The sequence below is a fragment of the Harpegnathos saltator genome, unplaced genomic scaffold (genome assembly GCF_003227715.2).
Source record: "Harpegnathos saltator strain DR-91 unplaced genomic scaffold, Hsal_v8.6 scaffold527, whole genome shotgun sequence".
Lineage (NCBI taxonomy): Eukaryota > Metazoa > Arthropoda > Insecta > Hymenoptera > Formicidae > Harpegnathos > Harpegnathos saltator.
The window spans coordinates 31,626-162,105 of NW_020230346.1; the positions used below are offsets into that span (position 1 = coordinate 31,626).

Consider the following 130,480-nt stretch of genomic DNA (forward strand, 5'->3'; position numbering starts at 1 on the left):
TCTGTTACGATCAATCTCCACACCATCCAGTTCATAACGGATCTCATCAAACATGAATGCAACGCAATTATATCCCAACGTTATAGTCACACCATCGACTGCAACTTGTTTCGTCACTTTCCTCTCGACATAGAGATAACTCTCGCATGGCAATATGTATAAATCCTGCTGCTGTATGAGTATTCGTATCTCGTCGCTATATCCAAACGTTGTGTTAGCGTGTGGATTGTACGTATGTGTCTCAATCTTGACGATGCGATCGTCAAAGACCGGTTCACTTCCAATGTTCAAAATGTCAATCATCTTTCTCAGTCGTTGCGTACGATGAATCTCAGAGATTTCAAAAATTCAACGTTCAACGCGCTGAGTTTCTTTCGAATGAGGGATTTTGTATTATTAATCGCGTGTCTCGTAAAAGATATATTTCCAGCTTGTTTCTCCTGTTCGACTTGATTCATCACAAGCATTTCATAGATTATGTTTATTATCGTCGCCGTCGTACGTGCAATCTAATGGTAATATCTTCTCCTCGAAAATCGAGCGATTGTCCTTCTTGACATGTCGTCAACGACACGCACCGTTAAATTTATAATTCTCCGTACGATACTTGGAAGATAAATAACATGCGCCGGCGTTTCTAATATCTTATATCCTGGTGGCACCTTAGGCGAGAATTCATGTATCGTATGTACACGTATACTGTTACTGTACGCACCACTGACAACGCTGCATTCTATACGAATGATATTCACGTTGATAATCTTAATCGGTGCGTCCGATTCGTACCATCGGTGCGGTTCTAATACACGACTCGATGAGAATCCTAAAAGCGAGCCAATGTTGTTTGGTTTGCTAAAATTTATTCTATAGGCACGTTTTACTTCACTCCTCATCGTATTATTATTGGCACGAATTATTATAGGATATTCATTATCGTCATCTCTATATGGGTTATTTTTGGAACGTACTGTTTTTTGAGAATGTGAAATTGCACGTTTTAGATATTCGTATATGGCGAGCAATTCGTACGATCCTTCAAGAATCGTAATTTCTTCGTCGTTAGCACCATAGTAAAATTTATTATTTGACGAATTTACATTTGGTATCGTATTGTATGCTTAGAAATCCGTTAAACCAAGCTCATAATCACTGTCGCTCAAATTTATAGCGGGAAAGTAGCTCACCGTAAGGATGCTACTGTTGCCAGTCAACGTAAGCGTTAGCGACATGTTCGCAAACTGCCAAGCGAATACTGACTGCTGTTAGTGGAATATCATCATTTAAATCCATATCGATCCTCTACCGTTTGGAGATTGTGTACGTGAAGGGGCATGAGAAACGAGAATGGTTGTTACACCTTCTGGATGACAATGTGAGAAGCAGCATGATCATTAAGACCATGGACACCGACTACGATGACATGCCTTCTCTGCAAAAATTGAATGATACTTTTCGATGTAATAATCATATGAAGAATTGCGCCTTACAGAATGTACTAAAAATTTTCAATTGGTGGTCTCGAAGAAAATTATACGACGCTTAATAAAAACATTATTTTAAATGTACAGATGTTTCTTCCAACATGCTTATCCCCTTTCACCTCTAGGATTTTATATGATAATTGTGTTTGATAAAAAAATATAGTTCTTTATTTGCGGTGTGATACTTATTAGACGTTCGAGAGACGTTCGATAGACGTTCGATAGACGTTCAATAGATGTTCGATAAATGTTCGATAGTCGTTCGATAAACGTTCGATAGACGTTCGGTAGATATTCGATAGATGTTCGATAGATGTTCGATAAACGTTCGAGAGACGTTCGGTAGACGTTCGATAGACGCTCGATAAACGTTCGAGAGACGTTCGATAAACGTTCGAGAGACGTTCGATAGACGTTCGAGAGACGTTCGATATGAGACAGTTAACGAAAGGTTCAGGGTTCGACTCTGGCCTAGTTTCGACTTATTTTTTCACTCGTAATGTCATCGTATACAATGTAAGAACCTTCACTAGACGTCTACCAGCAACAGGCGAAGGAGCTTTGGAGCATAGGGTAACCGCGAGGACCCAGATTCGAGTCTACATATATCCCGACAGTTTTTCTCTCGTGATGTCATGGTCGCCATCTTGTCTATGGGTGCAAAAAAATTCTAGGGAGGGGTATTAATAAAGAGAGTATTACCGAAAATATTTAATTAAAAAAAGCGGGTTTTGCAAAAATATTTTGGAAATTGAGTTAGAACCGGCCTAGCTATTCTACTAAGAGTTTTTTGTGTAAAAGAGAAAATTTTCATACAGAAAGGTCCGTATATGCGTATACAGTCTGTTTGATAAGAACGTATCGTTCAAAAACCGATAAACAATTTATTGTAATGATTTAAAACAAAATATACATATTACTTGATTAAAAATATGATGCTTTATTATTAGTGACATGTTCAGTCACTTTCGTTATTAATAATTACTTGGCATTTTCGAGACATATTTGTAACTAATTTTATTGAATATTCTTGAGGTTAAGATCTTCAAATGAATTTGTAACGGTAACGCGCGGTGGTTCGGTGATCGGTCGTACACCGTCGTACCTCGCTCGCCGCTCTCGCGGTGTCGTTCGCCGTGCGATGGTGGCACTAGTCGAAGAAAGGTTTTAGGATTTTGTGCCCTCTTGCTCTCTCGCCGATGCAAGTGAAGGGTAGGTTCCTAAATTAACCTAGGCGTGTTCTTCTTTGGTCCCTTTATTGCGCACGTGCCTGCCAGCTGCAGAGCACGTGAGTCACAGGTACAACTTATGCGTCTTTACAATACAGAAAATAGTTCTCTGCGCTCGCACGACATATGAGCCACAGCGGGACTCGTATGTATATGTGTGTGTGCCGAACGGAGCCGATGCTCCTGCTTGCCCGCTCTCGCACAATCGCGACCGCGTGCAGAAATCGCGGTGTCACACACGACAAAGAAAAAATGATTAAGCTATGAACTAGCGATCGTATATCCGTGAGTTCTGTGTGCGCTTCCAACGGTTACTGACTCGTTGGTCTTTTTTCCCGCACGAGTGACACTTGCGTGCGCTCTATAGCGCCGCACGGAAAACGGATGCGTGCGCTTTTGGGGAGCTCAAAGTCCCCACAAGGTTATCGTAATGATCTGGTCGGTGTTCGGTTCGGTTTGAAAAGTCCTGACCCCGCTATCGGGGCTCGTTTATTAAAAAAAAACTACAAATATGTACAGCTTAAAATTACAGAATAATTGGTACGGCGGTATGATGTACAATAGAAATAAAGAAACAAACAAAAAAAAGAGAAAGGTATCGCAAGTGAGCGCGGTATCGGAGATGGCTGTCCCACACGGTTCGTGATCCGTATTTTCGTAACAGATTAACCGAGACTGTAATCGACCCTGTTAAACGGCGTTTGGTAATAACGCAGATAAACGCGCCGTTGTTATGATTCGACGTTAATTATCGGCGATCTGTTGTTATCAATACGAATCGAGAACGGTCGCCAGCAGAATGCCGTTGGTAGAATAAAATGTCGTTAAAGACTCGCGCCCGGTGATATCGATATAATCTGCCGAAATATGATAACGGTTGCCAACACAATGTCGTTGGTCATTCTACACGTCAATGGATGAAAGATCGAGAGAGACTTGCGACCGATGATAGCAATATAAAACGCGAGACTTTAACGGTGGTCGCAAACAAACGGCGATAAGCAAGACCGTTAATAAACACGTGACTGTTGAGCGGTTATTGATGATTCGCGCTCGGTGATATCATTATGAATCTGACGAACAGGTAATCGTTATATACAATCGGTGATCACGCAAACATGTGAATGAATACGGTGAGGTTTCAAACGATGTGCGATCAGGACGTTAGCGTCAGGGTGGCTGCGGAGATTAACTCGGTAAAATTTTGGTACGAAGCCCCGGCGATAGGTCGCTGTAAAACTAAATATCTTGATAGAACTGATAATGATTCGGGACGGTGGCTAACTGCTGCCGGCTTTCGCAACAGAAACTTAAAAATATTCTGTGCCGGTGGCTAACTGCTGTCGACACAGACAGACGAACACTTATAAATTCGTGGCGTGGAGACGGTGGCTAACTACTGCCGGCTCTCGCAATAGAACTTAGAAATAATTCCGGTCTTGCGGATCTAGTTGCGAGACGGTCGGTCGTCTGAGCTCGTACTGCCGGGTTTTGTAAATCTTTCCCGGTGGTTCGGTATAGTACTTGGAAAGTTTTACTCACCGGCCTAGGTCGCGCTCACTGGACTTCTTCTTTCGCTTAGCTGGTCTTCTGGAACTTCTCGGTCTTCTCGGTTGCTACTGCTGCTACCTCGATGGAGCTCTGTTCCGAAAACTGTGTTGTCGAGAGAGGTTATATACCCTTATCGTTTCCTTGGCGGTAATCGACCGATAATCGGGAGGGATTTTCCCCCCCGATTTCTCGGAAATTAGCTTATGTGTTCGCGCGAATTACCCCTTTTGCCTCAGGGGGGGGGATTTTTCTCCGAGCGCTTTGCCGAAATGGCTCGGCCTTTTCCGGTTGTATGCCGAGTTGCCGCGGTACAGGTGTACAGTGCTACTGAGGGGGCATGCGGCGGTGGTTAGCCGTGCGACAACTGCTGGCCGTCGTCGACACGGTAGTAACGGGGGCAAGTCTTACTTGATTCCTGTTACAAATTTAATTTGTCGAGATAATTCCTTGCCTTTTCAGATTCTCCTTGTTTGAAGTCTAAGTTTCACCGAGAGCCATACGTTTTTGATGAGACTTGCATTCGGTGATTGTGACGATCAATCTAAGTAACTCAATGTTATTTTCTTGTTTTCATACAGTACAAAGACTTTTATGTTTAGGATTATTGTCCTCTGGTAGCATCTATTTTACATTTTTCCTTATAAACCACTTTTAGGCAGATGACAATTCAATGTTATTTTCTTGTTTTCATATAGTACAAAGACTTTTATATTTAGGATTATTGTCTTCTAGTAGCATCTATTTTACATTTTTCCTTATAAACCACTTTTGGGCAGATGATAATAAAGTCATCCCATAACTTCTGACCATTTTATCAGCGTGTAAATTGTCTGTGAAAAAATGCAAAGCGCCAAATCCTTTTTATTTTAAGAAACAGCCCCAAATGTGCAACTTTATCAGATCAATCTGCTAAATGAGTCTATTTGCTGGGAGTATATCAGGTTCGAGTGATAGAAGTATCTGCCCAAAAAGAAGCTTCGTCAGAACAAATTACATTGCCTCAATTATAGCCCATATTTTTTTACGCCCAAGCAATTCTTTTCTCGACGTGTTTTTCAGACAGCGGAAGTTTCTTCACTTTGCTTCGATATTTTTCATTATAAGCACGTATACATCTTCTTATTGTGTCACATGACATATGATTTAGCCCTTTTTTTCTTCGATACGGCGTCAATCCACCTCACTATGATATTGTCTGCAAATATTCATACAATCAGTGTATCTACTGTCCGTCGTTATCTGCATAGAATTACGTTTCGGGAAATCATCGACTTTTTTCACCTCAATAAGTAGCGGTTGACCCCCTTACTTACAAATACCTTAAACTTTTCATATACTTAATAATAGCAGAGCACGACATTTTTGGTCTTTCAGGATGTGTACAAAAAACAAATCATCAAAACGCGATGCGTATGCACGCATAACGAGATGTATGTCTTTTTGTCACGAAGGTCGAACAACAATTGAAGCTTTCTATTCCAAGCATTTTCATGAAATTGTCCCTCTACCAACTCTTTGAAATTTCGCGTCTAGCAGTTTCCATGTAAAAGTCCTACCGGACACACCTTTATCAAACAGACTGTATATATATACGCATAATTATAAGAGATATAAGGGTTATTCAAATATAAACCGTATTTTTTACCTGCGGACTCAGAACATAGACATAGGAATATAGGGACAGAGCATAGAGTTGCGGAGTGATAACCATTGCGGGACGAGGTAAACTGTGCTTAAATCTAATTGGTGGTTGTGCCGTGTGTAAGTATTTGATACATACATAGATGTGTATGAAGTTGTGTGTGAGTGAAATTATGAAAAAAAGACACATGCATAACTTCTGCAAAATACTGTCAGTGTAAATAGTTGTTATCATTTTGTTACATTTACTATTTGCCAGTGACAGTCAAGTCGTTGCATCACATGCTCTGAATATGCGCACTATTGTAGCCAATGAAACTTAGACACAGTCGCCCCCCGCATTTCAGCATAACCCCCTCGCCTATCTTACGGGCTTATGCTCTGTCTCTATATTCCTATGTCTATGACTCAGAAAGAGCCGCAAGAGGACTGAGGCCGGCGTGAAGTTGGCACCTCATTTTTTAGTACCGCAAGTTTTAACGATAGTTCTATTGGTACCCACAATAGTTTCACAGTTCCTGACATGTTATACCAATAGTTCTGCCGAATTAGTTAACAAAATAGCAGATTGAAAATATCAGGTGCTAACTTCCCGTAGCACCATAATTTCCAAAAAAAGCCATTTTAGCATAAAATCTTATAGCTCTAGAATAGTTCTATAGTTCCTGATATGTTTTAGCAAAAGTTCTGGCTTCTAACAAATTTTAAATAATTTCTGAAACTTAGCGCCAGCACCGCAAGAATAAAGTATCAGTTTGCCTGGCAGTTCCAACCGACTTCTGGGTTTCTTTTAGTAGTTCTACAATAGTTCCAACGCTTTAGGTGGGTCTCGTCGCGAGCGCCGGCCTTTAACTATTTTTAAATAATTTTTGAAACTAAACGCCAGCACCGCACCACAAGAGTAAAGTATCAGTTTGCTGGCAGTTCCAGCCGACTTATGGGTTCCTTTTAGTAGTTCTACGAGGGTGGTCCGATAAGTACTTAGCCTACAAAAGAAAAACGAAAATTTTGGAAAAGTGGCGATTTATTTCTCAACATAGTCTCCTTTTAGCTCAATACACTTGACCCAGCGATGCTCCAACTTCTTTAACCCGTCTGAAAAATACGTTTTCTCGAGGTCTGCAAAGTAGGCCTCCGTGGCGGCGATGACCTCCTCATTCGACTCAAATTTCTGCCCGGCGAGTGACTTTTTCAAGTTTGGAAACAAAAAGAAGTCGCACGGGGCCAAATCTGGAGAATACGGTGAATGGGGCAGCAGTTCGTAGCCCAATTCGACCAATTTGACCGTGGCGAGGGCGGAGGTGTGAGCCGGTGCGTTGTCATGGTGGAAGAGCACTTTTTTCTTCGCCAAATGGGGCCGTTTTTTCTGCAATTCGGCGTCGAATCGGCCCAATAATTCGGCATAGTACAGCCCTGTGACCGTTTTGCCCTTCTCCAGGTAGTCGATGTAAATCACACTTTGTGAATCCCAGAAAACGGTGGCCATCACCTTTCCGGCCGATAGGACAGTCTTCGCCTTCTTCGGAGCACGTTCGCCGGGTGAAGTCCACTGTTTCGACTGTTCCTTGGTCTCTGGTGTGTACCAGTGGATCCATGTTTCGTCGACGGTCACGAAACGACGCAGAAACTCCTTCGGATTGCGCTTAAACAGCGTCAAACACTGCTCTGAAGTGGTCTCACGGTTGCGCTTGTTGTCCGGAGTGAGCAAACGCGGCACCCATCGCGCCGACAGCTTTCTCATGCCCAAAATTTCATGCAGGATATGACCCACGCGGTCTTTTGAGATGCCTACTGTCTCAGCTATCTCGCGCACCTTCAATCGGCGGTCTGCCAATACGAGATCGTGGATTTTTGTCATGTTATCCTCCGTGGTAGCCGTTTTCGGGGCACCTGGGCGTGGCTCATCAAAAACCGACGTGCGACCACGTTGAAACTCGTTAAACCAATTTTTGACGGTCGCCATCGAAGGAGAAGAGTCACCGTACACAGCATCCAAGTGCTCTTTGATTTCGCTGCGCGATTTCCCTTCCAAAAACAAGAATCGAATCACCGACCGATATTGCTCTTTTTCCATTTTTCTAAAATCCGCGGACACGCCCGCTTTCACACGCGGTCAAAACAAAACTACGAGTCCGATTCGGCTGAAATTTCGACAGTAGCCGTCTACGAGAATGTACTACACGATAGTAAATTTCTCTTGCGATAGTAGAGCCATCGGGCGGTGAGGCTAAGTACTTATCGGACCGCCCTCGTATAATAGTTCCAGCGTATTAAGTAGGTATCGTCGCGGGTGCTGGCCTTTAACTATTTTTATATAATTTTTTAATCTTAGGGCCAGCACCGCACCACAAGAGTAAAGTATGAGTTTGCAAGTAGTACTAGTCGAGCTCTTGGTTTTTTTAGTAGTTTTACAATAGTTCCAACGCCTTAGGTGGATTTCGTCGCGGGTGCCAGCATTTAACTATTTTTAAATAATTTTTGGAACTGAGCGCCAGCACCGCACCACAAGAGTAAAGTATCAGTTTGCTGGTAGTTCCAGCCGATATCTGGGCTTCTTTTAGTAGTTTAGTCTGTCAGCAAATTGATACTTTAGTCTTGTGGTGCGGTACTGGCGCTAAGTTTCAAAAATTATTTAAAAATAGGTAAACGCTAATACCTCCGACGAAACCTACTTAAAGCGTTGGAACTACTGTAGAACTACTAAAAGTAACCAAGAAGTCGACTGGTACTGCCAGCAAATTGATATTTTACTCTTGTGATGCAGTGCTGGCCCTAAGTTTCAAAAATTATTTAAAAATAGTTAAAGACCGGCATCCGCGACGAAACCTACCTAGAGCGTTGGAACTATTGTAGAACTACTAAAAGAAACATGGAAGTTTGCTGGAACTGCCAGCAAACTTATACTTTACTTTTGTGGTGCGGTGCTGGCGTTTAGTTTCAAAAATTATTTAAAAATAGTTAAAGGCCGGCACCCCCGACGGGACCCACCTACAATGTTAGAATTATTGTAGAACTACTAAGAGAAACCCAGAAGTCGGCTGGAACTGCCAGCAAATTGATACTTTACTCTTGTGGTGCAGTGCCGGCGCTATGTTTAAAAAATTATTTAAAATTAGTTAGAAGCCAGAACTTTTGCTAAAACATATCAAGAATTATAGAACTATTCTAGAACTATAAGATTTCGTGCTTGAAATGGCTTTTTTGGAAGTTGCGATGCTACGGGAAGTTAGCACCTCATATTTTCAATCTGTTATTTTGTTAACTAATTCGGCGGAACTATTGTTATAACTTATCAGGGACTGTAGAACTATTATGGGTACCAATAGAACTATCGTTAAAACTTGCGGTGTTAAAAAATGAGGTGCCGGAAAAAATGAGGAGGAACTTCTCCGGTAGGACCGAGGCGTTCCAGGCAGTTAGGCAGAGATGTGTAGAGGGGAGCGACTCCTTGCAACATTCCTCAGTTGCTGTTCCCTTACAAGGAGATGACGCAACCTGTTTCATCGATTTCAACACGAGTCATAGCACACTCGATAGCTATGATGCCGTGTATACCGTGTATGGTAAACGCCCTAACATAATATGCGTGAATGCGTCTTTGTTTACGAGTAATTTACAGTTAAAGTTTGGCTCGCAGAGCCGTGCCACACATAGGGCGCAAGTTACGACATTCTTTTACGAAGCGGCGTGGCTGAGCAGACAGAGGCTCCCGCGCCGCGAACACTTTTGCGCCGACGACGGCGTTCGAGTCCCGCCGACGACTGGTTCGTTTTTTTTTTCGTATGTAAAGACATGTAATAAATATTTTTATATTGTTCTTATGTATAATTCCTTTTTTGGTTTCTACGCTATTAATCAAGGCTAATTAGGAGAGTCAGGTCTTTCAAATATGAACACAACTTTTTTATTAATTACAATAAAATGTTTTTTTCGTGTAAATCTATTTCGCATAAATATTTCGTATGGTATGGGAAAGAAATGGCCAGACAGTGATTATTTTGTGTGAGAGAAACCCGAGAGCCGTTAGAACCGTTACAAGTGGAAGGAACTCTCTTCCCTTTCCCCTTCTCGCAGAAGGATTTTCATATTTTGTGACGTGCTCGCTTCATTCTCTAGGCAGTCTTCGTAACGTGAACAGTGAAAAACTCGTTTAAATTGGAAACCACGTAGATGAAGCAACGATCAGCTATGTGCAAAATCTAGCAAAATGTGATATTACGAAAGAAGAGTTGACGGACGCAATAGAATATCTTCGAGGTAAATATATTGAATGTGTGAGCAATGGAAAGATATATTTGTACGTATTGTTATTGGCCTTGTATACAATATCAATTATATTGAATTCATATTTGCAGATGTCCTGATACAATTTAATTTAATTAATAATGAAGCGCCAAGAAAATTATCAAAAAATTCCAAATTAATTGGCGGAAAATTGTTTGAAAAATTAATTAAACTGTTGAGAAAACATAAAATGTCAAATGAGGTGGAATATTATATAGCAGAAGGAGAAGACGTGATTGAAGAAGACGCGATGGAAGATGTTCAATCGTCTTCTTCGGACGAGCCTCATACGAGTCAAAGAACGGAAGAGTCTTCTCCGGACAAGCCTCATAAGAGTCAAAGAACGGAAGACTACGAACCTCCGCAAAAAGTTGCAGCGATGGATCTAGTGCCGTATGACGTAAAATTGAAAATAGTTATGACCGCAAACGAACATCCGAATTGGAGCTTCCGTACGTTACAAAGCAAGTTTAAACAGCATTTGCATTATCACAGTGAAGTTGCACGCTTCCGCAAATATATTTTATCTGGTGGAAATTATTGGGATAAGCTGCAATTAATAAAACGGAATGTGTATGATCGGTTTACGGAAGCAAGAGAGCAAAGGCAACTTATTACACGACGTCTCCTTCAACAGTGGACGATGGCTGCAGCCGTTCAATATAACAAACAAGGAGAAGAAAGCGAAGAACATGACAAAGCTTTCCGCTTTGTAGCATCGAACACATGGTTAACGTCATTTCTACGTGAATATAAAATTTCTAACCGTCGAGTTGTTCGGTATTTATCAAAAAGAGAAATAATATCACCGCAAGCTGTGATGGAATCCGCTGTACACTTTCAAGAATTAATTAGAAGTATATCACCGGATTACGACCCGGATTTCATAATAAATTCTGACCAAACGGATTGCGAATATCGCGTAAATGTTGCACGAACGTACACGCATACTGGCGAAAAATTCGTACAATTATATCATATATCGGCGATCTAAACAAAGTGACTCACTCTTATACTGCACAATATTCTGTCACACAATCGGGCAAGCTATTAAATAAAGTGTTCGTTTGCTTACAAGAGACTTTCGACACATTTGGAGTCCGGGTACAGAAAGAGGTAGATGCGTTATTGCTATTATGTAAAAATGTTGTTCCAGTTTGCTCCAAATCAAATTAACAACGTCTCTCTACCAGCAATATTTGAAACTGGTTCTCAAGCCATACGTTGGTAATCATCAGTTTTTATTTCTTGTTGATTCTTGGGGAGGACAAAAGAATATCCATATGTATAACGAAATATTTCGCAATAATAACAATAGGCCAACGTTTAACCTACAAATAATACCACCAAAATGTACGCCAATTTGTCAACCGTGCGATGTTTATTTCTATAGACAGATCAAAATCATTATAAAGCGTATACAGAACTGTCCTTCTTTATATACCGGCGACGAAAGTATAAATTTGAACACTCGCGCTGATGCGATTCGTATACAATCGCTCACACACTATCTGTTATCAGCACCAGTTTTCAATTTTATGCTCCAATATGCGTGGTATGCGTCCAGTCTTATTGACAGTCGCGAGGTATTTTACAACGTCAATCAAATATGTTTTCCACCAACTGTACATAGTCAAAAGTGTATTTGTGCAAAAAATTATGCGTTCATTACGTGCAGTTGGTGCAAAAAACTATTATGTTTTACATGCTTTTATACGGCATTCCATCCGCAGAGTTGCGACTGCATGACCACATTTTATAATACGTAACTTTCATTTGTGTGCCTTATATTTGTCTTATGTGTGTGTGTATGTGTTTTGATATGGACAAAAACATTTTATTGTAATTAATAAAAAAGTTGTGTTCATATTTGAAAGACCTGACTCTCCTAATTAGCCTTGATTAATAGCGTAGAAACCAAAAAAGGAATTATACATAAGAACAATATAAAAATATTTATTACATGTCTTTACATACGAAAAAAAAACGAACCAGTCGTCGGCGGGACTCGAACGCCGTCGTCGGCGCAAAAGTGTTCGCGGCGCGGGAGCCTCTGTCTGCTCAGCCACGCCGCTTCGTAAAAGAATGTCGTAACTTGCGCCCTATGTGTGGCACGGCTCTGCGAGCCAAACTTTAACTGTAAATTACTCGTAAACAAAGACGCATTCACGCATATTATGTTAGGGCGTTTACCATACACGGTATACACGGCATCATAGCTATCGAGTGTGCTATGACTCGTGTTGAAATCGATGAAACAGGTTGCGTCATCTCCTTGTTAGTAGCACCATGTAGCACCATGAATGAACAAGAGGTACCTACGACTGTTGCGTAACGCATTATCATCCGACTTCTCGCTAACGAAGGCGTCAAACCAACTGAAATTTTGGCCAAACTCCAAGCATAGTTTGGAGATGGTACCCTGTCAAGAACCCAATTGTTTGATTGGGCCAAAAAATTTCGCAATGGTCGTAATGCTGTGGAAAACGAAAGTCATGAACATCGTTCGCGATCGAATGTCACTGATAAGAACATTCAGGCCGTTCGCGAACTTGTGGAAAATGACCAGCGCTTAACTGTTGTCGAAATCTTATCGGAGGTGGGCATAAGGACTGCTTATCGTAACAAACGACGCCGGCAACCCATTCGCGACGTTCTGCTTTTCCATGACAACGCGCGGCCTCATACAGTCTTAATCTTTACCCCTTGACTGTGGAGACAGAAATGTACTAGTCGTGCCATTTTTGTGTTGGAAAAAATGTCGAATTTTCTTTATGATATTTTTATAATAAGGGTTTTTGGGGTCACTGAATCCAAATTTGATATTAAAATTCCGAAATTAAAAATGGCGAATTCAATATGGTGGGTCAAAATTATAAAAATAATCGGTTATTTATGAAAGTGAGTATCTATATGTTTTTGGGGTCGCTGAATCCGAATCTGATATAAAAATTTCAAAATTCGAAATGGCGGATCGACCATGGTGTGTCAAAATTATGAAAATAATCAGATTTTAATGAAAGTCGGTATTTATATGTTTTTGGGATCGCTGAATCCAAATTTGATATCAAAATTTTAAAATTAAAAATGACGGATCTAAATTTTGAAAATCAGATTTTTCATGAAGATTATAATTTTGACTCGCCATGTTGGATCCGCCATTTTGAATTTCGAAATTTTGATATCAAATTCTGATTCAGCAACTCCAAACACATATAGATACCGACCTGTATGCAAAAAACAATAGTTTTACTATTTTTTTTCTTCGATGCGTGTATACACGTCATCCACACTGGGTGGCACGACTTTTTCATGCGGCTATATACGTTATCCACAGTCAAGGAGTTAACCCGCGATAAACTCAGAGAAATATACTGGACACCTCTTGAACACCTTCCTTACAGTCCCGATTTATCCCCATGTGACTTTCACATGTTTGAGCCCCTGAAAGAGGCTTTAGGAGGGGAAAAATTTAACGACGATGCAGAGGTTGAGCAGTACATGCGCTGTTGGAGCGCCATTTTTCTTTTTTTGATGAAAGGATCAAGAAGCTACCTACAAAAGTTATGAAGAAAATGCATTCCGTTGAAGAGAATTATATAGAAAAATAATACATCGCTTTTGTTATTTCATTTGTTACCAATAAATCTGTAAAATTAATCCGGTTTATATTTCAAAGGTACCTAGTACTTGAAATCATGTTGCTATTTTTTACTGATTATTTATTAGTTATTTTTTTCTGTTTCAAGATCCACGTACCAAAGATTTCTTTCTGATTGACACACTATGGCGGGTCCCACTTTTAGCTATATTCTACGTATATAGTATATACGTTCTTCTGCCGAAGTTTATGGAAAAAAGGGAGCCCTACAAGTTGACCAGAATATTACAGATATATAATGTCTTACAAATTATATTTAACATGTACTTATTTTATATGGTAAGTTGTAAATTTAAGTACTCTTAAACTTTCGATTTCTCACTAAAGTAAAGATGAAAAAAGGATATTCTGTCACTTAATCATCAAATTATTCGATGTTACAGAAAATACCAAAAGCTAATATATAAAAAGTCATAACTTCGACCATGTTGTTAATTTCGTAAACTTTTTGATGCGCTTAAAGAAAAGAATGCTTCTAAATGTAATATTAGGTGCGCAACTAAGTTCCCGCTGTTTTTCAAGAGATGGCTCCAGTAGTAAGTGCTAGATGCTCGATTGTGACATAACCAAAACGTCATGAACCAAGCTTAGACATATGGTAAACAAACCGCTTTGACACATTAGTGATTTTGTTTTTGCGTCATATACTTTTGGTTGTGTGAAAATTTCTGATTTTGTGCCAAATAATCGTCATTTGCGGGAAGTGTTGCTTTTCTTCTTTCATTCGAAGAAAACGGCGGCTGAAGCGCATCGAGAACTCCAAAAAGTTTACGGAGATGCTGCTCTAAGTGAAACAACGTGCCGTGATTGGTTCCGTCGCTTCAAAGACGGTGATTTCGATGTTGACGACCGTTCGCGTGGAGGAAGACCAAAAACCTTCGAAGACGCTGAATTGGAGGCATTGCTCGATGAGGATCCGTGCCAAACTCAAAAAGAGCTTGCTTCAGCATTAGGAGTTACCCGCCAAGCCATTTCCAAGCGATTGCATGCGTTGGGAATGATTAAAAAACAAGGAACTTGGGTTCCTTATGATTTGAAGCCAAGAGACGTTGAGCGTCGTTTTTCGCCTGTGAACAACTGCTCCAGCGGCAAAAAAGGAAGGGTTTTCTTCATCGCATCGTTACGGGTGATGAAAAATGGATTCATTACAGCAACCCAAAGAGAACAAAATCATGGAGACTGCCCGGTCATGCTTCTACGTCGTCGGCTCGGCCGAATATTCACGCTGCGAAGGTTTTGCTGTGTATTTGGTGGGACCAGGGCGGTGTTATTTATTATGAGCTGTTGAAACCGAACGAAACCATCACTGGGGAACGGTATCGAACTCAATTGATGCGATTGAGCCGAGCACTGCGCGAAAAGCGGCCATAATACGAGCAAAGGCACGAAAAAGTGATTCTACAGCATGACAACGCTCGGCCTCACGTTGCCAAACCCGTTAAAACCTACTTAGAAACGCTCAAATGGGAAGTCCTACCCCACCCGCCATATTCCCCAGATATTGCGCCGTCCGATTATTATTTGTTCCGTTCGATGGCACATGGTCTGGCTAATCAGCAGTTCCGCTCATATGAAGACATCTCAAAATGGCTTGATTCGTGGATAGCCTCAAAAGACGAACACTTCTACCGTGACGGTATTCGAGCTCTGCCAGAAAGATGGGAAAAAGTTGTCGCTAGCGATGGGCAATATTTTGAATGATTCATTTGTAACCATTTTTTCACAATAAAGTTGCATTTTCATCAAAAAAACAGCGAGAACTTAGTTGCGCACCTAATATTTAACATTGTACCTGAATTATTCTAAGTTGATCACTGTATTATGTGAATGAAGAGAGCAAAATATTGCTGTTTTATAAAGGTTTAAAAAGATTTACACACGTTTTATATTTACACAGGCATTAGCTTTGGGTTGGTTAAGGGAATACAGCTTTAATTGTGAACCCGTCGATTTCTCATACGCACCAAGAGCACTACAGGTAATTGTAAGAAATTAATTTATTAATTTCACATATACAGGAACTAACAGTATGTGTTACTGGTACACTCCGTTTCTCAACTTGCCTTTCTTTTTTTCTCTTCTGCTCTTCCATCATTGATGTTAATTCTGCGGAATTTTCACGTGTGTTTTGTAAATAAGACGATATTTAATATATTATAAAGTTATGTCATAACTACGGGACATTACCACTCTTTTGCAATTCAATGTAAAAAAAAGGAGGAAGATCAATGAATAACAAAACAATACATAAGTTATCCATTTACCAGATATCAAGAGTGGTGTGGTATTACTTCATGCTGAAGGTCGTAGATCTGCTGGACACATTCTTCTTTGTACTTAGAAAGAAACAAAGTCAAGTTAGTTTCCTTCATATATATCACCACTGTGGCATGGTGATATTAACTTGGGGTGCCACTAAATATTTTCCCGGTGGTCACGGTACATTTACAGGTACGTATAATTGCAGTGATAAATGTAGTCGCGAAATATTAAGATCTTTAATAAGCCGGAGAAGTAAATAGTGCTCTACGATTAACAGTTAGCTCTTCGATTAATATACTTATATTACGGTTTTTTAAAATTACGTGAAATTTTATTTCTATACATGCATCGAGTTAAGTTATAAGCAATGTCTTTGTTTTCTTTTTGGCAAATGCCTTTCTTTTTTTATAAATTTACTTTATGTATAAATTTATTTATACATAAAGTATTTCCTGATAATATCAAACCAATGGCGATACCATCAATCCTCTTATATTCTATTGGGTGAGTGCAAAAGTTCGTGCGGAGTTTCAATAGATGGAGTTATAAGCGTCGTAAAGTGTTGTCATTAATACTTCCATCTACATATTATATAACGTTGGAAAGGTGACGTCTTCAGCTGTTATTAAAAAAAAAATCATTTGTTTTCATACAAACTGCTTCGAGAAATATCACTTTAAAAATGAGTATCGATAAGGTGCATTTACGGCATGTTATGCTTTACGAGTTTCGGAAGGGAATAAACGCCGCAGCCGTAAAAAACATTCAGGATGTTTATCAGGATGAAGCACCAGCTAAACGAACTGTGGAAAAATGGTTTGCTAAATTTCGGCGCGGAGAATTTAACCTTGAAGACGAGCCACGCTCTGGTCGACCTTCTGACATTGATGACGATGTTTTGCGTACTTTAGTGCTCAATAATCCGCGAGTTTCAACAGAAGAAGTTGCTACAGCACTAAACGTTGACCGATCAACCGCTTTTCGGCGTTTAAAAAAGATGGGATTCGATTTGAAGCTCGATATATGGGTGCCCCATTTGCTGACCGAGAAGAACAAAATCAAGCGAATTTCTACAGCCGTTTCTTTACTCGGGCGGCTCAATAACGAGTCGTTTTTGGATCGACTAGTGACGGGCGATGAGAAATGGGTCCTCTACAACAATGTTCAGCGCAAACGGACATGGAAACAATCAAGTGAGCATGGTGACGCAATGCCAAAGGCCAGTTTGCACCCGATGAAGGTGATGCTCTCTGTTTGGTGGGATTGCAAGGGCATAATCTATTTCGAGCTTCTCCCCGCTGGCGAAACGATTGATTCGGACAAGTACTGTCGCCAATTAACCAATCTGAATCGAGAAATAAAAGAGAAACGTCCGATTTTGTCAAATCGCAAGGGAGTCGTCTTTCATCACGACAACGCCAGACCACACGTTTCGAAAAAGACGCTGCGCAAACTGAAGAGCCTGAAATGGGATGTCTTAACGCATCCACCGTATTCTCCTGATATCGCACCATCTGACTATCACTTGTTCCGGTCATTGCAAAATTATTTAAATGGAAAAAACTTTGACTCTTTGGAGGCCTTAAAAAACGGCGTCTCTTCGTTCTTCGAATCTAAACCGCGCAGTTTTTATGATCGAAGCATCCGTATGCTGCCAGAACGTTGGGAAAAGATTATAGAAAACGATGGAGAATATATCATTGATTGAATAAAGATTTTTGTTTGCCTAATCACTGTGTGACTTTTACTCACAAACTCCGCACGAACTTTTGCACTCACCTAATATATAAAACTTAACTTTTTAAACAAAAAGAACGCCAAGTACAACACGTATTATGTTATTTTTAAAAATATCAAACTCAAATTATTTTTTTTAAGGTATATATGTATACATAAATTTCTTCAAGTAAAACTTATAACTACTAGGTGTGCAACTAAGTTTCCGGGTTTTTTTGGTGAAAGATGGAAAATTTCAAGAGAAATATAAAAAATAGTTTACTCAAAGTATCGTCCCTCACTAGCTACACATTTTTGCCATCTCTCTGGCAATACATGAATACCGCGACGATAAAACGTCGCGTCATTGTACCAAAACGATTCATCCAACCAATTTTGCACTTCTTCGAAATTGGCCAAGTGTTGCCCAGCCAAGCCATGCGCCATCGACCGGAACAAGTGATAATCGGAAGGGGCCAGGTCTGGCGAATACGGCGGATGCGGTAGCAGACCCCATTTCAGCATTTTTATGGTGTCCTGGACGATGGAAGTGCGATGGCACGGAGCGTTGTCGTGCTGCAACATCACTCGTTCGTGTCTCGTGTCCCATTCTGGTCGTTTTTCGACCAATGCATGGTCTAAATTGATCAGTTGTTGTCGGTAGCGATGCCCGTTGACAGTTTCGCCCGGCTCCTTTTCAGCAGATCATAGTACACGATTCCTTTTTGGTCCCACCAAACGCAGAGCATTGTCTTCTTTCCGAAGCGATTTGGCCGTGCCGTCGATGTTGATGCTTCGCCAGCACAAGTGAAAGCCACAATTTTTTGCGTTTGGGATTCTCGAAATATATACACTTCTTATCGCCAGTAACAATTCGATGCAGGAAACTCTTTCTTTCATGCCGTAAAAGCAAAATTTCGGAAATGGCTCTTCGATTTTCCATCTGTCTCTCAGTCAACTCATGCGGCACCCATTTTCCTTCCTTTTGAAATTTTCTCATGGCTTGTAAACGTTTGGAAATACCTTGGCGAGTCGTGTTTAATGCCTTCGCAAGTTGATCTTGTGTTTGCGTATCATCTTCACCTAGTAACGCTTCCAGATCAGCGTTTTCAATTGTTTTTGGTCTTCCGGAGCGCTCCTTGTTCTCAGTGTCGAAATCGCCACTTCTGGCGTTTAAACCAATTTTCACAGGTAGTTTTCGGTGGTGCATGTTCGCCGTAGGCCTCCTCAAGCAAACGACGTGCTTCAGCTGCACTTTTTTTCAAGTTAAAGCAGAAAAGCAAAGCTTCCCGCAAATGCTGTTTATTTGCCACAAAACTCGACATCTTCGTTGTTAGAAAAAATATTTTTGCGTTGCGATATGTGTTGGTATTACGGCTGGTGTATTACGACTGGTGGATTACGACTGGTGGACTATTGTTAACAGATGTCTAAGCTATAAAAAAAACTTCAGACATGTATGTCGACTATATGTGTCGTTAGCACCATCCATGTCTGAAACTCGGAAACTTAGTTGCGCACCTAGTATTTTAAAACTATACAACACTATTCTACTGTACACTCGCGAGCATAAAGGTTTGTGACCGTTTTTTGCAACTTTCGGAACGCATCCCGACTCGAGAAGAATGAGAGTCACTGCTCCGCCTGTGGAGCATGCCTGCGCAGTGACTCACGACGAAAGGCGAGAAATGAAATATACGCAGTGGGACATATTATAATAATACAGACTCAGATGAAATGAATACTCCAGTATTAAATGGAAATGAGGGAACACAGAACAGACAAGAATCATCCGATGTAAGTCTTATACTCTAGAGGACATCCGAAACAGGTAAAATCCGAACTTAATTAAGAGAATTAAGCTGCATTACGATAGTTACGATTCTGTTATACATTTATATATGATTTATTATTCCAACAATAGCCATCTTCTTTAGCAGAAGCAATGATATTGGATACAGAAGTAGCTGTTATAGCGAATTTTGAATTTTTGGGACATACAGACATGGACATGGAAGAGGAAGAAGGAGATGGAGACGATGAAATTTATGATGCAAATACAGATACCAAACCAAATAAAGTAACGCTTACTATCATTTTGCGTTTTAATGATATTGTTCACGCTATTTGTTAACATAATTTTTTATTTTTCAGGTATCTATCCCCCTTCTAGCGGAAGATGTTGATACAGATGCAGAGGCAGAAGTATTAAATGAATTAAATCTCCTCACAGAAATTGAAGAATCGCCACCTGGTTCTATCCATCTGGAAATGAATTCTTCAAAGGGGTTAGTAAATCCCTTTTTATTCGTGTACTTTAAGATAAAATATAAACCTATTACAATAATAGATATTTTGTAATATTGTCACATATAATCACATAATCTAATGATGCCTATAGGTTTATTTCATAGGAAACCATCTGTGTCGCAAGAAATAATATGTTAAGAATGTCAACAAACTATAACTCTTACATAGCAGAAAAAGCGACTCGATTGAAATACAGGAGAAAATTCTTGGAACTTACATCGTACGATATTTCTGCATCATTGTTAACATATAATTGTTCTAATTCTCCTAATTCCAGCGTGGAGTCACCGCCTTCTTTATTATTTGGGCGTCTTGGATCTAGTTGTAATCCTCTATGAAATAAACCTACAGGCATCATTAGATTATGTGATTATATGTGACAATATTACAAAATATCTATTATTGTAATAGGTTTATATTTTATCTTAAAGTACACGAATAAAAAGGGATTTACTAACCCCTTTGAAGAATTCATTTCCAGATGGATAGAACCAGGTGGCGATTCTTCAATTTCTGTGAGGAGATTTAATTCATTTAATACTTCTGCCTCTGCATCTGTATCAACATCTTCCGCTAGAAGGGGGATAGATGCCTGAAAAATAAAAAATTATGTTAACAAATAGCGTGAACAATATCATTAAAACGCAAAATGATAGTAAGCGTTACTTTATTTGGTTTGGTATCTGTATTTGCATCATAAATTTCATCGTCTCCTTCTTCCTCTTCCATGTCCATGTCTGTATGTCCCAAAAATTCAAAATTCGCTATAACAGCTGCTTTTATATCTAATATCATTGCTTCTGCTATAGAAGATGGCTATTGCTGGAACAATAAATCATATATAAATGTATAACAGAATCGTAACTATCGTAATGCAGCTTAATTCTCTTAATTAAGTTCGGATTTTACCTGTTTCGGATGTCCTCTGGAGTATAAGACTTACATCGGATGATTCTTGTCTGTTCTGTGTTCCCTCATTTCCATTTAATACTGGAGTATTCATTTCATCTGAGTCTGTGTTATTATAATATGTCCCACTGCGTATATTTCATTTCTCGCCTTTCGTCGTGAGTCACTGCGCAGGCGTGCTCCACAGGCGGAGCAGTGACTCTCATTCTTCTCGAGTCGGGATGCGTTCCGAAAGTTGCAAAAAAAACGGTTACAAACCTTTATGCTCGCGAGTGTACAAAAGAAGTGATATATTGGAACAGTAGCGCCAATCGAGAAACCTACCATATATACGAGGGTTTTATATTTCGGGCCTTTTATATTTCGGGAATAGAGAACAAAAAAGGAAATTAATCATCGTACATGGGTTTATTATTTTTCAAAATATTCTCTATGAAGATCAATACACTTTTGCATGCGCTTGAACCAATTTTCGAAGCACTTTTTCCACTCCGATTGAGATACCTCCAAAACATGCATTTTGAACGCATCAACCGCTTCTTCAGGCGTCGAAAAACGTTGACCTCGTAATTTATTTTTGATTTGCGGGAATAAAAAGAAGCATTGGGTGCCAAATCAGGGCTGTACGGCGGATGACCCATCAATTCGACTTTTTCAGTTCTCAAAAAGTCTCTTGTTTGAGCCGATGTGTGAGAGCTCGCATTGTCCTGGTGGAGAATGATGCGTCTTCGGCAGTTGGTTTCCCTTATTTTTCCGAAGACTTCTGACAAACAAATGGTTGTATACTATTCAGAATTGACCGTCCGACATTGCACTAATGGTACAGTTGCTACATGTCAGGTTTTTCCGAAAAAACAGGCGACCATTTGCTTCGAAGTGGTTCGTGCGCGAACAACTTTTGTTGGATTTGGCTCATCTTGAAAGACCCATACAGTCGACTGCTGTTTACTTTCGAGCTCATATGCATAGATCCATGATTCGTCACCTGTTACGATATTATAGACGTATTTTGAAGCACCGCAATCGTATTTCTTGAGCATTTCTTTCGACCAATCGACACGAGCCTTTTTTTGAGCGATTGTTAAATTATGTGGGATCCAACGCGAACAAATTTTTTTGACAGCCAAATGTTCATGCAATATTGAATGTATGCTGGTTCCACTAATGCCCAAGGATGCCTCAATCTCACGATAAGTCACATGACGATCTTGCAATATCAGTTCACGCACAGCATCAATGTTTTCTGGAACAACAACCGATTTTGGACGACCTTCACGAAATTCATCACTAAGCGAACTGCGGCCACAATTGAATTCCGTATACCATCGATATATAGTGGTTTTTGATGGTGCTTCATCGCCAAAAGTCGAATTAAGTTCATCGATGCACTGTTGTTGAGATAATCCACGTCGAAAGTTGTAAAAAATAATCGCACGGAAATGTTCACGACTTAATTCCATTTCTTGGCCGACATCAATTTTTCATGTCACTGTAAACAACACAAATGGCGCATGGACATCAAAACGTTCTGAGTAAGTATTGGGTTGGCAACTAAGTGATTGCGGATTTTGTCGACAGATTTTACGGATTTTACACTTTCTTTTGTTTCGTTAACGTGTTCAAGTACCTAACCTATATTTTTTTCTTATTGTTTGGACTTCTACCTTTCATTTAGTAGAAAAATTATATCGATTAGTTCTTTAGTTTTGTTTTTATCCCGATTTAAAAATGGAAGAGCAAGACGTGCACTTCAGACATATTTTATTGCATTATTTCCGAAAAGGCAAGGACGCATCGCAAGTACACAAGAAGTTGTGCCGTATATGGGAATGAAGCCTTGAAAGAAAGGCAGTGTCAAAATTGGTTTGCCAGATTTCGTTCTGGTGATTTTTCATTGAAAAATGCTCAACGATCTGGCCGTCCAGTTGAAGTCGATGAGACCCATATCAAGGCCATTATCGATTCAGATCGTCATAGCACAACACGTGATATTGCAGAGAAGCTCAATGTATCGCATACATGCATTGAAAAAAATTTTAAAAGTAAATTTAAAATTTTGAATTTTCATTCTTATTTAAAATCCGCAATCACTTAGTTGCCAACCCAATATACTGACAAAAAGTCGAACTTTACGTTAGGGACGTCGGTTGTCAGATGGCAGCACCTGGATCCATTCCCGAAATATAAAAGGCAACCCTCGTACCAGGTCTGTAATGTGTAAATATGAAACCGGAATTTGCCCATAGATGGCCCTAGCTATCAATATAGTTATCGTCAAACCGTGTCATTGGCGCAATTTCCATTTGTTGACATCTGACAAATATTTTCAACTCAAGGTCTTAAAAGGATAGCAACAAATGATCGATTTGAATCAAGCTTTGCGTGAAAAACGACCAGAATATCAAAAAAGGCAATATAAAGTGATTTTGCTTCATGATAATGCATCATCACACACAGCAAAACTGGTCAAGGAAACGATTGAGGCGTTTAGTTGGGAAATACTTTCGCACGCGGCTTACTCACCAGACTTGGCTCCGTCCGACTACTTATTTGCATCGACAGGACACGTACTTGCTGAGCAGCGCTTCACTTCTTACGAAAATGTACGAAAATGGCTCGACTGGTTTGCCTCAAAAGAGCAACAGTTTTTTTGACGTGGCACAAATTGTCAGACAGGTGGGAAAAATGTATAGCTAGCGATGGGCAATATTTCGAATAAAATATTTTTTATCATTTTCATACAATAAACGTGTATTTTCTATACAAAAATTCCGGTTTCATATTTACATACCTGGTATATGATTATTGTATACTTAATATTTTTAGAAATCTCAAATTCAAATTATTTTCTTTCTTAAGATATATATTATGTACATAACATAAGTTTTTACAAGTAAAACTTATCAAGTTATTTTTCTTTTAAGATATATATGTACATAAGCTTTTACAAGTAAAAATTATATCGTGTTGTAAAAATTTAACATATTTATTAATAATAACCAATATGTATGTTACGTATTATCTTTAGACATTCCCTCTCTCACTCTTCCCCTTCACTCTCTGATCTCACTCTCTGATCTCGCTCTCTCTCTCTCTCTCTCTCTCTCTCTCTCTCTCTCTCTCTCTCTCTCTCTCTCTCTCTCTCTCTCTCTCTCTCATTTCTCTCTCTCTCTTTCCCTCTCCCTCTCTCTCTCTCTCTTTCTCTCTCTCTCTCTCTCCTCATCTTTCCTTCTCTTTCTCTCTCTCGCTTTCACTCCTTTCTCTGTGTCACTCTTCTTTCTGTGTCACTCCTCTCTCTCTCTCCCCTCCCCCTCCCTCCCTCTCCTTCTCCCTCTCCCTCTCTTTCTCTCCCTCTCTCTCCCCCTCTTTCTCACTCCTCTCTCTCTCATCCCCCCCCTCTCTCTCTCTTGCATATTTTTTCCTATACTGTATTCTAGCATATCTCTCGCTTACTCGCTCGCATTTGCTATTGTCTGCATCTTCAGCGCTGCCGTAGCGTCCCTGGTGTCGAAAAAGCGAGATGCATACATATTCTTACTTCTGTACGTCCGAAGCTTCTTACTTTTTTACTGAATCGAAATTTTCCGTGACTTTATGTTAAAATACTTCCACTTAAAGACAATGTACACAAAAATCACAAGAATATTTTGCTTCCTATTTTTTAAGGCCGATTCAATTGGGACTAAAAAACCTCGATCGGTTCAGCCATTGCTGAGATATGAATATCTCACTTCGTTTGAACTCACAGTTTCGCGTAATATAGGCACGGTATGCCTTTTGATCGTCGTTAACAATTATATAATATGCAACTGTGAGAATTTGTATTTTATGATCCTGTTTATCGATCGGTAATATTTTTTTCAGGATTAATCAACACATTCGTTCACTCGATAATGTACACACACTATCTGCTGTCATCCATGAAAATAGATACGAAATCATGGAAGAAGCACATCACTCAGCTACAAATGCTGCAATTCTTTATATTGGCGTATCATATCTCCCAATTACTGTGGACGGATTGTGGTTTCCCACGATGGTCAGTGTTACTGTTGCTGCCGCAATATATTTTCATGCTCGTATTATTTGCGGAATTTTACTACAATGCATACATTAAAAAGAAGCCGGCGAGTGCAGCAGTGATAACGAACATGGAGACATACAGCATCCCCGCGGAAATCTCGAATGGCAAATTGAAAGAGCGATAAATTCGCGTGGTGAATTATTATCCGTAAAAATTGTTTCTGCTATTATTTTCCACTCTTAATATATCGGTGTCAAAGAGTTGAACGTTAGTCTTTTATTACTTGTGAACTTGCCACGAAATTATCGCATTTTACGATAGTTTCCCTTACAATATACAATGTACGTCTGTCATTTGATAAATCCTGAGCCTAATAATGAAGCACTTATATTTTTGTACAAAATGGGTTTTATTTTTCACTGTAATGTCCTTTGATCTTGATAAATATTGTCGACCTCTTTTCTAATCCTCTCATTCTGTCAGTGAAGTAGGTCAAGTCCTGCAAAATACTCGTTTACAATTGCAATCACTTCCCCATTGGTTGCGAATTTTTTTCCTCTGGACCATTTCTTCATGTTCTAGAATAAAAAAGTCGCAAAGGTTGGATCACGTGAACACAAGGGGAGGAGTAAGTCATAACGTAATTCAAAGCATTCAAAGCAAATTCTTAAATAATAAAGCATTTTGGCCATAAAGATTGCAGATGTGTGGACTGATATGTTGTCCGGAAGAAAAAACACCTTTTTTTTTTTCAAATCACTTTTTGCGATCTCTTCCTTTAAATGTTCTGATAATGATGCATTATATACATCAGTGATAGTTGTTCCTTTATGAAGATAATCTATAAGAAATATGTTATAGATATCTCGAAAAAACAGATCTATACCCAGTGTTACGTCTTGGAGGAGGAGCGCAACGTGTACTCGCGCTTGCGATGTAGATCAAGGGCCAGAGGGGTCCATTTATTCCGATCACGACATACGGCGGGTGGTCCACTTTTAGGTCAGAGAACTAAATCTCTTTACCTGGGACTGGACCGTGAGTTGATAGTTAGAATCGGGGATACATTGGAAAAGGGGTGAACGTGATTCAAATTATAAAATAAAATTAACCCCTTGCCTGTGGATGACATGTATAACCGCATGAAAAAGTCGTGCCACCAGTGTGGATGACGTGTATACATGCATCGAAGAAAAAAAATAGTAAAACTATTGTTTTTTGCATACAGGTGGGTATCTATATGTTTTTGGAGTCGCTGAATCAGAATTTGATATCAAAATTTCGAAATTCAAAACGGCGGATCCAACATGGCGAGTCAAAATTATAAAAATAATCGGATTTTTATGAAAGTGGGTATCTATATGTTTTTAGGGTCGCTGAATCCGAACTTAATATCAAAATTTCGAAATTCAAAATGGCGGATCCATCATGGCGAGTCAAAATTATGAAAATAATCAGATTTTAATGAAAGTCAATATTTATATGTTTTTGGGGTCGCTGAATTTGAATTTGATATCAAAATTTCGAAATTCAAAATGACGGATCCAAATTTTGAAAATCAGATTTTCATGATTTTTATAATTCTTTTTTTGCTTTTGCGGCATGAAAGAAAGAGTTTCCTGCATCGAATTGTTACTGGCAATGGGAAGTGGATATATTTCGAGAATTTCAAACGCAAAAAATCGTGGCTTTCTCCTGGCGAAGCATCAACATCAACGGCACGGCCAAATCACTTCGGAAAGAAGACAATGCTTTGCGTTTGGTGGGACCAGAAAGGAATCATGTATTATGAGCTGCTGAAAAGAAGCTGTCAATGAGCATAGTTACCGACAACAACTGATCAATTTGAACGAGGCATTGCTCGAAAAACGACCAGAATGGGACACGAGAAACGAACGAGCACGACAACGCTCTGTGCCATCGCACTTAATTCGTTCAAGACACCATCAAAACGCTGAAATGGAATCTGCTACCGCACACGCTGTATTCATCAGACCTGGCCCCTTCCGATTATCATTTGTTCCGGTCGATGGCGCATGGCTTGGCTGGACAACACTTGGCCAATTTCGAAGAAGTGCAAAATTGGTTGGATGAATCGTTTTGGTCCAAAGACGCGTCGTTTTATCGTCGCGGTATTCGTGTATTGCCAGAGAGATGGCAAAAATGTATAGCTATCGAGGGACGATACTTTGAATAAACCATTTTTTGTATTTCTCTTGAAATTTTCCATGTTTCATTGATCAAAAAAACCCGGAAACTTAGTTGTGCACCTAGTAGGTCACTATTGTACTGTAGTGTCTATGTGGCAGCATCATCTCTAGTCTCATAACTCGGAAAGTACTCAATAAAAAGATACTTTATCATAGCGTTTTGGAAAGGTCTTGAAGTCAACTATAAGAATATGATATGAAAGATAGAGGGTTCTATTTGAGAAAATTAGGTTGACCATCCTCTGACCTTAAGTAGATGTCCCAAGGTCAAAGCAAAGTCACTATTGTACGTCCCCCTCAACATCATACAACGTTTATTTAAAAAGGTTTTTTTGTAAAATTACATATTTTCGAAATATTTGCCTGTTAATATTAAAAATACTCACCCTGTATATGTATAGCCACATTTAAACTCTGCAATCCAAACTTTCACCATTGGAACAAAGGAGTAGAGTTACCGTAAACAGAATCCGACTCGGTTTTGATTTTATTTGTGGTTTTCCCTTTTAGATTTAAGTGTTTAATTACGGAACGATATTTGATTTTCTTCCGTCGTTGAACAAATACACTGATCCTCGTACTACAACTGACTGCCAAAACACAACTAGGTATATGGCTGAACATTTCGGAGCGGTTATTAAAAAACGTAGCTTTCATATCTTGCAACAGTTTCCACTCAGTAACGTCATATTCATGTTCAGGCTCGAAACTTATCAAACAACTCACGTACATATGGAAAATCACAAAATGTGAAAAATATTTACATTCTCTGCTATAGAATGTGCGCTTCTTGATTGAGATAATTGTCCTTTTCGTTCCTTGTCTTTCACCTCTTGAGTGTACTTGTAATATTATATATGTTTGTTGGTAATTTTGCAATACATCATGTCAAAATAATTAGTCAATTTTTTCCTTATAATAGCTATAGGTTCCGAAATGTACATAAGAAAGTCACTAAATATAGAAAATATTTATTACGTTGACACCATATAGAATGTAGCATACTTCTTGATTGAAGCAAAATTGCTTTTTTCCCTCTTTTTCTAGTTCTTTTTATTTAAAAATATTTGATCAAAATGTATTCATCGAATCAACTCAATGTCACTATTTTCTAAGATAAGAAACTATATTGAAATCCTCCAATAGACTTGCTAATTTAATCGATAGAAAACGTAGCGTGCTTTCGTATAGGTATAATAATTGATTATTCGACATTTCTTCACCGTCATGGACGGGTTAAGTAAATCCAATAGGTCAATATTACGCGGAAGGCAACATCTATGCAACAATTTTTGTGGGATGTATTTGTGTATGTACGTAACGTACTTCTCATTACAATACAATTAAAATAGAAATGGAAATTTGATTAGAGGAAGCTTGCTCGGCAGTTGCTTGGAGAATTTCGATGTGACTGGTTGTGACGTGTCGAAGTAAAAAAAGAAAATCGATACTTCAACACCAACGAACGAAAAACATGATTTAAAATAACTGTTTCGGGAAACGATTAGGGGAATAGATGCTTAGCTCAAAGAAGAAATAAAAAAGATAACGAAAAAGCGAGAAAAGTGAAGTAAAAGAGACAGAGAGAAGACAAGTTTCATCAAAATTATCCACCGACATCGAAACGAAAGAGTTAAGAGACGTACGGATTTTATAACAAAAAAATTGTAAACGATATACGATTTTCATTATGGCTGCAGTTCTAAACGAAGTGGTCAAAGAATATTTGGTTCTAAACGACCATTTAGCAGGTTGGTGTTTCACATTGTATTATGTTACCTTTAGGCCACTTTTTTACTTTTTTACTTTACGTACTTTGGCCACTGGATCTCATCGTTCCTAGTTTGATGAAAAGCTAATATTGATAGACTTACGCATATAATAAAAAAAAAAGTTTTTCGTCTTCATTCATGATCCATTGTATTGTTCGCCGCAAAGAGTCGTAACGTGTATTATTAAAAAATAATGAATCGTCTGCTATCAAAAACGTTTAAAACTTTTGAAAAAAAAAACGCACTACGAGGAAGAGAAATTCGCGGCCGTTAAAATTAAAGGACCATATTTAAAGTATCTTGTTATTTTATATCAAAATATTGATAAACGCATCGTGTTTGCTTCCTCACACGAAGCTATAGATGAGTGCTGATTTTAATTAAATGAAATCAAAATGGACAGTATCTTTGATCACTGATGACGTAATACATGTATACAGGTAAAATACATCAAACTGAACAAGATCTCTGAGGAGAATTATCTGTATAAAAGATTCCGCAATAGTTTTAAGAAATTAATTAAAGGATGTCGATAGTTGTGTAGTGTCAACGAATTCCTTAAAGTCATTGCGAAACTTACAAAACAGTAGCGGACTTTAGTCTACTGTCTGGTTTAACACACTTTTACACGAACGTTGTCTTATTAATTGCCAGACACCTATGTAGACGTAACATATACCTTCAATTAGAAATAATTTAATTAGGCAAGGGAATATTAAAGTTTGGTGCAAAGGGAACTAAAAACATATCGCATCATTTAATCTGTCACGTCACATTATCCGATATTACAGATTTTGAGGGAACGTAGGGAGTTCTTTCATAAGTATTATTTCAATTCGTTACATTTGATATGTTACGCAATACACAAACGTGAATTGGCGCAATGAAAAAGTAAAAAAAAGTAATCCGAATTTTGACATTTGAAAAATTTTCAAAGTGTTTATGCTCTATTCTCACCGATAATCTCAACATATTCTCGTAACAAACTTTGCCTAGATTTTCACATAAATGTGTGTGTGTATGTGTGTGTGCGTACAGTGTATTTGGTAAGAATGTGTCCGGCAGAACAAAATACATAAACATTGCCTGATTAGAACTATGATGTTTCATTGTTAGTAACATGTCTAAGTGTTTTCATTATCAATAATTGTTTAGCATTTCCGAGGCATACTTTCAATTAATTTTATGGCATATTCTTGATCTTCTGATCAATTTAATTTATCAAACTCCTTGAACTTCCACATCTTCTTTCCCTTAAGTTTCACCTAACGTTTTCAGTGAGATTTGCATTCGGTGACTATGACAGCCAATTCAGTAATTCACCGTTATTTTTTTGTTTCCATATGATACAAAGACTTTGATGTTTAGGATCACTGTCCTCTTGTAATATTCATTTTTCGTTTTTCTTGTAATAAATTACTTTTGGGCAAATGATACGAAAGCCTTCTCATAAATTTTGATAACTTTGCTATAATATAAATTGTCTGTGAAGAAATGCAAAGTGCCAAATCCTGGCTTCGAGAAGCAGCGCCAAGCGTGTACTTTTATCGGATATTTAACGATCCGCTGAATGAGCCTATTGCTGAGAATATACCAGATTCGAGTGATAGAAGTATCTGCCCACACACATAGCAGAGAAGGTTTGGAGTCATATAAATACTACGGGAGTGACGAACTGTGGGGTTCTTATCTTTGTTGTGACATACACGCACACAAAGAGGTGTAAATCCGGCCGTGCAACCTCCATGCGGTACACCTTGGATAATGCCAATGCTCTAACTTCCAGATCTTATAACTCAGAAAGTATCTAATCGAAAAATACTTTATTACAATGCTTCGCGAAACTTTCGAAATAATCTATATACAAGAATATGTAATGAAAAATGGGGGGTTTCGTTTAAAAAATTGGAGGTGACCTTAAAGTTTACTTTGAGAACGCTATTCAAAGTCATACTAATGCTATTAACTGATGCGTCACTTAAAACCCTATAACTTTTATTTAGACTATTTTTCTTTAAAATGTCGCGTTTACGAAAAAATCGGGTAACCCGGGTAGTCTGAAACACCCTATATATGTATGTGTGCGTGTAAGTGCGTGCGTGCGTGCGTGCGGGTGTGTGTGTGTGTGTGTGTGTGTGTGTGTGTGTGTGTGTGTGTGTGTGTGTGTGTGTGTGAAAAGAAAAAAGAGCATCTTTCTCCAATACTTCTTTTCCATTTAAAAAGTAGTCCCGTTTCAACACTTTATTTAACAAGTCAAATAACTTGCCAAACGTTTTTCCTATGTTTTTCCAGGGAGGTCCTTGGTGTATTTTTGATTTGTATTTATGTGTAGAAAATGTATGGAGTAGATTTTATCCATTTTCCCGAGGAGTAAAAAATCGGCATTTTTTAACATTATCCTTTTGCGTCTAATGATTTTCATGTAAAAGTTTTATCCGTTACGCTTTTATTAAACAAACTGTATGTACATGCATAATTATAAAAAGCACTTGAAATCATGTCGAAATTTTTTGGCTGATATTTTATTAGTTATCTTTTTCTATTTCAAGATCCACGTACCAAAGATTTTTTTCTGATTGACACACTATGGCGGGTCCCACTTTTAATTATATTCTACATGTATAGTATATATGTTCTTCTGCCGAAGTTTATGAAAAAAAGGGAACCCTACAAGTTGAACAGAATATTACAGATATATAATGTCTTACAAATTATATTTAACATGTACTTATTTTATATGGTAAGCTTAGTTGTATATTTAAGTACTCTTAAACTTTCGATTTCTCACTAAAGTAAAGATGAAAAAAGGACATTCTACTTAATCATTAAATTATTCGATGTTACAAAAGATATAAAAAATTCAATATTTAAAGAGTCATAACTTTGATAATGTTGAAAATTTCGTAAACTTTCTAGTGCGCTTAAATAAAAGAATGCTTCTAGATGTAATATTTAATATTGTATCTGAATTATTCTAAATTGACCATTTTGTTATATGAATAAAGCAAGCAAAATATCGCTGATCTACAAAGGTCTAAAAAGATTTACGGACGTTTTATATTTATACAGACATTAAATCTGGTCTGGTTAAAAGAATACAGCCTTAATTGCGAACCTGTCGATTACTCGTACAAACCAAAAGCAATAGCGGTAATTATAAAAACTTAATTAATTAATTACATACATACAGAAATTAACAGGATATGTCGTCTCACCTCATCTCTTACTTTACCTTCCTCTCTTTCTCTTCTGCTGTTCTTGCATCGATGATAACTCTGCAAAATTTGCACTTATATTTTATAAATAAGACGATATTTAGTGTCTTATAAAGTTATATCATAGCTATGAGATACCTTCACTTTTTTGCGCTTCGTATCAATATAAAAAAAGAAGAAAAGTCACTGAATAACAAAACAATACATAAGTTATCCATTTACCAGATATCCAGAGTGGTGTGGTATTACTTCATGTTGAAGGTCACAGATCTTCTGGAAACGTTCTTCTTTGTACTTAGAAAGAAACTAAGTCAAGTCAACTTCCTTCACGTATATCATCACTGTGGCATGGTAATACTAGCATGGGTTGGCACTAAATATTATCCCGGTGGTCACTGTACATTTATAGGTACGTATAATCGCAATGATAAAATGGGTGATCACCGAATGTTAAGATCTTTATATTAATAAACTGGAGAAGCAAGTGGTGCGTCATGATCAACTAGCTCTTCGACTAATATATGTGACGGTTTCTAAAATCCTTCTCCGAAATTTTGTTTCTATAGATCGAGTTAAGTCGTAGGCAAGGTTGCCAAATGTCTCCTTTATTCTGTAAAATTATTTGTATATGAAGCATTTTACGGCGATATCAATCCAACATTCTCATATATTTTATCATCGTTATTAACAACGATTATATAACATGCAACCGTGGAAATTTGCATCTCATCATGTTTCTTGATCGATTGCTGATATTTTCTTTCAGGAGTAATCAACACACTCGTTCACTCAACAATGTACACGCACTATCTGTTGTCAACCATGAAAATAGACACGAAATCGTGGAAGAAACACATCACTCAGCTGCAAATACTGCAATTTGTTATAATAGCCTATCACACTTCCCAATTACTGTGGACGGATTGCGGTTACCCGCGATGGATAGCGCTGGTGTTGCTGCCGCAACAAGTTTTCATGATCGTATTATTTGCGGAATTTTATTACAACGCGTACAGTAAGAAGAAACCGGCGAGTGCAGCAGCAACTATGAAAATGAAGACGGACGGCATCCCCACGTACATCTCGAATGGCAAATTGAAAGAGCAATAAGTTCGCGTGGGGTATTATCCCCTCGATTTGTCTCTGCTATTATTTTTCTATTGTTAATGTACTGATATCAAAAATTTAAAAGTTAGTCGATCAATACACAATGTACGTCAGTTGTTTAATAAATCTCGAGCCTAACAGTGAAGAACTTATATTTTTGGACAAAATCAGTTTTATTTGTCACTGTAGTTTCCTTTTATCTTGTTAAGTTTTGTCAATCTCTTTTTGAGTTCTCTCATTATGTTAGCGAAGTGGATTAGGTTAAGCCCTGCAAAATATTCGTTTACGGTTGCAATCATTTCTTCATTGACCGCGAATTTTTTTCCTCAAAACAATTTTTTCATTTGGAAATAAAAAACATCGTAGGAGCTAGATCAGGTGAATAGGGAAAGAGGGGGAGGGCAGTATGTGGTGTAATTAAATTAAATAGTCCCCATAATTTTTCCGAACAAATGAAACATTTTCGCCTTCTTTGAAACAATTTTGCCTGATGAAATTAATTGTTTTAACTACTTGCTTGCAGGTAGTGGTAAATCCATGTTTCGTTAACAGTCAAACGAATTGACTCAAGGAATTCTTTGCATTCCGTTTGAACCAGTTCAAACACTCTTTTGCAATGCTTTGTCGAATGCGTTTTTGGTCCAACCAACGTCAGGAAATACGGTAGCCGTCGCACAGTGAGATTTCTCATCCAAATTTTAACATAAATTTTCACATAATATTTTGGACATATATTCAGAAGATGTGCTTGCGGCATTTATTATCTATCTGACCTTCATCTCTGTCTTCGATCATCCAGCACGATATGATATATATTGTCGGTTATGTCTGAAAATATTGCAGTTTTTGGCAGATCTGGGTACTCATCATTAAACATATTTGTATAGTCACGCTTAAACTCGGCAATTCAAACTTTCACCATTGAAAACAAAGAAGGAGGGTCACCGTAAACGGAATCCAACTTATGTAGGCAGTCTGAAAAGTTCTCGACCTGACACATACATGGCATTAGAAACTGTCAAACTATAATTGTATTGGAAAGTGGCATCCCTGATATAAACTCATGTAAAATTTTATTCGATTTGTTAAATCATTCGAGTAGTAGCACTAGTTGAAAAAAAGTTTGTGCAAGATGGGTGCCGCATTTGCTAACAATTGACTAAAAACGCATTCGAATGCATATTTCTCAAGCGTGTTTGGATCGTTTTCAGCAAAATAAAATGGATTTCAAGCGTCATTTCATAACTGTTGATGAAACTTGGAACCACCACTATACACCAGAGCGAAAAGAATCTTCCGGAATCACACTTTAATGATGGTATTGAATTATTGGAAAAAACGTTGGAATAAATGTATTAAAATGCATTTCAGAAGATTATTTAGAAGATTGAAAAATAAAACATATTTCACGGCAAAAAAAATTTCTTTCATTGTTAGACCGAGAACTTTTCAGACTACTTTCGTATTTTTTGATTTCTCTTGTAGTTTTCCCTTTTACATTCAAGTGTTTAATTACAGTACGATATTTGATTCTTTTTTATGGTTAAACAAATATATGCGTGTATACTGACACGCGTACCATAACGAACTGCCAAAATACAACTAAACATACTACTGAACATTTTGGAGCAGTTATTAAAAAGACTTAGCTTTCATATCTCACAACAGTTTCCGCCCAGTAGCGTCATCTTCATGTTCAGAGTCGAAACTTATCAAACAACGTACCTATGTATGGAAAATCACGAAATGTGGATAATATTTATTATATTGGCTGCTGTATAGAATGTGCTTCTTGACTGGACCAATTGTACTTTTTGCTCCTTGTTTTTCACTTCTTCAAATAATATACCTGTGTTTGTTGGTATAATATTGCAATACATTATGCCAAAGTAATTAATCAATCTTTACTCTGTATTAGCTATACGTTCCGAAACGTACATATGGAAACTCATTAAATGTGGAAAACATTACATTAACCGCTATACAGAATGTATGTTTGTTTCTTGATTGAGACAATTACCTTATTCTACCTTTTTCCTCATTTTGTTCCAGAGAACTTTATTGAAGTAGCATAACGTCGTCATTTTCTGCGACAAGAAAGTTTAATAGTTTAAGAATTCCAACGCAGAAAACATTTTGATGGAATTCTTGAATTACTAAGTGCGCAACTAAGTTTCCGGGTATTTTTGATCAATGAAACATGGAAAATTTCAAGAGAAATACAAAAATGGTTTATTCAAAGTATCGTCCCTCGATAGCTACACATTTTTGCCATCTCTCTGGCAATACATGAATACCGCGACGATAAAACGACGCGTCTTTGGATCGAAACCATTCATCCAACCAATTTTGCACTTTTTCGAAATTGGCCAAGTGTTGCCCAGCTAAGCCATGCGCCATCGACCGGAACAAGTGATAATCGGAAGGGGCCAGGTCTGGCGAATACGGCGGGTGCGGTAGCACTTCAGTCCCATTTCAGCGTTTTGATGCAAGGCCGCTTTTCGAGCAATGCATGGTTCAAATTGATCAGTTGTTGTCGGTAGCGATGTCCATTGACAGATTCGCCCGGCTTCTTTTCAGCAGTTCATAGTATACGATTCCTCTCTGGTCGCACGCTCAAACGCAGAGCATTGTCTTCTTTCTGAAGCGATTTGGCCGTGCCGTCGATGTTGATGCTTCGCCAGGTGAAAGCTACGATTTTTTACGTTTGGGATTCTCGAAATATATCCACTTCTCATCGCCAGTAACAATTCGATGCAGGAAACTCTTTCTTTCCGCAAAAGCAAGATTTCGGAAGTGGCTCTTCGATTTTCCATCTGTCTCTCAGTCAACTCATGCGGCACCCTTCCTTTTGAAATTTTCTCATGGCTTGTAAACGTTTGGAAATACCTTGGCGAGTCGTGTTTAATGCCTTCGCAACTTGATCTTGTGTTTGCGTATCATCTTCACCTAGTAACGCTTCCAGATCAGCGTTTTCAATTGTTTTTGGTCTTCCGGAGCTCTCCTTGTCCTCAGTGTCGAAATCGCCACTTCTGAAGCGTTTAAATCAATCTTCACAGGTAGTTTTCGGTGGTGCATGTTCGCCGTAAGCCTCCTCAAGCAAACGACGTGCTTTAGCTGCAATTTTTTTCAAGTTAAAGCAGAAAAGCAAAGTTTCCCGCAAATGCTGTTTATTTGCCACAAAACTCGACATTTTCGTTGTTAGAAAAAATATTTTTGCGTTGCGATATGTGTTGGTATTACGACTGGTTATTGTTAACAGATATAGTTCCAAGCTATAAAAAAACACAACTTCAGACATGTATGTCGACTACATGTGTCGTTAGCGCCATCTATGTGTGAAACCCGGAAACTTAGTTGCGCACCTAATATTGAACTTACAAAGTTCATCGATAAAATACGTGACAAGCGTTCATATACAGTCTGTAAAGTAAGAGCGTGTACGGCATAAATGACAGTTGGCTTCAAATATCGTCTTAGTTTTTTTTTAGCCATATTGTGAGGCATATCTCAAGCACAAGCTTCGAAGAAAAAGAGTGTGTACTTTGAAGCAGTTGACACGACAAATTCGTCTCATTTGGAGATCTTTACCGAACGAATACGCAGTCAACTTAGTGGAAAGTATGCCTCGGAGATGCCAGGCAATTATCAATGCCGGTGGTGACTGGACTCATTATTTATTAATGGTATAGCATTTTTCTTTTCATGGAGTACAACAAATCCATGTACTTAAAAATCATTAAAAATAAATTTTTCTACACATTAACCCGTACACGCTCTTACTTTACAGACTGTAGGTACAATATCTATTGAATATTCGATATTCTTCCACCATCATGGACTGGCTAAGTTATCCAAGAGGTCAACATTCCTCGAAAGACAGTGTCTATATGACAATTTTCTTGGTTTGTGTTAGTATATGTATATACAGAGTTTCTATTCGGATTGTGCTGAAAGTAAGTGGTTATTACTTTGCAATAAGTAAGCCGAGAAAGTTGAGTCAAACGCTATTTTATACGATATGGGGACGCACTACCTTTCGTAAAATAGAATCCTTTTTATCAGTCTTCATTTTTTTGCATAAGGAAAGAATTTAATCTCCAATAATTCTTTGTAACTTTCAAAGATAATGATTCCTTTGCATGTAAACCCCTTTTACTGAAATTGCAGCCTACGTGGAAACTTTTCGGGGGCGAAGAGGAACGACAATTGATCCATTCTGATTTTCTTCTTCCTACAACTGATAATTTTGCTTGTTGACACAACCGTTCAACCAAAAATGAGCAACATCTAAAAATAATTTCTTTTTCATTAAGTTCCTCATTTTTTAATATGCCGGTTCGCCGCATCGCCTCGCAAAATTGAATTTGTTTTTCGATCGCTTTCTTTGTCACTAACTGATGTGTTGCGATTTTATAGGGACGCAATTTAATGACGTCTTTTATGAAAGATGTCTTTCTAAGAGTTTCTCGTTTCAAATCTATAATCTGAGCAACTTTTCGAATCGAGGGATTTAGATTTTCTTCGAAATTTGGCATCATTAATTGTTTTGTCCATTGGACGGATGGATCGGATAAATTATATATGCCATCATTTTGGCGATCATACATAATAAATCTGGTGAATATGTTGCATGGGGTAGCAGTTCGTAGCCCAATTTATGGATTTTTGCCATGGTGACTACACACGTGTGCACCCGTGCATTGTCCTGATGGAACAGCACTTTTTTCTTCGCCAAATGCGGTCGTTTTTGCTTCAAATCAATATCGAATCTGTCCAAAAGCTCTGAATAATATTCGCCGGTGATCGTTTTACCCTTTTCAAGGTAATCGATGTGAATGATACCGCGTGCATCCCAAAAAACTGTGGCCATGACCTTGTTGGCCGACAGACCCACCTTGGCCTTCTTTGGTGCACGTTCACTCGAAGAAACCCACTGTCTTGATTGTTCCTTGGTCTCTGGTGTGGTGTGATGGATCCATGTTTCGTCTAAGGTAACGAAACGGCGCAAAAACTCGTTCGGATTGCGGCTGAACATCGCCAAACACTCCTTTGAAATGGTCACACGGTTGCGCTTATGGTCGAGTGTGAGCAATCGCAGCACCCATCGCGCGGATAGCTTTTTCATGTCCAAATATTCATGTAAAATGTGATGTACCCGCTCAGTTGAGATGCCTACAGCCTCAGCCACTTCACGCACTTTCATTCTCCGATCGTCCAATATCATTCCATGGATTTTATCGACGATTTCTGGCGTGACGACCTCTTTTAGGCGACCTGAACGTTCGGCGTTACTTGTGCTGGTATGACCACAACGGAACTCAGTAAACCACTTCTTAACCATTGAAATTGATGGTGCAGAGTCCCCATAGTATTTATCAAGCTTTGCCTTGGTTTCGGTGATGGTTTTTTATGCAAAAAATAATGCTTAATCAGCACACGAAATTCACTTTTTTCCATTTTCGTTAAAATTCACGAGGTTGTCTGCTTTCAATGGCTGTCAAACACTAACTAAATGGCGCAGCTTGCCCAAACTTATACAGTAGTCTATTAATAGATGGCAGTTGACGGGAGCAGTGCTGCATTTAAAGTTACTGCGCGGAAAATTCAAAAAGTCACTGACTTATCAAACTGCCCTCGTATCATCGTTGTTAACAATAATTATATAACATGCAATTATGAGGATTTGCATTTAGCGACTCTATTTATCGATCACTAATATTTTCTTTCAGGATTTAATCAACACATTCGTTTACTCGATAATGTACACGCATTACTTGTTGTCATCTATGAAAAATAGATGATAGAGTCATGGGAGAAACACATCACTCAGCTGCAAATACTGCAATTCTTTATACTACATGGGCTGAAAAGTCTTTGGCCTGACATATAGATGGCGCCACAAACTAAAAATCCTTATATTTCCTATAGAATACCAACCTTAACTTAGATGCTGTAAAAATTTCATGATATTTCGTCGACTCGTGTACAAGTTATAGCTTTCGAAGTGACGTTACCTCTGAATTTATCTTTACTATGGAAAAAAGTGAATTTCGTGTTTTGATTAAACATTGCTTCCTGATGGGAAAAAACACTGTTGAAGCAAAGGCATGGCTTGATAAATGTTACGGCACATCTGCCCCACCGAATTCAACCATCAAATATTGGTTTGCTGAGTTTCGTCGTAACCGTACGAGCACAAATGATGCACCACGTTCAGGAAGGCCAAATGAGGCAGTTACTCCAGAAAACATCCAGAAAATCAGTGAAATCGTGTTGAATGACCGCAAAATGAAATTGAGTGAGCTAGCTAACATCATAGGCATCTCAAAGGAACACGTTGGTCATATCATTCATGAATATTCACACATGAAAAAGCTTTGCGCACGTTGGGTGCCGCGTTTTTTGACAATTGAGCAAAAAGCGGAACGTGTTCGACTTTCAAAGCAAAATCTGGCCCTGTTTAACCGCAATAAGAAGGAGTTTTTGCGTCGATTTGTCACAATGGATGAAACATGGATCCATCACTACACACCGGAGTCCAATCGGCAGTCAGCGGAGTGGTTATTGCCTGGTGAAAGCCGTCCGAAGCGCCCGAAGACACAACAATCAGCCGGCAAGGTTTTGGCCAGTATTTTTTGGGATGCGCATAATATTCATTGATTATCTTGAACATGGTAAAACTATCAATAAAGAATATTACTGTACATTACTGGATCGATTGGACGACGAGGTCAAGGTCAAACGGCCACATTTGGCAAAGAAAAAAATTTTGTTTCACCAAGACAATGCTCCAGCTCACTCGGTACGACCGATAAATTAAAGAAATTGCGCTATGAATTGGTCCCGCATCTCCAGTATTCTCCAGACCTGGCCCCCAGCGACTATTTCCTTTTTCCCCGACTGAAGCAGTGGCTCGCTGGTAAAAGATTTTACTCGAATGAGGAGGTCAAGTTGGAAACAAATGCCTATTTTGAGGGACTTGACACCGAGCACTATAAGACCGGCATCGAAATGTTAGTGGACCGTTACACTAAGTGCATTACTCTAAATGGAGATTATGTCGAGGAATAAAACACTTTTTTCATTAAAAAAATCGTTTTTTCATTGTTAAGCCAAAGACTTTTCAGCCCATGTAGTATTGGCGTATCACATTTTCCAATTACTGTGGACAGATTGAGGTTACCCCCGATGGGTAACGCTCTTCATACTGCCGCAATATGTTTTTATACTCGTATTATTTGTGGAATTTTATTACCAAGCGTATATTAAGAAGAAACCGGCCAGTGCAGCAGCGACCACGAAAATAGAGACGAACGGCGTCCCGGCGGACAACTCGAATGACAAATTGAAAGAACAATAAATGTGATAAGCCAATAAGTTTGCGTGGTATATTATCCGCTCGATTTATCTTTGCTATTATTTTTCCATTGTTACCATATATGGTATCAAAGAATTAAACGTTAGTCATATTTGACTTGTAAACGTGCCAATATTACCACATTTCACGATAATTTTTCTATAATATATAATGTAAGTCGGTTAATTGATAAATTCCGAGCCTAATAATGAAGCACTTATATTTCTCGGTATAATAAGTTTTATTTTACACTATAATTTTTTTTATCTCGATATTATCAATTTATTCATATTATCAATTTCTTTTCTGGTCCTCTCATTCCTTCAGTGAAGTAGATTAGGCAAAACTTCGCAAAATACTCGTTTACGGTTGCAATCACTTGCCCATTATTTGCGAATTTTTTTCTCTCAACCATTTCTTTATGTTCTAAAATAAAAAAACAGGGATTAGATCAAGAGGATTAGACAAGTTGTAGCGTAATTCATTCGAAGCAAATTCTTTAATACGTAATAAAGCAATTTGGCCATGACGATTGCAGATATATGAACTAGAAGGCAAGGTGTCTCAAACCCGACCACTGAAGGCAAGGTGTCTCAAACCTGACCACTGAAGGCAAGGTGTCTCTGGCAGAGTAAAACACCTTCGCCTTCTTCGGAGCAAGTTTGCCTGATGAAATTGTTTTAACTGTTGCTTGCTTGCTTGCAAGTATGTAGTAGTGAATCCATGTTTCATGAACAATCGAACGAATTGATTAAAAAAATCTTTTGTATCCTTCTTGAACTGATCCAAAAATTCCTTTGAAATGTTTTATCGAATGCTTTTTTGGTCTAACCTTAGCAAACGCGGCACCCATCGCGCAGTCAAATTTCTCATATCCAAATCTTTATGTAATATTCTGAACATATGTTCAGAAGGTGTGCCTGCGGCATTTTTTATGTTTCTAATCTTCAGTTTCCAATTATTTAGTACGATTTGATACACTTTATCGACTATTTGCTCAGTGATTGCAGTTTTTTGGGCGCTCATCATCAAACATACTTGTACGCTTAATAATCCAAACGATTCTAAAAGTTTCGAAATGGAAACTTCGATGTTAATGACGAACTTCGCTCTGGAGGACCTCAACAGATGAAAGACGAGGATTTGAAAGTTCTATTCACCGAAGATACAGCTGAATCGTTTGCGGAGCTAACGAAACAGCTTGCTGTTAATCATACAACAATTCTTCGATGCTTACATGTATTGGGAAAGATCCAAAAGGAAGGGAAGTCTCATATTCTCATATCAATCATCAGAACGAACTATTGGCAACTGATTCAATATCTGCATCTCACTGCTTACTCGACAAAAAAAGAGCTTTTTATGGAAAATAGTAACTGGAGATGAGGAATGGATTTATTATGATAACACTAAACGTAAAAAGGAGTGGTTAGATCCAGGGCAACCTTCTACTTCAGCACCAAAGTGCAATATTCATGCACATAAAATTCTCCTCTGCATTTTGTGGGACCAGAAGAGTGTACTCTATTATAAGCTCAAATCTGGTGAAATGATTACTACGGAGTGCTACAGTCTCCAATTGTGGAACAAAGAAATTCGAAGAAAAAGGCTGTGGACAGAGAAAGGAAATCGAATAGTCATCTTGTTCCACGACAACGCTTTATCACATGTTGCTTCCGCGACAAAGGACACTTTACTGAAACTTGAGTGAAAAGTTCTACTATACCCGGTGTATAGTTCAAATCTTGCCTCTTCAGATTTTTACCCATTTTGGTCAAAGCAGAACCATCTTTCCGGTGTGCAAATTAGAAATGAGATTGAAATACGAAAATGTGTCGACAAATTCATTTCATCGAAAGATGCGTCATTCTTCATCGAGTGATCCATTTGTTGTCTGAAAAAATAGTTCAATGTTGTGGCAAGCGAGGGAAAATATTTTGACTAAACAAGTATATGTATTGTTTCTTTAATATACAGGGTGTTATAAAAGTCCCGGTAAAAGAGCAGAATAACTCGAAAATTATGAGTCCTAGAAAAAGTGCGAAGTACTAAGTTTTTATTATTTTTTCCTGGCTATCTGACGGTGACCTTGGATTTGACCTTGACAATGACCTTGAAGGTCATTTCAAGGTCAGGTCAATTTTTTTTAACAGGATTCCATACTTTTGACCCCAGAAATAAAAAGAGCGGAAAATTTTATGTTCGGATATGACCTTGAACACTGCCAAATTTGACCTCTGAAGGTCACATAAAAGTCTAAGCTTGTTTTAGGCTGAAAACGCGAATATCTTCGAAAATGCACCTGCTAGGGAGCAATGTTACGCATAAGAATAAGAATGTAGAGGTCAACGAGGGACATTCAGCCGTGACCTTGCCCTTATTCTCAAGATCATGAGTTAAGATTATTATTAAGGTCAAACCGGACTTTTTTAGGACTGAAAATCCATACTTTTGACCTAAAAGTGTCAAGATTGAAAAATTTTACATTTAGATATGACGTTTTCAACCTTGACCTTGTTCTCAAAATTATGCGTTTTACGTTACTTCACTGATCGTGAAGTCTATTGAAAGTAAAGCTTCTTGGAACCCGACCACTGAAGGCAAGGTGTCTCAAACCCGACCACTGAAGGCAAGATGTCTCAAACCCGGCCACTTAAGGCAAGGTGTCTCACACCCGACCACTGAAGGCAAGGTGTCTCAAACCCGACCACTGAAGGCAAGGTGTCTCAAACCCGACCACTGAAGGCAAGGTATCTCAAACCCGACCACTGAAGGCAAGGTTCAGTTAGTCCCGGCCACCGAAGGCAAAGCATCTTGTAACTCGGCCTGAGATTACAAAAGATGTTTAAAATGTTCCCCATTGACCGTTTGACAGTGTGCTAAGCGGACGTACAAATTGTCAGTCGCACTCCTTATCATTTATGGAGGTATTGCAGCACATTCGTCTATGATCCGTTGTTGAAGCTCATCCAGGTTACGAGGTTTAGTGAAATAAACTTTATTTTTTATGTAGCCCCAAAGTAAGAAATCAAGTGGTGCAATGTCGGGCGATCTCGGTGGCCATTCGATTGTTCCTCTTCTACCTATCCATCGATTAGGGAAGGTATCGTTTAAATAGTTCCGAACAATGCGTCCATAATGTGGCGGTGCCCCATCTTGCTGGAACCAAACATCATCAAAATTATCACCAACAATCTCCTGTATTGATGGAACTATTTGGTCTGTTAGAAGCTGCAGATAGGTTTCTGAGTTCAAATTCCCATTTATAAAAAAAGGCCCAACCATTTGATTATCATAAAGACTTGACCAAACATTCAATTTTTGAGGTCACTGCATATGCTTCAAACATCCAATGAGGATTTTCGTTGTCCCAATATCTAAAATTATGACGGTTTACCTTACCAGTAATTTCAAAAGATGCTTTTTTTGGAAATTGACAATACACTCATTTGAAGCTGTTGAGATGCTTTTCTAATGGACAATCTGGGATTTTCAACAAATGATTGGGTTATTTCAAATTGTCGCTCTTCTGTCGTTTGAGACCTTGGCCTTCCAGATTTTTGGCGGTTTTTATTACTCCCAGTTTCTACAAATCGTCTGATGGTGCGAGATACAGTCGATATTGAAATACCTTCGCCTTCATTACGAAAGTTTTCATTGAACAGCAATCTCACTTCACTGTATGACCTTTGTCTATCCCCCTATCCTCTCATCATCAATAGCGAAACTCTCTCATGCTCTGTAAGAAAAGCCATTTGGAATTGAAAACAAAAAATTTGCAAAAATTTGGTATAAAAAATTCGGTTTCTTTACCTTTAAATAAAAATAATAAGTAATGTACCATTGATCGTTAATAATAATATGATAATAATTCAAAACGGACTAGAATGACATCAAAACTTGTTAAATCGATGAAAACTCAAAAACAATCTATTATCTGTTTGACACTGATAGAATCGGGACAAATAAAAACCTTGAAGCATACACTTTATCGATGGCGAATAAATTTTTCGGATACCGATCCTGGGATTTTTGAGCTCGCTAAAACCGAATCCGACGTCGGATTTTGCAAATTCAAGATGACCGATTCAAGATAGCGGCCGATATTTAAGAATAACAAAAATTGGATCTCGTTTAAGGAGTTTTTGAAGTCGTTTCTGAAATCGAATCCGACGTTGGATTTTCCAAATTCAAGATGACCGATTCAAAATGGCGCCCGATATTGAGGAATTACCAGCAATCGGAGTGTGCAAATCTCACTCTTCACATTATGGAGGGGTAAAAGTATGTGTTTCCAGCCTAAAAGAATTAATTGACCTTGATATGACTGACACATAACCTTAAGAACAAGGTCAAGGTTGAAAACGTCATATCCGAACGTAAAATTTTTCAATCTTGACACTTTTCGGTCAAAAGTATGGATTTTCAGTCCTAAAAAAGTCCGGTTTGACCTTAATAATAATCTTAACTCATGACCTTGAGAATAAGGGCAAGGTCACGGCTGAATGTCCCTCGTTGACCTCTACATTCTTATTCTTATGCGTAACATTGCTCCCTAGCAGGTGCATTTTCGAAGATATTCGCGTTTTCAGCATAAAACAAGCTTAGACTTTTATGTGACCTTCAGAGGTCAAATTTGGCAGTGTTCAAGGTCATATCCGAACGTAAAATTTTCCGCTCTTTTCATTTCTGGGGTCAAAAGTATGGAGTCCTCTTAAAAAAAATTGACCTGACCTTGAAATGACCTTCAAGGTCATTGTCAAGGTCAAATCCAAGGTCACTGTCAGATAGCCAGGAAAAAATAATAAAAACTTAATGCTTCGTATTTTTCCTAGGACTCATATTTTTCGAGTTATTCTACTCTTTTACCGGGACTTTTATAACACCCTGTATACAATACATAAATTAAGTCGCCGAAAAAATCCTAGAAATTTATGCACAAACAAAATCTAATAGAATGTGTGCTTCTTGATGAAGGCAATGTTCTTTTTGTTCCTTATTTTTCACATCTTGAATGCACGTGTAATATATGCTTGTTGGGAATATTGCGATACATTACGCCAAAGTAATTAGTCAATCTTTACATTGTAATAGCTACACTTTCCGAAACATACATATGGAAACTCACTAAATGTGGAAAATATTACGTTGATTACTATGCAGAATATAATTTGCTCCTTAATTATTATATTTCTTCTTCTTAAGTAATTGCTTTTTTTTCTCTCTCTTTTTCCTTTTCATTTTATTTAAAAGAACTTCATTGAAGTGACATAACATCATTATTTTCTGCTACAAAGAACTGCGTTGGAATTCTTGAACTATTGAACTTGCAAAGTTGAGTGATAGAAAACGTGACGTACGTCTTCTATAGGTATAATAACTGTTGAATATTCAATATTTTTTCATGGACGGGTTAAGTTATCTGAGAGGTCAACATTCCTCGCAAGGCGCAAGTAGTTATATAACAATTTTTGTGGCACGTGTTAGTATATATATATATAATTTTCTTCTCATTATAATACAATGAAATAAAAATGGAGATTTGTTTAGGAGAAATTTGTCTGGCAGTTGCTTATAGAATTTCGCAGCGACTATTGAAAAGAATCGGCAAAAAAAAAATCAATTTCGTGTCGAAGAGAATCAGTGAAGAAAGAAAATGCTTTTCGAACAACAAACATTGTGTTTTTAGATAACTTTTGGGAGGAGCAATTAGAGGTGCAGATACTTGAACCAAGGAAGAAATAAAAGACAAAGAAAGACAAAGAAAGAGAGCTAATGAAACGTACAAAGATTATAACATGAGAATTATAAACTATTCGGTTTTCATCATGACAGCGGTTATAAACGGAATGATCAAAGGAAGGGCGTTCTGTCGGCCTTCATCGTACCTGATTCGATGACAAACTTATATTGATAGACTTTCGCATATCACATAAAGAATCATATTAGTAGGGTAATAATCGCCTGATTGGTAAGCTAACAGTTCGAATTCGATTTACACTTACAATAAAGAGTCTTTCGTTTTCATTCACGATCCATTGTATTGTTCGCCGCGAAGTGACGTACATCATTAAAAAGTAATGAGTCGTCTGCTATCTATGACGTCTAAAACTCTTTGAAAAGAACACACAGCAAGGAAGAAAAAATTTAAACAGCGACCGTTAAAATTAAAACAGACCGTATTTACAGTAGCTTATTATTTTTCATGCAAATATTGATAAATGCATCGTGTTTGCTTTGCCACACACGTCACCGAGTGCGCATTTTAAGCTAATAAAATCAGAATTACACTATTAGCAGTAAAGTCACCGTAAATAAAATCCAACTCGGTTTCGATTTCTCTTGTGGTTTTCCTTTTTAGATTCAAATTTTAGATAAATTTAATTACGGAATGATATTTGATTTTTTTACATCATTAAAAAAATATACTGACATGTATACTACAACTGACTGTTAAAACACAACTAAGCAAATGGCTGGACATTTCGGAGCAGTTATTGAAAAAACGTAGCTCTCACATCTTACAACAGTTTTCACCCAATAATATTATCTTCATGTCCAGACTTGAAACTTATCAAACAACTCACATATATATCACGAAATGTGGGAAATATTTATTACATTGGCTGCTGCATAGAATGTGTACTTTTTTATTGGAGCAATTGTTTCTTTTGTTCCTTGTTCTTCACTTCTTGAGTACACGTTTAACAATAAATGTTTGTTGATAATATTGCAATATATTATATCGAAATAATTAGTCAATCTTTACTTTATAATAGCTATATATATTTTAAAACGTACATATGGAAATTTACTAAATGTGGAAAATATTTATTACGTTTACATTATATAGAATATTATATAGAATATAGCCTATTTTTTGACTGAAGCAAAATTGCTTTTTTCCTTTTTTTCCTTCTCCTTTTTGTTTAAAAGTACTTCGACGAAATGTATTCATCGAATCGACTCAACGTCGCTATTTTCTGCAATAAGAGACTGTATTGGAATTCTTCGACTATTAGACTTGCTAATTTGATCGACAGACAACGCACTTTCGTATAGGTATAATAATTGATTATTCGACATTTTTTCACCGTCATGGACAGGTTGAATAATCTGAGAGGTCAATATTACCCGGAAGGCAACATCTATGTAACAACTTACGTGGGATGTATTTGCGTATATACACAACGTACTTCTCATTACAATACAATTGAAATAGAAATGGAAATTTGATTAGAGAAAACTTGTCCGGCAGTTGCGCGGAGGATTTCGCAGTGACTGGTCGTGACAGAGAGAATCAGTATCAGCAAGAAAAGAAAGTCAATACTTCTCCAACGAAGATAAACATGATTTAAGATAACTGTTTCGGAAAACGATTAGAGGAACAGGTGCTTGGATCAAGCAAGAAATAAAAAAGACAAAGAAAAAGCGAAAAAAGTGGAGTAAAGGAGCCAGAGAGAAGACAAGTTTCATCAAAATTGTCCACCGATATCAAAACGGAAGAACTAAGTAGGCGCACGAATTTTATAACAAAAAAATTGTAAACGATATACGATTCTCGTCATGACTGCAGTTCTAAACGAAGTGATCAACGGATATTTGTTTCTAAACGACCATTTAGTAGGTTGGTATTTTACATTGTATTATGTTGTGTTTACTCGTACTTTGGCCATTGAACCTTATTGTTCCTAATTTGATGAGAAACTTATATTGATAGACTTACGCGTACAATAAAGAGTTTTTCGTTTTCATTCATAATCCATTGAGTTATTCGCCGCAAAGAGTCGTAACGTGCATTATTAAAAGGTAATGAATCGTCTCCTATCTATCACGTTCAAAACTCATCAGAAAAACACACTATGAGGTAGAGAAATTCGCGGCCGTTAAAATTACAAGACCGTATTTACAGTATCTTGTTATTTTTCATGCTAATATTGATAAACGCGCCATGTTTGCTTTGTCGCGCACACCACAGATGAGCGCGCATTTTAATCCAACGAAATCAGAATATATCTCTGACCACATAATACTGATGATATAATACTCGTGTATAAGTACATCACATACAAGTAGAGCACATCAAGCTAAACAACATCTCTGTGGAGAGTTCTCTGTGTAAAAGATTCCGCCATAGTTTTAAAGAATTAATTAAAGAATGTCGATAGTTGTGTAGTGTCAACGAATTCCTTAAAGCTATTGTGAAATTTACAAAACATTTACAGTCCATTTACAGTGGACTTTAGCCTGCTGTTTAATTTAACACGCTCCTAGACGAACGTTGTGTCATTAATCGCCGGACACTCTATATAGGCGTAATATATACTTTTAATTACGGCAAAGTAATATTGAATGAATTTGGCGCAAGGGAAAACTAGAAATATATCGCATCATTTAATTTATCACGTCATATTATCCAACATTATAGATTTTGAGAGAACGTAGAGAGTTCTTCCATAAGTGTTGTTTCAATTTGTTACATTGGACTTTTTTATATACTTAGCGGCAGTTAAGCGCTATATTTTTGGTCCTTTCGGATAGAAAAACACGGCATCAAATCGCGATGCATATGTGACACACATAACGAAATGTCTTTTTATCACAAAAGTCGAACAACATTTGAAACTTTCTGTACAAAGCATCTTAGTGAAATTGTCTCTACCAGCTCCTGCTGAAATTTTCTGTCTAGCGGTTTCTATATAAAAATTTTGTCTGACAGGTTCTTATCAAACAAACTGTATATATATGTATAATTATAAAAGATGCTTGAAATCATGTTTTAATATTTTTACTGGTTTTATTAGTTAAGTTTTTTCTGTTTTAAGATCCACGTACCAAAGATTTCTTTCTGATTGAGACACTATGGCGGCTCCCACTTTTGGCTATAATCTATGTGTATAGCACTTGCTTTCTTTTGCCGAAGTTTATGGAAAAGAGGGAACCCTACAAGTTGGACAGAATATTACAAATATATAATGTCTTACAAATTATATTTAACATGTACTTATTTTATTTGGTAAGCCCAGTTGTGTATTCAAGTAATCGTTTAACTCTTGATTTCTTACCAAAGAGTAAAGATAAAAAAAGACATTTCTGTCACTTAACCCATTTGCATCACAGCTCTAAATACGCAACTAACTTTAGAAATCGGAGACATTCAACTAACAGTAGGCCTGTCATTGAATATCACCGTACATCATTGGCGGAAACTGAACGTCGTCATAAGCATATTATTCCGCGATTAATAATAATGAATAAGTGTGATGTGTGAATAATAAGTGAACGTCGTGGCTGGCGTAATATTCTGCGGCTGATGATAAGTGACAATTATTATGTGCGAATTATTATTCCGCTTGCGGATGTAAATGGGTTAATTATTAAATTACTCGATTTTACAGAAAATATTAAAAATCCAATAATTTTAATAAGATAATACTTTTAATCATATATATTTAATAATTTCGAAAACATTGTAAATTTCGTTAACTTTTTAGTGCACTTTAATAAAAAAATGCTTCTAGATATAATATTTAACATTGTATATCTGAATTGTTTTAAATTGGTCGTTTTGTTGTGTGAATGAAGCAAGCAAAATGTTGCTAGTCTAGAAACGTTTAGGAAGAATTACGTTTTATATTCATACAGACATTAAATTTGGCGTGGTTAAGGGGATATAGCTTTAATTGCGAACCTGTCGATCCCTCGTACACATCAAATGCAATACAGGTAAATGTAAAAGCTTAACTAATTAATTACATATATATAAATTAATACGATATTACATCGTCTCTCACTTCGTTTCTTACTTCATCTCTCTCTCTCTCTCTCTCTCTCTCTCTCTCTCTCTCTCTCTCCCCCCCCCCCTCTACTCTTCCTTTATCAATATTATCTGTGCGGAATCTGCATGTTTGTAAATGATTTTATGTTTTGTAAATAAGACGATATTTAGTATACTATAAAATTATATCATAGTTATATACTATAGCTATACTATAAAGTTGTATCATAGCATAGGACACCTTAATTTTTTTGCACTTCGTATCAAAATAAGAGAAAAGAAGGAAAATCATTGAATGATACCACAATACATATTTTGTCCACTTAATAGATCGCCAGAGGGGTTTGGTGTTACTTCATGCTGAAGGTCGTAGATCTGTTGAACACATTTTTTTTTGTACTTAGAAAGAAACAAAGTCAAGTGAGCTTCCTTCACGTTTATCACCACTTTGGCATGGTAATGATTACTTGGGTTGGCACTAAATATTATCCCGGTGGTCACTGTACATTTATAGGTACGTATAATTGCAGTGATAAATGTAGTCGCGAAATATTAAGATCTTTATATTATTAAGCCCAAGAGGCAAGTGGTGCGAGGCAATCAACAGCTAGCTCTTCGACTAACATACGAGGACAGATTGGAAAATTTCCGACTTGACTAAGAAAAAAAACATTTGTGTGTGTGTGTGTAAGCTAAATGAAACTTATTTCTCAACAAAGTGTCCCTTCAACTCAACAACAGTTATATAACACGCAATTATAAGAACTTACATTTCGCGCCTCTATTTATTGATCGTTAATATTTTATTTCAGGAGTGATCAACACATTCGTCCACATGATAATGTACACGCATTATCTGCTGTCGTCCATGAAAATAGACACGAAACCGTGGAAGAAGTACATCACTCAACTACAAATACTGCAATTCTTTATATTGGCGTATCACATTTCCCAATTACTGTGGACGGATTGCGGTTACCCGCGATGGATAGCGCTGGTGTTGCTGCCGCAATATGTTTTCATGCTCGTATTATTTGTGGAATTTTATTACAACGCGTACAGTAAGAAGAAGCCGACAAGTGCAGTAGCGACGACGAAAATGGAGACGGACGGCATCCCCGCGAACATCTCGAATGGCAAACTGAAAGAGCAATAAGTTCGCGTTAATCGCTCATGACTTGTGAATGCACAACCGCGAAGTTACCGCGTTTTACGGTGATTTTCCCTCTACAATGTCGAATATACGACGTCATCTTGCATTCTTCGCGATATAAATCTCGTCGAAATGCCAATCCATGTCTGTTCTTACGTAATATCGTCTGTACAATGTAATACCGTTTACGCTTATCTGTCCCACATGTCTCTATCAATGTATAAATCTCGCGTAATATTATCCTTCAGCTTCTGCTTGAGATTAGGGTTGAGCAGTAGGGTTAACCAGTTTAAAGTTAAATTAAAAGATTGAAAGGTTATAACGACCTTTAACCTCACTTTGTTAATCCGCAATTTTTTGAATTTTGAACTAGATATTTCTGAACGCATTATCGTTAACTTATTGACTTTTTTTCAAGTCGCAAGTCGAAATAATTCAATCATAAATTTGTCACGTCATATTATCCAACATTATAGATTTTGAGAGAACGTAGAGAGTTCTTCCATAAGTGTTGTTTCAATTTGTTACATTGGACTTTTTTATATACTTAGCGGCAGTTAAGCGCGATATTTTTGGTCCTTTCGGATAGAAAAACACGGCATCAAATCGCGATGCATATGTGACACACATAACGAAATGTCTTTTTATCACAAAAGTCGAACAACATTTGAAACTTTCTGTACAAAGCATCTTAGTGAAATTGTCTCTACCAGCTCCTGCTGAAATTTTCTGTCTAGCGGTTTCCATATAAAAATTTTGTCGGACAGGTTCTTATCAAACAAACTGTATATATATGTATAATTATAAAAGATGCTTGAAATCATGTTTTAATATTTTTACTGGTTTTATTAGTTAAGTTTTTTCTGTTTTAAGATCCACGTACCAAAGATTTCTTTCCGTTTGATAATATGACGTGACAATATTAAAGTCGTGTGAAAATGGTCCACGATATTCATCAAGGAATTAACAGTGCAGAATTAGACAGTGTATTTTAACGTATTATTAGCAAACGTGTGCGCATGATGCGGCGGGCTGATCTCTGCGAACAAAGTCTGGCTCAGAATGACTCGAATCTGTTTTGATGATTTCCTTCGCAAAGGCGAACAGTTTATAATGATAGACATTGGAGTTGTGCGATTATTGTGCAATAGTATCACTGCTTGTTGTTGCCAATAGATTATCAAAAAATTCAAACCATTTTGGATAAGACCTTGTCTACAGAGCTCTCTCCCCTTTTCTCGCTTCTCGCCTACTGATTTGCTAACATTGTTTAATTGATTTCTCAATAACTATTTTATAATTCGCAAAATGGTACAGAATTTTCCCGTTCAGTTTGATTTGCTCCATCTGCATACGAGCATTTTGCCCTTCATTGTTTTTCATTATTCTCAATTGAGCATTTTGTTCTTAAACACTCTAATTTCTTTATTACAACTATTGTACTTTTTAAATAATGTATATTGTTAAAAGATGAAAAATACACTATCTTTTTTTTTATAAAGCCACCATTTTATTCTCACCTAAATTTAATGTACATTTAAAAGTCCAATTATAAAAATTATAAAATATTTTAAAAATTATAAAAAAACATATAGCTTAGCGCACAATTAACTTTTAACTTTAATAAGTTAATTTGACTTTTTTTAAGACAATCGAGTTAGTCGTTTGAGTAGCTTTTAACGTAAACTTAGTTAATTTGTGAGTTATTAATGTTAACTTAGTTTAAAACTTAGTTTAAAAAAGAAAATCAACTTACCCAATTCTGATACCTTCTTGCACACGCGACATGATGAGACCCCGTTAACGCGCAACACGAGAAATCTCGCGAGCATGTCCTCGACGTTGAAATATCGCACACGCAAAAGCAAACGTCTAACAAGTTTGCGATTTAGCTATCCGGCCGAGGATTGGGCGAGAATTTGCGATCTATGATTTGTACGACTGTGATGATCTCGGCTGCGCCAAGATCGAAGAGCCGTTGTTGTGCGGCCCACTTTTTTTTTGGATGCGCGCGTCCTAAACGGGGACGGCTAAAAGGAAAACGAAGAAGACGGAAAGGAGCGCGTAGCTACGGCGAAGCCCGCTTTTGTTACAAAGGTGCCGCCACAGGTGCCGTTATGTATGTAAACCTGGTACACGATCTTTCGACCGTGAAGGTCGTCGAGATGCCAATTTGCATAGCGACGTAGCTGCGCGACAAACGGAAGTATCAGCAAATCTGGGAGATTTTTCCGCTTATATTAACAATAACATGCACGATCGGTAAGATCGACCGCGAGAATGGCTCAGCAAGTAATGTAATAAATAATTAACACTTTCTTCTCATTTTAATTAATTCTTTCAAGCGAAGCATTTCAACGGGCTGACGCAATTTCGTCGATGTCAATAATGTTAGTCAATAATAATGTTAGTCAATAATTCATGTTAGTGCCACATCGAGGAGAAATTTCGAGAATATACAGGGTGTCTCATTTAACTTGACAAATCGTAATATCTGGAAAACTACATGTCGGATCAAAAAAAGTGGGTAATGAAATTTGTTCGTCTCGAAGGGGGATATCCAATGATATCAAACTCGACCTCCCACCCCACTCCCGGGGGTGGGGGTGGGGGGCAACTTTGAAATATTAAATGGGAACCCCCATTTTTTATTGCAGATTCGGACTCTACGCCACAAAATACGTAAGTTTCGTCCGAAACTTTTTTTTTATTCGTGATAGATAGTGCTGTAATCGCAAAAAATTAGATTTTCTGCAATTTTCCAGAAATGATCATTGGATTGAAAAATAAAAAAATACCTGTTCAATATTTTTAAAAATATTTTTAAAAAACATAATAACAGTTATTCCCCTCCATCCCCTCGGGGTAAGGTGGGTGGTAACGTTCAAATCTCAAATAAGAACCCACATTTTTCATTGCAGAATTAAATTTTACGTGAAGTTTTTATGGAAACAATTTTTTTCATTCGTGATAGATAGCGTTGAATTTTTCCGAGAAACTATATTTAGCTTTACTCAGGAACAACGACGAGGACGTAGTAGCTTTCTGTTCCCTTCGGGGTGCTTGTTTTAGGTGAGTCCCCTCGCCTCTCACCATCGGGGTGCTTGATTCAGGTGATCTCCTTCACCTTCCACCATTTAATTAAATTAAATGCTCAAAATGATGACCTTGAACTTCAATGAACTTCAATAGTTTCTATTCAACGCTATGTATCACGAATGAAAAAAATTGTTTCCATAAAAACTTCACGTAAAATCTAATTCTGCAATGAAAAATGTGGATTTTCATTTGAGATTTGAACGTTACCACCCACCCTACCCCGAGGGGGTTGGGGGAGGGAATAACTGTTATTATGTTTTTTAAAAATATTTTTAAAAATATTGAACAGGTATTTTTTTATTTTTCAATCCAATGATCATTTCTGGAGAATTGCAGAAAATCTAATTTTTTGCGATTACAGCGCCATCTATCACGAATCAAAAAAAAAAGTTTCGGACGAAACTTACGTATTTTGTGGTAGAATCCGAATCTGCAATAAAAATGGGGGTTCCCATTTAATATTTCAAAGTTGCCCCTCACCCCCACCCCCCGGGAGTGGGGTGGGAGGTCGAGTTTGATGTCATTGGATGTCCCCCTTCGAGACGAACAAATTTCATTACCCACTTTTTTTGATCCGACATGTAGTTTTCCAGATATTACGATTTGTCAGGTTAAATGGGACACCCTGTATACGTGATGTGTTAAAAATATAATCGGTTGCCATTTCGTCCGATCTTCTTTCGGTGTTACTATCAATATTACCACTCACTTCCTTTCGCTGTTAATTAATAAAATTAATTGTGCGCAACTATCAATCTGTGTTGGCTTTCATCAGCCTATTAAAGTATTTCACTTTATTGGAAAGCCATGAAAACTTTAATAAGGATACACTTCATCGGGCACTTAGCTTACAAATGACACGCAACGTGCGAACCGTGCAAAATTAGTTCCGCTAAAAGGCCAAAAAAACGTGGCGAGTTACATAGTTCATATTAATGTAATATCTGTAACGAACACGGACAAATTGAGCGGACTGAAACGAGTCGATTAAATGTAGGCGATCAAACTTTTGTATTCGTGACGATTTCGTACGTACATACGATCAAACTTTTTGTAACAAACAAGTGCAAACGATCAAACAGATGAGACGCAAACATTCGATCGTGTGTACGTATGAAATATTCGTCACAATTTACCGGGACATTAATCTTGAAACGTCCAGTGCCGGCGGAGGTAATCGGCAAACCGTCGCGATGAGTACTGACGTAATATTATTGACTCACGTGAAATAAAAAAGAAGAATACCGCGTATGTAGGACGTCTCTAAAATATAAAATACAAAACATGACCGTTTCGGCGCATATCGCGAAAAGGAGAGGTCGATCGTACGAGATGCAACGTGTATGTATCTGTCGAGCCTTTGCATCCGCCATGTCGCCACAGGTAAATACATATTTTTGTTCAACGTTCAATCGCGCGTTATCTCGCGTACATATACCGGGCATTTCAAACCACCTGGTTTGTTCGATTTTTTCGTTAACGCGACATTTTAGAGAGAAAAATATTTCAGACAAAAGTTGTAGGGCTTCAAAAGATCTATTAGGAGCGCAAAAAAGTTCTGAGCCCTTTTTTGCAAAATTCAAAATTTATTTAAAAACAAACAAAACTATATTAATCAACGAAATATTCCCCGTTTGCATCGATGACCTTTTGCCATCTTTCGGGCAGCTTGCGAATTCCCTGATGGTAGAAGCTCACCGGCTTCGAAGCGATAAAGTCATCAATGTATTTTCGTATCTCTTCAAGTGTCACAAAATGTGTATCAGTCAAGAAATGCTGCAGAGATCGGAATAGGTAGTAATCGGAAGGCGCCATGTCTGGGCTATACGCCGCGTGCGGGAGAAGTTCCCAGCCTAACGCAAAGATATGGTCCTGAGTCACTTTCGCAACATGTGGTCGGGCATTGTCATGAAGCAGTATCACTTTACGACGTCCTTTGCCAGTAAATGGCCTCTTTTCTACAAACGCATCGCTCAAATTGCTCAATTGTTGCTGATAGCGATCTGCCGTTACTGTTTCACCCGGCTGTAACAACTCGTAATACAATACACCTTTCCATTCCCACCATATGCAAAGCAAAATCTCCTTGGCGTGGATATTGGTCTTTGGCGTCGATGTCGAAGATTGACCAGGGTCAATCCATGATTTTTTACGCTTCGGATTATCATAAAGTATCCACTTTTCATCACCTATAATGATTTGGTGCAGAAAATCCTTTTTCCGGAACCTTGAAAGCAAAGTGAGTGCCGTGTCACGCCGTCGATTTTTGTTGTCTTCGGACAGTGCATGCGGAACCCATCTGCCTTCCTCTTGAACTTTTCCCATTGCACGTGTAAACGTGTGGAAATGGCTTGTCGCGTAACGCCAAGTTGCTCTGCAAGCTCCTTTTCAGTTTGTGCAGAGTTTATATCCAACAATGCTTGCAGTTCGTCCGTTTCAATCTTTTGAGGGCGTCCAGCACGCGGTTCATCTTCAAGACTGAAATCTCCTTGGCGAAATTTTTGATACCACCTTTTACACGTAGCATAACTTACAGCGTTCTCTCCATATGCAACACAGATCATTTCAGTGGCTTCAGCAGCATTTTTCTTCAGATGAAACGCGAAGTGGATGGAAAATCGAATGTGCTCTTTTGTTATTGCCATCGTGAACACTGCTGATTTTAAGGTTATGTGCATCAAACGCCAAATCGCACGATGTTTCGAAAGACCAAATGTCACTGCTTTAAAACCGCAAGAGGGCGGGAAAATTAATGCAATTTAAATTGTGGTTTCAGTAGTATGAAATCTAGGGCTCAGAACTTTTTTGCGCTCCTAATATTTACTGACGTTATGAATTTGACCTTGGGATAACCTTGAAAAGTCCAGTCAAGATCAACATAAAAATCTTAAATAGAAACTGCAGTTTTTTATTACACCGTCTTTTTCCACCAATTAATTTGAACAACTTTTGTCTAAAATATTTTTTCATTTGCCTAATATTTTTCTAGATATTGAAGGAAAACTTGATAACTTTTTCAATATTTAACTTACGATATCTCGCTAACTAGTTGTCGAAAGAAAAAGTGGTACTAGACTTTTTTGCTCTATTTAGTCTCAAGAATATATTTTTACAATAGCGCCCTGACTTTTGTTAACTTGCTGATTTTTGGAAATTTCAAAATCATCAAATTAACCAAATTTAGGGTGCTATTGGAACAATATATTCTTGAGACTAAATAGAGCAAAAAAGTTTAGTACTACTTTTTCTTCTGACAAATAGTTAACGAGATATTGTGAGTTAAATATTGAAAAAGTTATCAAGTTTTCCTTAAATATCTAAAAAACTATTAGGTAACTAAAAAAATATTTCAGACAAAAGTTGTTCAAATTAATTGCTAGAAAAGATGATGTAATAAAAAATTAGGATATCCATTTAAGATTTTTATGTTGATCTTGACTGGACTTTTCAAGGTTATCCTAAAGTCAAATTCATAGCGTCAGTAAATAGATCCTTTAAAGTCCTATAACTTTTGTCTGAAATATTTTTCTCTAAAATGTCGCGTTAATGAAAAAATCGAGTGATCCGGGTGGTCTGAAACGCCCAGTATACAGGATGTATCAAAAGCACCGAGATGGCGAAATATCTGAAAAACTAAGCATTTTAGAAAAAAATGTTTCAGACAAAAGTTGTTCAGATCAATTGGCAAAAAAAAGATGATATAATAAAAAATTGGGGTTTCCATTCGAGAAAAGTAATAATTAGTGAATATCTTGAAAGTGGCGCCATCTGTGAAACAAAATGATATAGTCTCTCGTTTCATGTCCCCCTTGAAACCATATAACATTTTGCCTGAAACATTTTCTTCTAAAATGCTTCTTAGTTTTCGAGATATTTCGTCGCTCAGGTATTTTTTACACACTCTGTATATGTATCCAATACGTTTCCGTCTGTCTCAAGTTGACCGACATGGTTTCGAGTTTATTTCGTACTCTCAGTATGTTTAGTTTCGCTCGACTATCGCTGTTCGTCCGTCCAAACTTGACAGTCCGAATGACCCTGACACGGGCTGGCAGGCCGTTAGAAAGAGAACACGCATAACCCTACTTCCCAGCGGCGGATCGTTAACTTACTTATGAGTTACTTATGAGTACGAACGACAGTAGGCGACGTAGCGAGCGTTCGATGTCGATTTTGCTCGTAACATCTTCGGCTTCTCATTGGCCCGGCCGCCGTGCCGCCTCATTGATCTCAGTCAAGTTGTAATTATTTTACGTAACGGCAACGATACAGGTTTTAGCATATAGGTTTAGTAGGCGTCCATCGTATATCGCGGCCGGCCTGAGTGTGTAGCGCGCCACATCGCACTTCTAGAGTGCGATAAAGTTTACCGAGCTATTGAGATCGGATTGATGCGCAATGGCGATTTTTCGCGGCGCTTTACGATCGCCGTCCGTTATTAAGCGGCACGTTACATATCCGCGTTATCCGCGACGTTAACCGGGATATCGTCGGCAGTCATCGAGATACTCGAGAACAAACAAGCCTTTCTTCATCGCTAGGTATCTACGATATTCATTTACTCGCGGTGTAAAGTATAGTTTAGTCTATCACGTCACACTTGAAAAGTCCTTCCTCACTAGCGCCAACCGAGCGCTGATACGGAAGGAGGCGTTTTTCGCAAGCAGAAACGGCCCGACCAATGAAACGTGATATAAGTGAAATATACCCCGACGACTTTATGGAAAAAGACATTAGAATTGACATGATAATTTATACGACAGACTCGTAACCGTTGGAGTCAACGTTTCCGACTGGTTCCACAATCGACAAGTCACGGCCGGTATCGCGCAATTTCCGTGAAGTCTTACGAAAGTTACAGAGCGATTTTTTCCGACCGTTTCTATTTATATATTTTCCTGTTTCCAGTGCTGGCATAATCGCACAAATATAATATCACAGGATCCATTTGCGTTACATTTTCGTTGTTTCTTATCGAACAAACGTGCCGCGTAAAACCTCACAATCGCGCTAACCTGCTGTTACTGGCAATCGCGTATTTGAGATTTCTCGAGGACGTTATACGACTTGATGCACGTGGTACAGTCGTAAAATCAGCGCTACCACCGTTTAACACGTCCGGCCGCAGCATTCTCGAGTGACCGGCTCGCTTGAAGGAGTGGAGCCGTTGCGTGACGTTAGACTTCGTCTAACGGTGTCGCGCATCGACCGTGTCTTCAGTCTTTCTGCACTAGCGTCAGGAGCACAAACGCCTTAGCGCGAAGCTTCCATTGGCGATGACACGTACATAAATCTTCGCAGCTTCACGGCCCGACGCGGATCGCTTCACTCATGAGCCGCGAGGCTCCGCAATCGCCGGACAATGGCGCCGGACAGTGTCGTCTGTGTCGTCATTTCGTGGGTCAATCAGGCAGCGATCGGGGTCGACAGGCCGCAAATTAAAGCGACGTCCAGACGAATTGTCGAAGCACTTTTGCCGTACCTGAGAAAAAAGTCGATGTCACGTTACCTGGTCCTCGTTTAATTCGTAGTCAGCTTTTGCAGGCGGAAATGTCCGAGCGTCGATTTCCGCTGATTTTCGCGCGTAAAGCGACTTCCGTATACTAACGCTGCGGGTTTTTCGGGCGGATCTTATTCGAGCCGAGTGCAATGAATTCAGCGCGAAGCGCTGACACGTTATCAAAGACGCCTCAAATTCCGCGGAAGCACGTAGAAGAAAGACGACGCCCGCGATAAAACAGATCTGAAAGGGGCTGGGAGGGAGGGGGGAGGAACGCGAATCAGGAAACGAATAAAATCTGAGGTATGAATGATGTGTGTCATGTGTGCGAAGATAAGTTTCTGAAATTACCATGTCGAGGTGCTTACTCGCGCCTCGTTACATCCTAAAGATATGATACTTTCTTTATGTGTGTGCTAGGCTCGTTTATTCCGGTCAAACGGAAAACAATCTCCCATCGAACATTTCGCGATCTCATCCTTCTTCTTCTTTATAGCTTTTGTATATAGGTAACTTTTGTTTCTGATTTTACAGCAGCTGACGATAATACAGGGTGAGTCAAAAATATGAAACCCTAAAAATCTCTATATTTACTCATCTTATCAGTTTGACTTTGAGTGGTGTTGCCAAGGTTAATAGAAACTCTAATTTTTTATTATATCATCTTTTTCTACCAATTAATTTTAATAACTTTTATTTGAAACATTTTTTATTTGCCTAATATTTTTTGAGATATTTAAGGAAAACTCGGAAACTTTTTCAATATTTACGTAACTTACGATATCTCGCTAATTATTTGTCGGAAGAAAAAATGCTATTATACTTTTTTACTCTACCTGGTCTCAAGAATATATTGTTACAATAGCATCCTTTGTTAATTTGATGACTTTGAAATTTCCAAAAGTCAATAAGTTAACAAAAATTAAGGAACTATTGTAACAATATGTTCTTGAGATCAAATAGAGTCTCTATAGAGTAAAAAAGTCTAGTACCAGTTTTTCATCCGACAAATAGTTAATGAGATATCGTAAGTTAAATATTGAAAAATCAAGTTTTCCTTAAATATCTCAAAACATATTAGGTAAATAAAAAAATGTTTCAGACAAAAGTTGTCCAAATTCATTGGTAGAAAAAGATGATATAATAAAAAATGGAGATTTCCGTTTAAAAAAAATAAGTTAACCTTGGCAACGCCACTTAAGGTCAAACTGATAAGATCAGTAAATACTTCGTTTTGAGCCTTATAACTTTTGTCTGAAACACTTTACTGTAAAATTTATATCTTTCGAGATTTTTAAGGGTTTCTATACTTTCGACTCACTCTGTATATCAACGCGTACTCGCTGAATGCACGAGAAGGATTCTTGCTTCGCAGGAATATAATATAAAATAATAATGTAAAATATATACAGAAAAATATAATAGAAAAATGAAATCAGAGATTTAAACAAATGATTTTCAGGCACAATAACACAATTGGTAACATAAAGAAAGAAAGAGAGAGAGAGAGAGAGAGAATACACACAGAAAAATATAATCTTTCCTACATATTTATTTATTAAATTAAAAAGTTCCTTTCCGAATAGTATTTTAATTTGACGAATTAACTTATATAAATGTATGAGAATATCTCGGCATGGAAAGAATAAGAGAGAGAGAGAAGGATGCAAATATATATTACATCACTCGTGTCTTTACGTCTCAAACATGCTTATCTTTCCACACACTCCTCGCTTGTTCCGCTTAAATTTATACGAGAACGGCAAATATTTGAATAAACTAATATCTTTATCGGAGAGGTGAGGAAAGAATCTATGGGAAAAAAAGTGACAATTCGTGATTTCATCACTGACTGTAATCCTCGTTTGCCGAGGTAATTCTCCTCGCATTGTCAACGAATGCTTTGCACTTTTATACAACGACCAATTATCAAATATATTTTATTAGGTGTGCAAATTAATTTGGTGCCTTTACATTTAACATCTTGTAACTTTGGTCCGAATTAAAACTTTTTTCCGTCCTATGACGACTTGAAAGTGCCAACTCTTCAAGCTTTAAAAAGCGCTATAGTGGACGGCCCTGCCGACATAACCTCACGAAACAGCAGTAAACAGCAGTGAATGGCGGTCGAAAAGCAGCATTTGAGGCATTGCATTTTTTTACATTTGAATTGAAGAAAAATGCTGCTGAAAAATACTACGGAAATGATTTGTTTCGTTTTGAGTACAGACGCTGTGACGTGTAAAACGTGTAAGAAATAACACCAGAAGTTTAGAAATGAAAATTTTGATCTTTCAGATCGAAAACGTCCAGGCCAACCAAAAACGTTTGAAGACGAAGAAGCAATTATTAAATGAAAACTCCGCTCAAACTCAACAGGAGCTTGCACTACAACTGAAAGTTACCCACCAACGCCTATCCTATTGTCTACTTCAACCTGAAAAAATTGAATATTCGCGATTACAATTACGAGATTATTTTATGAGGTACCACAGATAGCTCATATTGAATTGTAAATTGTAAAGTTCAAGGTTCAAAAGTTCTTTGATCAAGAAAAACATCGAAAAAAAAGAAAGCGATAGAGAGCGATAGAGATCTACAGAGATTCTCATTGTTTTCTATCGCAATCTATCGTTTTGCTGCATCGGATCCGAAAGAAATGATATCGCGTAAAAATAAAGTACGATGAACACTTTTCATCGTATTCTATTATACTCTATCGTTAGGAGAATATTTAGTTGTTAGAGTTAGTTGACAGAATTCGCGTAGAGACTCATCGTGTCCTATCGTTTTATTCAAGTCTACACGGCAAATATGTTTAGTTGAATGAACCAATTTTCTGACGACAAGAAACGTGTAAAGAAAGCGTCAATCAATCATACATTTATGCATGTCAAAATAACACATTCGGATTTGCGTTGTATCGCAATTATACCTAGGAATCAATTTTATGCCGAGTATCGTTGGTGCACCATTGACAACGATGGTCCTCTTTTCGCAATTGTACGATACAGAACTTTCAGTTTCTTCTGTTGTTAATATACCACTGACAAGAATTATGATATAAGACAACAATTTATGCGTGATACATGGTAAAAATGTTTGGTCCATGATACAGCTTGCAAATGAAACGATATGAACGATATGAACGATACAGAGAAATATTAACTGAAAATATTAACACTCAGTCTAATTCATCAAGGTTTATGGTTAACTTAAACAAAATTGTGCTATTCTCAATCAAAATTTCTTAATCGTTCTTTATTTCTCTCTCTCATTTCGTCAGAAAATTGGTTCATTCAACCAAACATATTTTCCGTGTAGACTTGAATAAAACGATAGGACACGATGAGTCTCTACGCGAATTCTATCATACTCTAATTGAACAGTTGAGCGAACTTACCTGTAAGTGAAGTTCGGCTGCAATTATATGAGAGCCTCGTTCAAAAGATTACCGTGTAGTACTCCTCTCGAGCCGCGAGGTGTCACATCGGTTTGGAGATGACAAACAACCGCTCACGCTCCCTGGCTTCCTGTGTATCGTCCTGTGTATCTTCATATTCTTTAGAGTAGTTTTTTCAAAAAATTGCTATATGGGGTATTTTGGGTTAGGTAACTTTCCTTTGAAATTACTGGGAAGGACTGTAATCTTTTGAACGAGGCTCTCATATAATTGCAGCCGAACTTCACTTACAGGTAAGTTCGCTCGACTGTTCAATTATATTTCGCGCCTCGTTTTTCAGATTACCGTGTAGTTCTTTAGAGAGGCAGCAATTTTTTTTTTTTTTACATTTTTATATCATTTTCTATTTCCTAATACCGCATTTGCTAATATACCTTCTTCTTCTACGATAGGTCTATTATAGAATTTAGCGAAGACTTTCGATTTTTCCGTCCAGCCCGCTGTTCTTCTAATAGTGTCAAAACTTATGCCTTTTGCACATGCTGCAGAGGTAACCGCGTGTCTTATAGAATGGGCTTTAAAATTTGAAACGTCTATGCCACTTTTTTGGAGGACCTTTTTTGATCCATCTTGCTATTATTTGTGATCCTACTGCTACAAATGGCTTCTTTATGACTATAAATAAGTTGCTTTCTTGGCTTCGTAAGCTTTGTGTAATTTGTAGATATCTATTAAAAGTTGTTGCGATGCACAAGCTCGGCTTTTTTTTAAATTCAGGGAGTACGAGCAAGGGTTGAAATCTTCCTGGCCCCGAAGTTTTAATTCTGTCTTCTATTTTTATGTGAATATTGTTTCCTGTCTTGTAAATATTTGTTATTTTTATGGAGGCTAGAGTTTGTGCTCTGTGAGCTGTACATAATGCTAACAAGGCAACTGTCTTTTCTGTTAGCTGAATAAATGAAAGCCTTTCTAACGGATTTAGTTTTTCTAAGTACTCTAATACCCTTGTTACGTCCCATATATGTGAGTATTTAGGTGTTTGTGGTTTTCTGTTAAACACTCCTTTTAAAAATCTACATATAAGTTCATTTCCTCCTATTTTATTATTTGATATCAAAGAAATTGCACTACGATAAGTGTTTAATGTAGCATATGATCCATTTTCGAAACTATTAAGAAACTGAGGACTTTTTCTATTGATGGGTTGAAAAACCTTTCTCTTGAATTTTCACAGAATAACTACCATATCTTTAACGCAGATTCATACTGTGCAAGTGTTGATTCAGATAACGACGCTAGCAGAATATCTATTGCTTCGTTAGGTACTTTTTTTTTTTTTTTAAATGCCTGGCCGATACTCTTCCTGCCATCAAACTTATATATTTGCCTTGTGAATGTTCCCTGTTCCTGCATATGGATAATAATAAGTTATTGTTCGATCTAAGATTTAGTGGTTTGCTTATTAGTAATTCTGTGAATAAGGGAAACCACGGCTGTGTTAGCCAATTTGGAACAACTAAAATTCCTGTAGCTTTGTCGTTTCTAATTTTTCTTTTAGTAGCACTTTAGTAGCACTTTTAGTATTATTGCAAATGGTGGGAAAGCATAGAAATATGAATTGAACCAATTCATGGTAAATGCATCTATTTGTACTGCATCAGGTACAGGATATTTGGTCACAAAGACCTCACATTTCTTGTTTGCCGGTGTCGCAAATAAATCCACCTCGGGTTTTTCGAACGCACTGACAATTTTTCGGAATGCCCAGTTTGTTAACTCCCATTCGGTATCATTCGTTAGTCTTGAAAGCTCGTCAGCTTCCTTATTTTGTTTTGATGATATATATGAAGCCACTAAAAAATTTCGTCTAGTTTCTGCCCATTGCCAAATATTTCTTGCTAGATTATTAAGTTCTGGGAACCTAACGCTTCCCATATTATTTATATACGCGATCGCTATTGACTTATCTATTCTTAATAAGATTTTACAATCTTTGCTTGCTGCAGGCAAGCAAAGTAATTCCTCTAGGGCATATTTCACTGCTAAAAGTTCTTTATAATTTATGTGATGAGCTTTCTGACTTTTGTTCCAATAACCATGTGTCTGTTGACACCCGTCTGTAGCACCCTATCCTGTATCTGATGCGTCTGTAAATATTGTTAGATTGAACGTATCTCTTTTGATTTTACTATATGCCGATTTTAATCCGGACTTCCACTAATTTAAATCCTGTAAGATGTGTCTAGATATTAGCATTTTTTGGTTATAGCCTCCATCATTGACCATTAATGCTATAAACTTTTCCCTTTCAAGGTTTTTTATATATATAGTCAGCCATATTCTACTGCTGGACAAGCTGCCACTAGTTTTCCAATAAGTGTTGCAAATTCAGATATTGGACTGTCTCGTTTTTTTTTATATATCACCTCTATAAGGTCTATGAGCTCCGCTTTTTTCTTGTCCGGCAATTCTAAAATATATCTAACTGTATCTATTATAAAGCCTAAAAATTTACATCTTGTTTCAGGCGTCAACATACTTTTTTCCTTATTTATTACAAAATCTAGCGATTCTAACCAGCTAATTGTTTTTTTCACGTTCTTGCTACACTTGTCAAAACTGTCTGCGATGCAGAGGATATCATCCAAATAGACTATTGATTTCCAACCCCTCCGTCTTAGTTGATTCATTACCGGTTTTAGAATTTTGGTAAAAATCCTTGGACTAACGTTTAATCTTAAATATTTTCTGCTTCTTTTGTGAACTGGGATTAAAAAATATGCGTCTTTTAAATCAATATGCGCCATAAAATCGCTAGAAGATACTAAGCTCATGGCGATTCTTATATCTTCTATTTTAAAATGTTCCGTAGGAATAAGCCTATTTAATTCCTTTAAATTCAGAATAAATCTATGCGATCCATCTGATTTTTGTGTTAAGAAATATGGGGATATAAATTGCTTTTTGCTACCTCTACAAGTTTCGATCGCTCCTTTCTCACATAGTTTTCTAACCGCTTGTTTTACATTTTTTAAAACTTTTCTTGATTCGAATCTTACTTTAGGCTCCTTAACTTGGTAAACTTTTTTATAAAATTTTATTCTATAACCGATAATGTATTCTAATATAGTCTTACTCTGCGTTATTTTTAACCAATTTTTGATAAAATGTGCTAGTCTTCCAGCAATACTAACGTTTAACGGTATCTGGTTTGTTGTATTGTTCTGAATTTCCCCCGAGTCTGCAAGGTCTGACCTGGTCTTTGATTGAAGTTGGATCCTCTTTTTTTGAAGAACAATCTTTGTTTGGCCTGTCCTGATGCATATTGCCCCCATGTCTTGGGTAAGGCCTTATCCCCAGAGGGCCTCTTGAGTTTAAATTCTGCCTTGATGATGGGATTTGTGTGGCATTTTGAGGCTGGACCCTTACAGTTGGAGCCATCTTTTCTAAGGACTTTGCATTTCTTATTTTATCTGCTAAGTCCTCGCCAAAAAGATATTTGTCAGATATCGTAGTTTTTTAAAACTTCTTTGACCTCCCTAGATAGCCCCGGCATTATGACCGATTTTCTATATTGTGTTTGATTATAGTGTAGATCTGACAATAACTTAGCTGCATCCAATAGCTTTTCTAAAAAATCTAGTTTATCTATGCTCTCCTCTTTTACACAGCTAGTAATAGCTGCACCTAAAGCCACCAGGGCTGACCCTGCATTTGAGTAACTCCTGCTTTTCTGCCTCTGATATACCCCTTTGGGCCTAGTATTGCCATCTTGTTAAAAAGGATTGGTGTATTTCCAATTCTGTATACTGAGGTTTTGTAGGATCCTCTCCCATGATCTCTAATATTGACGCATCTACTTGTGTACTTTCTTTTGTATCAAGTGATCCAGGTCATTAATTTTATTTGATACTTTACTAATGTATGTATATTCTCTATGTATATACATATATATATTTTTTTTTGTTCTTGTCTTGCCTCTCGTGCAAGCGCATTATAAACTTTGTGTTGTCGTGCCGCTCGTGCACGCGCTTGTTTCTTTACCGTTTTTGAGGATATTGCATGGCCTTATTTCTTTTTTGTGTCGTTGAGGCTGGCAGATGTACTACACTTAACCTCTCTTACCTTCGTAATCCTCATTTAGTTCGCTCTCTCCTATTTTCTCAGCATCTGTTTCACTTCCTTTTCTCTCTAATTCTTGCAACTCTCGCTCCATCTTTTTCTTCATATGCCTTATGTCTTTCTCCGCTTTTCTTTTCATTATTGCGCACAATCTAAAGGTGACCGATGCGAAACCTTACGCACATCGAAACAATATGAAGACGATACGCAGGAGGCCAGGGGGCGTGAGCGGTTGTTTGTCATCTCCAAACCGATGTGACACCTCGCGGCTCGAGAAGAGTACTACACGGTAATCTGAAGAACGGGGCGCGAAATATAATCATTAAATATTCTCCTAACGATAGAGTACAATAGAATACGATGAAAAGTGTTCATCGTACTCTATCTTTACGCGATATCATTTCTTTCGGATCCGATGCAGCAAAACGATAGATTGCGATATAAAACAATGAGAATCTCTGTAGATCTCATCGCTCTCTATCTCTTTCTCCTTTTCGATGTTTTCCTTGATCAAAGAACTTTTGAACCTTGAACTTTACAATTTACAATTCAATATGAGCTATCTGTGGTACCTCATAAAATAATCTCGTAATTGTAATCGCGAATATTCAACGGCCATATCGGTGCGAGCTTAGACGCGATGCGGCGGGATGTAGGAGCAGCGAGGTAAGGACATAAACGTTATCCTTCCTCTCGCCGCGCTCCGGCAACAGTTTCTTTGTCGACTAGGCAATGCTCTCTAGCCTAAGCGGCTAGATGTTCCTCCCATAACGTCTCGGCGCGCGCTCATTCCTCAGATTTCTGTCATTAATAACTCGATAATTATTGCGAATCTCACAAAACGATATGGGACTTTTATATTTGTCTTAACCCGCTCTGTCTCCACGAACTCTGCCAAATTTGTTATAAGACACCCTGTATGTACAGGATGAGGAAAAAAGATGGACCCTTAAAAATCAGAAAGATATAAGTTTTACAGAAAAGTGTTTCAGACAAAAATTATAAGACTTAAAACGAAGTATTTACTGATCAGTTTGACATTGAGTGGCGTTGCCAAGGTCAAGTCAAGGTCAACTTATTTTTTTTAAACAGAAACCCCCATTTTTTATTATGTCATCTTTTTCTATCAATGAATTTGAACAATTTTTGTCTGAAATATTTTTTTATTTACCTAATATATTTTGAAATATTGAAAAGGAAAACTTGATGATATTTTCAATAGCAGGAGTTAAGGAGTTAAGTCTTTGTATCAGTGATAATAACGGTATAACTGAAAAAATTGCTCGTGGAATTATGCGAATTACTGGAAATAATTTAAAACATTTTTTGTGTCGAACAATTCGCGTCATTTTGCGGGATCTTGTCCGACGACTTTTAGTTCCGACCACTTTGCACTAATTACTATATCTTATCACTCCCTTCAAAACCATTCTAAACACGCTTGTTTAAGCTACTTGATGCGTGAGTACGTGACGCTTACTTATTTACGGTCATCCTTACGAATTCCTTCACTGTTCTCCTTTTCTCCGGTGAGTTCTTCTTCGACTTTGCCCGCTTTGGCCCACCTGGCCGCCTACTTGTCGTACCTTCTCGCGCTTGAATATAAGCATCCTTTCTCCTTTTCCCAATCCCTTTTTTGTCCCCTCACTTCCCTATTTTGTCGAAGCATCAATTCAATTGGCTTATTCAAGCAAGGCAGTCTCATTCAGTTGGCATTCGCCTGCACGCGTGCCTCACCTCTGTGTCGCCGGTATCTGTAACTGCGATATTGGGAACGACGGAAGTCGCGGGTTCGACAGAAGTGCGGTGGGGATCGAAGACACGTTTGCAGGACGTGGTCCTCTTGGTGGGCGCGCACGACAGAGAACGCTCAGTTTTTGATAGGCCGCGTCTCTCTTCTGATCGGAGATCGGTGAACAGCCCGGTATGTTAGCAGTTCTTTATCGTTACCTTACTCGTTCGCGCGCGTGTCATTAACGATAATTTCGAGCGCAGTGCAGCCACTCGAGTTCGCGTAATTGAGGAAAAATCCCCCGTCGTTGGATCATTTTAGCTGCTTGTATCGGAAAGAGTAAGTACTGGTGCGACTTGCAACAAACTTGCATTTGGACTCTCTTGCTTCACCACTGCTGCTGGGCTTCTTTTTCTCTTGTCTTGTCTACAGTATTCTTCTTCTATTATATGCGCCGAGTGAAAGGTTCGCTTGAACTCAACGTGACAATGTGTGAACCAAGTGCAATTTCGGTTGGTGCCTCGCGAACCGAAGCCGGACATTTTTCGACCTTCGGACGCGCCTTTGCTCGTCGAGACAATTTTTCTCTCCGTGTGTAGAGATGAACTTGTGCTCCGAGATGCTTGTGTTATATCGGTATTTGAGAATCTCAAAAGCGCGCCAAGGCGAGAGGCCTCTGATGAGGCAGGCGCGAATAATCACTCGCAGAGAATTACGCGAGAAGAATTACGCGCAAATGACAATGAGGCCCGGTCGGCTTTCGCGAGGCGCATACACCGGACGTGTTAATGACGCATGACATTGTCGAAGAAACATATTGTCTTGTATTTCAGATTCCTCTTATTGCGTGAACGCCACGAGTATCAGCATGGCTGGTATCATAAAGCGCGTAGTCAGCAATTATAACGAATTCCTGAAGAACATAAAAGGTAACTCTCTAGCAACGTTACAAAAAGAAGAAAATAATATTCTCTCGTACAAGCGGTAGCGCGAATTCTACTTTGCGAAACGAACAACTTGAAACAATGAAAAATGAAGTTTTTTTCGAAAGATAAAATGCGGTATGCGGTGTAACGAGTATGCGATAAAAAAATACGCGATATGCATAATTACAAACTGTAGTGTGCTAACACATTAAGTTGCACAGTAAGTTGTTGTCACACAAGTTGTACAAAAAGAAAAAAATGTTTACCCGATCAATTACTTACAAAGTCAGACGAATCTTGTAGCCAACAGGAAGAACCACAGCCAAAAACTTTTTATCCAACACGCAAATTGACGAATCTCACTTAGAAATGCTAAACAATCGTGAGTAGCGATTGTTTCGCATCGTCTCTCGATGGGAGGGAAGAACGTTCGTCCGTATGTTTATCGTTTGTCATGAAAATCGCAATTTGCAACGCGCGCAGGCTGTCGCGGTAATTAACAATTAATTAATAGCGCGTTAACGCACATTCTTCAAATTTTTCCGCCGGCCGAATGCAACACCGAAGAGAAGTAAATTATACAGTCGAACTTACTGCAGTCATTTCTTCACGAATTATACTCTTCTGTAGATCCGATAGTAGACACGTGGCCTTTAATGGGGTCACCCGGCCCGATGCTGTGTATCGTTGGGACGTATCTGATTTTCGTTTTAAAAGCCGGACCGAAAATGATGGAGAAGAGACCGGCCTTTCAGCTGAATACTATCTTAATATTATACAACGCGTTCCAAGTGTTCCTCAGTATTTGGCTAGCATCGCTGGTGAGTCTAAGCGGATTTGTCCTCGCGCGTGACATAACGCATTGATATCTAACCAATTAAAAATTAATTAAATTAAATTAATCAACTAATTAAATTAATTTAATTAATTAATTAATTAAATTAACTAATCACATCAATTAAATCAAGTAATTAAATTCATTAAATAATTAAATTCATTAAACACTAGGTTAGGTGAAAATTCTGCCGATGATGCTTTTTACACAGACAAATGTAAATTTAATTACGTGAACCAAAGTTGATGTATATCTTTTGTGTTTTTAAGGGGAGGACTTGTAATGTTCATAAACTGCTTAGACCATTTATGCTTAAATGAAAAAAGTTTTTTTTTACAGTAAAAGGTTATTATTTTTCCTTTAAAAAAATTGCGTATGATTTGAAGCTGTTTTACACACTGCTGCAAATTTTTACCAAACGTTTGTAGTTCACATACACTCAACAGAAATAATAAAAAAATTACGGGTGAAGATTCACCCGTCCTACTGATGGAGATAACAAAAACATCCTAATATTCTTTGGGTTAATATCTTTGAGTAAAGAAGAAATATCGGAGACTGTTTCAGTAGATTCAATCCATTTGTTTCGTTTATAAACGAATTTTGTATTACGATTATGAATTCGGAAGGAATTTATTCACAGGATATATGCGTCGATAACAAACGATCGTTTAAAAGTAAAATCGAAGGCACAAAGATCGCATAGACAATGATTTTTTCGCACGTGACATTCGGCATCGATAAAATATTAATTGATTTCAGGCACTGTATGTCAATTATGAGGATTTAATAATCTTTCACGGTTGTACTACTCAAAATATGCCGATCCAAAGGAACTTACAGAAACCGGTAAGCACTGTTTCCCCTTGATCTCCGCGCACAGCAGTCGTTATTGTTAAATTGTCTCTATATTTTTTTAACGCACCTTCGTTTTGGATGGGCAGTTCTTGCAGAGCGCGTGGTGGTACTTCGTAGCGAAAATCATCGAGCTCTTCGACACGGTAAGTGTGACATGTGAATGTTTCTTTTTAACAAAATCGACTGATTAATTGATTAAAACGATTAAAATTGATTGACGAAAATGTCGGATAGCTACGCTTGGTGCTTCTGTAATCTTTCAAGTAGCATCATTGTTTCGCCACAAGGTTATTGCAACCGTACATACTTAAACGTACAGCTACGAACAATGCCTCGCTAACTCGGTCATCGGAAAATACTTAGCAATTGCTCATATCAGCCTCATCCCGGTCAATGCGATATTGATAAACTTAAACTTCAAATGATCGGCCATTTTTTCTTAACGCTCTACTTGCACACCGTTATGTTGTAATTCATTATTATACACCGTTATATTGTAATTCATTATTATTATAATTAAATCATTAAATTAGAATTAAATAATGAATTACATCATTGGCATAAAGAATTATGCTTTTTACACCGGGAATACCCCATACCCGAACTCGCGTAAAGTCGTTGCGCGAATATTTAACATAAAGAGCTAATTAAAATTCGTCTGAGAGGTACGCGCATCTGATAAAACTCGTAATATGAAGAGATAAAACCTGACATTTTCCTTCGCCTCTTCAAGGTATTCTTCGTCTTGCGAAAGAAGCAAAGTCAAGTGACTTTTCTCCATGTTTATCATCATACCATAACGGCCGTCTTCTCGTGGTGTTTCTTGAAGCTACTACCCGGTCAACAAGGTATCTTTGTGGGCTTCTTGAATTCCGTTGTCCACATTTTCATGTACAGTTATTATCTCATCGCGTCGCTTGGCTCTAAGTACAGAAAGTACCTCTGGTGGAAGAAATACATGACCTGGATTCAGCTGGTAATTATCGATATTCAATAAGTAATCAAGATCAAACTGCAACAATTCTGAATGCCTACCAATTCTGAATTAATTGCTCGTCACGCGTCAGTTTTGGAATTTTCGTATCGTTGCGCTACTTTCAAATCGTCGACGTAGTTGAAATTTCCGTTCTACATAAACCTTGCAAATTCTGTCTGAACTTGACACAGCAATGGGGAATCTCAAGATATAACATCATATAAAATATTTATCTTATTTGGCTGCCACTACTTGTCGTCTTTGCTACCGTGTTGAATTTTAAAAAACAGTATCATGTTGCAGCTCGAGACCTTCGATTAGTCCTGCAAATCCGACGAAATTTGCAGAGTCGATGCAGGACTAAAATCTCGACTTGAAAATTCTGTCGAATTTCAGCTGCAGTTCGGGGCGATGCTGTGCTACCTGATCCTGACTCTGTTCATGGACTGTCAAGTGCCGAAGGTTCTAACTTATTTCTTCCTAACGAACGTGGTCATTTTCATTTATCTGTTCGGTGATTTTTATTGGAAAGCGTACGTAAAAAAAGAGTACGCGAAGAAAATCTAATGATCGAAATTGATCTCGCGCGGACAAAATGGATGCTGACATTCCTTCTACGAGAACATAGTTGATGACAAAAAGCGGATGAGACAATTACAATCGAGGATGTGACAAAATCACTCAACTGAGTCATTTGTCTTTAACATGCGAAGTAACGTAAAGGATTTGTACATACGTACGCACACTCGCGCGTGAACAATAATTTCCTTACAGTTTCGTTATAGAACGTGGACACATTTGAACTTCCGTTTCCTGAACTGCTCTTCCCGAACGTTCCTCGAAATTGTTTTAGTATTGTTCACACACGCGCACACACACACACACACACACACACACACACACACACACACACACATACACACACACACTAAATACGTCACATAGTTATTGGCATTTCCAATATAAGTGATTATCGTATTCATAATTTATTATCAATAATCGTTTTGTAATTTTAATTACCTTGTGTATTTAGTTGTCCTTTGTAAAAACCGTGCGAAGGCTATTTCGTTTTATTTATTCGTATGCGTTTTCAACCAAATTACTGAGACGCCACGATAATTGTGATATGCAAAGAGTCGTTGTCGCGCTCGAGTCGCCAAATCTTCTCGATTTCGGCGCCGATGTTGTAATTAACATACGTCAGCGATGTGAATTCGTTGACCCGGGAGGATGAGGAGGACAAGAATCGAAGCGGGAGAGGAAGCAGGACGAGCGCGAAACGCGAACCGATCGCCCGGGGCTGCGTCTAAAGTGTGCCACGATCCGTAAAAAAGAAAAAGGAAGAAAAAAAGAAAAGTAGCGCCCACCGAGAGCAGACATATAACGTGAGTAACGAAGCAACCGGTACTCGTAAAAATCCGTAAGCCGGACTGGCCGTCGCGTTCCTTCCAAAGGAAAACACCCGAGCGCGGTTCTGAGTTTTTCTAACGGTACTTCCTCGCTATGCTTCCTCGCTTCTGTTATGTTACACAGTCCAGTGTTCTCAATGCCAGATTATGAGAGCCTCTCCGGCATTTAGTCGGAGATGAATACTCTCAGCTTCTTCAGCTCACAATTATCGCTCTGTTCGTCGGGCAACGATCCAATCCAAATCGCGGAATGTTTGAGGCTCTTTCTTCGCCTTTCAACAAACGATTCTTGTTGTTCTCGTTTGACAAGCTTGGTCGAAACAACGCGGAACTACTGCCAACGATGACGACTCTTGTAATAATAATCGCTGCGGACAATCTCGCGACTTGCGTCCAACACATTGCAATTAAATAAATAAACGACGTAAGGGGGAGGGAGGGGCGCAGTAGTTTAAGTGCGGAATGTGTACCACTATTTATTAATAAACATTACAAATAAATCGAAATTGCGAACGCCTGATATCGTGTTCCTCCCAAGGATCAAACTCGGATCAAAATCCGCCTGCGTTGAACGTTCCGTTAGAGATCAACGAAATTCGAGTCGAATCGTCGCCGATCGAAAGAGTGAACAATTAAGAGATCAGACTGTATCAGCGATATATACTTTTATTCTACAACGAATTACACACGTATGTTGTATGATACACACGGGTATAATTGTAAGATTATCCGTTCGAAAGTGCAAAGTCGTTTCGCTCGACTGATCGATGAAAGATAAAATCCTGACTGTTCGATAACAGATCACTTGGAAGACTGTCTAAAATTGTCGGAACTAATACAAGGAGATGCTATAACCTGTAAAATCGATTTCCAAAGTCTTGTCAAAGACCGAGTCATGTCTCGTTCGATAGCTTGTATGTAGAGAATGAAGACCCTAAAGGCATTCGGGTGAATGGGCCTTCGTTTAGAAGAAATTGCGAAGCAAAGTTAGAATGACGAAGCTGTGTCATTTAAGAGCGAAAAATATAAAAGCACAAGCACCAAGGCGGCGTAGTCGAGAGGACTAATTCCCAGTTGCACCAACATTATTTTGGTCTTGAGTGAGACTTAAATATATCTCTGTCTTTATTTATTTAGTAAGAAAGATAAAGATAGACTTATGTTTAAGTCTCACTTAAAACCAAAATAATGTTGGTGCAACTGGGCCTAAGGCGCCCGCCCGGTGCTTTTTTGTGCCAGCAACGAGCGTTCGAATCCCGCCGTTTTTTCATATTCTTTTTTTTTTACCTTGCACATGCAGTTAATGCTTTTAACTTATAATTAATATATTATTCATATTTGTTCCGTTTTTATGCAGATATATAGGAAATTATGCAGGTAAGTTCCAGGCTTTTTTAACATAAAATATAAAACGTAAAATATAAAATGAAAACATAATTTGCAGTTCTTTAAACGAAATATATTTTTCTTATATATCACAAAATTGTGACTTACAAATTATACCGCCGAAATGTACCTCAATCTGCCAGCCTTGTGATGTTTACTTTTATAAGCAAGTTAAAATTATTATAAAGAAAATTCAAAATTGTCCACATTTATTTACAGGCGACAAAAGTATACGTTTGAACACTCGAGTTGATGTAATTCGCATGCAATCGCTTACTCGCTATTTATTATCAGCACCAGGATTCAAATATATGCTGCAATATGCTTGGTATGCGTCCAATTTAGCAAAAAGTTGAGACATTTTTTATAAAGTTAATCAATAATGTTTTCCAACATTCATAATCAAAAGTGCGTTTGTAAGCAACATAATTCTTTTATTATATGTGGTGCAAAAAATATTTATGTTTCGAATGTTTTTATATAGCTTTTCATCCTCAACATTGCGACGATATAACAGAATTTTATAACGCATAGATTTTGCAAAATGTTTCTATCTTGTGATATGCATATAATTTTATGATATATAAGAAAAATATATTCTGTTTTAAGAACTGCAAATTATGTTTTTATTTTATATTTTACGTTAAAAAAGCTTGGGACTTACCTGCATAATTCCCTACATATCTGCATTAAAAAGGAACAAATATGAATAATATATTAATTATAAGTTAAAAGAATTAATTGCATGTGCAAGGTAAGAAAAAAAAGAATATGAAAAAACATCGGGGGGATTCGAACGCTTGTCGGCGGCACAAAAAAGCGTCGGACGAGCGCTTTAATTCTCTCGTCTATATCTTAGTGCTTGCGCCCCTGCATTTTCCGCTCTTGAATGACGCAGCTCCGTCATTTTAACTGCTTCGCAATTTCTCCTAAATGAAGGCCCATTCAGCCGAATCCCTTTAGGGTGTTCATTCTCTACATATAAGCTACCGAACGAGACATGACTCGTTTGGAAATCGATTTTACAGGTTGTAGCATCTCCTTGTAAGATGCGGTGCAACTGACACTTTATTTACATTAGAAGCCCCGTTGTCGTATTTCTAAGGTGTACAGAACGTAACAAATCTTAGAAGCTACGTGTGTGTCCCTTATTGTCTTCTATTTTAATGTAAAATTAGTCCGGAAGGGATGGACATGGAAAGAAGAAGAAGAAAAAGAAGAAGGTAAAGAAGAGAAAGTGGAAGAAGAAGAAGAAGAAGAAGAAGAAGAAGAAGAAGAAGAAGAAGAAGAAGAAGTAAAAAGGGAGGAGAAATTGCGGTATTAGTACGAAATACATCCGCCAGTTGGCGCATAGATGCCAGCTTAAAGCCATATTCTTTGGACTTAATTAATCTAATCGAAATTTAGGGAAAATCCAGCACCACAGAGGAAAGCGAACACACGTCGGTCGAGCTAAGAGAAGTCGAATCACAAAACGACACGCGAATGCTAATCGAGTAGCGCATATGCGATTAGCAGCTTTCAATTCTCAGTTGAGTCGAATTTTCTCGCGCGACGCATTCGAATATCGCGCGCGATCTCACTCGAAATGGGCTCTTATTCAATTTCCGGAAGGAAAGAATGCTTTCATAAGATCGTCCTTCCTTCTCTCTCTCTCTCTCTCTCTCTCTCTCTCTCTCTCTCTCTCTCTCTCACAGCTATGTTTGATTAATTGACAAAATGAAGACTTCTATAATCGTCTCATTAGTATCACCTGTTTATATATTATTACCGTATATATCGTTTCGCTCGAAATTGCAACGAATTACTTCTCCTCGCTAGCGATACCTACGATTATTTGACATGAAATTTGATTATTGACTTGTCACGAACACATTTGAACGCATAGCTCGTCACTGAAAATCGACGTGAACGCTTGAAGACGCTCCTCCCGGGTATACTTTGATCCTCTTGCGCATGAGGCGTGACTGCAATATGTCCTTTGATTAATTATTCAATCGTGCATCACGAGCAATTTTCGTGCGCGCGCGCAAGCACGTAGCGAAATTCGCAAAAGTCGCAAAAAGGGATCGTCAGGTAAGGAAAGGTTTCATGTTCTCTCTCTTCTCCTTCCTTCGGCGTTGATTAACGGCAAACGTTCCGGCACGCGGTTCACGCGTTAAACAATTACCGTAAGGCTGCATATTTAGGTTACGCGATATTCAGATTGATCAGTCGTGAAACCCGTCTTCGTTCGCGACGCGAGCTCCATGCGGAAGGGAATATCGATCGATCCTCATATCCTCAAGGTAACGTGAGAGCCTTGACGGTGTTCGTGACCGGTACATTTGCCACTTCGCTACTTCGTCGCATTTTGAAAGCGATGAACAATCGCTACATCGTCAAACCCGCGCAATCGTACACGTGATCGCCGCATTGGCAGTCCTTCGACTTTGAAGAGGCTTAGAGGCGAGGTGCTCACTGCCGAGTCACATATTGTCGTTATGTTACGACATATTTGTGGGCGCAGGTGACATTTACAGGTCTCATCGAATCGGCGCGAGAAAAGTTGTCACGTCATTTCTTCGAGGGCAACGGAATTTCCGCTTCTGACGAATCCAAAGCTGTAAATCCGAGTGTTTTATCTCGACATAAACGCATAAGCGTGTAATTGGCTGAATCTTTCTTCACACGTCTCTTGTCGGCTTGAATCACGTCAATTAACGCGCTTAACCCTTTGCGCTCGAGAGGCGACAGCCTTTGTCGTCTCTCACTCGCCGACTGAATGTCGCTTCTCGAGCGCAAAGGGTTAAATGTGTCGAATGTCATCCAAGCGAATTGAATTCACGATAGCTAGAAAGACCCCGAGCAAAAAATTGTTAGAGCCATCCTCATCATCATTATTATCATATCAGGCCCCAAAATGGATCTTTTAGGAATATCTTTTATGAAATAAGGCTTTGATAAGAAAAACTGATGAGGGTCTTAGAACGATTTATTAGGGATGCCTTAGATTTAATAAATAGGCTTTGATAAGGAAAACTGATAAGGACTTTAGAAAGGTCTTTTATGGATACTTTAGATTTTAAAAAATAAGGCTTTGATAGGAAAAGCTGAGATGGGCCTTAGAATGATATTTTAGGAATATCTTAGATTTTATGAAGTAACGCTTTAACATGAAAAATTGATATGAACTTAACCCTTTGTCCTACCCGCTAACTCCCGATTGCTCGGGCCACAATAAACAAGAAGGTCGGTCACGCGTCGAGCCATTTAGCTGTTTAGCCGTGTGCTCGATCTTGCGCAAAATGTATGCGTCTTATGACATATATATTTCGGCGCAACGAAAGGAATTATCATCGATATTAGATTTTCTTTTTACTGACATGATAGGTATAAGGGTTGTTTATTTCTTTTAGGGAATTATAACCTAAACGTGTGAACGTAACGAAGAATTACACGTAACTAAAGTAAGAAAATATCGAGAACAACTGAACCACGAGTCTGACTCGTGTTGTTTATGTTTGTCCCGAATGAAGTACCACGAGCCAGGCTCGTGTTGTTTACGTTTGGTCCGAACGAAGTATCACGAGTCAGGCTCGTGCTCATTGTTTTTGGCCCAAATTTCTTACCACGAGTCTCACTCGTTGTTGTAGGACAAAGGGTTAAGAAGGATTTTTCAAGGATGCTTTAGATATACAAAATCAAGTTTTACTCTAGAAAATTAATAAGATCTGAACCGTGTAATAAAACTCATAATTTAGTATTGTTTTAGTAGGTACGCTCTCTCTGGTTCTCTTAAAAATTTTTCAATTATACCGCAATTAAAAACAAATTTTATTAGTTTTGTTAGTTGCCATATTTATTAGTCTCTTCCAAAGATTTTTCTAGTATTGCCTTCGTTTTGAAATGCAGCAAACTTTAATAAAAAGCAGTAGCAGGATTTTTATGTGTAAAGAACGCTATATTTTTAAAACAAATTCTTGTTGTTGTATACTAACTTGTATACTAACAAGATTATAAAGAAATAACAAAATTACTGTCCAAATTTCTTGGAATGAAGAAAATGAATATTTGTACTCAAGCAATAATAAAAATATTTCCTTATAAGGTCCTATTAATATCGCTTTATAAGGCCTTGTTGATATTGCCTTACGAGGTCCTTATAATATTGCTTTATAAGGACCTGTAAAACCATTTGTTACACATCTTATAGGGCCTTGTCTTTCTATCCCTACTAGAGCCCGATTACCGTTAGAGAAAAATGATCAGGCCTTTACTAGAGCCCTACTAATTTTTCTACTCGGGACGTAGAAAAGAATCTTCAGCCAGTCACACACTTATGCGCGTAAAAAGAACATACTTGGATTTCGTGGCGAATTCGACGTTGAGGGCCAGGAATTCCGTTCTCTTGGACTAGAACGCGTCCACAATAGCGCGTTTTAATTCAGCCAACCCCCCCCCCCTGTGATCATGCGATAACACATAACGAAGTTGAGCACCTTCGCCGAACTCTTACAAGGGCTGCCATCCGTGGTCAAAGGCTTAACCTTAAAAAATCGCTGTCCCGGCGCTGATCCTCCCCGAGGAACGTGACGTTTCAGTGAAACGAGCTCCATGGAAGCCTTTCGGCTGCTCCTCGCGCGTGGCTGCGCACAACAAGGCGGGCGTTCTTCGTTGTAAAGAGCTTCGGCTTCCACGGACGCGACGCGAGCACGAGCTTCGTGTGATGTGCTTAAGACGTACATTACGATGCATATCTGTCCTTTTTAGGAATATCGCTACAGGTATAGATGATTATGCTCATTGTGTACTCCCTCTCGCGATTAGATACAGGGACTGTAATATGCGACAAAGACACAAGAGATATAAATAGAGTAGAATGTCGTTCTCTTCGCGCATGTATATCAAAAAAGGATGAGACGAAAAGTGAATCAGTCCGTATGGAAGCGGATCGTGGAAGCGGCTAATTGTATCAGCGCTAATTAGGGTTGCCAGATGGCCGAGATTTCCGGGAATGTCCCGGAATTCTTAAGCTTGTCCCGTGAAATTTAAGTCTTCTGTCCCGGAAAATCAGAATTTCAACAAAATCATAATTATAACAACATTCATGTTTTTAACTGGCACCAAAGAGAAACCTGAGAGCGGTTACCGCGATTTATAAGATTAAATTTTTCGACGTGCCACCTAAGAATATTGATGTCAACTAAGCCATTCGCGTGGTAAAAAATACAATCGCGCGGTTCATGTCCAAACTTCTGTCTGCTGTAGTGTGAATTTTTAACTCGTTATTGGAGTTAAAAATAACGACAGTTTCATTATCGTTGCGCAGCTTTTCCACGGTATACAAAAGCTGTGCAACGATAACGAAAGTGTCGTTAACTCCAATAACGAGTTATAGCATCGCACTACTGGTACTGAATTCATGTATTTGTTTGTTGCGAGTACACAGCGGCGCCTCTTAGCCGTCTTACTCCTCTATCTCTCAAATTTAACTGAAATTCTCTAACAATCTATTTTTCAGTCGTCGCTTAAAAAATGTCCTAAAAATAGTCATTTCGCATCTGGCAATCCTAGTGCTAATATATGCTTGGAAATCCCGCGTGTCGATTCTCAAGAACAGCTCGGTCGTTCGGCGTGACCTCGCGCGGTTGTTCCTTAAGGACGCGCAATAAACGGGTCGCTTGCGTTCCTGTAAAAAACTGGAAGATGAGGAATCATGTTAAATACGTTCGTTTTCCGCGACTCTCTGTACCGGTTTTTCTCTCTTTCTCTCTCTCTCTCTCTCTCTCTCTCTCTCTCTCTCTCTCTCTCTCTCTCTCTTGTTTCTTTTTCCTTTTTATCCAGGTCGCTGTTTACTCTGCGTGTGCGTCGACCCCGGAAGCGAGCGTTCCGTGTTTCTGATATCGATAGAGACGGAATGAGAAATTGTAATAAAAACGCAGTGCGATTTAGTGTTAGTAATGATAGCGGCCGTGTCGCCTTTCATTGCGATCGCGTCTCCTTTCTCGGTTGCTGCCGATTAGTCGCTTTTCCCTTTTCCGTTCGGTATCCCACCGTTGTTGCTCACTTTCTCCGCGAGGTCGGCCGCTTTGCTGCTGCTCGAGTTTTGGCTCGGTGACGCGTCATCACCCTTCTTGGTGGTGTAAGCGTGACTGTAGAAGTCCGCGAAAAGGAAGTAGAAAAACATCGCGTTCGGCAGGACCAAGATCAACGACCATTTCGGGTAATCGCAGTCGTAGAACAGCAGTTGCAAATTGTGCAGGAAGGCCAGGCAGAATTGACCCTGTCGAACAAGCAGACGTCGCCGGACTTAGTTCGTCCTTTGTCTAAAGAACCTCCGCAAAAAGTGCCCGTTTTTCAGTCCCCGATTTTTAAATTAAATTTTATGCTCATGATAGCTCATGATAAGATATTAATCACAAAAAAGTTTTATATCGAACATACGATTAGTTTCAGAGATATAGAAAGTCAAAGTGGTCACTGCCTACTAAGGAAGTTTGATACTAATAACGTTTTATCGCACGAATTTTTGTGAAATTCAGTATCTATGGGTTCTTTGAGTTGTTTATTACGAACTCGATGTCAGATTTACAAAATTCAAGATGGCGGATGTAATATAACGGACACAAATAGTGAAACAATTATTTACTTTTATTAGAACTGTTATGTGGTATACTTTATTAGAACTGTTTGTGGTATACTTTAAAACCGATAACTTCAGAACTGAATTTTTAGACAACTTTTATATTATTGGATATAATGATATGTAATTATAAAGAGTCACGGAAACTGCAATGAAAAAGCACGTCTGCAATGAAAATGCTTCTAAATATGACAAATAAAACTATCACGTTATCCTTTATGCGTCATGTAACGTATCCATTTGAATTTGATATTTTTTTTATAAAAAACTATAAAAAAGAATACTTTTTCACTCAAAAATTGTTGAAAAAATTATTTTCGAAAACCTAATAGAAAATTCGCAATCAGCTAACCAAAACAACCACAATATAACAGTTTCAATAAATAAAAGTAAATGATTGTTTCACTATGTGTGTCTGCCATGTTGCACCTGCCACCTTGAATTTTTAAAATCTGACATCAGATTCATAATCAGCAACTCAAAGAACCCATAGATACCGAATTTTGCAAAAATTCGTGCGATAAAGCATTATTAGTGTTATTAGTGTTAGATACCTTCTTAGTAGGTAGGTAGTGACCACTTTGACCCTCTACATATTTGAAACCAATTATATGCTCAACGTAAAACTTTTCTGTAATTAATGTCTCATCATGAACTATCTTTTGACATAAAATTCGATTCCAAAATCGAGGACCGAGAAACGGACAAAAAATCGACCCTTTTTGCGGAGGTTCTTTGCGTATCTACGCGTTCGTTTCGTGCCGATCGAGCGAGCGGCAACGAGCATAACAATTTGCCGCGCATTCAAAGCAAGAGGGAACTCGCGCTGTGTCGAAATCTCGAAATCCATAAAGACGCGTGAAATATTTCATTCTTCTGCCAAGGATATCGATACGACCGGTTTAGCCGATTGCCGCCGCGATTCATCATCGCGAAAATTCTGAGCATCGCGTGACACAGCGAGAAAATGCTCCTCTCTTCGCTCTCGAAGAAGAGATTCGTTCGCTTCATTACCATTTGCAGAGTGGTGATGTACTTCTTCCACCAGAGGTATTGTTGATACTGAGGTAGTAGCGCCGCCAGCAAATAATAAGAGTACATGATGATGTGCACAAAACTGTTGATGATTCCTGCAAATAGATTCATCTCGAGTTATCGTTGTAACGAAATAATGATAATAATGACGTCTTGGTCGCAAGATAGAAGATGAGGAAAAGTTGAGCGCAGGCAACGTTAGGCGGAAACAGACATAACCAATAGACAAATCAATGGCAGTATCGCCGCTGTATAACTGCCTTACTTGAAAGGTGAAGAGGAATTAACCCTTTGTGGTCGTAAGACAGATTATGTGCCGATATAATATTTTATCGCTCTAATCGTGAGTCGAGCTACGCCCGACGCGCGGAGAGATAAACGATTTTGGATATTTAGAAAAAGCTTGATTTAGTCTATCTTCTACTGTAAAACAGCTAACAATAATATTTTAATAATAGAAATAGTATATATATATACATATATATATATATATTGCGTATATTATCACTTTCTATGCATTCTCTTTTTACATTTTGTTACATAATTTTTCAAATTTTCATCTTAGTGCATACGTTTTTTTCGGCCCCTTCATTATGCAAAGTCGGTAAAAAACATGTTTAAGATAAAAACAAAATATCGTGTTTTTTTGTTTAAAACATGCCAACTTTATGCATACGTGAATCTATGTCCGACACTATTTTCCTTACCTCAACACATTCCAAAAAAAATCTGGAAAAATTCATGAAACATTTCTCAACATTTCAGTGGACGATGTCATAGTCAATTTAATAAAAATTGTTTAGTAAATATTTTATTTTTAATAAATTATGAATACAAACGGAAAAGAAATGTGAGTTTCTTTAAAAATATGTAACTTTTTTCCATAAAGAGAGAAAAGAAACACTTTTAAAACTTTTTACCTTAAAATTCAAGAAAAATATCTACAAAATGTTGAATTATTCAAGAAGGTCAAAATGGTCAACTTTTTAGTAAAAGTAGGAATACAGTAGGAATAATCGAAATTAAAAGTAAATTATATATAAATGTAAATATATCTTACATTTTGCAAAACAGTTGACTATTAGGACAAATATATATATAGACAAAATATATATATATAGATAAAAGTTTTGGTCTTTTTCCTGTCTTCTAACATAATTATTTTAAATTGAAATGTTTTCCCGCAGTTTTGTGCTTTTGTAAGGTTGGTATTAGATCTTCTAAAACGTTTCCCATTCAATATGATTCATTGATGCACATAACCTTTCGCATCTCACCGAATACATAAAAGGATCTTTTTGCTGTGAATATTTTATTTTGCCACTGAAGTGGAAGGCTGTCCAGGGTTCGAATGTTTGCGCATAAGATTATCATATACTACTGTGATCAAAAAATAAAGTGAATTTTTCATTTAAACTTCGTGGGTACTATAAAATCATGAAATTATTTTTGGTGGGTTGGTAGCACTGTCTTTGACATCTATGCAGAGTTTCATGTCAATATATTCAATTGCTGCAGAGCTATACGTGTTTTTGTAAACATACAAAAATGAGTTTTTCGATTTTTATTATGTCTGATTTTGTTGAGCAAAGAATTTGCATTAAATTTTGTTTGCGGAATGAATATTCTGCCGCGGAAACGTTGAGGATGTTGCAGAAGGCCTTTGGTGATAAGGCTATGTCGCAAAAAAATGTTTACAACTGGTACAAAGACTTCAAAACCGCGTTAAAGTCACTAAAAAATCAAGGTCATGTTGACAGTTTTCTTCGATTATCGCGGTGTTGTGCATTATGAATTTTTTCCGCCAGGCCAAACTGTTAACAAGAAATATTATTTGAGTGTTATGTGTCGTTTGCGTGAAGCTGTTCGCCTCAAGAGGCCAGAATTATGGGCAGACAATTCTTGGTTTTTGCACTACGATAATGCACCGTCCCACACTGCATTGGTTCTTCGAGAACATTTCGCCAAAAATTCGACCCATATTGTTCCACAACCACCGTATTCGCCTGATTTAGCACCGTGCGACTTCTGGCTGTTCAACAAACTCAAAAGACCGCTCCGGGGACACCGTTTCGACTCGATTGAGGAAATAAAAGCCGAATCGAAGAAAGTATTATAAGTAAGAAGGCCATCCCGGAAAAAGACTTCTCTGACTGTTTCGAGGATTGGAAAAAACATTGGCATAAGTGCATTGTGTCGGACGGAGAGTACTTTGAAGGCGATGAAATTGATTTGGAAGAATAAATAAAGATTTTTCATTTTATAAACAAATTCACCTTATTTTTTATCACAGTAGTATAATCCATTTTTTATCGCCAGTAATAATTTTCGATAATCTGTTTTGCGCTGTCTGGAAACGCACATATTCAACCGACGGATAATGCTGTTTTGCGACAATTTATGCGACATCTATTTTCCGAGGTTCTAAATTTTTTCTGTTTCATGCAGTTGCCTTGAAACTGTTGCTTGGCCGAGCAGTTTTGCAAGTTCTTGGGACACAATATCTTCCAGAAGAACAGAGCAAATGGACTCACATACTTTAGCAGCATTTTTTCCTTGCTGGAATTCATATCGAATGCGGTGTCGAATATAAAGTTTTTCGTTGCTCATTGTATCAATTGTTGTTTTTAAGTTGTGTTTAATTGTTGGTTTTATGTGCATCAATGAATCATATAATGAATGGCATTTTAGAAAACTCAACTACCAACCTTACAAAAACAGCGGGAAAATATTTCAATTTAAAAGATAATTACATTAGAGGACTGAGAAAAAAACCAAAACTTTTGCATACACCTAACAAATGAATGGAAATATTTTTTTCCGTGTCATCTTCAAAATAGTTCCGACCAGTAGAAGGTGTCCTCGCCTCAGCACGCTACGACCGCAAAGAGTTGATGTATAACAGTGATACAAGCAAACATGAAGAAGAAGGTCGACTCGCGACGCGTCACTTTATTTTCCGTCCTTCTACCTTCCTTTTACGCACCTATAAAGATACCGTGACCTCCGGGGTAATATTTCGTAGCGCCCCATGATACCATGGGCATCACGGTATGATGGTACATGTGGAGAAACGTGATTTGCCTTTCCTTTTTACGCAACACGAAGAACACCGTATCGAGCAGCTCCGTCAGTTTCGCCAGGAAATAGAAGTAAACTCCTCTCGCGACCTAGAACATCGAGCGTAAGAAATAATCTTCGGAAATTATATCCTCATCTTCTCCCTCTCACTCGTCTCGTCCGAGCGCGCACAAAACAAGCGACATGAAGGATAATTTTTCCTCGATGCAAATGAAAGATCGTTAGTAACGAACAGTTGATGCTATCCAATCGAGGGAATATCGCGGATCAGCGATACTACATGGGCTGAAAAGTCTTTGGCTTAACAATGAAAAAACGATTTTTTTAATGAAAAAAGTGTTTTATTCCTCGACATAATCTCCATTTAGAGTAATGCACTTAGTGTAACGGTCCGCTAACATTTCGATGCCGGTCTTATAGTGCTCGGTGTCAAGTCCCTCAAAATAGGCATTTGTTTCCAACTTGACCTCCTTTCCATTCGAGTAAAATCTTTTACCAGCGAGCCACTGCTTCAGTCGGGGAAAAAGGAAATAGTCGCTGGGGGCCAGGTCTGGAGAATACGGGGGATGCGGGACCAATTCATAGCGCAATTTCTTTAATTTATCGGTCGTATCGCGAACCGAGTGAGCTGGAGCATTGTCTTGGTGAAACAAAATTTTTTTCTTTGCCAAATGTGACCGTTTGACCTTGACCTCGTCGTCCAATCGATCCAGTAATGTACAGTAATATTCTTTATTGATAGTTTTACCATGTTCAAGATAATCAATGAATATTATGCGCATCCCAAAAAATACTGGCCAAAACCTTGCCGGCTGATTGTTGTGTCTTCGGGCGCTTCGGACGGCTTTCACCAGGCAATAACCACTCCGCTGACTGCCGATTGGACTCCGGTGTGTAGTGATGGATCCATGTTTCATCCATTGTGACAAATCGACGCAAAAACTCCTTCTTATTGCGGTTAAACAGGGCCAGATTTTGCTTTGAAAGTCGAACACGTTCCGCTTTTTGCTCAATTGTCAAAAAACGCGGCACCCAACGCGCGCAAAGCTTTTTCATGTGTGAATATTCATGAATGATATGATCAACGCGTTCCTTTGAGATGCCTATGATGTTAGCTAGCTCACTCAATTTCATTTTGCGGTCATTCAACACGATTTCACTGATTTTCTGGATGTTTTCTGGAGTAACTGCCTCATTTGGCCTTCCTGAACGTGGTGCATCATTTGTGCTCGTACGGTTACGACGAAACTCAGCAAACCAATATTTGATGGTTGAATTCGGTGGGGCAGATGTGCCGTAACATTTATCAAGCCATGCCTTTGCTTCAACAGTGTTTTTTCCCATCAGGAAGCAATGTTTAATCAAAACACGAAATTCACTTTTTTCCATAGTAAAGATAAATTCAGAGGTAACGTCACTTCGAAAGCTATAACTTGTACACGAGTCGACGAAATATCATGAAATTTTTACAGCATCTAAGTTAAGGTTGGTACTCTATAGGAAATATAAGGATTTTTAGTTTGTGGCGCCATCTATATGTCAGGCCAAAGACTTTTCAGCCCATGTAGTACTTCCCAGTTGGAACTAACGTTTATTCGACTTGAATGCGATGTCAAAGCGGTTGATGACATGTTGAGTTGAATGGAGATCGATTTTGGCACAATATCGACCTGTGTGATTTTTAATTTTTCCCAGGGTATATTTATTCTAACTACCTGCCGTTGTGATTCTTATTTATCACTACTAATCAACGATAAATCAATCATAGCGTTGTTTTGACGTTGTTTCGATGTCATTTTGACGAATCATTCCTGACTGCATTACCAGTAATACTTTTACTGTAATACTGTAAAAGGACCTGTAACGTTTTTTTAACACACATACGATTGCATTGGCTTCGAAATCACATTAATCGTGTATTTAAAAGGTACGGTAATTAATGCGATATTTATGCATTTCGCTAATAATAAAATTTCTTTTTTAATAAATGAGGAACTCTTGTTTCAATTTGGATTTCTTTGAATTTGTTTTAAATTATTTTGCTGTTTGAAGAGAGATTAACTATTATAATATATCGTTAAAAATCTAAAAATGACCATGGAATTACATACACACACATTTACTGGTTCACTAATATATATTGTATTAAGTGTCGCATCTAATATTGTTACGTTATTCAATATTTATTTTTTCAATATTAACTCCTACACTCGGAATGCCGGCACAGCTGGCATAAACATTTACTTCGGCAACTCGGAATGCCAGCTGTGCTGGCATGAAAAAGATTTAAAGACAAAAAGCAATGAAGCAATAAAATGCTATGATAACAACGGCATCGCACTTTAAAAAGCTATAAGAAGTAAAATTTCATAAATTTTTGTCAATAAATTTATGTATAAATGATAAATTTTAATTATGTAATGTTTGTTTTTCTCAGTTGAAAAGTAATCGTAAAAAGTAAATTTTTCATGACTTATTATATAATATTTATAATTGTCGAAGGAATTTATAATTGGTAGAAGGAAATGTGAAAATATTCGTCTGGTGCAAAGGATTAATATGTTATAACGTTCTGCGAATGTTATAAAAATATATTACATTATATGAGGATAAGTTGCAAGAATATCGTCGAAGCTATTGGGATTATTACGTGCCGCTCGATTATCAAGTTAAGCAACGCCTCAAATGCCGTCAGGACATTGAATGATGCCGTTTCGCGCTGCTTGGAATCGAAGTTACCGAAGAAGGATACGAAGGATAGGTAACGTTCGAAGGTGTTGCGTGCACGCGCGCGTGTGAGTGTGTGTGTATGTGTATAGCAATCTTCGGTCACTCTCTCAGCAGGTGAGAGGCGTGAAAAAATCAGGACTAATTTTTTTATAAACCTATACGGACACATTGACGTTCCTTGAGTAATAAATTCGATGTTGAAATGGCATTGAAAAAACAGCATTGCAGACATATCGAAGACATGTCTACATTTATACGTGTTTCAACGTCGAATTAATTCGAATTTCGACATTCGGTTTTCGACGTCGAGACGACGTTTTTTCCGACGAATTATTTCCGACCAGGTCTAGTAGGAGGATTTTTTTACGTACTCTCAAGGCGTGCGGCGAGTACGAGAAGTCCACCGGCTCGCACTTCCAGCTGTAGTTGTTGAACCACACACCGTCCACGCCTTCCCAAAACAGCCAGGTACTGATGAGAACTTGCATGAAGTTGTAGAACACTAGGACGTTTTTTAATTGGTACGGCTTCCGGTGTTCCATATGTCTCGGACCCCACGACAGCACGAAGTAGAGATATCCGATTATGATGCTAGCTCCCGGCACAGGCGACGGTATGAGAAACCAATCTCTCGTCCGGGGATCTGAAAGGGGAATTTCGTGTGCGATGAAATCGCGTTCAACGGCGAATTTTACAAGTCCAGACATTTTCAGACCGGCGATAACTTTCGCGCTTTCCTCCCCTGACGAAATCTTCGTCACCTTGAAGTATCCCACGAAGTAGCTACTTCATCTCTAAAATTCGTCCCCTCAACAACGGCGAGCTGTGGTTTTTTTTATCAATGATTATTTCGAGCGACTCTTTTCTTTTTTGTTCCGGAGAGCAATTATGCGCTGCGACGCGATGAAATATGATAGATACATTTCATCAGACAATAACCGTGCCTTCTTTTTTTATCCCGCTCCAATTTTAATATTGAAGATTTCCGTGAGAAAGGAGAAAAACACGATCGACTTTCTCAGAAGGCGCGGAACGAGAGACACATTCCGCGGGGAAATCAAGCCTCGTTATGTTATTATAGGAAATCACGAGATCGGAATTATTGCGATATTCATGCACATGATCGAGCTCTATTTGCTCTGCAATCCACGAGCTCGATTTTTCCGTTCGCGAGTAAAAAAGGTTGTAATAACCATACCATGTTGTTCGCGAGTAAACGTACAATTACGCTCGCCGTTTTTATAAAATGACGATCAAAATCGTCCTCAGATACGACCGGTCGCGCGCAAGCTTACCAGACAGATCGTGGAACACATGGTGATAAAATCGCACGACGGAGTTGTTGTAGATGTTGGACATCCTGTCGGCCGTCAACGACACGTTAGCGTTCATCGGGAAGTCACCTGAAACCGAAATTGATAAGAAGCCCGAGATCGACTTGCAAATCTGACGTTTCGCGGCAGACAGATGAATGCTCGGTTTGCCTTCCGAGCTGCCGCCGCGTCGTCCATCGTGGATTCGTTCAGGGTTGGGAAGTAACTCGTTATTTCTAACGAAGTTACAGTTACGGTTATTTCTTTTTTGACAATTATAACTTATTAACTTCGTCCCGATTCGTTTTCCATCTGTAACTGTAACTGTAACTTAACTTTAGTTACATTTGTTTGATAATTAGTAACTGATTTAATAGTTACTTTAATAGTTACTTTATATATTTCAAACTTGAGTTTTTGGCAGACCAGCACGATAACGCGATGCTTCATATCCAATAGGCACACATTATTCTGGCTGCATTTGGAAAACGTGCCATTAACGTCATCTATTTTTATCGTTCATTAGATATAAAACAAAGATAAAATGACGCAGTAACGCTGATAGTCTCCTCTTCAAACGCAATCTGTATTTCTTTTAAAAATATTGTACGCCTATTGGACATTTTCGTTGCGCGTCGCCAGTCCTTATTTGTTAACATAACTTGCGTTCAGCGTGAAGTGCGCTGTGTGGTTTCAGTTATACAAAAATTCAAGCAAGAATAAAACATCTCAATCTTCGGAGAAGGATTGTAAAATGCCATGGCTATCATATGCAGAAATATTCGAGTTACAGCAAAAATTTGGAAATGAGAACAACTGGGCATTTCTCTGCAAAACATGTGCTAGTAAAAAAATTATTCATATAAATATAGAACTTCAACTGCAAATTTAAGAAACTATATGTGAGTAAGTCTTTATTTATAAAATATCAATATATTTTTTAGTGAGGGAATCTAGTTTTTGATGTTAAGATTATTTTTAGTATTTATTATCCTCATTAAATTGATCCACGTTCTTATAATTGTTATTAATAGTCTTAAAGAACAAATATGAATTGTTTATTTAAATTAATGAATCTAATTTGTAAAAATTACATACGATATAAGGAATATATATAATAATCAACAAACTATTTTTATATAAAATTAAAGGAATTTATACAATTATGAAATTTAAAATAATAGCATAATTATTGTAAGAAAGTAACTGAAAAATAAACGACTCGTTACTTTCTAAATAATTATAACTGTAACATGTTATTTTTGAAAGTCGGTAACTTGTTACTGTAAGTAGTTACAGTAGTTACTTTTTCAGTGAAAGGAACTGTAACTAGATACAAAGTAACTTTCCCAACCCTGGATTCGTTCCCGACACACATGTTTCATGGACAGTTCACCCTTTCGCGGAGAACAATTTGTAACTTTTTGTTATTATTATTGCTGTACCGCCGTGGAGTATCTCCGTCCTGCTTTCGATGAATGGATATGTTGCATATAACGCCAGACGCGATAAACTGAAAACTGTCGGTCGATTTTCACGTTTTCCCGTCCGTGTCGCGTCGCGTCGCCGTTGCTCGCGCACAAAATGCCAACCCACGGCACGCGATCCATCATAAGTTCTCCCGTTTTACGTCGTCGTTAAAGCGACGAGGTTCTAATTGAACACACGCGGTATTCCCTTGCGCAAGGTGCGTAATTTGCCGATTGCTGAAATTTGCATTCCACCGGCAGATCTGCGTGCGAGCTGATCCGGCACTGATATCCGGACCGATCCGGGGGGGGGGGTAACGCGGTTACGACGGGAAGAGGAGAAAAACGGAGGCAAGACGTAAAAAAAGGACAGAAAGACGGCAAGGGCCCGTTCATTTTCGCGGAGCCGCAATGACAGGTCTCTCATTGCTACTTGCCCAATGGCAATGTTACAGCGTTGGGAAAAAAGGCACGTGCGAACGTGGACGTTTAGCGTGACGTACGAAACGATCTTGTTAAGTCTGTTCTTTTTTTTCTCCTCCTTCTTTCTCTTTCCTGCGATGCCAAGAGCGGTGACGAATTGGTTTGATGCAATCGACCGATCGACCGGTTCGCGCGTGCGTACGTGAGTGTGTGCATAGCACATTAATTATTAATTATATCATAATTATTATTATAATTATATTATATTATTTATTACATTATATTATAATTAATTATTGTATATATATAATATATAAATATATAAATTAAATATGAAGTACAGGTTTTAAATCGGAAGTGAGTTGTAAAAATTTGCACTCAACGGTGATCGAACGATGCTTGGCAAGATTACAAAGTAAAAGAATAAAAGAGAAGAAAATAGACCTTCTAGAAAATAGAATTTCTTGATTAGCGTCTGGTTAACGTCACAACGCTAATGAAACAGCCCGTTTGAAAGCAACAATTGAAGGAGAGAAGTAGTGCCGCATGTATACAAATTTATCTGCCACATGGGATAATTAGCTTAGCCCCTTAATTAACAGCGCGATGATTTAACAATGATGGAGACGAGCGGCTTTCGTTTCCTTCGCCTGATTTCCTCCCTTCTCGCTATTGTCGCGTATTCGAAATCGCGAAAGAATGCGAGAGCGCGCAAAGATAACTTTGCGGACGAGGTCGATTATTTTCGTTACGCTCGAAGAATAATCGACTGTGCGGGGTGGTTCAATCTACTCACTGCTTACGTTCTCGCGGTGCTTCAAAACGCGTCGTCATTCACGACGCGAAATACCACGCCGCGCCCCCACATGAAGCCGCGACCGCGCCATTACGGTTTAATAATCCCGTCTTTCGTCGACAATTAAATCTGATTTCTGTAGGTGTTGACACACTTTTCACGCTTGTCCGGCATTGCTTGTACGTGCATTTGGCTCCTTCTCGTGATTATTAGTGCTGTTAGTGCTATTATCCGCGTGCGCCGCAACCGACGCAGCAACTACGCACAGGCTGCACTTTCCACTGCGGAACCGAGAGTGGAAGCGTTGCCGGCGCGCGAACGCCGGATGACTAGCCGGCCGTCGCTTATCACTGTGGAAAGTAAAAGCGGCGACCGAAGTGAAGAGAAAAAGACGCTATGAAACGGCGGACGCGGCGTGATTATAGTAGAGATTCGAGTACGAGCAACACCGAGTGGCGATTCCACCACGCTCGAGCGATCTCGCATTAAAGGACGCTGCGTCGGCTGTCCGACGACGCATGTACGCAACGAGGTGCCGCACGCCGAAGAGGCACCGTCGCGAATCTCTCGATGGTCCATGACCGCTTCGCTCGCGCTTTAATCGTCCGTAAAATGCGAGGGATGTTCCGGGCGAATCACGACGCCACATAGTGGTACTGAGACGGAAAAAATTGATTTTGTCAACTTCCAAATTTTTATTTAATTGTACTACAAAAATAATGTTTAAAGATCTAATATATCAATACTAAATGATTTTTCTTTTAGTCTCCCCCTTATTAATATTTTCAATCGACAATACGATTCAAATATCGTATTAAGTAGTATTTAATTTTGATTGTGTTTTTATATTTTTTGATCAATAAATCATAATTATATTTATTATAAAAATTCAAATTAACTTCGAATCTTCTTTAGAAAACAAGAAATAAATTTTTATTGATTATATTTCTGCAGAAATATTGCTTAAAAATATGTCTTTTTTAAAAAAAGGAAATATAAATTGGACGAAGCATTTCCTTGTTACCTAAACCTCCTCAAAATGAGATATTTGTCTAAAATAGAAGGTAATCTTTCTAATTTAAAGAAACATCAACATCCAGCTGCGCATATTTGTGCAACTGAAAGAAATTCGAATTTTTATTCGGAGATGTTATGCTTGAATTATAGACTTATACATACACATAGACTAATATCATTCAAGAAAAATTAGTCGCTTAACTACAAATGAAAACATACTGCATCAATTATTAATTTCATCTGATCCATACATATTTAGTTACGAAAGGAACCAGCAAAAAATATTTTACCATTAAATGAGGATGCGAAATCTCTTCTCGGAAATAAAAAAGCTGATTGAGATAGATTTAAAAATTTTTTTATTCATATATATATATAATACAATATATATAATAAATATATTTCAATAATAAATATACATAAAAAGAAAAACAAAATAAAAAATAAAAATTTAATACATTTTAATTGATAAATTATTATCTTTAAATTAAAAAGAAATCATAATTCTATCTGTTTAGATTAAAAAGTTACATAATTTTTTCCGAAACTATGTGTTTTGGCACTACTGTGCGCCGCGTCGTCGGCGGTGAGAAACTCGCAAGGTGGAAAAAGAAAAAATTGTATATATATAAAACGTATATAAAAATATGTATATAACGTATATATAAAAATTTTATATATAAAAAAGTATATTATTTTTACATACATATTTTTATATACTTTTTATATGCATGTAATCTTTAGGAAAAATTATATGTACAATATATAAAAATATGTATATAAAAATTATATGTATTAGGAATGTGATTTAGTTTCTTTTTTTTTTCTTAAAAACTGATTTACTTAAACAAGATAATGAATACCTTAATTAAAATATTTTCCTTTGCTTTCTACTTTTCCGGATATTTCTAACCTTTTCCCATATTACTGGCAAGAGATGAATTCCGCGATGATAGAAAGATTCTTTTTTGGAATCGATTCAATTTTCAACAAATTTTTGCACTTGTTCCAAGTTATGAAAGTGTGTATCCTCTAAAGCATGTTGCATCGACCTAAACAAGTGCTAATCGGATGGAGCAATGTTTGAAGAATACGCAGGGTGCGGTAAGATTTCTTATTCCAGCTCTAACAGTATTTGCATCACTGATAATGCAACATGAGGTCGAGCATTGTCGCGAAGAAGGATCAATTTGCGTCGTTTATTCGCAATTGGTGATCGTTTTTAGTCCAATGCTCGCTTCAATTTGTATAATTGTTGTCAATGACGATCAGCAATGACAGCTTCATTCGGATTTAACAGTTCATAGTACACAATACTTTCTTGATGCCACCAAATATACAGCGATAACTTTGAGCCGTGAATATTACGCCTCGAAATGGATGTTGCTCGTTGGATCAACCCATGATTTTTTCGCTTGAGATTATCGAGATAGATCCATTTTTCATCCAGTAACAATTCGATATAAAAAATTCTTCATTTTCTGTCTAGCGGTCAATGAAATGCAAATGTTCAACCGATTCGCAATGGCATTTTCCGATAATTGATGTGAGACCCATTTTCTTTCTTTGTAAATCTCTCCCATATCATGTAAACGATTAGTAACTGTTGTATGATGAACATTTAATGCTCTGGCAAGTTCTGAAGTGGATTGTATTGGATTTTCGTCCAATAATGCTTGCAAATCTACATTTTCAAACTTTTTTGGTTATCTCGAGTGATCTTTGCCATTAACATTGAGATCACCATTTTTGAGTCGTCTAAACCAATATTCACTGTCTTAATTGATGGAGCACCCATCAATTAAGAGCATCAATTAAGCATCACCATAAGTTTCTATCAGAATTCTATGACCCTTAGCCGTCGTTTTTTCTGATTAAAAAACCAAAAGCAACGCGTGTCGAAAATGCTTTTTAGCTCCATTTTTCAGATAGTATTAACACGATTTTTACTGCGTCTATTCTCAGTAAACGACTAAATATCATGGATTAATATTAAAGCATTAAAAAACAATAGCTGTGACTGGAATGTTTTCGACAAAACTTTAGTGCCGTTTCTTGCAAAATCCTCAAAACTAAATTCACATTCCTATTATATACGTATATTTTTTATATACATATTTTTATATACATTTTATACACATATAATTTTTCTTCCTTTCACACCGCGAACTCTTCGTCACCGACGGCGTCCTGATTCACTCAGGATATTCCTATACATACGTAAAAATGCACGCGCAGTGCATATTTTCTTCGCAATTTTTCTCGCGACTTTTCACGGATGGACGAGTAATCGTAATTCCCGCTCTTCTTCACGAGCTACTCGCGCGAGGACATCACCGCCTCCTCATCAATCGTAATCGTAATAGCGGCGTGTTTCACTCCACACGCTCGTCACATCCCCGGTCTCTAAGTAGCGTATATTTTCTTAAGAATTGCGCTGCGTAAATACGCGTGTCGTAACGCGTCCTCTTCTTGTCGTGTATTAGCGACGCAACTACCCACGTAACCTTGCAAACCGCGCGCGCGATTCCACCTTGCGGGCTTCGAGCGCGGTGAGTTAAGCACCGCATCGGACGTTCTCTAAAGACAGCTTTCGCGTACATTCGCATTACAGAAATTCGGCACGGCAACGGACTCTCGTTCTCGGATGAGTTAATAACCGTCCTTCGTTTCCACATCGAGACGCACGGCTACTCGCGCTCGCTTGAACAATTACCCGATAACCGCGCGAGAAATACCGTAAGAGTAATAAAAAAGCGGTGAAGAGGAAAAAAAAGCCTATCATTTAGATCGCGCGATCGGGATCTTTATGGCATAAACATGGTTTCGCACTCACGAGTCTGTCCGTCTCTCTTCTGTATTCTTCGCTTCTCGTCGCATTCAATAATCCCGGAGATTCCGTTCCACCGGTCGTCGGATTAAAAATAGTACCGCGGCAAGTCATCAGGGAAGGCTGCGTTCACTCGGCGATAACTCGGCTTCTCGCGACGGACAGATCAACAGCTCGTCGTGCATTATCGTTCAGCGGAGCGGGGCGAATCGTGGCGAATCTCGGGAAAATTGTAAAATCGCTCTCGCGAGCTTTCGCAAAGCCGAGCATTACGACAATTGTATAATGGCTCGCGCGCGCGCGGCAGATTGTTGCACGATGCAACGTCGTTAAGTTACACGCGCGCGCTTACGCAAGATTTTTCATTTTAGGACGTAGGTAACCGGTTTCGATGTTATCGCCGGAGGTATATATCTATCCGCTAACGCGACTCCGCGCGTTTAATTTACCTTCGCGAACTTAGCGAACTTTCGAGGCCCCCTCGCACGCGCGCGTTCTTTCGAGTTAATTTGCCATTTTCTCCCGTCCCCCACAGGTCGCGATATTAAAAGAGCGAGGTGCTAATCGCGCCGGGCAAGACCGACGGATCTTCTCCTTCTTCCACGCGCTTCCACGCTTCAAGCGCGTCAAGTGCGCCAAGCGACCTGCGATCACACTTGTGCGCGCGACGTTCGGTCATAAACATGAATCACGCAAAAATTCGTACGCACACATGCGACGTGTTCACAGCGTGAATCGTTTATTTTCTCCGGCAAATTATCTAAATTCTCCGCGTAACGACTGACGAGACGACCCATCGAGAACGTTATGACGACGCAATCAAACGCGCTCTTCTGTCCGCAATTTCGAAGTCTACCGCGTGGAACCGTAAACGTGGACGAAGAAAAAGGAAAAACGACTCGGTTTGTATTGCCGATCCTGCACGGTGCTGCTTTTCTTTTCTTTTTTATTTTTAAGTTGAACATGTTTAACTTTGTTGTTGCAGCAACCACTAGACATCGTGTCTTTTAAAGACGCTAGCGAATAAAAGAGTCGAGTGTCTAGAAGAAATTTTTACCAACGGATTCGCGACAAAATTGGGCAACTTCGATCAACTTAGACGTCTTTTAATTTTCAGCCGCTGGTGAATAAAATCGAGCGTCTAGAAGTTTTTACCAGCGAATTTCAAATTTTAAATTTAGCGTCTAGGGGAAGTTTTTACCGGCGAATTCGCTGAATTAAGAAGCTTGCTCAAAGCGGATAAAGGTAGCACTATGTATGTAAATTGCCCTTAACCCATTAATGCCGACTGGGACAGAAATTTCGCGTTGATTTTAATGTTATGAATTTTTATGAAAATGCTCAAAAATTTTAATCCAAAGTACATTACTAGGGGTTTTCAAGGTCACGCTTTCCAAATCCGCTGCGAGAATCTTAAAAAAATGAGTATTTGTATTGATTTGTAACGGTTTTTTTCCAAAAGATGCGATTTTGTCTCGTCAATTTTTTTTTAAATCACGAATTTCATCTTGATAAAAATATTGAATATTACTGAAAAGTATTCCAATCGTGTCCTCGAGACTTGTAATTTCAAAAATAGATATCTGGACGTCAAATTTTCTGTACTTTTCAAATCTGTAATAAAAAATATAAATTTTGCATTAAAAAATCAACGTCGGGCCCCGTTAAGCCCAAAAGTACATTCCCCAACCAAATTTGGAGCCTACCACATTAAAAAACTCGATCAACAGGACAAGGACTTTTATTTTAGATAATTTTTCATAAAAATGCACTTATAACGAGTTATTCGACCGAGTTCCCAAATATCCGGCGATATCTATGATGATACATGCATATGATCGCCATATTGAAATTACTAAATTGCAAAAAATTTCAGAACCACATATATTTTAAGTATAAGTCTCGAGGACACGATTGGAGTACTTTTCAATAATATTCAACATTTTTATCAAGATAAAATCCATGATTTAAAAAAAATTGACGAGAAGAAATCGCATTTTTTGGAAAAAGAATCGTTACAAATCAATACAAATACTCATTTTTTTATGATTCTCGCAGCGGATTCGGAAAGAATGACCTCGAAAACCCCTAGTAATGTACTTTGGATTAAAATTTTCGAGCATTTTCATAAAAATTCATAAATCATTGAAATCAACGCGAAATTTCTGTCCCAGCCGGCATTAATGGGTTAAACGCCGCGTTTTGCAACTCGCGCTTTCGTCTATTTATTATCGGTATTCGCGCGTATTACATTCCCTCATTGGCACATGAGTTACCGAGAGCCGCCGCGTTTTACATAATGAGCACTGCTGGCGCTTTTCCCCGCCACCCGTTTGTTCGTCACTGGCGCCGACCGCGCGAAACCCATAATCACGCACCTCAGAATTCGTGCGCGTTCAAGTGACCGACAATAAAACCGCGTTGCGAAAGATGCGAAGACGCACGGCGATGATTTGTCATTTTCAACGGCAATGACTTTTTCAACTTACGACCACGTACGCGGCTCGCAACTCTCGCCGTTCTCGCTCGTGCAGTTTAGCGAGTACGAGCGGGCGTTTAGCGTTCACCCGAAAAAAAGTATTCTTCTGTAAAGTGATTTTTTCCATAATTTTATATTCTAAGCGAAGTCTTTTACAGAAAAAGGATACCTCTTTCGATAAAGCAATTAAAGTGAAACATTTATCTAAAAATTATTAGACATTATTCTAACTATTTTCCTCTTATTTCCAGAGAATTTTCTCTTGTATCAATCAATTTTCCTCTTATATGGAGAGGAATATGTTGATTTGAATGTCGGCTTTTTCTACTCAGTCATGCTCTACCTCCGGACATAAACAAAAAAATAACTATATGCTCATGGGTCAGAATATTTGGAACGCTTTTTAAAAAAGGTATGCGTGTTGCTGTAACATATAACAAAGATAATTTACTCATATTTGGTCAAATACAGTTTATAATCTATTGCAAGAAGTTGAATAATATATTCTTTCTTTTAACTATGTTTCATACAATTGGTTATGATGAACATCCTTGTAGCTATGAAAGCCATAACAAAACTGATTGGAAATTTATTTGTTACGATGATCTTATTTCATTCGTGCCTACTTGTTATAGAACTGGAGCCAGAAGTACATCTATACATATATTACTTTTTGCTATACATTATAATAATTTTTTCAAATTAACTAGTATAACCAGTGAGAATAAAGTACAGGATAAATAATAATCCTCTTAAAAAAAGATTAAATAATCTGTATATAAGAGGAAATTTATATAAAATCAATAAAATTTGCATTATACATATTGGGGGCTTGAATAAGTTCTCGCTGTTTCCCGACAGATGGTGTTATTTTAGCCTTTTTGCAACGGGCAATATTACAGCCAACTTCATCATGAAGTTCCACCATTAGGCTCGAAGTGACAATATATGTTATTCCGCCGAAGCATAAACAACATATTTTTTCATAGCGTTAAACATGTCGAGTTTCGTGCCAAAAAAAGAGTATTTGCGGGGAATTTTACTGCATTACTTTTTTAAAAAAAAATCTGCAGCTGAAGCACATAGAATTCTTGTGGAGGCTTACGACGACCATGCTCTGTCGGAAACAACATGCAGAAATTGGTTTAGATGCTTTAAAAATAATGATTTTGATGTTGAAGATAAAGAACGGTCTGGCGCACCGAAAAAGTTTGAAGACGAAGAATTGGAAGCATTATTCGATGAAGACCCATGTCAGACGCAAAATGAACTTGCAAAATCATTAGGAGTTGATCACACAACAGTTGCCAAACGTTTAAAATGATTATTAATTAGGAATGATTCAAAAGCAAGGAAATTGGGTGCCGTACGAATTGAAGCCGAGAGACGTTGAACGGCGTTTTTCACGTGTGAACAGTTGCTCCAACGGCAGAAAAGGAAAGGTTTTTTGTATCGTATCGTGACTGGCGATGAAAAGTGGATACACTACGATAACCCGAAGCATAGAAAATCGTGGAGTAAGTCCGGCCATGCATCAACATCGACGGCAAGGCCGAATATTCATGGTTCCAAGCTCATGCTCTGTATGTGTGGTGGGATCAGCTGGGTGTAGTATATTATGAGCTCCTCAAACCCAACGAAACCATCACGGGAGATCGCTATCGACTACAATTGATGCGTTTGAGCCGAGCATTGAAGGAAAAATGGCCGCAATACGAGGAGAGACACGACAAAGTAATTTTGCAGCATGACAACGCTCGGCCACATATTGCAAAACCGGTCAAAACCTATTTGGAAACGCTCAAATGGGAAGTCTTACCTCACCCACCATATTCACCGGACATTGCTCTTTCCGATTACCACTTGTTCTGATCGATGACTTATGGCCTGGCTGAGCAGCACTTCCATTCTTATGAAGATGCCAAAAAATGGGTCGATTCGTGGATAACCTCATAAGATGAGTCGTTATTTCGACATGGTATTCGTATGCTGCCAGAAAGATGAGAGAAAGTAGTGGCTAGCGATGGACAATACTTTCAATGACATATTCTTTACTAATTTTTTTAAATAAAGCATTCATTTTCACGAAAAAACAGCGAGAACTTATTCAAGTCCCCAATATAACATATGATTCTTCTAATTTTAAGAATAATGTATTTATAATATTTTAATTTTAAAAATGAGTGTTTATAATATTTTCCTCTTAATCTTAAAGGAATCCTCTTGAGGCCATATATATGATATAAAAATAAAATCCTCTAAATTTAGATGATTTCGCTTGTTCTGAAATTATCTTTTTTTGAGTGTTCAGACGATCTGCACGCAGATCGTCGCGCTCGTCGGTGTGTCGCGTATGTGCGCTCGCACGCGCGCATCACACGCGTGTGATACGCGCGAGCGCGATCGTACTTGCCGTCAAGAGACCGACTGCAGTTTCACCTACTATTGCGACACCTGCTTCCTTCGCTGTTTCACTTTTCCCGCCTATCGCTCACGCTCATTCCGATTTGCCCCCCTCCCCTCTCTCTCTCTATCTATCTGTCTGTTTACCTCCTCCTTTCACAGACGCACTCGCCTCCCTCGCCTCATCCTGCTCGTCCGCTTATGACGAGTGTCCCACACGGTCAGTCGGTCAGTTTTCACCCTCCTCCTAATAGCCCGACTTAATTGGATATATTACGCGTAGAAAAATATTTTGTAGCAACTATTTAGAAATTTTCCGTTACAGAGCTTCGGTTGTAGTAACGGAAAATTTCTAACCGCTATTACAAAACGGAAAATTCTGTTTCGCGAACCGAAGAACCGTCGCCACATCAACAACTGCTTCCCGCTAAAGGAACTCAAATTCTCTGTCTCGAAAATACAATAGGTGACCAAGAAAGTTTGTGCCGTTTCTACGTTTTGTCATTATCAAACTGCACATGCGTACACTATCAATTAAAGGTGTGGTTATGTATGCTTAACCCTTTATATCCTGAACTAATTTACCTAATACCTCATTAAATTTTTATGTAATTAAATAATTTTTGTCATATTATAAACATAAGAAATAGAACAATAAATTTTATGATAAGTTAATGATTAAATTTTAAAGTGATATTTATTATGAGTATGCAAAAGTTTCCATCGTTTTTAAGGCAATATTTTTTATTAATTTTATTATAAATGACACAGTATCTTTAATCAAACTATTTTCTGGCATTATCTACTATTTTTTTCCCACTTTTCAGACAAAAGATGGATACTACGATAAAAGAAGTCTTTGCTTTTAGAATGAATGAAATTATCAATAAATTGTTGCACTTTCTCAACATTGCGAAATTGTGTACCAGGAAGACTGTGCTGAATAGAACGAAATAAGTGAAAATTCGATGGGGCAATATCTGAAGAATATGCCGAGAGTGGTGGGACTCTTCTCATTGCAATTTCATTAAAGTTTCCCGGGTCGTCGATGCAACGTGGGGCCTAGCATTGTCGTGCAGAAGAATCGCTTTGTTTTGCTTCGTCGCAAAATATGACCGCTCCTCGATCAATTGCTCATTCAACTGCCTCAATCGTCGACTGTATAATTCCGCGGTGATAGTCTGAGATGGTTTTAACAGTTCATAATACAGCACTTCTTGCATGTCTACACCAGATACACAGGAGGACCTTATGATCATGAATATTTCGTTTTGGACTGCGACGTAGAGGGTTCTCCGGGACTTACCGACGATCTTTTACGACTGGGATTGTCGTAATAAATCCATTTTTTGTCTCCAGTTACAATTTGATGTAAAAAAGACTTGTGTTTGTATCTATTGAGCAGCAAAAGACAAATGGTGACTCAATTGGCAATAGCATTCTCGGATAATTCATGGGGGAAATCATTTTCCTGCTTTTGGAATTTTCCTCATTTCATGTAAGCGTCGAATTACAGTGCTTTGATTAACACGTGACCTTTTCGCAAGTTCTGCACTCGATTGAGTCAAATCTTCTTGCAATAACGTTTCCAAGTCATCCGAACTCGTTTCTTGCGGTCGTCCGGCATACTTCTTGTCTTTCAAAATAGCCATTTCTTAAAGTGTTGAAACGACATGAACTTTCAGCTATCGTTCTCTCACCATAAATTTTGCATATGATCCTCCCCGCTTCGGCAGCTGTTTTGTGCTAATGAAATAAAAAAACATATAGTGACGAATATCCCAGACAGCACACGAATGTCCGTTGGACGTCCGTTATATGTCCATTTTTTACAAAAGACGTCCATAGGACGTACGTTCGGGAAGAGAATGTTGGCGCAGTTCCCCTGACTCCCCCCATCTCGGTCCGACTGGTAGACATCCCGCAGGGGTTTTAGTGAGTAAGAGTCTCACATAACCCTCCGCCCCTCCCAGAGGGTGGTTACCCCCATGATGGTTTCCCCTGCGTTATCAAAAAAAAAAAAAGGACGTACGTTTGTTACAATTTCGGACATAGGACGTCCGATGGACGTACATCGGACATTCTACAAGTCCAATGTCCAATAAGGACATCCTTGTTACGTCCAATTTACGCCCACAGACGTAAATCGGACATACGGACATAAATTGGACATGAAACATCCATTGGATGTCCGGTGCTGTCTGGGATGCGTCTTATCGACTTCCATCTTCATACGAATTAAAAATGTTTATGTCAATGAATATGACTTATTACGCATCAGTTTCTAATGCTGGTTGACTAATACTGACATAACCTAGCAAAAATGCGTCGCAACTTTCATATAAGTAATTCACAATGCCATCTATACGTGAACGGTGGAAACTTTTCCATATGCCTAAAATAAGCACAGAAGGAATGTAGGAATGACACAGAAAAAAAGTTCAAGAACATACGAGCGTTTTTGTTAACAACTTTTAAATAAACAATGAGCGACGGCTAAAACCTTTTGAATATTACTCAGGAGGGTGAGTTCTATAACATATGTCAACACATTAAGACCACTCTAAATGGATCCTCTAAACGCAATATTCACCAGGGAAAGTTTCGATCGCTGCAAATTCATGAACAAATTGATATAACTGCGATTCAGTTACATCAACCGTATAGTTTTCTGCTTGTACAGGCCACGTATCGAGATTTTCTACTCCAATTCAGCGATTGTCTGATTGACCGTTGCGCCATGCTCGAAGTATCTGCTCCATACTTTGGAGGTATCCGCGATTAGCCACGCATTGCGACATCCTACGAGAACAAATTGTACAAGCAATTGCTGTGCGAACGAGCAAGCATTCGCGCGCAATCTTGTATCGGCGCGAATCGCGTTCACGGTCAATAACACGACGACGTCGACGACGACGACAAGTAGTCTAGCGCGACGTCTGAACGAAACGTGCACGTGATGAAAATTCCGCGAATTGCAGCAATCTCGGCGAGAAAATCCAAGCCGTGTCGCTAAATCGGGAAGTCGCCTGGCCGCGGTGGGATTTTCTGTGTCAGATGACAAACGGACTATCCACGCAAGCGACCCATTCGATCCGTTCCACGTCTACGTCTGCCTCGCACGGCTCGTTCCTCCAGCTTGACGTTTGTTTCTAGTCAACATCGAGTAGCCGTCGATTAAAAGTCGACGGAACACTAACCCTTAAGGACTTGAAGCATCAAGCGGGCAACTATCAGCATGCAGCTCGATGATCAAAACTCGACCTATCGGCGATTATATATCGAGTCGATCAGTCGTGACACGCGACACGAAATAGTCATCCGGAAGGATAACGGAAAGCAGTCGGCGATAGAGATTTCAGTTTCATCGTCCTCGGCGAATCTGAGATCCTCGCTCGTAGACGACGAACGCGTGCTGCGGGCAAATGTGTGTCACTAGGAACTCACCGGTTGCTCTTCCCGCCGGAGCAGCGTGTTTCTGTGCCACGCTGGTCCGGAGGGCTCGAATACCGGTTTGCAAGTAAGTCATGCACCTCTCGCTCATAATGCGAGTCGGCGCTGTCTGCCGCGACGTGCATCGCGGGTTTACTGACCAGCGATGTGCCCGCGCGCAGGGACGGATGTGCAACTCGAGAAATTGATCCTTCTCGTTCGCACCACTACATCGCTGCGTAACTGCCGCGACGATTAATCATTTAGCGATAATTATCGTAATCTGTGTCGCTTTCGCGATTTCACGCTTACTCCCACTCACTCCCGACTGGGCGTCGCGTAATTCGCGTTCGCTTCGGCACCTCGAGATCCAGCTGACAATCCGGCAGCGAGACTGTGCAGGGTATTAATCAGGGTTGGGAAGTAACTCGTTACTTGTAACGAAGTTACAGTTACAGTTGTATATTTTTTTTAAGTAACTTAATTTCGTTTCGTTTTTCATCTGTAACTGTAACTTAACTTAGTTACATTTGTTCGATAATTAGTAACCTTAATTTAATAGTTATTTTAATAGCTATTTTATATATTTCAAAGTTAAGTTTCTGGCAGACCAGCACAATAACGCGATGCTTGATATTCAATAAGTATACAGTTATTCTGGTTGCATTTGGAAAAACGGAATCTATCTTTATCGTTCATTAGATATAAAACAAGGATAAAATAAGCAATAGCGCTGATAGTCTCCTCTTCGAATGCAACCTGCATTTTTTTCACAAAAATTATACGTCTATTGAATATTTCCGTCGCACGTCGTCTGTCCTTATTTGCACTGCGTGGTTTCAGTTATATAAAAAATTCAAACAATGGATAAAACATCCCAATCTTCGGAGAAGGATTGTAAAAAATATCAGTGAAAAAATCTAGTTTTTGATGTTAAGATTACTTTTAATATTTCCAGTATTTATTATTCTCATCAAATTCATTCACTTTCTTATAATTGTTATTAATAGTCTTAAAGAATAAATATGAATTGTTTATTTAAATTAATGAAACTAATTTGTAAAAATTACATACAATATGAGGAATATAATGATCAACAAACTACTTTTATATATAAAATTGAAGGAATTTACACAATTACGAAATTTAAAATAATAGCAAAATTATTGTAAAAATGTAACTGAAAAATAAATGACTCGTTACTTTCTAAATAATTATATAACTTTCTATATAACTGTAACATGTTATTGTTGAAGATCGGTAGCTTGTAACTGTGACTAGCTACTTTTTCAGTGAAAAAAATTGTAATTCTACTAGGTGCGCAATTAAGTTTCCGGGTTTCTTTGATCAATGAAAAATGGAAAATTTCAAGAGAAATACAAAAAATGGTTTATTCAAAGTATCGTCCCTCATTAGCTACACATTTTTGCCATCTTTCTGGCAATACATGAATACCGCGACGATAAAACGACGCGTCTTTGGACCGAAACCATTCATCCAACCAATTTTGCACTTCTTCGAAATTGGCCAAGTGTTGCCCAGCCAAGCCATGCGCCATCGACCGGAACAAGTGATAATCGGAAGGGGCCAGGTCTGGCGAATATGGCGGATGCGATAGCAGACCCCATTTCAGCATTTTTATGGTGTCCTGGACGATGGAAGTGCGATGGCACGGAGTGTTGTCGTGCTGCAATATCACTCGTTCGTGTCTCGTGTCCCATTCTGGCCGTTTCTCGAGCAATGCATGGTTCAAATTGATCAGTTGTTGTCTGTAGCGATGCCTATTGACAGTTTCGCCCGGCTTCTTTTCAGCAGCTCATAGTACACGATTCCTTTCTGGTCCTACCAAACGCAGAGCATTGTCTTCTTTCCGAAGCGATTTGGCCGTGCCGTCGATGTTGGTGCTTCGCCAGGTGAAAGCCACGATTTTTTGCGTTTGGGATTCTCGAAATATATCCACTTCTTATCGCCAGTAACAATTCGATGCAGGAAACTCTTTCTTTCATGCCGCAAAAGCAAAATTTCGGAAGTGGCTCTTCGATTTTCCATCTGTCTCTCATTGTCAGTCAACTCATACGGCACCCATTTTCCTTCCTTTTGAATTTTTCCCATGGCATGTAAACGTTTGGAAATATCTTGGCGAGTCATGTTTAATACCTCCGCAAGTTGATCTTGTGTTTGCGTATCATCTTCATCTAATAACGTTTACAGATCGGCGTCCTCAATTGTTTTTGGTCCTCCGGAGCGCTCCTTGTCCTCAGTGTCGAAATCGCCACTTCTGAAGCGTTTAAACCAATCTTCACAGGTAGTTTTCGATGGTGCATGTTCGCCGTAGGCCTCCTCAAGCAAACGACGTGCTACAGTTGCACTTTTTTTCGAGTTAAAGCAGAAAAGCAAAGCTTACCGCAAATGCTGTTTACCAGGTACGTAAATATGAAACTGGAATTTTTGTATAGAAAATACACGTTTATTGTATGAAAATGATAAAAAATATTTTATTCGAAGTATTGCCCATCGCTAGCTATACATTTTTCCCACCTGTCTGACAATTTGTAGATGCCACGCCAAAAAAACTGTTGCTCTTTTGTGGCAAACCAGTCATCGAGCCATTTTCGTACATTTCCGTAAGAAGTGAAGCGCTGCTAAGCAAATGCGTGTCCCATCTATGCAAATAAGTAGTAATCGGACGGAGCCAAGTCTGGTGAATAAGCCGCATGCGAAAGTATTTCCTAACTAAACGCTTCAATCGTTTTCTTGACCAGTTTTGCTGTGTGTGATGATGCATTATCATGAAGCAAAATCACTTTGTGTTGCCTTTTTTGATATTCTGGTCGCTTTTCACGCAAAGCTTGATTCAAATCGATCATTTGTTGTCGATAGCGTTCAGTATGAACGGTTTCGCCAGGTTTTAGTAGCTCATAATAGATCACATCCTTCTGATCCCACCAAACACAGAGCATTGTCTTCCGTCCATAGCGATTTGGCCTTGCAGTCGATGTCGATGGTTCGCCTGGAGTTACCCATGATCTTTTACGCTTAGGATTCTCAAAATATATCCACTTTTCATCGCCAGTCACAATTCGATGGAGAAATGACTTTCTTTTGTACCTGCAGCGAGCAGCATTTCGCAAGTGGTTTTTTGGTTTTCCTGCTGTCTTTCATTCAGTTCATGTGGAACTCATTTTCCCATCTGGATCTTTCCCATGGCTTTCAAACGTATGGAGACAGCTTCTCGTGTCACATTTAATTGATCCGCGAGTTGTTGTTGCGTTTGAGCGTCATCCAACAATGCTTGCAATTCGCTGTCTTCAAACTTTTTCAGTGGTCTTCCATGTTCTTCGTTTCTCACGTCAAAATCGCCACGTTTGAATTTGTTAAACCACTCAAAGCACTATGATTTACCAAGAGCATGCTCACCCTAAGCTTCGACAAGCATTCGATGCGATTCTGCAGCAGTTTTCTTCAAATGGTAACAGAAAATCAATGCTGTCCGCAAATCGTAGCTTCCAGGCACAAAATTCGACATGTTCAACGCTATTACAAACTATGCTGTTGTATGAAACTTGTATTGTTGTGAGTTGAAAATATTTGTCAGATGTCAACAAATGGAAATTGCGCCAATGACACGGTTTGACGGTAACTATATTGATAGCTAGGGGCCATCTATGGGCAAATTCCGGTTTCATATTTACAGACCTGGTATTTGGCAGAAAACTTGACATCTTCGTTGTTAGAAAAAATATTTTTGCGTTGCGATATGTGTTGGTATTACGACTGGTTATTGTTAACAGATGTCTAAGCTATAAAAAAAACACAACTTCAGACATGTATGTCGACTACATGTGTCGTTAGCGGCATCCATGTGTGAAACCCGGAAACTTAATTGCGAACCTAGTAACTAGATACTTTTACAAAGTAACTTTCCCAACCCTGGTATTAATGTCCTCTCGTTAACATGTGCCGGAATAAAATTAAAGCGACATAAATTACAATTATCATGAAGACGCACACAAGGAAAGACGAGACTCCGCTATACGTATCGGCCGGAATGACACGTTCGATGTCGTCTAATCAAATTCGACGAAAGGTGCGCACAGCCCATCAACTGTTCATAAGGAATCTCTCTTGAGCTGGATTTCTCTCTTGAGCTTAGCTTCGTGCAACTTTGGATTATGCCGGAGCGAAGCAGCCTGTTGCAAGCACGTAAAATTCAATTTTGTCTTTAATTGCAGGATATTTTTAGTAACCGCAGGGTCGTCTGCTCTCGCGTGCAGGCTCAAATGCTAATACGGCGAAACCGACAACCGACACAATCCCCTTTGCAAGCCTGCGCAATGTGCCAATCGAAGTCGTTCAGCTCGCTCGAAGAGTCGCTTTTGGCGTCGACGCGCTTGAGACATCGCAGCGGCAGTCTTGAATGTCTCGTGAACAATTCTCTCTTCGTCGCTTGCGCGACGCTTGCCGCCTCTTCAGATTCTTGTTATTCGGAGAGAAAATTATTTGGATTTCATCGCACATTTTACGCGTTGCGTTATCGCGCGATTTCACGGTCGTATAGTGAAGTACCACGAGTCTCCGGCGAATCTACGTCGTAAATCTACGCGTGGCGACACGCCTCTCGAGGTGATCGTTAAGCTAATATCGAGAAGTTGGCTATGCATTTTCTCTTGATCAGTGGGAGGGAGGGAAGGGCGAGACTTACGGGACGCTTGGGTGAAGCGTGGCGTTTATCCCCGCGCCGCAAGTAGGCCTTTAGTGATAATAAGCCTGTAACGATAATGACGGCTGAAAGAAAGAAACGAGGGAACAAGGCTTGTGCAAAAAACGCCTGTCGAAAACGATCCGGGAACCTCGACATTGCAATCAGAGAAAAACTCGTTTCGCATAATTGCCATTGTCACTCTCGTGCAAAAGTCACCGATAGCCGACCCTGTTTTTCGCGACAGCCACGGCGCGATTGCCAAATTATAGAGTCGCGGCGATTTTTCGACCGCAAAGAGACAGCCGCTAGAAAGGCGCTCGCGATTTCACGGCGGCGGCGCGGGCGGTGCGGCGGAGGAAGGATGTAGCCGAACGGCGCGCGCGAACGTTGATCGCGAGGAATAAATAGAAATCCGGAGAGATCGCGACGCGACGCGTCCGATCTCCGACGTGGCGGAACAATAAGAGCCGCACTGTGACGCAAAACCGCCCCCGAACGCCGGCGAAATTAATGTGAGCCAATCGCGGCGCGATCAGCGGCGCGGGAACAGCCATCGGCTCTCTCTCTCTCTCTCTCTCTCTCTCTCTCTCTCTCGTTCCCCCTCGTTCCCCCTCGTGGAAACGTCGCTTCTCGAGCCAAGTCGAATTCAACTTATTGGCACTTCAGAAAAATATTCTGCGGTGACAACTAGAAATTTTCTGTCACGTGAGCTTCGATTTGCAGTGATGGAAAATTTCGTTTCGCAAACCGAAGAATCCGCATCAACAACTGCTTTCGGCTGGAGGAACTCAAATCTTCCGGCTCAAAAACATAGTTGCCGCAACAGAGCATTCGGTTGCTCTCACAGAAAACATGGAACTATATACAGGGTGTATAAAAAGTACTGGGATGGCGGAATATCTCGAAAACTAAGCAATTTAGGAGAAATGTTTCAGACAAAAGTTGTATGAGGTTTGATCAAAAAGTAACGAGAATTTTGAAATTGCGCGCGCTGTATCTTGTCTATTCAGTTGATTCTTTTTCTGTGTGTTGTTAGCACTATGACGTACGTGTCAATTTTCAGGCAGCTGCAACGCTTAGTTTGTGTTAGTGAATGAGCAAGACGTACTTCAGTGTGTTTGGCGATATTTTGTGTGGCGAAATGTCGCATCAGAGAGCATACCGCTTTGTTTACTCAACAGTTCTTGGCGAAACATAACAACCTATTTTGATGCCGCAACCACCTTATTCTCCAGACATGGCCCCCTGTGACATTTTCCTATTTCCCAAACTCAAAAGGACACTCAAAGGACAACGTTTATCAACAATAGGTGAGATAAAGGCGAAATCGTAGATCCAGCTCAAGATAATACTTAAAGAGGCGTTCCACCAGTGTTTCCCAAACTGGAAACTATGTTGGCATAAGTTTATAATATCACAGGGGGACTACTCTGAAGGAGATAGGCTAAATGTTGAAGATTAAATAAATACTTTCCGAGAAAATTAAAACTTCTCATTACTTTTTGATCAAACCTCGTATGGTTTCAAAGGGGACATAAGACAAAACTACGTATATCAGTTTGTTTACAGATGGCGCTATTTTCGAGATATTCAATAATCGTTATTTTTCTCAAATACAAATCCTAATTTTTTATTACATCATCTTTCCTTACCAATTAATCCGAACAACTTTTATCTCAAACATTTTTTACTCGCCTAATATCTTTTTAGGTGTTTAAGAATATTTTGAGATATTTAAGGAAAACTTGGTAACTCATCCTTCTGAGTAACATTCAAGAGATTTTAGCTTTCATTCATTGTTCACTAAAAAATTATTAATATTAATAATTATTAACAAGAAAAATTTAAATAGAACCTATTTTCCCGACATAGTGTATGTTAAAAAATGTTAAACAGTACATACGAACGGGAAAGGAGCGAAGCTCTTTCCCTTGTACTCCCTCCCTGAAAGAAACCTAACCTAACCTAACCTAACCCAAATTATTACATATCTGCATATAATTTGGCATTGTGGGTTTTAAAGGGACTTTTTCAACAACGCTCAACAATATATAATAAGGTGTAATAATTTTGTTTAGGTTAGGTTATGTTAAGTCAGATTTCAGCGAGGAGGTGCAGTCCCCCCATTTCCGAAGGGTTCCGCTCCTGCCCTTCTCATGTATAAAAAATGTATACTGTGTCGGGAAAATAGACTCTATTTATGGAATTCCTTTTGTTAACAACTTTTTAATAAACAATGAGCTGAAACTTCTTAAATGTTATGCAGGACAGTTCTATAATATATGATCAGAGTTCTATAATATTCTATAATATTCTATAATATTCTATACATGTCAACATATCAAAACCACTGGAGATGAGCCCTCTAAACCATAATATTCACCACGGAAAGTGTCGGTTGTCGCAATTTCAAGGACAAACTGTAATGCAATTATGTCAACCGAATAGTTTTCTGCGTGTGCAGGCTACGTATCGGGATTTTCTATTCCAATTCACCACTCTGATTGATTGTTGCGCCACATTCAAAATACCTATGTCATTATATATACTATATTTTGAAGGCAAACTCCGAGACTTGTGCCCTCGACGACATTAACTCTTAGACACTAAAATTTACCCGATATTTTTTTAACTGTCGCTGTGCTAGATAGAGGCGTCCTCCTAGGATTTATAAATATATATAATGTTTATAAATATTTATAGTTCAAGTTTCCTATTATTTATAGTTATCATACATATTTATAGTTTCATGTTCAAGTAGGTTCGTATAATCGTGTTCAAAGATTGATGTTCGGTTCAAGTGAGTGAAAATATTTCTGAGGTGAGAGAAATTTTTCTTATGTTGCGACGAATTTTTCAGTTGATTCCTGAGGAACGGAAGGATTCGCTCGTCGCTATTAAAATTCAGCTCTATCGGATGAATAATTTTCCGAGTGCAGCTATTGGGAAGCTTCATCGTGTTCGACTAATTCGTTTACAATGATAAGCCGCGAGCGGTAACTGAAATGTCACCTCGAGCGAACGTTATTCGAATGGACTATTAATTAGGCATGCATCACATAAGCAGAGGTCATTGTTTATCAAGTCTCGTGTTGTTATTCTTTAGTCATTGTTGATGCGGCGCACTTGGCACTCGCGAGGCATTGCCCCGCGAGTGGAATATTTGAACTTGTGAACGCAACATTTTACGTATCATTAACGGTGATAAACACGCGGCAGAACACGTTCCAAGGTAGTTACGGTATCTCAACACTTCGTTCTCTCAATTGATCTCAATTGATTTGCCGCAGAGGCGCAACTCCGTCCGGTTTGGAGTCGAAAGCCAAACGAGAGCTGCCGCCGCTTCGAGAAACGATTTTATGTTCCGCTGCGACTTTCTTCTTATTAAATTCACAATGGCGGATGTTGATATTTGCATTGAATAGAGCGCATATGATATCGCTCGCATTGCGAACGATGACTCTGCCGAACGTTGTCGGCTGGATTTTCCACAGGTAAATCTTCTCTCATCTTCTCATCTCTCATTTCTTCCCTCATCGTCGCCCGCGCCTAAAGAGTAACACTGCAGAAATCGACATCGGAACTCGAAATATTCGAGTTCTCGCCGATAATACACCGACACATAGTAGATCAATGCGGAAGGAAAATGCGGACATCGCACTTTTAGTGACGAGGTACAACTAAAGCGAAAGAAATATATATAGGGTGTCTGGGATCTTTCGGAAACGAAAAATTGTGAAAATTAAGGAACGAATTTTTTTAACAGAAATGGTAGGATCAATGAACTTGAAATTTTTACAGTGTATTCATTAATGTCCAAAGTTTAAAATAAATAAAGTTTAAAATAAATTTGTTACCATCTATATGGAAAGTACACATAAAACTTTAAACGCGTTTATCTGGAAACACCATTTTCTTAAATTGTCTACACGATTATGAAGCCCGGAATTATGTCGACAGCAAACATAGAGCTTGCAAACGGATGACTACATATTGCTGTGTCCGAGCCACAAGGTTTGTGGCAGCGTCCGTTGTCCGTGAACCTTAGGCATCTGATGCTGATTTTGACAACTGAACGAAGATTGTCTGGACGACGGAAAATCGATAAGAAGAAAACAACAACAGCTGACAGAGACTCTCTGGCAAGCTGTCATCGTAGACAGACGCGAGAATTGTAAATCAGAGAATTATTCTTGTTTAAAGCTTGAGTGAGCTGCGCTGTAAATAGTAAAGCTTGTTATTCTTACGCGAGTGTTTTTATTTACCTGAGTGCAAGCGCGAGTGCGAGAGTGAGCGCAACAATATTTATCTATAATTACAAATTGGATCGGTTCTTGTGATTGAATAAAATTTATTTTATATTTTGAACATTAATTAATACACTGTGAAAATTTCAATTCCATTGATCTTACCGTTTCTGTTAAAAAAGATTCGTAAAAGTAGCCTTGAAAACGGCCTTCCGCCCCTTAATCAGATTCCCCCCTTAATCAGATCAAATTGATTAGAAAAGTCATGTACTATTTTGCCAAAATCGCGATAGTTATTAAGTTATTGATAATTGAAAATGATCATATCCAACAGTTCTTTTAATTAATAACTTGAAAATTTGCGTAAATTTGCAAAATGATAAAGGATTTTTTTATTCAGAATGATTTAATCTACAATTATATTACGGCTATTGTGTCTAACGATAGATATGAATATATTGAATATTGAACCCTGAATATCTTGAACTTGTCTCTAGACACAATAGTCTAGCACACAATGCTATAAGATAGCACACAATGTGTGTATGAAAAACATACAAATATATATATATATATATATATAAATAAACAGAAAAATATATAAAAACCGCATAGAAATGAGACTTCGCGACTCGTCACTTTCGGGGTATTTATTGATGACTCCCAACTCATCCTAATGTACTTTAATGAAAAAAAAAGAGAACGAGAGAGAGAATTATTTTAGAAGATTTCGAGAAAACAAATCCATGAAGGACGCGGTGCTAGCTTCAGATCAAGTATCAAATATGCACTTATATACATACGTGCGTGTATTCATACACATACACACTACATATTACATACACAGACATATACACACACATACAGTAATATATACGACACACACATTTACAGTCTGTAAAGTAAGAGCGTGTACGGGTTAATGTGTAGAAAAATTTACTTTTAATGATTTTTAAGTATATGGATTTATTATACTCCATGAGAAGAAAAACTCTATACCATTAATAATGAGTCCAGTCATCACCGGCATTGATAATCGCCTGGCATCTGCCGAGGCATACTTTCCACTAAGTTGACTGCGTATTCGTTCGGTAAAGACCTCCAAATGAGACGAATTTGTCGTATCAGCTGCTCGAAAGTGCACATTCTTTTTCCTCGAAGCTTGTGCTTGAGATATGCCTCACAATACGGCTCACAAAAAAACTAGGACGATATTTGAAGCCAATGCCATTTATGCCGTACACGCTCTTACTTTACAGACTGTATATACGATACAAACATTTAAAGAAACGTTAAAAAATTGCGAAATTAAACAATGAAACTTCTTGTCATTATCACTAACACATCTTTGTCCCATATTTCTCCCCTGAAATTCTCATTTATTTCGTGAATAGACAGCTATCGGCAGCTGGAATCAATAGATTCGTGAAATAGAAAGTTTATTTAGATATGTAAAATCGACAAAACCGTGGCTACTTGTAACCATTTTTTATTTGTACAACTTAAATTTACTTATATTTGATTTTTTTTTTATACAGAAGAGTAGTCGCCGAATTTCCGTTATTCTAATGCTTACACATTCTACATAAGTATTCTTTTTGTCAGGAAAGGATATCATTGATATGTGAAAAGTCGGTACTCAAATATTCGCATATGGAAGAGTTACACCGCTTCGAAGTTAGTCTGATCGATGTTTCACATAGATATTAAAGAGATCGTTCGGGATATCGGCCGTTTTTCTATAGTTACTCAGGATTTCACTATTTTCAAGTTAATGACGAATGTTGCGGAAAAACCTTTTTGGCCCATGTCCGCACATTAACATTGCTCGATCCGCAGCGCGACGTGATCGCGCAGCTCTTGCTGTGTCAACCTTGTGCGACCGTGTGCATTCACGATCACTTATGTTGTCTTACCAGTTAAGTCGACCAACGTAACAACATGTCATTGGTTTCCTGCCACGCTTTCTTCCCGTCAGCCATTTCACCGTCGATATATACCACTATCCGAAAGTTCACGTGCAATAGAGCAAACGAGCGTTCACGACATTCGTGCATGCGATCGCGTGCGCGCGCTCTTACGTCCATTCGTCCGTCCGTTCGTTCATGCGACCGCACGTGTCGCCGTGCCGAGGAATGTCAAAGATAGTGAAACCTCTGCGATGTCATAAAAAAAGGAAAGAGGTCAGAAAAAAAGAGAAAAAAGCGACGCGTATATTTATTTCGCTTCGTATATTTATTTCATCGTGTAATCAATCGATGACGTCATCGGGCGTATAAATAGAATAACGAGAGACCTGTAATTAACCCGACGGTATTAAGCTTACTAAAGTTGCATCTAGACAACGATCTTTTTTCAGATCATTCTCCGGAGAGGATTTTTAACGATCTTTACGACTGTTGCAAGAAATCATTATGAGCGATTTTAGCTCCTCGCTGATTTTTCTTCTAGAAAAAAAAAATTATAATCCTTTCATCCGTCATTTATAGTGTCCGAAGTTTGCGAGGAATTTTCCGCACATGTCGATGATGTTTTCTCCGCAAACTCGCAAGAGACCGCGCGAGAGAGAACCGACTTGCATCGAGTCTCGAGACGACGGAGATTTCTCGGACTCGCTCGATCATTTCATCTACTTTCATTCAACTTGCTGCTTTGGTGCGTGCGCGCGCTTTTCGCTCACGGAAATAAAGCCATTTAGCTGACACTCCACATGTCCCGCGCTAAATTAGCACAAATATAAGGAAGTGCGAAATGTGAGAATGCAGTCGAAGTCGAAGCGTTTGGCAGCGCATTTTGCTTCGTTCGCATATCAAATTGTTTCGGCAACTCGCGTCGTAATCTATGAAATTTTAACTGCAGTGAATTGTGAAATTTTAACTGCTGAGGAGCAACGTGATCCCGTCACCTCTAATAGCTGACGCAAACAGTCGCGGTGATATTGAAACCGATGGAACCAATAACTCCGTGCCGGAACCGCGCGACGGGATCAAAGTCGCGGCCGTACGACCGAAAATGCGGCGAGCAAGTTCGCTCTTAGGACTCGTCTACATTAGCAGTAAGAGTAAGGCTGTAAGATTGCAAGACACGAAATGAAATATTTTCATTCGCTGACAGTTTACGTTACAGCCTTACAGCCTTACTCTTACAGCTAATGTAGACGAGCCTTTAGAGCCTTTAGAGCTTTAGCTCTTAAAGCGATGTGACTGGCTCGATTGTGCGTCAGTCTTATCCTCTGCATTCATTCGCTCCATTGTGAATTTGTCCGCTGCAATTTACTCACCTTCATTATTATCTTTGCCCCTTTTGCCGATCGGGATAACATCGAGGGACGATTGTCGACTGAATCGATTTCCAACGCGAGTCCGTCGTTAATTTCGCCCACGCGATTATCGCGCAACCGATCGGCGGTCTCGGCGACCGCGATGAAAATCAAGTGCGACTCGCCGCATGAAAGTCTCGCGGCGCAGAACAGCCGACGTAATCGACCGGCGCCGAGCCGATGTTTTTCGCTCGGCAGCGAAATAATTCGGTAATACGCTCGTATGTCGCGTGCCTCGATCACACGGCTATAATCGTCCGTACGCCGTCAATTTGGGGCGCATTCAGCGCGTGACTTTCCGCCTCCGATCGCGCTCTCCGCAAGATATGCACGCGGCTCATCGAGGATTGGCGTAATGGCAAAGATTTTCGCGGCCAAATGAAGCGAGACGGTCGTCCGTTTTCTTCTCGGTTCGTCCTGCCGCTCGCCATTAGAGAGCAGAATAGCCTGCAATAACGGCGTCCAATGTCGCCGGAGTTACGCACCGGCGTAATGCGAGCCGTTTGCTGCGTGCTCTTCTTTTCTTTTCTTTTCCGATGCTTTCACTGCCGGCTGCCGCGGCCGCCGCGCCGCGCTGCGCCGCGAAGATCGTATTCTATGCCACTAGTATGCTACCTTTCCACGGCGCGATATCGTTTCAGCCGGCTTCGTCGCCGGCTAAAATTGAAAAGGCAAGGTCTAACGAGACTCGACGGTCACTGAGAAAATTCCGCGGTGAAAGTGTTCTGCCGCGGAGGGTGTTTCGTAATGCTTTTACTCGCTTTTATTCGCCTCCGACGGGATTCCGTTTTTGATCCGGCCGGTTTCACTCGTGCGCCTAGCCTCTGTTCGCGTTTAATTAACGGCGCATACAGATACGATCGGCGTCGCTCTGTGCAACCGGGGAGAGCCCGGGGTCTGTAATTACCGGACGCGAGAAGACCAAATCCAAAACGATCGAAGCTCAACCTTGCGCACGCAGGCCGCACGCGGCCGAGCTGCGAAACCGCCGATAGCGTGGTGCGTTCGTTTAGGTGCCGTTGCTATCGTTAAAAAAATCGCGAAGAAAGCGAAAGCGCGCTCGTGATCGCGAGCGGCTCGTTAAATCTGCATTAGGCAAAAAGCGACGGAGGAAAGGGAATTTTCCAACTCTATTTTCATTTCCCCTCTCGACGAGACGCGCGAGTCTCGCGGCGTAGTGAAATCGCGGAGGCAGGTGAGAACGTCTCGTTACGTGAAACGCGACACTTTCCTTCGGGAAATACCGACTCAATGCGCCGATCGGTTGCACGCACGGGCGAGTCATTCCGCGAATTCCGACCGAGGAAATGACGTGCCCGAGCGATTTCCAACGACGAATTCGGATTCTCGCCGACGCCGCCGAGGGCCGGCGAGGCTTACCTTTCGAATTTGCCTCGTTTGTTACACGTCGACGAGAGCCACTAATTCATCATAGATCGTCGACAACCGTCTGCATCCGAGCCTGAAGTCGCGGCTGATCCTCCTCGTGGTCCTCGCTCCTCGATTTTGCGAGCCTCGGCGACGCGCCGACCGTCACAGGAAGTGTAATCGAAGCTTCCCCGTTGGTTGAGCAACGAGCTTAACGAGAGGTAGAACTTCAAACGACGATCTGCGGGACGTCTTGCGATACAGCAGCCGCCGATTTTCTCGCTGAGAGAGCGGTGAGAGCGAGACGAGAGGTGTGATCACCCCGAGCTGCACTGACCGGTATTCGAGTACTCGAGAAGAAGAGGAAGAGGAGGGAAAAGACGCAATATTCTCTCCTGCGATAGTCTACGAAATTTACTTCGCAGCTGACCGATCTTGCGTGATACGTCGTTTTCTATGGACTGGACAATCAGTCGCTTCGCTTTAGAGTATACCGGTGCTTTCCACCTGCGTCGTCCGCCGAACAGGTGCTCGAAGTGGGGTGCAAACGGGCGAGTTTGGAGCACCACTGTTGCAAGCACGACCCACGGCCGACGATGGTGGAGGGGTTATCCCCATCGCCTAGATGACCAGAGGGACCCCCGGTGGACTTTTACCGGTCCAGCCTTGCCTACTCTCCTTTTCCCTCTTCCACACCGCGAAAAATCGGCGCGTCTACTGCCGGGCTATTACGTCACTTGTCGAAGAAAGTTGTATTGTGTAATAAACTGTCTGACAACCGTTCTATACCATTGTGCGGCGTTGGGCATTAATCAATCGGGATTTCGAGATAATTAGAGTTATATCTTTGGATTACACACGATGATCGCTTCGACGTGTCTGACTGATTGTATGCTGATTAACGCAATTAAAGTCACTCTAATCGATTAAATTATTCATATTACATATATGACCATTTGTTAATTTTGACGGTCAATTGTTTTGGCCGACTGAGACTTGTGCGCTAGAATTAACACATCGATCAATAAGTCCCGGGACTAACCAACAAATGGCGCCTCTAATAACAAATCCATACCATTCTCAGTTACCAGTACCAACCTTTAGAAGAAAACTTTTCGTAAGAAAACTGTAAGTCACCAGGTTTCACGAAAATAAGTTGTTTTTTTATTTTCGTGTTCACCATATTGGATTCGCAATTTTGAATTTTTGTATTCTTTTAATTTCACATTTTGCATCTGAGAAAGCTTCCAAATGTATAAAATTATAACAGATACCAATCTATTAATTTATAGTGCACTTCTAGATGTCAGTAACAATGCTAACTATGCCTACTTGGAATTTGACAAAACATGATATCCTTAAAATTGAGCTAAAAACAAACTAAACCGAATTTGCATACAATTTATATACCATATTTTAGAAAAATTTCACCTTTACAGTGGTACAAAGAAAACGAAAATATTTCCTTTTTGACTAACAAGGAGAGTGTCACAACTATCCCTCACTGATTTGAATGGGCTTCGGATATGTTGTAGAGCATCAAAAACTAAGGGATACATATTTTTTTATATCGGCTTCGGAGCATGTTTAAGGGGTGAAACCACCCCTTGAAAAAAATAGCCGTTATCATATTTATCAAATATTTTCTAAATTATTATATGAGTCATATGAAAAAAGTTTCAGACAAAAGTTTTGCAATATTTTATACTCTTTGCAACTATATGTTCAGTTTTTTTTAAGTTTCAAATATTGAACTACTCCCCCCCCCCTCTTGTTACTCTGGCAAAATTTTTAAGTTTTTGTAGGGACAAAAATTGTAGAGCATTAAATATCAAATCCATCCATATATAATATTAGAAAATGGTATTTAATATTTTGGACAAAACGCAATGAGAAACCTTCATGGTATATAGGGTGTCCCATTTAACCTGACAAATCGTAATATCTGCAAAACTATAATACATGTCGGATCAAAAAAAGTGGGTAATGAAATTTGTTTATCTCGAAGGGGGACATCCAATGATATCAAACTCGATCTCCCACCCCACTCCCGGGGGGTGGGGGTGGGGGACAACTTTGAAATCTTAAATGGGAACCCCCATCTTTTATTACAGATTCAGATTCTACGCCACAAAATACGTAAGTTTCGTCGAAACTTTTTTTTTATTCGTGATAGATGGCGCTGTAATCGCAAAAAATTAGATTTTCTGCAATTCTCCAGAAATGATCATTGGATTGAAAAATAAAAAAAATATCTGTTCAATATTTTTAAAAATATTTTTAAAAAACATAATAACAGTTATTCCCCCCATCCCCTCGGGGTAGGGTGGGTAGTAACGTTCAAATCTCAAATGAGAACCCACACTTTTCATTGCAGAATTAGATTTTACGTGAAGCTTTTATGGAAACAATTTTTTTCATTCGTGATAGATAGCGTTGAATTTTTCCGAGAAACTACTTTTAGCGTTACCCAGGAACAACGACGAGGACGTAGTAGCTTTCTGTTCCCTTAAGGGTGCTTGTTTTAGGTGAAGACTCTTCAGAAATTGATTAAGCACCTCTCCTGATTAGAAAGGTAAGTGTCTAATAATGATCGTCTCTTAAGTTGTATGGGCGCGGACGATGGAGAGATGCCACTAACAAATTAATTATGCAAAATCACCCCGATGGTGAGAGGCGACGGGACTCACCTAAAACAAGCACCCCGAAGGGAACAGAAAGCTACTACGTTCTCGTCGTTGTTCCTGGTAACGCTAAAAGTAGTTTTTCGGAAAAATTCAACGCTATCTATCACGAATGAAAAAAATTGTTTCCATAAAAGCTTCACGTAAAATCTAATTCTGCAATGAAAAGTGTGGGTTCTCATTTGAGATTTGAACGTTACTACCCATCCTACCCCGAGGGGATGGGAGGGAATAACTGTTATTATGTTTTTTAAAAATATTTTTAAAAATATTGAACAGGTATTTTTTTATTTTTCAATCCAATGATCATTTCTGGAGAATTGCAGAAAATCTAATTTTTTGCGATTACAGCGCCATCTATCACGAATAAAAAAAAAAGTTTCGGACGAAACTTACGTATTTTGTGGCGTAGAATCCGAATCTGTAATAAAAGATGGGGATTCCCATTTAAGATTTCAAAGTTGCCCCCCACCCCCACCCCCCGGGAGTGGGGTGGGAGGTCGAGTTTGATATCCCCCTCGTCTCGAAGGGGGACATTGGATGTCCCCCTTCGAAACGAACAAATTTCATTACCCACTTTTTTTGATCCGACATGTAGTTTTCCAGATATTACGATTTGTCAGGTTAAACACCCTGTATGTGCCGCTCTGGCCGAGTAGATAGATACTGTAGGTAGGTACACTATGATATTTCTCTGCAATTGCACTATGCTTCACGACTGCTTGTGCATATTTTCTTATGCTATAATTAATCGTAATGATATGATATTAGTCTCACGATGTTCGATTGTGTGAATGATTTTCTATATGTTAACTTATGAAATTGTGCTCATGAACTTGTGAAATGAAATTGTGCACGGAGCTTTGCATGGCAACCTTCATGATTTCGACAAAAACAATAACACTAACAATTCAAAATCATGAACGTTGTCATATAATGTTCCATATGCAACTTCATAAAAGTTAGCGTATAGAAAATTATTAACACAATCGTGAGACCAGTCCTTTACACAAAATAAACATGTGAACAGAGATAAATCGCATATATAACAACGTAGCAAATGCGCATGGGGCGCGCTATTTGTACAGAAATTTCAAATGTATATTTTCTGAATTATCTATCCATCATCAAAATACTCGATAGATTGTAATATACCATCCTGTTTACAAACAGAGTTTTCAAGATATATTTTAAGTCTTTCTGCCGTCTGGTACTCGTCATTCGTCCTTGATTTTTGAACGTGGATGCACGCCAATAATATTCAATGTTTATTATATCTCTTATCGCATGCCAATAACGGTTATTGTTTATTATTGAACCGTGCTCGATTTCATTGTGATTGTCTGTGTTTGATTCAGTTAGTGAACGATTATTTTGTTAAAGTTGTTTTTCTTGGCGAATTTGCGTTGCTCCTTATTTTTGTTTGACCTACAGGTGAATCATGTTTGTTATCGAGGCCATTGAGCGCTGTAGGATTTTGACTTTTCACACATAATACTTGTAAATAGCGGGGCTTCGGCGTTTACTGTTGGCGAGTAACGTTTATCTAGTCATGAAAACATTCAACTTTCGTTGACCGGATTCGCTGACGGAATATTTTATAAATAAATCCTTCATTGTTACAAATAAGGACTCTACACAGACAAGTTCCGAATAACACAAACTTACATATATGCACGATACAATTATAAAATATGTTATCTCCGCGATTCCCGAATGAACTATCACACAAATGTCATGAATTATAATTTTTATATTTTACTATTGAAAAAAGTCCAAAAGTCGTTACGACTGGAACATACGTATGGATATTTGTAGATTTTAACTATGGTTATTAAAAATAAATAATTGACGCACGATTAACAGCGTACTAGCTCAATTGTCTTTTTATTCTTGTTTGTTTCCTGAATCACATATTTGTGAAATTTATATTTATACTGCAATTTTACAGAAAAGTCCAAGTGAATAAAAAAAGAGCAAGCGCGTTATGCATGAAGTGCATTGAATATCTTAATAATATAACACAAAATTAAAAAAATATTAACTAGATATACTAATATGTTTATTGTAAGACATTATTATGTATGTGTGTGAATGAATTTTATATTATCGCTTAAATGTTATCAAATATGATTTCACCTATTTAGCGCATAATATAATTTAATAATTTAATAATATAATTTAAGATTGACAATTACAGTCTGTAAAATAAGAGCGTGTACGGCATAAATGGCAGTTGGCTTTAAATATCGTCCTAGTTTTTTTGTGAGCCGATAGATGAAATTTTTGTCGTGAATGCTTTGTCACAAAAGATTCAGTTAGCGTCGAACTCTAACCTGAGAAACACGTTAACCGCTATGAGTGCCGCATATACATCGCGCTACAAGGCTGTGTTCCTTTATTCCCACCCCAAAGGACCAAAAATGTCATATGCAGTGGCTGCTAAATACATGGGAAAGTCAAAATCGTTCATCGCTAAGTGGGTTCAGCAATATAAGAAGATCAAAAATGTCGATGACTTGCCAGAATGTGGCTCGATAGGCAAAGTGACGCCGAAAATGGAAAAAAAAATTGTGAATTTATTTAAGCGGAACCCGATCTTAACATTGAGACAAGGAGCAATATTAAAACAGAAGAGTATAGAAGTATCACATACAACTATTCGAACCCATCTCCTTGCGCATAACCTCAAATATCGAAGCACAATGAAGAAACCACTGTTAGGCGAAAAACATGTGACGAAAAGACTCGCTTGGGCAAAGGAGAATTTGGACCGAGATTGGAGCAACGTGATCTTTACGGACGAAGCTTCTGTTTGGGGATATACTGCCATCCGACGTTCCTGGTCAACCTTGACCAATAGATTAATACAACGGACTGTTAAATACCCTGTAAAAGTTCATCTTTGGGGCTGCTTTTCGAAACAGGGTTTTGAAGCATTACATCTGTTTACATACAATTTAAATGCTCCGAAAATGCTTAAAATTTATGAGAAGTGTTTGTTGCCGACTGCAGAACGATGCTTCATAAAAAAAAACGAGGACTGGATCTTACAGGAAGACAACGACCCAAAACACCGGAGCAAGCTTTGCACCGAGTGGAAAGAGCAGTCTGGCATCGTCACACTTGATTGGCCATCGCAGTCGCCAGATGCAAATCCCATTGAAAATGTGTGGGCATATCTCAAGCACAAGCTTCGAGGAAAAAGAGTGTGCACTTTGAAGCAGCTGACACGACAAATTCGTCTCATTTGGAGGTCTTTACCGAACGAATACGCAGTCAACTTAGTGGAAAGTATGCCTCGGAGATGCCAGGCAATTATCAATGCCGGTGGTGACTGGACTCATTATTAATAGTATAGCATTTTTCTTCTCATGGAGTACAACAAATCCATGTACTTAAAAATCATTAAAAATAAATTTTTCTACACATTAACCCGTACACGCTCTTACTTTACAGACTTATTTACGCATTTATATACGCATTAGTTGTCGGTCATAAAAGTTCTTAGAATTGTGACCAGCAAAAATCGGCAAGAACATTTCTGGGGTATCTGATGTGTGAGTGTATTTATATAAAAAAAATGTATATAAGAAGTACTATTCTCTCTCCCTCTCTCTTGAATTGATTCAATTAGCGAATTAGCAATTCAATATTCACAATTTAATATTCTACCTCACTTTCTATACGCGCGCTCTTCCTCGTGCTAAATCGCTCTTTTGTCCTTGTCATGTCAGCAAAAGTTGCAGTATTATCGAGATAACGTCGATGTGACGCAATAGATATTCTTGGCCTTGTAACGTTCCACTTGGTTTTCTGCATTTTCTTCAGTAAGTCTCGAGTGAACGACTCAATCGTGCGGCAACTAATGGCGCAATAGAGAAGCACGCTCATTACAGAGATTTACTTTCACAAAAATCTGCGGAGAAAAGAGAGAAAGAGAGATAGAGGAGAGACAGTGCGAATCGTCTCGCGTGCATATCGCCAATGTTGCATCGGCAAATTCTACGCCGAACGCAGAGAATCGCGCCCAGTCTAGTCACATGTAATTGGATCTTCGCGGAGTACAGAACGACGAACAAGTGGCACTAATTGCCGCCTCCAGTGCGAAATTCGCGGCGCGCGGCCCGAATCCTGCCTGCGCACTTGATCTAAAATGCGTACAACGAACTGCGCGACAGCGCACGTAACGACGTACCGTTGCGAACTTACGAGATGCAAAAAATGCGAACATAAGCGGTATTTTTCTTTTTTATTAACGCCGCGGTCCCTGGCAGAGTATGCAATTTTCTTTGCTGCAAGGTACAATCGTCCATGCTCTTACGCCCGAGAAAAGATCGGTATCTGGCAGTGAATAGAAAGCCGTGCAGCGAAGATTGATTTGAAAATTTGCTCGCACTGTGTTGAATTCTTCTTTTGCACTGACACACTCTCCCTTTCTCTCCCAATTACGCAGTCTACGCAGTCTGGGCATCAGATGAAATCATAAATTGCTCATCGTTTCGCGATGCACCGCGCTGAGTCTCGGCTTTATAAATTTTCCGGAAGGGTGTAAGTACTCGTAAATTTTTATCTCCCTTAGAAATTAATCAGTCGGTGCATCTACAGTCCGTTCAACAAGAAAGTATGGGTGATATTTTTTAGAGATGTGCGAACTATTCGAATTCGAATCGAATCTAATGTAATTCGATTCGATTCAAATCTGAATCCCTATTATTCGAATCCGAATAATTCGAAAATTTCGAATCGAAGATTCAATTACGAATCACATATTATATATTAGCGTGCATTATATTTGCATGCATCAAGTACAAAACGAGACATCTGGGCCTGTATGTTTGAACCCTTAACTTGTAATTAACTTAACTTATAATTAATAACTTAATTATAAATTACTTTAAATATTTAAATATATATTTTACTTTAAGATGATATTACAATATCAATATCCCCTTTCATATTAAAACCTTCCATCATTATGTGCATGTTTAATAGTCATGTTAAATTTTTTAATGATTCGATTCGATTCGACATAAAAATTCTTGATTCGCACATCTCTAATATTTTTGTAGAAAATCATAGTAGCATCATCTACTTTATACCGTTTGAATCTTGAAACCAACTTCTTTTGCGCAGCGTACATAAAAAAGTTGCGTTGAGTAGTCGTTAAAAGTAAACATTATTTTCAAAATTGAATGTAAAATATTTGAAGCGTTAGGAGGCGGTGTTTCTTATTAACCATTCTAAAGGGCCAAAATTAACAATCGCGGCAACTGCTAGAGCAATTAAAAAGTCAGAGGCTTTCGTAGTGAGTAAGGAAGTGAGTAAATAGATTCAAAACCGCTGGAAATGTTGACGATCTGCCAGAAAGGAGACTGTCTCATGCAACGACTCTGAAGGAGGACATAACGATGTTGTGTCTCTTTTACACAAATCCCAGTCTTATCCTACGTTAGGCCCAAGTAAAACTCCGCCAAAAAGGTCAACATATCTCGCTTAATACCATCAGAAGCCGTCTGCATGAAGATGATGTGGCATCACCACACTTCAGTTCACTATGAAAAAACCGCTGCTGTCAGAAAAACTCGAAAATAGCATAACTATGATGGATTGGCCGGCATTCTCTCCAGACGTATATAAATCACATCGAAAATGTATGGTCATACCTTAAGATGAAACTTAAAGGAAAGTGTTGTACTTTTACTTTGGAGCAGCTGTGCATAAAAATAAAAACAATATGGCGTTCTTTACCAAAATACGCCGAAAATCTGGTCGAAAATATGCAAAAATGGTACCAAGCAATAATTGATAATAGAAGCGACTGGATCAAATATTAAATAATTGCGCATTGCTAAAAATCTTCTATTTTCGTTTAAGAAAAAACAACTTGACTTTATCTTTTATTCTTTTCAGATTATCACCCACACTTTCTTGTTGAACAGATTGTATGTGGTCGCTGACGAAAAACTCGAAAATTGAGCATCGGCGGAAGTCAAGGAAGTGCGTTCAATCAAAATTTCCACTGAGCTCCGATTTTCGCAACTTTCGCATGGCGTGTAATACCATTCGACGAGGCGAACGTTAATCTTGTCTCTTGCAAAACACAGTAGATCTATAAAGAATCGTTTGAACGTAAACGATACACTTCCTGTAATTTTAGAGATTGATGTATTTTAAATAACATTAACGAAGCCGCCGAGAAAAGCAGCAATTGTCGGTATCACTTACACTGAGAAGGAAGCACAGAGAGAAAGAGAGAGAGAGAGAGAGAGAGAGAGAGAGAGAGAGAGAGAGAGAGAGAGAGAGAGAGAGAGAGAGAGAGAGAGAGAGAGAGGGAGGAGAGATAAAAAAACGTAAAGACCGGAGTTGTCAATTACTGCCTTTTACTTGATTGCGCTGGCGGCGGCGGCGGCGGCGGCGGCGGCGGTGGAGGTGGCTGTTGCTGCTGCTTGCTGTATCGGTTGCAGCGGCATCACATTGCATTCTCGATTATTGCACCTCCGTTTACACATGCGAGAGAAATGAACTCTCGCGAGTTCACTCGTAATTTCCCTGAGAGACTATCCCTTTCCCCCATCGTCCCTTCTTCTCCTCGTTAACGCTTAACGAGGACCTTGAGTGCAATACCGTCGCGCAGGAGAAAGGACAGAAGAAAGAATCAGGTGAGCCTGCTATTAAGGCCAGGAGAGAAATCGCGAGTGAGATATTGCAGAAGAATGCGAGTCGAAGAGAGCAAGACGAGGAAAAAAAGGAAAGAAAAGCCCAGGCAGGCGAGAAGCGATCAGACGACTCCGGAGCAGGACCGTTCAAGGTCGCTCGCGCGCGCGGAGCATGGCCGATTATGTCATTGCTATTAAACGGCGAGTTGTCGGTCAATCGCCAGCGCGCGCGTTCCTGCAGCGCGGGCGTCAAGAGGTAAACGATCTCGTGCGTGACGTAGCCTGAATAATCGGCGATTTAACGGGCAGCTCCGATCCTGCCGCGGCAGCCGGCCGGCCGGCCGCCGCGAACTGTACCGTTACGCGACGGAGGCCGAAGGCGATCTCATGGCCTTCCTCCTGCGCACGTCGTCACACTAATCGGAATTTCGCCGGATTTCCCACGGCAACCGGATTCGATCGGACCGGTCGGCCGATGCGACCAACAAGAGTCCGACACGTCCGACCGGCCGACATCGCGGCTCTCTCGCCTCGTCGAGAGATCTGATTCGCGAGGCGTTCCGAAAGTGACAACACGTCGCGATGCACTGTGCGTGTAATCCGCCATGCTTTCACTCACCGTGTATCACACACATACATACACGCGCACGCGCGTATTCGCGAAGTACGCAAGACGGTTTCCGCGAGAACGAAAATTATAGCCGCGCGATTGTCCTCTGCCTTTCAAATGATAAATCGCCAGGATCGCCCGCATAAACGCGGGGGGGGGCACGCGTGGATGGGATGGACGTGATTGGGACAACGGCGACTCGATCGAGCGTGCAATGGTTTCGAGCGAGCGAGCGAGGAGCAAATGATATTTCGGTGACCGTGCGGAGAAAGTACGCGCCTTTCATACATGGATGGTGAATTCAGGTTAATTAACGCGCGTTTTGGCACGCCGATTACTCGGTTAGATACGTCCGTTTGTGCTCCGAAATGAGAAAGCATGTTAATAAAACGGCGGATATTGTAACTCGCTTACTCAATTGAGAAAACATACGTGCCAACACGCCGCGTTATCACGCTAACCGTCGCGCTTTTAATATCGCTGCGCTGAGCGAGATATGAATTACGAGCACGAATTATCGCGGGTTATGGTAACGCACGTCACGCTGCCCTCTCACGCTGCGAAAATGAGTAAATTTAATGGATGTGGATGCGCGGCGAAAATTGCCACGTTCAAGCACACCTTAAGCCCTCTCGTCGTCTTGGCACTTTGCTCGGCGCAACCGAAAGCGTGATCCAAGTCTCGATATGTGGCGCGTTCTCTTGTATCTTAATCCTTTGCTGCATAGAGGTCCTTCCAGAGCTCACCTATCATCCAAGCCTTATTTCTCCAATAATTTAAATTTTTCACATATTTCTTTAGCGTATTTGGTATTGTTGGGCTACTAAATGTTCCTCCAACTAATACATCAACTTTTAGAGTTACTTAAAATAAGTAATTTGTTACTAGTAAGCATACACTGAGCACAAAACTTTTTAGAGAAAGTTCTCTAAAAACTCGTTTTTAGAGAAAGAATTCGTTACATGAATTTTTAAGTAATAACGTATACCTCAAAATCATTATCTGAGGGTTTTTGGAGTCTCGCTGAATACAAATCCGGTGTGAAAAAAACAAAATACAAAATGGCGGACCAATATGGCGGACGGAATTTTCAAAATCATTATCGAATTCGCTTGAAACTTGTTTACTCAGGGATTTTTGAAGTCGCTGAATACGGATCCGGTGTGAAAAATACAAAATTCAAAATGACGGATCTCATATGGCGAACACAATTGTAAAAATGAAACAAGCAGTGACTGTATTGAGAACCGGGCAACCTGACCGGTGTCAATTGAACCTTTTCATATATATATTCGTTATAGCTCTGTGCATTTCGAATTTTCGATAACGAATTTGTAATTAGCAACCTC

At 38.8% G+C, this 130,480-nt stretch overlaps 5 protein-coding genes across 7 annotated transcripts; 4 read left to right on the forward strand and 1 right to left on the reverse strand.

Annotated features, from left to right (window-relative positions):
• Positions 1–10,376: 10,376 nt before the first annotated feature.
• Positions 10,377–25,635, forward strand: LOC105185296 (elongation of very long chain fatty acids protein 7). Its single transcript, XM_025303020.1, has 6 exons — positions 10,377–11,108; positions 11,343–11,409; positions 13,936–14,126; positions 15,745–15,825; positions 16,115–16,298; positions 24,909–25,635. The coding sequence occupies exons 1-6, from the start codon at positions 10,377–10,379 to the stop codon at positions 25,250–25,252; spliced, it is 1,599 nt and encodes a 532-aa protein (XP_025158805.1). The 3' UTR covers positions 25,253–25,635.
• Positions 25,636–28,679: 3,044 nt separating this feature from the next.
• LOC105190307 (elongation of very long chain fatty acids protein AAEL008004) lies at positions 28,680–33,540 on the forward strand. The gene is made up of 4 exons (XM_025303021.1): positions 28,680–29,029; positions 32,120–32,200; positions 32,491–32,674; positions 33,032–33,540. The coding sequence occupies exons 3-4, from the start codon at positions 32,518–32,520 to the stop codon at positions 33,373–33,375; spliced, it is 501 nt and encodes a 166-aa protein (XP_025158806.1). The 5' UTR covers positions 28,680–29,029; positions 32,120–32,200; positions 32,491–32,517; the 3' UTR covers positions 33,376–33,540.
• Positions 33,541–47,998: 14,458 nt separating this feature from the next.
• LOC105190300 (elongation of very long chain fatty acids protein AAEL008004) lies at positions 47,999–52,707 on the forward strand. Its single transcript, XM_011153002.2, has 5 exons — positions 47,999–48,359; positions 49,558–49,748; positions 50,378–50,458; positions 50,841–51,024; positions 51,323–52,707. Exons 1-5 carry the CDS (start codon positions 48,299–48,301, stop codon positions 51,664–51,666), a joined length of 861 nt encoding a protein of 286 aa, XP_011151304.2. The 5' UTR covers positions 47,999–48,298; the 3' UTR covers positions 51,667–52,707.
• A 16,419-nt stretch (positions 52,708–69,126) lies between these two features.
• On the forward strand, positions 69,127–75,043 carry bond (elongation of very long chain fatty acid james bond protein). 3 transcript variants are annotated; one of them, XM_011153004.3, is made up of 8 exons: positions 69,127–69,711; positions 69,783–69,858; positions 70,353–70,448; positions 71,076–71,266; positions 72,043–72,129; positions 72,225–72,281; positions 72,872–73,114; positions 73,511–75,043. In XM_011153004.3, exons 3-8 carry the CDS (start codon positions 70,388–70,390, stop codon positions 73,679–73,681), a joined length of 810 nt encoding a protein of 269 aa, XP_011151306.1. In that variant the 5' UTR covers positions 69,127–69,711; positions 69,783–69,858; positions 70,353–70,387; the 3' UTR covers positions 73,682–75,043. The 3 variants fall into 3 exon arrangements, with proteins under 3 accessions (XP_011151306.1, XP_011151305.1, XP_019700251.1); XM_011153003.3 differs by having other exon boundaries at positions 69,128–69,858; XM_019844692.2 differs by lacking the exons at positions 69,127–69,711; positions 69,783–69,858 and adding an exon at positions 69,866–69,984.
• A 4,940-nt stretch (positions 75,044–79,983) lies between these two features.
• sit (stuck in traffic) lies at positions 79,984–120,043 on the reverse strand. The gene is made up of 6 exons (XM_011153005.3): positions 119,191–120,043; positions 90,676–90,783; positions 89,752–90,023; positions 86,556–86,739; positions 83,549–83,664; positions 79,984–82,174 (listed from the first exon to the last, which is right to left on the reverse strand). Exons 2-6 carry the CDS (start codon positions 90,770–90,772, stop codon positions 81,911–81,913), a joined length of 933 nt encoding a protein of 310 aa, XP_011151307.1. The 5' UTR covers positions 90,773–90,783; positions 119,191–120,043; the 3' UTR covers positions 79,984–81,910.
• Positions 120,044–130,480: the final 10,437 nt, after the last annotated feature.

Excerpts from the sequence above, each read along its gene's own strand:
- LOC105185296 (XM_025303020.1), top strand. The coding sequence starts at position 10,377 with ATGTCAAATGAGGTGGAATATTATATAGCAGAAGGAGAAGACGTGATT. Across the intron at positions 15,826-16,114 it reads ACGCACCAAGAGCACTACAG|ATATCAAGAGTGGTGTGGTA; the intron begins GTAATTGTAAGA and ends TCCATTTACCAG. Across the intron at positions 16,299-24,908 it reads TGGTCACGGTACATTTACAG|GATTAATCAACACATTCGTT; the intron begins GTACGTATAATT and ends TATTTTTTTCAG.
- sit (XM_011153005.3), bottom strand. The coding sequence starts at position 90,772 with ATGAACGCTAACGTGTCGTTGACGGCCGACAGGATGTCCAACATCTAC. Across the intron at positions 86,740-89,751 it reads ACTCGCCGCACGCCTTGAGA|GTCGCGAGAGGAGTTTACTT; the intron begins GTACGTAAAAAA and ends TCGATGTTCTAG. Across the intron at positions 83,665-86,555 it reads AGGTCACGGTATCTTTATAG|GAATCATCAACAGTTTTGTG; the intron begins GTGCGTAAAAGG and ends ATCTATTTGCAG.
- LOC105190300 (XM_011153002.2), top strand. The coding sequence starts at position 48,299 with ATGACTGCAGTTCTAAACGAAGTGATCAACGGATATTTGTTTCTAAAC. Across the intron at positions 48,360-49,557 it reads TCTAAACGACCATTTAGTAG|ATCCACGTACCAAAGATTTC; the intron begins GTTGGTATTTTA and ends TTCTGTTTTAAG. Across the intron at positions 49,749-50,377 it reads ACATGTACTTATTTTATTTG|ACATTAAATTTGGCGTGGTT; the intron begins GTAAGCCCAGTT and ends ATATTCATACAG.
- LOC105190307 (XM_025303021.1), top strand. The coding sequence starts at position 32,518 with ATGTTGAAGGTCACAGATCTTCTGGAAACGTTCTTCTTTGTACTTAGA. Across the intron at positions 32,675-33,031 it reads TGGTCACTGTACATTTATAG|GAGTAATCAACACACTCGTT; the intron begins GTACGTATAATC and ends ATTTTCTTTCAG.
- bond (XM_019844692.2), top strand. Across the intron at positions 72,130-72,224 it reads AAAGGAACTTACAGAAACCG|TTCTTGCAGAGCGCGTGGTG; the intron begins GTAAGCACTGTT and ends TTGGATGGGCAG. Across the intron at positions 72,282-72,871 it reads TCATCGAGCTCTTCGACACG|GTATTCTTCGTCTTGCGAAA; the intron begins GTAAGTGTGACA and ends CGCCTCTTCAAG.